Source organism: Crinia signifera, chromosome 1 (genome assembly GCF_055691185.1).
Source record: "Crinia signifera chromosome 1, ASM5569118v1, whole genome shotgun sequence".
In the NCBI taxonomy this organism is placed as follows: Eukaryota; Metazoa; Chordata; class Amphibia; order Anura; family Myobatrachidae; genus Crinia; species Crinia signifera.
This window is the reverse complement of record NC_139217.1, coordinates 381429115-381573293: the sequence shown is the minus strand read 5'-3', so window position 1 is coordinate 381573293 and position 144179 is coordinate 381429115. Positions and strand designations below refer to the sequence as shown.

Sequence of the window (144179 nt, the reverse complement as noted above, 5' to 3'; positions counted from 1 at the left end):
GCCCCTTTACACATGAGATGGAGGCTGGAACTTGTAGTCTGGATCAGACGGAACCAATAGACTGCATCATAATAAATATGTAATCCGGTAAAAAAAAAAATTGGCTCAGTTTACCATGTGTAAGCAACAAGTGAACCTTATGGGGGAAATGCAATTCTCAGCCATTTGCAGCCCTGAGAAGTTCGGGCGCTGATCTACGTGGTGCAAGGTGAGATATTTGGGTGGGAAAGTTTTCAGACATCATTGAAAACTAAATCTCCTACACCAAAAACTCGTAGTTGACTAAACTGATGGTGCACATGTCTGAGATGCAGAAGAAGAGTCAAAAAAATATTACATCAAATCTACATTTGCTTTTCTATTGTTATTCGCGAGCTTCCTGTTCACACAGCTATCACACAGTAGTAGATAAATGAACACAAATTAATATAAGAGCTCATTATAAATTCATAAACATCATGAGAGACGGACACTTCAAAAGCTAGATAATAGATCTACCAGTCCTGTAATACCCAATGTACAGAATAATGAAAATAAACAACTTTTTAATGAAAAAGACATGGCTGAAAAATACAGCACAACATAATCTAAACATGGAAAACCTGAACGCATTTTGGGGTATCCTAAGTAAATATAAAAATTATATTCTAATAAGGCTTTTTTAAATTTACTTTCACACCACTTCAAACTGAAGAGCAAATGAAAACACAGGGAAAGGGGTTTGTATTTTAATTTGGCGTCGGTAAGAAAATCTCCGAAGTGGCACAATAAAGAACTGTCAGCCAGTGAAGCAGAGCGTATGTGTGGGAAAGTTGCTGGTTAGCTCTAAATAGGCCAGTGATATTTGATGTTCTGTTCCACTGGTGTGCACATATAAAACCTTGTATTACCTAGCATCGCACTTTGAATGTTAATTGTGCTCTGCGGCAGCTGATGCTCAAAAAAAAAAAAAAAAACACATTACAGAACCTGTCAATGACATGTCATCACAACTTGCCTAGGGCAGTGGTTCCCAACCTGTGTGCATAGGGACCCTGGGGTGCCACCAGGCTCTTTTTTAAGGGGTGCCTCGGTTCGGTGGTCCAAGACCAATTAAAATTATTTAGGGTTAAAGTTAGAGGTAAAACAAGTGCTAGTGGCTGCCAATCACAAAAAATGTGGACAATGAGAAGCACAAAAGTACACCACCACATAACTAAACCTAAGTATGACAGTAAAAGGCACCATTTACATAATTTAATGTTGTATTCCAAGTTTATCGATTCATTCTTTTATCCTAGGGGCGTCGTGAAAAAATTCTGATACGCTAGGGTGCGATTCAAGAAAGTTTGGGAACCACTGGCCTAGGGGGATAATTTTAGGACTTCACCAATTCACTGCATCCACAGGGTCTCCGATAACAATATGTCAATGTTTTTCAACCACTGTGCCGTGGCACACTAGAGTGCCTTGAGCTGTTCTCAAGTGTGCCTCCAGATCTAGAGATGCCCAAACTAGTTTACAGCCACCACCAGTTCAAGTGTTATTTACTGGTCTCTTCTTTTCATTTAAAGGGCCAATGTATTTTATTTGTGTTACCTGTGGGGACCAGTGTGATTGTTTTTTATATGGGGGCAATAGGTTTGTTTTTTTCCTGTGGGGGCCAATGTGTTTTGCCCTGTGGGGATCTCATGGTGTGCCTTGGCAATTTTAAAATCTTATTTAGTGTGCCGCAAGGTAAAAAAGGTTGAAAATCACTGCAATATGTGAATGTAAAGGCCCATACACACTACACGATTTTCAGCTGAAAATTGCTAATTTTGGCTGTTTTGAGCGATTTTCATCTAAAAATGCCTAGTGTGTATGGCCCACTGATGGCACATTAGCGATGATACGCGCTCCCACATCATTGCTAACGAGGTCCCACATCAGCTGGTTTTACCAGCATGTCTACCTATGTTAGATGACACATATGCCTGTCCTGTCTGCAGCACTATTAATAAGGGTAGCCACTGCCACCAATGTGAGGCTGCCCACAGCATATGTATATATATATATATATATATATCTGTAGGACAATTGCACAAAAGCAGCCTACAGTAAGTACAATTTATATTGTTGGAAGGTTAGAACTAAAATGTTTCACCTTTTAACTCCGCAGACCCTGCACATTATTTTCCATAGAAAAAAAGTATATATATATATATATATTTATACATATATATATATTATATTTATATATATATATATATATATATATATATATATATAGGTGGGGGTAATGTCCGGCAACTCCTCCCGCTGACAGGTGCAGCACTGTAACTTGCCCGGGTGCCCGCGTTGAGGGTGACGAATCACCAACCAATACAGTCAAACAAAAAACACGTCACTCCGAGGCTGGTGAATGAACACAAAGTTTACTGCGTACTGTCTACGCCGTTTCGGGCTGGGCCCGTCTTCAGGACATTTGCAGTCATACATACATAAGTGAAATATATACCTTACCGGCTATACAGGTCCATTCCCGCCGCCCGACGCTCACCGTCCGTGTCCCGCTGCTGCTTCCGGTCAGATGGCCGGAAGTGACATGGTGCCGGCTCTGGGAGCCGTCAGGAGTAGGGGCAGCTCTGTGGGCATAATAATAACAAATCAAAATGTGCAAAAACGAGGACTCGCTGTTAAGCGAGTAACAGTGACAACAAAAGTGCATAAACCAGTGATAAGCGATGGCAAATTTGATTAAAATGCATACATAAACAAATAGTAATGCGGCATACTCGTAAGTACTGGGAATATGGGAGGCCAGATTTAGTGTGTACATACTTAGTGTGTAGTACTTACGAGTATGCCGCATCAATAATAACACACAGGTGCGGGACCAACAACTAAAGGAGATGACAGACAAATTCATACAGAGGGGTTACCCTCTTAGAGAGCTGTCTAAAGCCAGAGACAGGGCGTGCGCAAAAACACGAGAGGAATTGCTGAGTCCCAGCATAGAACCCAGTGATGACAAAGCCAATATGCTAACGTGGGTGACTCAATATTCCACACAAACAACTGACATAGTAGCCAATGTAAAGTCATTATGGCCCATGATCAGTACAGATCCAGATCTGAAAAGTTTGCACCAAACCAGGTTAATGCCCAGTTACAAGAGAGGCCCCAACATACGGGACCTGGTGGTCAAAACTGACTTAAGCAGGATTCCCAAACTTAGCACTCAGCACTTTCTAAGCAGAAGGGCTGGCTGCTATAAATGCACAGGATGTGCAACCTGTAATTACATGTTGACGGGCAACAACTTCAAACATCCCTTCACAGGGAAGGAGTACAAAATAAAACATGCCCTCACATGTAGTTCCAAATATGTGGTCTATTTGCTGTCTTGTCCATGTGGGTTAAACTACGTGGGCAAGACAGCAAGACAGTTCAAGGAACGCATGGCCCAACATAGAATGGCCATTAGGACTGCGTTGCTGGTGGGACATAGTGATCAGGCGGTGGCCAGACACTATGCACAGGCCCAACACAGCATGGCACAGTTGCGCTACCTCATCATTGACCATGTACCTATATGCCCACGGGGAGGAGACAGGGACAGACAGCTACTCCGATTGGAGAGCCGATGGATATACACCTTAAATACTGTCAACCCAGGGGGACTAAATGAGGCCATCAATTTTAATTGTTTCCTTTGAACAAAAATTAAACCATTGGGACAGGGGTAGAATGATACAGCGGGAAGTCCATTAGGAATATTGAGGAGAAATACCATTGAGCACCAATTACAGGAGGAATACACCACTAATAGTCACGGTTAAAAATAATAAAATAACTAAAACATCTTCGAAAGAAAAATTTCTTTTAAATTTTGACACTAGCACTAGCACTTTAATAAGATATCAGGAACACGGGATATGCCCCCCTTTGTTTTTATAACTGAGGGAAGGATACTACATTAGTGGTGCACACTGCCATCTAGTGGCTGTTGAATTGAGCATTTCAGCACTTTAGTAGTTACTAGCGTAACGATGTATTGGATGTCGATTACTATTTGTTTATGTATGCATTTTTATCAAATTTGCCATCGCTTATCACTGGTTTATGCACTTTTGTTGTCACTGTTACTCGCTTAACAGCGAGTCCTCGTTTTTGCACATTTTGATTTGTTATTATTATGCCCACAGAGCTGCCCCTACTCCTGACGGCTCCCAGAGCCAGCACCATGTCACTTCCGGCCATCTGACCGGAAGCAGCAGCGGGACACGGACGGTGAGCGTCGGGCATGGACCTGTATAGCCGGTAAGGTATATATTTCACTTATGTATGTATGACTGCAAATGTCCTGAAGACGAGCCCAGCCCGAAACGGCGTAGACAGTACGCAGTAAACTTTGTGTTCATTCACCAGCCCCGGAGTGACGTGTTTTTTGTTTGAATATATATATATATATATATATATATATATATATATTCCGAGGGTTTCTCCGGGGAGAAAATAGGCACTCTCCTAAGTAAAGTCATAAACTTGTTGTAATCCAAGTATTTTGATTTATTAGTCATCCAATAAGTTGGTACAATATATTGTGCTCAATGATACTCCGACGTTTCGGTCCAATATAGGCGGACCTTTATCAAGGAGCATGAGTCAGCAAAGTACACATAATCATCGATGGGGCAACATGAAGTATGTTGGAAACCTCCTACTGTCCTCCTGCAGTAGGAGGTTTTCCAACATACTTCATGTTGCCCCATCGATGATTATGTGTACTTTGCTGACTCATGCTCCTTGATAAAGGTCCGCCTATATTGGACCGAAACGTCGGAGTATCATTGAGCACAATATATTGTACCAACTTATTGGATGACTAATAAATCAAAATACTTGGATTACAACAAGTTTATGACTTTACTTAGGAGAGTGCCTATTTTCTCCCCGGAGAAACCCTCGGATTGTACTAAGGTGTTCATACTTGAAATGAACTCCCTTTAGGCACCCCGCCCGCTGCTACTATTACACACCCCGTGCGAGTGCGGTCTTCCACAGAATCTATATATATATATATATATATATAACCTCCAAAAACGCAGGCGTCACTCCGGGACTTGTAAATCAAATAGTTAAGTTTATTGTTCTTCTAAACGGTCTACGCCGTTTCGGGCATTCGCCCTTCGTCAGGACCAGAAGAATTAACAAGTGCAACATCAAAGTGAAAAGAGAAAATGGACTTACATATAGGGGACCCGCCGTGCAGCGTCCTCCTCCGTCTGGGACTCCTGATGACAACTTCCGGGATCTCCCGGAAGTGACCTGTCCGTCCTGGCAGCAGAGGAGGCCACACTAGGGAAAAGTGACAACATGCCAGTACTTTAGAAACAATTGTTAAAGTGCATAGTGCTTTTCAATAAGAATATACAGTAAAATACAGTACTGATATACATGTGAATGTGTAACAAGACAACACTTATTAAAATATTTTTTGTAAACGTCAGAGTGCACTTTCCCTGAGCTTATACTCGAGCAGCCACAAGATGGCAGTGTGGCGCAACATGATTCCCAATATGCTATTTAATATACCTTTTGCTGGTTAATAAAGCTCATTTAATGGGGTTTTCACAACAATGGACATGTGAAACAATCATTATATTATTATGAGGCATGAAATGACATCTACATAATCTTAAACATGCATATTATTGTGTCCCTCATCTATCCCTCATACATTCAATCCTTCAATTTGTGCTGGTTCTATCACAAGAAACTGCCCAAATTCATGGTCTCATTGAGACTTCCTGGTTTTAAGGTGCCCAGTGTATGGATCCACCTGCTTTCAATTTGCAAGAGGCTTTTGCCTCTATCACCCCCTCTTAGAGACTCAGGGGCCTGGTCTATTAGCTGAAAACGTAAATTGGCCACTCCATACCGGGCCTCCAAAAAATGTCTGGCCACGGTTTGCTCACTGTGGCCTTTATCTAGAGCTGCACGGATGGCCGTTCTGTGATTTGACATACGTTCTTTGATCGTGCATATGGTCTTTCCAACATAATTTAACCCACACGGGCATGTCAACAAATAGATGACGTATTTTGACATGCATGTTAAGACTGGTTTGATGTTATACACCTTGCCCATGTGGGGATGTCGGAAAGAGGTACCAGAGGTCATGTAGCTACAGGTTACACAGCCTGTGCACCTGTAGCAGCCCCCTTTGCGGGAAAGAAAATGTGTGGGTTTGTTCTGAAGTTTGGAAATGTCCGTCTTCACAATTCTGTCCCCTATGCTTCTACCTCTTACGAAGCCAGTCTGTAGCCGAGTGTTTTTAAGGCTAGGGATGTGGGGATCTGTGGAGACAATAGACCACATACTCTTTGCTTGTTTAACAATACCGGGGCTTTTATCGGAATAGTGCTTCACCCATGTAAATGTCCCTTTATTGGAACTGGCGTCCTGGTTTTTGCTTTTAAGTAATTCCTGCTGGGAGATGTTGATGGCTTTATCTTTTGCCTCCTTCAGGAGTTGGTAGGGATAACCCCTCTCAAGGAATCTATTTACCATGGTGTCTAGTTGGGTGTCTCTCACTGACATATCACTATTCACCCTACACACTCGTATGAACTGCGAGTATGGTAGACTGGCAGTTGTTGCCCGTGGATGGAAGCTCTTATATTGCAACATCATGTTGCGGTCAGTGGGTTTTGTATAAAGTTGGGTACTGATTTTATTACCACTTTTAATAATGCGGACATCCAGAAAGTCCAACTGATTAGGACTAATAGTATAGGTCAGCTTGACCGGGCTACTGGTACAATTATGTTGCTCTAGCAACTCTCCTGGGGCCCTGTCCACAGCAGAATCAGGTCATCTATGTACCTGTAATAAAATAATGCATGCTGTTTAAACATCTCATTGCACAGAAATATATCACTTTCGACCTGAAACATGTATGCGTTTGCATACACTGGAGCGGACGGAGAACCCATGGCACACCCTGACACCTGATTGTAATATTTTTTATCGTATATAAAGATGTTGTGTGTGAGGGTAAATTCCAAGAGTTGTAGCAGAAAATCTGGACTAGGACCATTGTAATGGGTACTGTGTGCCATGAGTTCTCCTACCGCTCGCAGCCCCTGCTGATGGGGGATGCAAGTGTATAAGCTGGTTACATCTATCCCCATCAGCAGCGTGTTGATGGGGATGTCTCCCAGCTCCTGCAATTTAATAAGCAATGAGGTGGTATCCTTAAGATACGTGCTCGTATTCTGCACACAACTTTGCAGAAACGCATCCACATATCTTGCCACTGGTTCACACAGAGAACCCCTGGCAGAGATGATGGGTCTGCCAGGGGGTCTCTGTGGATTCTTGTGAAGTTTTGGTATGATGTAGAATACCGGCGTGATCGGGTGTTGTCTCAGCAGGCTCTTTTTAACATCAGGTGAAGCGAGATGATTTAAGATGGCACTGTCCAATATGGATTCTAATTCCTGCCGATGTTGTTCCATCGGATCAGTGGTGAGTAATTCATAGGTCAGTCCATCAACAAGAAGGCGTTCACATTCCTCTTTATAAAAAGATAAATCCATAACCACCACCTTCCCTCCTTTGTCTGCTGATCGAACAATGATGTCAGTCCTTTCACTCAAACTCTTAAGTGCTTTGTGCTCTTCTTTGCTGAGATTTTGTGATTTAGCACCTGGGACATCCTTGCTGCTGTTTTCCAGTATCCTGGCAAAGGTTTTGAGGGAAGGGTTATTGGACAAAGGGTCGAAGGTGCTGGGTGGTTTTAATTGTTGCAACACCTTATCTTCTGGGGAGGGATTCAATTGGGGGGTTTTATTTTTGTCAAAGTGTTCACGAAGACGGAGTTTTCTTTGCAGGCGGTAGTTGTCAATCTTCCATTTAAAATCATTGTGTGCAACTGTTGGCACAAAATTAAGGCCTTTGTTCAGCACTGATGTTTCTGCTGTTGTCAGTACCGCACTGGATAAGTTAAACACCACGTCTAGCGACCCCTTCTTGGCTGCTGCCTTCCTCTCCCTTTCCCCCTGGCCACCTTGTCTCGATCGTTTCGAATAGTGTAGGAATCTCTGGCTCTGGTGCCCACGGCTAAAGGGATCTGTGTCCTTTGGCGCCCTTGTCTCTGCTGCTGGGGTTGCTCACCTTCGCTGGCAGAGGGGCTGGTATCCTGGGTACTGAGGGCCGGCTGGTTGCGCCAGTTTCTACGAGGGGCTCTGGTGTTACGCTGTGGAACTGCCCCACCTTGCAACCATCGATACACCCGATGGTGTGTGTAATCATCACGTACTTTTGCCAGCTTTTCTTTTTTGAATTTAATCAGCTCTTGCTGGTATGTATTCACCTGTTCTGCCAGTTTAGTCAGCAGCTCTTTAGCAGGGTCAGATTTTAAATATGCATCATGGCAGGGCCGTAACTAGGGGGGGGCTGGGGGGTCACGCGCACCGGGCGCTGGAGGTGAGGGGCGCTGTGAGGTCCGGTGTATGTGGACGCTGTAGTGTAGCGGCGGGCATGTTACTTTGACTCCGTCCATCCATCTCCTACTAGCGCGGCTGCAGGAAGCTCTGATGACTTTGAAAAGACTTGCCGGACGCTGATTGGCTGAATTCAGCCAATCAGCGTCCGGCAAGTCTTTTTGAAGTCATCAGCGCTTCCTGCAGCCGCGCTAGTAGGAGATGGACGGTGAGAGGACTGTGCGGGGAGGAGGGGGTCTCCGGCTGTGCGGGGAGGAGGGGGTCTCCGGTGGGATTGGAGTGCAATATGGTGCTCGCCTCGGTGTCTGAGTAGCTGTAGGTGTCCATATTGTCACATAAGAATAATTGAGTCATTTGTTCGACTGCTGCTGTATCCATGTTAACCCTTAGGTGATCGGGTCACAGCTGCTGATATTGCAGACAAAAGACTGCCGTTACCACACTCTTAAAGGTACTCTCAGTACTTGAGTGGAGGGAATGTTGAAATACAGTCACCTGCTTGCATGGAATGATGTTGCCACTGGGAACAAGCAGTGCAGCTTTACTAGCTGAGAAGTTGGAATCAGCTAGAGTTGCGAGTCCAAATCACTTATTTGTAATCCAGGTGCAGGTGCCTTGACCTCCCTTAGCCTGCTGCGGCAGAACACTGAGGGCAATATAGAACGTGTGGTGTGTCCGGCACTCCTCGCTAGCTGGTGATGATAGGGGCCCGGGTGCCTTCCCCTGTGGCTATGCAGCCACCAATACAACCTCCAAAAACGCAGGCGTCACTCTGGGACTTGTAAATCAAATAGTGAAGTTTATTGTTCTTCTAAACGGTCTACGCCGTTTCGGGCATTCGCCCTTCGTCAGGACCAGAAGAATTAACAAGTGCAACAACAAAGTGAAAAGAGAAAATGGACTTACATATATGGGACCCGCCGTGCAGCGTCCTCCTCCGTCTGGGACTCCTGATGACAACTTCCGGGATCTCCCGGAAGTGACCTGTCCGTCCTGGCAGCGGAGGAGGCCACACTAGGGAAAAGTGACAACATGCCAGTACTTTAGAAACAATTGTTAAAGTGCATAGTGCTTTTCAATAAGAATATACAGTAAAATACAGTACTGATATACATGTGAATGTGTAACAAGACAACACTTATTAAAATATTTTTTGTAAACGTCAGAGTGCACTTTCCCTGAGCTTATACTCGAGCAGCCACAAGATGGCAGTGTGGCACAACATGATTCCCAATATGCTATTTAATATACCTTTTGCTGGTTAATAAAGCTCATGTAATGGGGTTTCCGCAACAGGGTTTATAAATGGACATGTGAAACGGCCGCATCAGAGGTGGGGCGGAGCAGCAGCAGCCGGAAGCGGCTCCCACAGAAGCTGGGACGCCGATAGCATGAGACACTGACTGCACGCTACTTAAGGTAAGAAATCACCACGTACTTATTCTTCTGCACATCACACAGCACTTTATTCTCTTGATATTGCACGCCCTGACGAAAAGACTTCGGTCTTGAAACGTAGGCTACTACAGCAATGCAATAAAAAACGTATCTTTTTCACGTAAAGCCGTTGGAGTGCCTCCTGCCTTATTCAAACCGGGTCTCCGGGACATAGGGCGTACAGTGACTATTGTATCACCAGTGACGTTGTATCACCGCCTGGCTGTTGGCTCTATTCTTTCATAGCCATCGCCACATCAAGGTCCGAGAGTGCCGCCCGCACAGCCGCAAATATCCAAATTAACATTGGAGAAGGCACCCGGCAAATTACCTACCTACAACCCCAGTACCCCGAGTGCCGAGCATCAAAAAGCTACATATCGGACGCCCACCACAGGGCCTATCCTCCGTCTGAAAAAGCGTGAAGTGGATTACCTCTTGCACGGTATAACCCTCTCTGATTACCACAGGGAGAAGCATATACCTAGAGGTTTCAGAATCCGCAACGCCCCAACAATCGGCCGCTTCAACCCCGACTTCTGCCGCAGGTGGGTGGCTGTATTGAACAAGGCGTCCTTCGACCTCATGCTTCTAGTAGTTGAAGAAGCAGCGAGAGAACTGTCCCTGGTACGCAACAAGATCCAGAACTTAGAAGCCGCAAGTAACACACTGCTGAGCGCAGACCCCTCCAACGATTGGCTCAATAAGCTGGGCCAACAGGTCGACAAATATAGGTCAGACCTCATTCGTTTCAAAACCAACAAGCTAAACACTGTTAATCATGATTACGAGGAGAACAGAGTTTATCAGTGGACGCAGAGACAAAACACTAACAGAAGAGACTTTAAACCTAGACAACCATCCAGGAGACCGAGACGCTTCCCATTGGAGACCGAGTCCTCCAGTGCAGCATCCAACAGTGACACAGACGCCCCAACCTCTAACCGTAGGGGCAGAAAAACCACCCTCCCACTGGCAGTCAAAACCAGAGCCCAATTAGCGGTCCCTTTAGGGCTACCCGCCGAGGACACCAGAACGAAAGGGAGAGGAAAAAAGAACTCAAGAACGTAAATCAGGTCTACAATTTGTCTAACAGATCCTTCACCCCTGAAGAACTCAGTGTTTTGCACAAAGGACTTAACTTCATACCCACGAACATGCCCGACCATCTCAAATCCAAGATTGACATTTGCCGATTGAACAGACAACTCAGGCTTAAAGAATTCTTCAATGAACATGACAGCCCAACAGAGATCGTTGGAAAATGTCCAATCCGGGCCAAATCTACCTTTGACCCCTTCTCCGTCAATCTGGCAATTAAAGCCTTCACACAAACCCTCCATCAGCACATCGATACAGCTTCCAGCAACCACGTCCAGAGCCCACGTAACCTTTCTAAGCTACAGAATAAAGCTATCAAGGACCTAGCTGGCTACGATGATATCACCATCCGTCCGGCGGACAAGGGTGGTGATATTGTCATACAAAATACCGTGGATTACAAAAAAGAAGCCTACAGACAGCTCTCCGACACACAAGTCTACCAGAAACTTGCACGAGATCCCACACAAGACTTTGCCAGCCGCCTTTCCGAAATGCTCCAGCAAGGTATGTCCAACGGCTATATAGATGATAAGACTAGACAAGCACTCATGGAACCCAATCCCCGGGTCCCCCTTTTCAACCTGATCCCCAAGATCCATAAGGACAGGACCAAACCCCCGGGGCGCCCCATCATCGCCGCCAGGGATTCCCTCCTGTATAAGGTAGCCAAGTATATTGACTATTACCTCCAGCCTGTAGTACAGGGAGAACAAACCTACCTTAAAGATACCAGTACCTTGTTGGAAAAATTAAAACAGCTGGGACAACTACCGGATGACATCTGGCTTTGCACAGCAGATGTCGTCAGTTTATACACCAGCATCCCCCACATCAGAGGTGTACAGGCTGTCAAAGACTTGATTGAACACAGCAACTTGTACCATGGACCCAATGTTGACTTTCTTTTGAACCTCCTATCCATGACCTTACACTGTAATTATTTCATGTTTAATAATGAGTATTTCTTGCAGCAACAAGGGTGTGCAATGGGGTCTTGTGCAGCTCCAGTGTACGCTAACAGCTTTATGTTCCACATAGAGAAAAATTAATTTTTCTCAGACCCGACCCTCAGCCAAAGAATAATATTCTTTGTGCGCTTCATAGATGATGTATTACTGCTATGGAGGGGCCCCAAAGAAGACTTTATTCAGATGATGGACACAGCTAACACCAAAGACTCTGACATAAAATTCACTTATGACATACAAAAGGAAGACATACACTTCCTTGATGTCAAAATAACCAACAGATCTAACAGACTCACGACCACATTGTATAGCAAGCCGACTGATTGCAACAATCTGCTGCATGCATCAAGCCATCACCCCCAATCACTTATTCGGGGACTCCCGTATTCCCAATATCTCAGAGTCGTCAGAATCTGTAGCCGGCCTCAAGACAGGGCTCAGCAATTAGATCTCATGACCAAAAAATTCCTGCAAAAGGGTTATCAGAGCAAACTGCTCACAGAAGCCAGAGAGAAAGCACTCGCTACTTTAGCACCTGACTACGTTGATACCAGGGTTAATAAAGCAGCACAATCCCTCATCTGGGTCAATACCTACTCCACAGCCAGCAAACCCCTAGTCAAAACGGGGAAAAGAGCCTGGCCAGTAATACAATCAGATCGTAGCCTCAGTTCACTGGCAGATAAAGCCCTCCTACCCTGCTATAGACGCGGTAGGAATCTCAAAGACATTTTGGTACACACAGATGTCACCGACACGAGACCCGCTGAAACGCACTTTTTAAGTAAAAAAGCAGGCAACCATCGTTGCTTGGGATGCACTACCTGCTCTTACTTAGAAATAGGGGACACATTTGCGCACCCCCACACGGGAAAAATGTACAGGATCAGACACGTATTCAATTGCTCCAGCAAATACGTGGTATATCTTTTAAAATGTCCCTGCCGACTTTATTACGTGGGCAAAACCATATGTGAGTTTAAAGTTCGAATGGCCCAGCATCGCAGCGCCATCAAAAAAGCACTGGAGGGTAAAAAAACAGACCAACCAGTAGCTCAACACTTTGCGTCCCACAGACACACTCTGACCTCGTTAAAATACAAAATGTTCGACATGGCCACAGACGACAGAAGGGGAGGCAACAGAGCCAACAGACTACTCTGTCTGGAAGCCAAATGGATACATGACTTAGATACAGTAGCCCCAAGGGGACTGAACGAAAGTCTCTCTATCAACTGCTTTTTGTAGTTTGCTATACCATTTTGTCAATACCCCCGCTGTAGCTACCTTGTTGATATCTTGTTACAATTAACGATCTACTATGTTGCAAAGCTTTGTTTTGTTTTTTCGTTTTCTCATTAACCTATTCTCATTGAGCCTAAGTGATTGAACAGATTACATCCCATGTATATACCTGTATATATTCTTTTGTACATATTTTGCAAGTTCCTTTTGTTGTAATTGGTAACGGGCATTGTTTACACTATGACGCATCACCCGGCAGCGCAGTCTGCCATTGATGACGTCACCACTTTCCTTTTGTGAATGAGCACGAGGTGATTTCAGCACTCATAAATACAAGTGATGTTCAACTAGTCAGGCTGTACCTGAAGACGATAATAAATCGAAACGTTGTATCACCGCCTGGCTGTTGGCTCTATTCTTTCATAGCCATCGCCACATCAAGGACCGAGAGTGCCGCCCGCACAGCCGCAAATATCCAAATTAACATTGGAGAAGGCACCCGGCAAATTACCTACCTACAACCCCAGTACCCCGAGTGCCGAGCATCAAAAAGCTATATATATATATATATATATATATATATATATATATATATATATATATATATAATTTCTGTAGGGCCAGCACACGCAAATTTCAATTAGCAACTGCTGGGGTGCCAACTTAGGCTTGTGATCCCGGGGGTACAGCCAAATATAAAGTCCAATGTAAAGAGCACTCACCAGTCTTCCAATCTTACTGCCAATAAAAGTTTAATACATCACCAGAGTTTCACAGCAGAATGTCGACGTTTCGAGCCACTGCGGGCCCTTTGTCAAGACAGTGGTGGATGGGTCACAGCCCCAGAAGTACAAATCACCATAGGAATCTACACAGTATAAATACACACCAGAAGCAGGAAGTGCCTGCCCATCGCCAGTTAATCAATTATCTATCGCTTCTACACTTTAGGATAGTGTCCACCCCTCACTCAGTATCTACATCAGTGCCACGTTTGTTACAATACACACGTTTATAATTTTTACCTCATATTTGAATCTCCATAGCGCTTTACTATCAGCCTTCTCCGGCGTGCGTTCCACCGCTTTGGAACGCAAGAGCCGGAAAGAGAACACCGCGCGCGTCATCTTCAGACGACGTGCACCTGAAATTGGCATGTGCGCTATCAGTATAGGTCCCCGGCAAGCGGCAGCAGGGATATGAAGTTCCTACCCATCAGAAGTCCCGCACTGAGGTTATAGGGGGTATAGCGGCGTTACACGATCTGGCTGTGAAACGCACAGCCATTTTGGATCGTTTGGAACGCATACAGACAAACCTTATGTCATTCACTGGTTTACTCAATATACTGCTTCACATGTATAGCGCTTACTAGGAGGGGGGACAGTATCCCACAAACAGTAAAGAACTGTAATTAGAAAAAAACTATAATTAGAAAAAAACTATAATTAGAAAAAAACAATAATTAGAAAAAAACATATAAATGTCCCCAAGGACCTACTTGAAAAAAATATACTCTGCAAAAAAATATTTTGCTGGCGAGAGGGCATTCTCACTCACTGCCTCTGGTTTACAAAGTATCACAACTTAGGAATGTATCAAAACAGGACGAACAACATATACACACATATTAAAAATTACAGAGTGGAGTCAGGGTGCCACACATCTGGCTATGAAGCAGCCTGGATCGAGGCACACAGACTCCCACCCCCCATTTAAAAACAAATACCAATTAGGTCCCATTGATATTGCTTTTAGGTTCTGATTTCAGAACATATTTGCTATAGAACTTTTTTGCAAACAAGTCAATAGATGCCAGTTGTCCATAGGTGACTACTCTATTATGTACCATGTGCAGTCATAAGAAATCTTTCAGCTCTAATACCAATGACTACAACTATTGTGCTGTCATTGGAAATTATTGCCATCAGTTACATGTCTCATCACAAAAAGATATTCATATGGGTCTTCTCATTAAGTCCTCGAGGCCATACAGTGTCCAACCGATGGATCCACTGCGCCTCTTTTTTTAGAAGCATAAGCCCCCTATCACCTCCACGTGGTGGGGGAGGGATCCAGTCTATTGCCATATATCGCAGAGTGGACAGTTGGTGTTTTTCTTTCACAAAATGTGCTGCCACGGGCTTATCAGTGGCCCCGGTAGAGTAGGCCAATCGAATCGAGGATCTATGTTGATTAATTCTTTCGCGTAGGGTTCGAATTGTTTTTCCCACGTATACTAAGCCACAAGGGCAGATCAGATAGTAGACCACATGATCTAATTGGCAGTATAAACGATGTTTCAAGTATATTTTTGTGCCATTGTGTGGATGGCAAAAGAATGTGCCAGTAATTAGTGCCCGGCAGGTGGCACACCCGAGACACTTATAGCATCCATTCTTTTTAGTAAGCCATCGGTCTTGATCTGCTTTTACTGGTTTCATGTTTGGTCTCAAGAGGTGATCTTTAAGGTTGGGTCCCCTGTTCACACTAAGCAGTGGGGGGGCCTTGCCCATTTTCTTAAATGCTTGATCTGAAGTGATCATCGACCATTGTGATTTAATGACACGCTGTGTGTTCTTGAAATTGGTGTCACAGTGAGTATTGATGATCATTCTTGCATTCTGGGTTACACCTTTAGGGATCAAACTCTGTTCTTGAAACCTTCTTTTGGCTTTGGTGAGGCTCTTATCAATAGTTTTGAGACTGTACCCCCTATCCAGGAATCTCTGTTTACACTCAGACAGTTGTTTTGTTGTTGCAGACTCTTCAGAGTTGTTACGCATAACCCGAAGGAATTGCGAAATGGGTAAATTGGACTTGAGAGAGTCCGGATGATGACTGGTAGCCCAAAGGAGAGTGTTCCTGTCTGTTACTTTCTGGTAGAGGGTATATCCCAAAAATGCTCCGTTTCTCAGGACAGTTATGTCAAGAAAGTTCATAGAACTAGGATCACATGCATAAGTAAATCTCACAGGAGAGGATAGACAATTCAGCGTATTGACCATCTCAACAAAGGATGCTTCGTCACCTAACCATATGAGAAAGACATCATCGATGTATCTTTTTAAGTATTTGATCTGCCTAGAGTAATGCGGAAAAATAGATTTTTGTTCATATGCATGCATAAACAGGTTGGCGAAGGCCGGGGCCACATTGGACCCCATAGCGGTCCCCGCCAGCTGCATATAGTATTTCTCTTGGTATAAGAAATGATTATACTTTAATACTAAATCCAACGCATTTAGCACAAATTCAATGGGTGGACCCCCATAAGGCCCTTCCAAGAGTGCAGCTCTCACTGCCTCACTTCCCTCTTTGTGCGGAATAATTGTATACAATGAATTAACATCCATTGTACACAGTAGACATTCAGGTTCCAGAACACCTATCCCTCTAATATCCTCAAGGAACTGTGAGGTATCCCTGAGGTATGTGGGGGTGGCCTGAACAAGTGGTTGAAGATAGTGGTCCAACCATTTTGCAAGTGGCTGCAAAAGAGAACCCCTTGCTGAAATGATCGGACGGCCAGGTGGATTGACGAGGGACTTGTGGATCTTAGGCAACGTATATAGAATCGGGCACACCGGATGTTCCACTGTTAAGTAATCCCTTGTCTCCTCGTCAATCCACCCTTGCGTCAAACCCATCCTCAGCAGTTCATCAATTCTATATTTAATTGCACTCATTGGGTTAGCGGTTAATTCAAGGTAAGTTGTTTTGTCACCCAGTTGTCTCTTAATCTCGTGGTCATAGTCAGAAAAATCTTGTAGTACGATCGAGCCGCCTTTATCGGCGCTACGTATAACCACCGAGGTATCATCCTGTAACCCCTTTAGCGCTGTTCTCTCTGCTGCAGATAAGTTATCAAAAGCTCTGTTCTGTTTAGCTTGTTCTTTACAGTCTTTATCCACTACCCGTAAGAACGTTTTTAAACTCGCATTGGTACTGATGGGATCAAAGGTACTTGGTTTTTTAAAAATCTTTTTGGGAGCCATATTGGGGTTTGTCATTGAAGTTTGTATTGGTTTATTATCAAAATGCTCTCGAAGGCGGAGCTTCCTCCCCATTTTAAAGTGGTCAATTGACCACTGGAATGAATCAAATTTATATGTGGGTATGAAGTTCAAACCCTTCGAGAGTAAAGTATGCTCTGGCTGTGACAGGTTTTTGGATGAGAGGTTGAAAATCAATTCCTGTACCCCCTGTACCCTCCTGTTTGCCCTCTGTCTGGATTTCCCACCCCTCCGCGGGTGCGGTCTTTTGCACGTCGACTTAGGACGTCTCTGCGGGTGGGTCTGTTTCTTTGTTCTAAAAAAGATGAGGACGCTTGTTGATATGAGGAGCCCCGAGGGGGGGGGTAAACTGTCACCTGTATCTGTCTCAGATGAAGAGTTAGAGATCTGGGATTCTGGTTCTCTGAAGCGTGGTTGCCGTGAGCGATACCCTCCTCGGTGTCTGTACCCTGATGGCTGTGTGGAACCTTCTCCCATCAACCACCTGTACACACCGTGTCTCTGGTAGTCACCCTCAACGGTTTCCAATTTCTTTCTTTTGAAGGCTATTAAGTCTGCTTTATATTTATCAATTTGGGATTGTATTCGACCCAACCAATCCTCAGTCTTATCAGCCTTCAAAATACTCAGTGATTCTTTTTCATACTCAGAGATTTCAACCTTAATTTTCTTTAGTTCTACACCAACCTCCTCCACAACCAGAGCTATCAAATCAAGAGAACATTTATTAAGTACTCCACACCATCGGACGCAAAAGGCAGGATTGCGGCGACCGATGGTGGGAGTATTACTAATTCTAAATCCTCTCGGAATACGTTTTTTTCTATAGTACTCAGAGAGGAATTGACCATGTAGCATTAAATCAATTTCCCTCCGTTTTAATCTGTGCAATTTATGGAAATGATCAACAGATGTTGCAGAGGGCAATTGAGCAAAGTCCAACTCTGTGAACAAAATTTTATCAATTTCATCATCAGTTAAACTGATTTGGATATTTTCCGCATCACTCAAGGCAATTTCATCCAGTCCCAAAAGGCTTGTCGCCATTTAAGGAACACACTACACACTCTTAATTGGTACACAATATTTCTGGCAGAGCTAAACACTTAAGTAAGCACAAACAATATCACTTGCAATATATCTTTCCGAATACAGAACCAAAAGACAATCACAATCTATACCTATAGGTGATATTTAGCCACTTCAGGAGCATACCACATGCACGTGTCACAAATTTTTGTAAAGCAGGCGATAAAAAAGTAGTCTCCAATCTCCAGTAGTTCACAACTTTTTCACAGTTATATCCAATGGGTGCATAGTCCAGGAAATGTTACCTTAGCAGGTGAATCTCCATATATAAATTTCTGTAGGGCCAGCACACGCAAATTTCAATTAGCAACTGCTGGGGTGCCAACTTAGGCTTGTGATCCCGGGGGTACAGCCAAATATAAAGTCCAATGTAAAGAGCACTCACCAGTCTTCCAATCTTACTGCCAATAAAAGTTTAATACATCACCAGAGTTTCACAGCAGAATGTCGACGTTTCGAGCCACTGCGGGCCCTTTGTCAAGACAGTGGTGGATGGGTCACAGCCCCAGAAGTACAAATCACCATAGGAATCTACACAGTATAAATACACACCAGAAGCAGGAAGTGCCTGCCCATCGCCAGTTAATCAATTATCTATCGCTTCTACACTTTAGGATAGTGTCCACCCCTCACTCAGTATCTACATCAGTGCCACGTTTGTTACAATACACACGTTTATAATTTTTACCTCATATTTGAATCTCCATAGCGCTTTACTATCAGCCTTCTCCGGCGTGCGTTCCACCGCTTTGGAACGCAAGAGCCGGAAAGAGAACACCGCGCGCGTCATCTTCAGACGACGTGCACCTGAAATTGGCATGTGCGCTATCAGTATAGGTCCCCGGCAAGCGGCAGCAGGGATATGAAGTTCCTACCCATCAGAAGTCCCGCACTGAGGTTATAGGGGGTATAGCGGCGTTACACGATCTGGCTGTGAAACGCACAGCCATTTTGGATCGTTTGGAACGCATACAGACAAACCTTATGTCATTCACTGGTTTACTCAATATACTGCTTCACATGTATAGCGCTTACTAGGAGGGGGGACAGTATCCCACAAACAGTAAAGAACTGTAATTAGAAAAAAACTATAATTAGAAAAAAACTATAATTAGAAAAAAACTATAATTAGAAAAAAACAATAATTAGAAAAAAACATATAAATGTCCCCAAGGACCTACTTGAAAAAAATATACTCTGCAAAAAAATATTTTGCTGGCGAGAGGGCATTCTCACTCACTGCCTCTGGTTTACAAAGTATCACAACTTAGGAATGTATCAAAACAGGACGAACAACATATACACACATATTAAAAATTACAGAGTGGAGTCAGGGTGCCACACATCTGGCTATGAAGCAGCCTGGATCGAGGCACACAGACTCCCACCCCCCATTTAAAAACAAATACCAATTAGGTCCCATTGATATTGCTTTTAGGTTCTGATTTCAGAACATATTTGCTATAGAACTTTTTTGCAAACAAGTCAATAGATGCCAGTTGTCCATAGGTGACTACTCTATTATGTACCATGTGCAGTCATAAGAAATCTTTCAGCTCTAATACCAATGACTACAACTATTGTGCTGTCATTGGAAATTATTGCCATCAGTTACATGTCTCATCACAAAAAGATATTCATATGGGTCTTCTCATTAAGTCCTCGAGGCCATACAGTGTCCAACCGATGGATCCACTGCGCCTCTTTTTTTAGAAGCATAAGCCCCCTATCACCTCCACGTGGTGGGGGAGGGATCCAGTCTATTGCCATATATCGCAGAGTGGACAGTTGGTGTTTTTCTTTCACAAAATGTGCTGCCACGGGCTTATCAGTGGCCCCGGTAGAGTAGGCCAATCGAATCGAGGATCTATGTTGATTAATTCTTTCGCGTAGGGTTCGAATTGTTTTTCCCACGTATACTAAGCCACAAGGGCAGATCAGATAGTAGACCACATGATCTAATTGGCAGTATAAACGATGTTTCAAGTATATTTTTGTGCCATTGTGTGGATGGCAAAAGAATGTGCCAGTAATTAGTGCCCGGCAGGTGGCACACCCGAGACACTTATAGCATCCATTCTTTTTAGTAAGCCATCGGTCTTGATCTGCTTTTACTGGTTTCATGTTTGGTCTCAAGAGGTGATCTTTAAGGTTGGGTCCCCTGTTCACACTAAGCAGTGGGGGGGCCTTGCCCATTTTCTTAAATGCTTGATCTGAAGTGATCATCGACCATTGTGATTTAATGACACGCTGTGTGTTCTTGAAATTGGTGTCACAGTGAGTATTGATGATCATTCTTGCATTCTGGGTTACACCTTTAGGGATCAAACTCTGTTCTTGAAACCTTCTTTTGGCTTTGGTGAGGCTCTTATCAATAGTTTTGAGACTGTACCCCCTATCCAGGAATCTCTGTTTACACTCAGACAGTTGTTTTGTTGTTGCAGACTCTTCAGAGTTGTTACGCATAACCCGAAGGAATTGCGAAATGGGTAAATTGGACTTGAGAGAGTCCGGATGATGACTGGTAGCCCAAAGGAGAGTGTTCCTGTCTGTTACTTTCTGGTAGAGGGTATATCCCAAAAATGCTCCGTTTCTCAGGACAGTTATGTCAAGAAAGTTCATAGAACTAGGATCACATGCATAAGTAAATCTCACAGGAGAGGATAGACAATTCATAGAACTAGGATCACATGCATAAGTAAATAAGTAAATCTCACAGGAGAGGATAGACAATTCAGAGAGAACAGCGCTAAAGGGGTTACAGGATGATACCTCGGTGGTTATACGTAGCGCCGATAAAGGCGGCTCGATCGTACTACAAGATTTTTCTGACTATGACCACGAGATTAAGAGACAACTGGGTGACAAAACAACTTACCTTGAATTAACCGCTAACCCAATGAGTGCAATTAAATATAGAATTGATGAACTGCTGAGGATGGGTTTGACGCAAGGGTGGATTGACGAGGAGACAAGGGATTACTTAACAGTGGAACATCCGGTGTGCCCGATTCTATAAACGTTGCCTAAGATCCACAAGTCCCTCGTCAATCCACCTGGCCGTCCGATCATTTCAGCAAGGGGTTCTCTTTTGCAGCCACTTGCAAAATGGTTGGACCACTATCTTCAACCACTTGTTCAGGCCACCCCCACATACCTCAGGGATACCTCACAGTTCCTTGAGGATATTAGAGGGATAGGTGTTCTGGAACCTGAATGTCTACTGTGTACAATGGATGTTAATTCATTGTACACAATTATTCCGCACAAAGAGGGAAGTGAGGCAGTGAGAGCTGCACTCTTGGAAGGGCCTTATGGGGGTCCACCCATTGAATTTGTGCTAAATGCGTTGGATTTAGTATTAAAGTATAATCATTTCTTATACCAAGAGAAATACTATATGCAGCTGGCGGGGACCGCTATGGGGTCCAATGTGGCCCCGGCCTTCGCCAACCTGTTTATGCATGCATATGAACAAAAATCTATTTTTCCGCATTACTCTAGGCAGATCAAATACTTAAAAAGATACATCGATGATGTCTTTCTCATATGGTTAGGTGACGAAGCATCCTTTGTTGAGATGGTCAATACGCTGAATTGTCTATCCTCTCCTGTGAGATTTACTTATGCATGTGATCCTAGTTCTATGAACTTTCTTGACATAACTGTCCTGAGAAACGGAGCATTTTTGGGATATACCCTCTACCAGAAAGTAACAGACAGGAACACTCTCCTTTGGGCTACCAGTCATCATCCGGACTCTCTCAAGTCCAATTTACCCATTTCGCAATTCCTTCGGGTTATGCGTAACAACTCTGAAGAGTCTGCAACAACAAAACAACTGTCTGAGTGTAAACAGAGATTCCTGGATAGGGGGTACAGTCTCAAAACTATTGATAAGAGCCTCACCAAAGCCAAAAGAAGGTTTCAAGAACAGAGTTTGATCCCTAAAGGTGTAACCCAGAATGCAAGAATGATCATCAATACTCACTGTGACACCAATTTCAAGAACACACAGCGTGTCATTAAATCACAATGGTCGATGATCACTTCAGATCAAGCATTTAAGAAAATGGGCAAGGCCCCCCCACTGCTTAGTGTGAACAGGGGACCCAACCTTAAAGATCACCTCTTGAGACCAAACATGAAACCAGTAAAAGCAGATCAAGACCGATGGCTTACTAAAAAGAATGGATGCTATAAGTGTCTCGGGTGTGCCACCTGCCGGGCACTAATTACTGGCACATTCTTTTGCCATCCACACAATGGCACAAAAATATACTTGAAACATCGTTTATACTGCCAATTAGATCATGTGGTCTACTATCTGATCTGCCCTTGTGGCTTAGTATACGTGGGAAAAACAATTCGAACCCTACGCGAAAGAATTAATCAACATAGATCCTCGATTCGATTGGCCTACTCTACCGGGGCCACTGATAAGCCCGTGGCAGCACATTTTGTGAAAGAAAAACACCAACTGTCCACTCTGCGATATATGGCAATAGACTGGATCCCTCCCCCACCACGTGGAGGTGATAGGGGGCTTATGCTTCTAAAAAAAGAGGCGCAGTGGATCCATCGGTTGGACACTGTATGGCCTCGAGGACTTAATGAGAAGACCCATATGAATATCTTTTTGTGATGAGACATGTAACTGATGGCAATAATTTCCAATGACAGCACAATAGTTGTAGTCATTGGTATTAGAGCTGAAAGATTTCTTATGACTGCACATGGTACATAATAGAGTAGTCACCTATGGACAACTGGCATCTATTGACTTGTTTGCAAAAAAGTTCTATAGCAAATATGTTCTGAAATCAGAACCTAAAAGCAATATCAATGGGACCTAATTGGTATTTGTTTTTAAATGGGGGGTGGGAGTCTGTGTGCCTCGATCCAGGCTGCTTCATAGCCAGATGTGTGGCACCCTGACTCCACTCTGTAATTTTTAATATGTGTGTATATGTTGTTCGTCCTGTTTTGATACATTCCTAAGTTGTGATACTTTGTAAACCAGAGGCAGTGAGTGAGAATGCCCTCTCGCCAGCAAAATATTTTTTTGCAGAGTATATTTTTTTCAAGTAGGTCCTTGGGGACATTTATATGTTTTTTTCTAATTATTGTTTTTTTCTAATTATAGTTTTTTTCTAATTATAGTTTTTTTCTAATTACAGTTCTTTACTGTTTGTGGGATACTGTCCCCCCTCCTAGTAAGCGCTATACATGTGAAGCAGTATATTGAGTAAACCAGTGAATGACATAAGGTTTGTCTGTATGCGTTCCAAACAATCCAAAATGGCTGTGCGTTTCACAGCCAGATCGTGTAACGCCGCTATACCCCCTATAACCTCAGTGCGGGACTTCTGATGGGTAGGAACTTCATATCCCTGCTGCCGCTTGCCGGGGACCTATACTGATAGCGCACATGCCAATTTCAGGTGCACGTCGTCTGAAGATGACGCGCGCGGTGTTCTCTTTCCGGCTCTTGCGTTCCAAAGCGGTGGAACGCACGCCGGAGAAGGCTGATAGTAAAGCGCTATGGAGATTCAAATATGAGGTAAAAATTATAAACGTGTGTATTGTAACAAACGTGGCACTGATGTAGATACTGAGTGAGGGGTGGACACTATCCTAAAGTGTAGAAGCGATAGATAATTGATTAACTGGCGATGGGCAGGCACTTCCTGCTTCTGGTGTGTATTTATACTGTGTAGATTCCTATGGTGATTTGTACTTCTGGGGCTGTGACCCATCCACCACTGTCTTGACAAAGGGCCCGCAGTGGCTCGAAACGTCGACATTCTGCTGTGAAACTCTGGTGATGTATTAAACTTTTATTGGCAGTAAGATTGGAAGACTGGTGAGTGCTCTTTACATTGGACTTTATATATATATATATATATATATATATATATATATATCACTCCAAGAAATGATTGGCACTCGAGAGGCAAAGTCAGCAAGTAAAACGGATCTGTATTGCTAAGCTTTCGTGGTTTGACCCCCTTCTTCAGAGCACAATCCTACAGCAAACAAACAATAAACACTCACCACATAAATACCGTCTGTACCTCACGCCCCTCCATCATGCTGGTCACGTCATCACCAGGTGCACGTGCAGATGCCGGAACACAGACGGCAGCTACCTCACTTCCGGGTCCGGCATTCAGCAGGGTTGCGGCGCAACCTCAGGCTGTTTGCGTTCCACTGCGGCCATGACGGTGACACACACATCACCAGGATACTGCGCCGCTGCCGCTGGGGACGGAAAACAAGCAGAGAGGGACATGTTAGTGAACATTAATCATAACATAATAATATACAATACAACAAATACTGTAAGTATACATCAATAAGTGAAAGGAAACAAAAAGAAAAAAAGTGTGCAAGACCATACAGGAAAATAAAAAAATAAAAATAGAGAATTGCATGATAAAGTACCATCATTACATAAGGAAATGCTAAGTGGGATACCACGATTGCATAAACCACAACTGTGAGATTTAAGTCACAGAGTTCCAACTAATCTTGTCATTAAGACCACAGGGATGAATCGTGTTGAAACGAAAGATCCACCTGGATTCAGCGATGAGCAAACGTTTTGCCCTATCGCCTCCTCGCAGTGAATCTTTAACTGTATCGATCATAAAATATTTAAGGGATGATAAAGAGTGCCCTGCAGCCTTAAAATGTCTGGCGACCGGCTGGTCGATGACTCTCCCACCGAGCGCCAAATCAATGGCCGACCTGTGGAGAGCCATCCGCACCCAGAACGACTGAGTTGTCTGGCCGACATAAAAATGGCCACAAGGGCACACAATAATGTATACAACATATTCAGACCGGCAGGTCAACGCTGTACGGATTTCAAACATTTTGTCGGAATTGGGGTGTTTGAAGTTTTTACACACCACCATGTGTCTACAGGTTGTACAGTTATGGCAGCTATAACAGCCAGGGGGCTTAAAATATACATTAGGGGCTCGAGGTATATTCATCCCCGTGATGTCCGTCTTGACTAGACGGTCACGTAAATTACGACCCCATCAATCTCAAACTCACCCATACCATCAGTCAGGAGAGGACCACATTTTTGGACCTAGTAATTTATCCAGCACATAATGGATACCTTCACACAGAGCTGTTCAGAAAAGAGACCTCAACTAACAGCATCCTGCACAGTAGAAGCTCTCACTTTCCATCTACGGTAAAAAACTTACCAAAAGGAGAGTTTCTCAGACTGAGGAGAAACTGTACCTCGAGGGAAACCTTTGAAATGAAAAGCCAAGAACTTACACAAAGACTCCTGGATAGAGGATACAGTAAAAGGAACATCAAATCTGCCAAACACCATGCACTACAAATGGACAGAGACAAACTCATCTTTCCAGACAACAAAATCGAGATGGAACAACCAACTTTAAGATTTGTCACCGTCTTCTGTTTTGAATGGAGGGAACTACAACACATCATTAAGAAACATTGGCATGTACTGCACAATGATGCAGATTTACAACAATCCATTCCCAAAAACCCCAAAAATCTCAAAGATCAACTGGTACAAAGTCACTATGTAAGAAAGTCCAAACCCACTCCAAAACTCAGAGGTACCTTTCCTTGTCAAAAATGCAAAGCATGCAATCATATCCTCAAAAAAGATCAAATCGTGGATAGATATGGGAAGACATTCAAAATCCGACCGTTCATGAGCTGTAGCACAGTCGGTGTGGTATACTGTTTGGAATGTCCATGTGGCCTCAAGTACGTAGGCATGACTACAAGGGCATTGAAAACAAGAATCCTCGAACATACAGGAGACATCAGGAATGCCCAATCAGACATATCCAAGTTCAAAAAATTAACCTCAGTGGCCAGACATTTCCTAACACATCATCAAGGGACACCCACTGACCTTAAAGCCTATGGTTTGGAGCAAGTCAGATTGGGCATTAGAGGAGGAGACCTTACACGTGAATTACTCCAAAGAGAATGCCATTGGATCTTCCAGCTGAACTCCACCAATCCCAATGGATTGAATGAAAACATTAACTACAGCCCATTTTTGGCATGAACCAGAATTCATATATTCCATAATAGTCCACTTCAATAATAAGTACACCTCACCCATCTTTCCAAAACAATTTCTTGGACCCTCACACTTGCACTTTCCTACCTACCATTTGTTTGTCTTCCCCTCAAAACCTGTATAACCAGTTAAAATCCCCTTTAACACATACCACGATTAATACACTATCATCTATCAACACAAATAATCTAGTTATTACTTCTTCAATCACAATTTATACACCATTAACACTAAAAATTCTATTCAACCTAAAATAATAGATAAAATCTTTTCCCTTTCACCCCAATATTTTTATTCTGTATCACCAGTGGCTTTGCGCCATGAATTTAATACCGTACTTCACACCTAACACCAAGTATCGCTATTATAACTCAATATCCTGCAATTTCATTGAGAAATATATACTATTCATAGTATACATACTAACCATGGTTGCTTAACAATCTCCAATACAACCATGCAATATCTGTTACAATCTAGTTAATTCAAAACAAAAAACCTCCCCCTTTTTCCTGTCCAGCAAGCCAAAACTTAGAACGCATGATGGGCAATCATTAAAATCAGCAACCAACAAAAAGGTTGCCAAAATGTGTAATTATCACCCTTGCGATACTGAGATATTTAAATCCCAGTTTAGATCATCTTTTTACTTCCTCTCCTTTTTCTCTAAGCTTACACTTTACAGCAGTAATCTATATGGTAACTTAATGCTTGTAACTATACCTTTGCATATAGAGAAAGATCAAATATATATGCAGTTTGCTCAATTTAATACTATTGCTATGCAACATGTAGAAAAAGTTACTTTGGAATAATTGTACTATATCATTGATTTGTTCCAAATGTTCCTGTGATGATATCAATTAACAAGTCAAACTAATCTATCATTATGTATTAATGGTGAACATTATGAAGGTTCCTTTTCCTTTTGATCTTCCTAAATCTCATGCAACACTACGATATTGAAATCCCTATTTGTGATAATGAACATTATTAATCAAACTATTATTGTTGGAATATATACAACTATATGGTCCAAATCTGGCCAATCTAACAGCACAGCTGAAATTGATAATTAAAAGATAATCATTCAATTAGCTAGAAACGCCTCTATGTGGGAGTAAACCAACAGTGAATAGCATTTAACAGCCAGATGTCAGACCAGTCACCCACACTGACGAAGCAAGTCTTTGCGAAACGGTCCGTCTGAACTTTACAGCACCCCGTCAGCTGCAGCGTGCACTGACACGCTGAGCGCAGCATGATCTAAACCTGAACCGTCTGACCGCTGGTAACAGACACACGGAGACCCGGACCACGGAGCAATATCCATACAGCAGGCTCTCTCCCCGGGCTCCTGCAGAGACACGTCTCCGACCACAGAGGAATAAGGTATCACTCTGCGACTGTGCCTCTCTTTCTATAAACTTTGGGACTCTGCATTCGGGAACGCATTAAAGCAGAATCTAGTCCCCCCCATACTTTTTCTCTCTATATATACCAGCCCCCGCTATTATTTGGAGTACCGCTCACCCCCCACCAATACCCAAGGGCAAGTGGGGAGCAGCAGCATGCTCTAGAGAGACAAGAGGCTTGGCTATTTTCTCTATAATAATTCTATACACCTAATTATTTTTCTCACTAGTACGCACTCATCCCAAGTACTCAAGGTGAATACCCTGCACTGAACTTGTATCAACAGGGCATATTTCCTTTTTAGGAAAGGGACAGAAGTAATACCTTAATTTCTACACTTTTATTCAGGAGAAGGTACTCGCTCACTTGTAAATACCACGGTTATCCCAGACAAGAAGCAGCAGTCCCTAAAACCGGTGGGGGTTGTTTTCCCTCCATTTATCACTTTTCTGAGAGGCACCGCAGACATACCAGCGGCATTTTTCTTATACACTGGTATTAACCAGAAAGCAATTTGAATATATCATTATTCTTGTGTCGGTGTCAGGTTTTCAATATAATTAATCTATTACCCATATTGTTATCCAATTAACACTGCAATCAACCCATATTGTTATCCAATTAACACTGCAATCAAACAGTGTTTAGAAATATCTGTTATAGGGTGTCACTAAGCACAGGGGAAGATATTCCGCTATCTCCCACTGTGCTCTAATATAAAGTGCATGCACTAATATCTATTCATCCTTTGCATTTGCAAACCTGACTCTTTAATATACAGTATATGCAGTCAGAGACAAAAGTTTATAGAGAAGTGTCACTGAACACAGGGAGAGATATTCTGCTATCTCCCACTGTGCTCTAACTCACAAGGCATGCACCAATATTCTGTCTGTGACTAACCTGATTATTGATTTTACACACAGTCAAGGAAATTGAAAGTCACAAGAGGATATTTGCAATATTGGAGTAATACATTAACCAAAAAGTATATATTTTCGCAAAACTCAAAAAGTTAATTTATCTGTCAGTTGCTCCAAAACCGCCCAATATTTATAAAGAGTGGCGATTATAATTTTTGTTTCATGTATTTGTATGTCACTGTATATGTGCTGTAAGTTCATTTTATTCTTTATCTAAGATATAATTAAAAGTTAAATTTTAAAGAAATTCTGAATAAGTTGTGCCCCCAAAACCAGAGAGTACTGTTCTGTCTGTCCTTGTACCCTCTTAAAAGCTGCCAGAGGCCGTACATCCCTAAACACAGGTAGGTCAGGATCACTTTTGACGATTGGCCAAAGTGCTTTAGAAGCAAAATGAATAGATGGACTGGCCACTGTATACGTGCTGGTCCAAGGCAGTACCTTTCCAGACTGGCGTTTACTGGGCTGAAGTAGTGTCGAGCGGGACAAAGATAAAACTTGCAATTTTTGTTGCTGCAAGAGGTCACGATCATACCCTCTAACAGCAAATTTGGCTATCAATTGATCAAGACGCTCAGAGACAATCAGGGGGTCACTGATCTATACAAACAAACAAAAAGTAATCAGTCCCAAGGCGCAGTCACTCTTCTTCTGCCGGTCCGAAAGAAGGGGTCACCACTCAACCCCACGTGGATGCAATTCGTACAGAAAGGGACCAAGGGCGATGAAGAGGTGTTTACACATCCAATGAAAGGAATGGAAAGAAATAGTGATAAGGGTTAGAACCTTAATGATAGGGAAATGCTCTTTATAACAACACGGGAGAGGGTTCTTCAGTAGCTTACCCGTACTCACACTCAAGATTGAGATTATGTGCTCATAAAGGTATCTTTTGCAACACTAGGGGATTTCACCACAGGTGGATTTGGATAACCGGATGCGTACCGTACTCACAAGTCGGAATTGCTGGTACAGGCGCATAAAGGTTTCTTTACTTAGGGAAAGGGACCCAGGTCTCTCAGTTGCAATATGTATCCATAGTTTGCACCATATAAAAGACAGAAAGGCCTCTTTCAGGAAAGGGGTGTACACTTTATTGGTGTAAAAACAGAATAATGGGGGACACCAGATGTAAAAAGCACGGTACCTGGTGACTGGGGTATTGGCCTTATACCCCAATCATAACCGCATGCAAGTGGTAAATCTCCCCAAGGCAGTACAGCAAGGCTCCTCTCCTGCCAACGCGTTTCGACAGGACAACCTGTCTTTTTCAAGGCTTGGAGAGGAGTATACATTAAGCCGGTATTTATACCCCTGCACCCATTAGACCAACCCCGAAAGTAAGGGGAGGACTGGAAATGCGGAAACGCTATTTCTAACGCCGTTAGCCCAGTGTTAATAAGTTTGAAAAACACCTGGGGTTGAACAGAGAAGTCTCTCTATTCCCATATGGTGTTTACAGCTAAAAACGAAGCTTGTAACTATTAGAAATAAAGCCCTTAAGACGCGTGGAACGCACGCGCTTCGGGCTGTGGAACGCATGACGCCTTCCGGCGTCTGCGTCATATCCGGGTTCTCAGCTCGCCCAGCCGCATACTATACTCATATAGCGCGGGGAAACTGTGTGTGACCACAGATCCCTCCGCTGTAATGGCCGTGGAACGCACGGCCATTTTGGGGGAATATAGGCTGTATGATTAACAAGGCTTGGAACGCACGGCCATATTGGAAAGTCTGCGGACTTGTTAAAGTGCAGAAAAATGGTGCAGGGTAATAAAAACGGCTTTTACAATAAAAATCAGCAAGATAAAAAGTACATAATACATGATAGAGGGATTAAATTGTATGTGGGTAATTAAAAAGATTATCTAATTTTGTTTTTTAAAAGTTCATAAAAAACGCTAAAAACATTAAAACCATGGAAATTAGAGGAACCACTTGAGCTCGAAATCCGAGTTCAAGCCATATGGAGAGAGTGACTTTAGGTCAAAGATCCATTTCATCTCCTTCCTGGCTAGATTAGTATCTTTGTTTTTGTGTCGCCAGTTGTCTTTAATAAGTTCCAACCCCCAAAAACCTTTAATTTGATTTGGGGAACAATGGTGGGCCTCTTTAAAATGTAATGAAAAGGGATGATCCACATTGCCCTTTTTTATATTTCTAATATGTTCAGACCACCGGACCTTCAATGTCCTGGTGGTCTTACCCACGTACAATTTATTACAGGTGCACATAATGACATATATTGCATATCTAGAATTACATGTCATAAAATGATTAAGTTTAAAAACCTGTCCATTGAGAACTAATTCCACTGTTTTTTTATCAGTGGTAACACACGATTTACACATAGAGCAATCCCCGCATCTATGGAAACCCTTGTTTCTGATTAATCCTCCCAAAGGCTTCTCTATAAATGCGCTGGAGATTAATTTATCTTTTATATTGGGCGCTCTTTTGTAGATAAATCTCGGTTTGTTGGGTAGGATATTGGCAAGGATTGGATCTCGGAGTAGTAGATCCCAATTTTTTTGAAAGATGGATTCTACTTGACGGTGGTAACTATTGTAGTTTGAAATAAAGGCCACATTTGTTCCTGTTTCTACTGGCTCTTTACTTTTTACTTCCAATAATGATTCTCTAGGAATACCGTCAACTTCCTCTAGAGCTTTATCTAATTTATTGGATTTATAACCTTTTTGTAGAAATTTCAATTTCATTTCTTTGACACTTCGCTCATAGGTCTCAGGCTTCGAACAGTTCCGTTTCATTCTAATGAATTGTCCCTTAGGGACGTTAGAAAGCCATCTGTTAAGATGATTACTCTTATTATCTATGTAAGTATTTGAATCAGATGGCTTAGTGTATACTGCCGTTTGTAACGACACTCCATCCGCATAAATGTTCAAATCTAAAAAATTGACATTTGTTCGGCTAATATTGAAAGTTAATTTAATATTTAATAAATTAGTGTTTAAAAAGCAGCAAAAATCATTGAGTGTTGATTGATCTCCTCGCCAGATGAATAAAATGTCATCTATGTACCGCCACCATTGGACCAGGTTCGCACCCCAATCATGACCCGTCCAGACCATAGTGTCTTCCCAACGGGCCATGAAGATGTTGGCATAGCTGGGGGAGAACCTGGTCCCCATGGCGGTACCTACCTGTTGTAAAAAGAATGCACCATCAAAATTAAAATAATTGTTGGTTAAAATAAAATGGATCCCCTCTATGATAAAAGATTGTAGGTTTATATCCATTTCCGTACCTTCAAGTGTGGTTTTTATTGCACTTATCCCATCATCATGATTGATTATAGTGTACAGGGATGTTACATCCGCTGTTACTAAAAATAGAGAGTCATCCCATGTTATATTTTTAATTTTGTTTAAAACATCTTTCGTATCCTTCAAATGGGATCTGTTGTTATTAACTAGTGGTTGAAGGTAATGATCAATAAAGAATGAAAGATTTGAAGTGATAGAATTGGTGCCCGCTATAATTGGGCGACCAGGGGGCTGGGTTTGACTCTTGTGGATCTTTGGCAATACGTATATAACGGGCACAGAATAATCTTCAATAATTAAAAATTCCGTGGTCTCTTTATTAATGGTGTTAGATTCTACGTATTTTTCAATGAGAGATTTGTATTTTTTTAAAGTAGAAAGGGATGGATCTGACCTAAGTTTTTTGTAGGTGATCCCATCAAAAAGTTGCCTATTAACCTCATCAACATACATTTCTTTATTTAAAATAACCACCCCGCCGCCTTTATCGGCGGGCTTAATTATAATCCCATCATTTTGTTTAAGGGATTTCAGGGCATCTCTTTCTTTGAGTGTAAGGTTATTTTTGTATGCTGGAAGGTTATCTTTAAGAGCATTTAATTCCTCATTGATAACTTTATGGAAACTTTCCAAAAAACAACCCTTAATATGTTTAGGATAGAAATTTGATTTCTTTTTGAAAGGATTGACCGTGGTATTGGTGGGTGTGTCAGAATCATTCAAAGCAAAGAATTTCTTTAATGACAAACGTCTAATGAACTTTTGTACATCTATGTAAAGATCAAAGAAATTAATTTGATTACTCGGGCAGAATTTTAATCCTTTCTGTAACAATGAGAATTCATCAGGGCTTAATACGTGATCACTTAAATTGAAAATTTTCGTGGGATTTTCCTCCAGATTCCCTGGATCAGTGATCTCTATAGTCTAGATTTTTTGACGCGTTTATTAATCCCGCCTCTCTTGCCTCGTTTTGTTTTATGTGATTTGAGGCTTGTTTGTGGAGTTACGTGTTTCTCCACTGAGGCGGTCTCCTGGATAAAAAATCAGTACTGATGGTTTCAGGTGTGGAGTCCAACACTCTGAATCTATTCTGAGTGATTGGACCATCTTTATTATATTCATAATCATTGGCCCGTGGATATACTCTTTGATTTTTTCTAGTTTCCCAGTCATAATTAGGTCTTTCGTTACGGTTTTGATAACGTCTACGTGAGAAATCATTATAATTACTTTGGTTGTAATTTTCCCTTGTTCTATTGTAGTTGTTCTTTATATTCGTAGGTCTCTGGTTTGTTTTGAAATTAATATATCTGGAGGTGGGTTTGGGTTTTGTTAACGCTGTAGCATAGGTTTGTGGGACCTTTTTAGGGGCACCCTTCTCTACCTGAGGTGGAGGCTCTGGTGGCCCTGGACCGGGTCTCCCAGAACTATCCTCCCTCTCTGGTATATTGGCTTTAGTATCCCTATGAAATTTTTTCTGTTTTTTTATCATAATTTCAGATTCATTCTTTTTAATACGTGCTTTTGTTTTATCTTCTAGAATTTTGAACTCTGGTTGGTCTCTAAATGGATTTAATAGAGGTTCCAATGATTTAATTTCTTTATCCAGAATTTCTAATTCTTTCTTTCTTTCAGCAACTATGGTTTCCATTAAGGAAAATGAGCAAGTTTGTAATGCCTGTTCCCATCTTTGCTGAAAGATTTCTGAAGGATTTACGTAGGACATGGTTTTTTAAATCTGTAACCCTTTAGGTATTAATTTAGAGGCTATGTATTTCTCCAAAGTTACTACCTCCCACCACACTCGATTTTCTTTGAGGAGAATATCTTCTAATTTCCTCATGACATTCTCCAGGGTATCATCAAATATTTCTATCACATCAGATGATTCTGAAGAGAACAAATTCGATAGGAGATTAACCCTATTAGTACGATGGGTAAACATGATTGCTGCCTAGGATTGATGCAGGTGAGCAAGAAATATACAAACAAACAAAAAGTAATCAGTCCCAAGGCGCAGTCACTCTTCTTCTGCCGGTCCGAAAGAAGGGGTCACCACTCAACCCCACGTGGATGCAATTCGTACAGAAAGGGACCAAGGGCGATGAAGAGGTGTTTACACATCCAATGAAAGGAATGGAAAGAAATAGTGATAAGGGTTAGAACCTTAATGATAGGGAAATGCTCTTTATAACAACACGGGAGAGGGTTCTTCAGTAGCTTACCCGTACTCACACTCAAGATTGAGATTATGTGCTCATAAAGGTATCTTTTGCAACACTAGGGGATTTCACCACAGGTGGATTTGGATAACCGGATGCGTACCGTACTCACAAGTCGGAATTGCTGGTACAGGCGCATAAAGGTTTCTTTACTTAGGGAAAGGGACCCAGGTCTCTCAGTTGCAATATGTATCCATAGTTTGCACCATATAAAAGACAGAAAGGCCTCTTTCAGGAAAGGGGTGTACACTTTATTGGTGTAAAAACAGAATAATGGGGGACACCAGATGTAAAAAGCACGGTACCTGGTGACTGGGGTATTGGCCTTATACCCCAATCATAACCGCATGCAAGTGGTAAATCTCCCCAAGGCAGTACAGCAAGGCTCCTCTCCTGCCAACGCGTTTCGACAGGACAACCTGTCTTTTTCAAGGCTTGGAGAGGAGTATACATTAAGCCGGTATTTATACCCCTGCACCCATTAGACCAACCCCGGAAGTAAGGGGAGGACCGGAAATGCGGAAACGCTATTTCTAACGCCGTTAGCCCAGTGTTAATAAGTTTGAAAAACACCTGGGGGTGAACAGAGAAGTCCCTCTATTCCCATATGGTGTTTACAGCTAAAAACGAAGCTTGTAACTATTAGAAATAAAGCCCTTAAGACGCGTGGAACGCACGCGCTTCGGGCTGTGGAACGCATGACGCCTTCCGGCGTCTGCGTCATATCCGGGTTCTCAGCTCGCCCAGCCGCATACTATACTCATATAGCGCGGGGAAACTGTGTGTGACCACAGATCCCTCCGCTGTAATGGCCGTGGAACGCACGGCCATTTTGGGGGAATATAGGCTGTATGATTAACAAGGCTTGGAACGCACGGCCATATTGGAAAGTCTGCGGACTTGTTAAAGTGCAGAAAAATGGTGCAGGGTAATAAAAACGGCTTTTACAATAAAAATCAGCAAGATAAAAAGTACATAATACATGATAGAGGGATTAAATTGTATGTGGGTAATTAAAAAGATTATCTAATTTTGTTTTTTAAAAGTTCATAAAAAACGCTAAAAACATTAAAACCATGGAAATTAGAGGAACCACTTGAGCTCGAAATCCGAGTTCAAGCCATATGGAGAGAGTGACTTTAGGTCAAAGATCCATTTAATCTCCTTCCTGGCTAGATTAGTATCTTTGTTTTTGTGTCGCCAGTTGTCTTTAATAAGTTCCAACCCCCAAAAACCTTTAATTTGATTTGGGGAACAATGGTGGGCCTCTTTAAAATGTAATGAAAAGGGATGATCCACATTGCCCTTTTTTATATTTCTAATATGTTTATTTCTAATATGTTCAGACCACCGGACCTTTAATGTCCTGGTGGTCTTACCCACGTACAATTTATTACAGGTGCACATAATGACATATATTGCATGTCAATTAGACTCTCCGCTAGCCTCCAAACTTTCAAGCGTTCCCTGAAAACTCACCTCTTCAGGCAAGCCTATCATATTTAAGTTCTACACGCATAACCCTCTGAGGCACTTATGTATTATATAGCTTCCCTTCTGGACTTGTAACTTGTTGGGACTGCTATGCTATTACTGGTGCCTGTCCTTGTGTTTCCCTCCTATATCCCTATAGATTGTAAGCTTGCAGCAGGGCCCTCCTACCTCCATGTCTGTCTGTTGTTACCCAGTTTGTTTTATCACTGTTTACTATTGTAAAGCGCAACGGAATCTGCTGTGCTATATAAGAAACTGCAAATAAATAAATAAAATAAATAAATATCTAGAATTACATGTCATAAAATGATTAAGTTTAAAAACCTGTCCATTGAGAACTAATTCCACTGTTTTTTTATCAGTGGTAACACACGATTTACACATAGAGCAATCCCCGCATCTATGGAAACCCTTGTTTCTGATTAATCCTCCCAAAGGCTTCTCTATAAATGCGCTGGAGATTAATTTATCTTTTATATTGGGCGCTCTTTTGTAGATAAATCTCGGTTTGTTGGGTAGGATATTGGCAAGGATTGGATCTCGGAGTAGTAGATCCCAATTTTTTTGAAAGATGGATTCTACTTGACGGTGGTAACTATTGTAGTTTGAAATAAAGGCCACATTTGTTCCTGTTTCTACTGGCTCTTTACTTTTTACTTCCAATAATGATTCTCTAGGAATACCGTCAACTTCCTCTAGAGCTTTATCTAATTTATTGGATTTATAACCTTTTTGTAGAAATTTCAATTTCATTTCTTTGACACTTCGCTCATAGGTCTCAGGCTTCGAACAGTTCCGTTTCATTCTAATGAATTGTCCCTTAGGGACGTTAGAAAGCCATCTGTTAAGATGATTACTCTTATTATCGATGTAAGTATTTGAATCAGATGGCTTAGTGTATACTGCCGTTTGTAACGACCCTCCATCCGCATAAATGTTCAAATCTAAAAAATTGACATTTGTTCGGCTAATATTGAAAGTTAATTTAATATTTAATAAATTAGTGTTTAAAAAGCAGCAAAAATCATTGAGTGTTGATTGATCTCCTCGCCAGATGAATAAAATGTCATCTATGTACCGCCACCATTGGACCAGGTTCGCACCCCAATCATGACCCGTCCAGACCATAGTGTCTTCCCAACGGGCCATGAAGATGTTGGCATAGCTGGGGGCGAACCTAGTCCCCATGGCGGTACCTACCTGTTGTAAAAAGAATGCACCATCAAAATTAAAATAAATGTTGGTTAAAATAAAATGGATCCCCTCTATGATAAAAGATTGTAGGTTTATATCCATTTCCGTACCTTCAAGTGTGGTTTTTATTGCACTTATCCCATCATCATGATTGATTATAGTGTAAAGGGATGTTACATCCGCTGTTACTAAAAATAGAGAGTCATCCCATGTTATTTTTTTAATTTTGTTTAAAACATCTTTCGTATTCTTCAAACAAGCCTCAAATTACATAGAACAAAACGAGGCAAGAGAGGCGGGATTAATAAACGCGTCAAAAAATCTAGACGTATAGAGATCACTGATCCAGGGAATCTGGAGGAAAATCCCACGAAAATTTTCAATTTAAGTGATCACGTATTAAGCCCTGATGAATTCTCATTGTTACAGAAAGGATTAAAATTCTGCCCGAGTAATCAAATTAATTTCTTTGATCTTTACATAGATGTACAAAAGTTCATTAGACGTTTGTCATTAAAGAAATTCTTTGCTTTGAATGATTCTGACACACCCACCAATACCACGGTCAATCCTTTCAAAAAGAAATCAAATTTCTATCCTAAACATATTAAGGGTTGTTTTTTGGAAAGTTTCCATAAAGTTATCAATGAGGAATTAAATGCTCTTAAAGATAACCTTCCAGCATACAAAAATAACCTTACACTCAAAGAAAGAGATGCCCTGAAATCCCTTAAACAAAATGATGGGATTATAATTAAGCCCGCCGATAAAGGCGGCGGGGTGGTTATTTTAAATAAAGAAATGTATGTTGATGAGGTTAATAGGCAACTTTTTGATGGGATCACCTACAAAAAACTTAGGTCAGATCCATCCCTTTCTACTTTAAAAAAATACAAATCTCTCATTGAAAAATACGTAGAATCTAACACCATTAATAAAGAGACCACGGAATTTTTAATTATTGAAGATTATTCCGTGCCCGTTATATACTTATTGCCAAAGATCCACAAGAGTCAAACCCAGCCCCCTGGTCGCCCAATTATAGCGGGCACCAATTCTATCACTTCAAATCTTTCATTCTTTATTGATCATTACCTTCAACCACTAGTTAATAACAACAGATCCCATTTGAAGGATACGAAAGATGTTTTAAACAAAATTAAAAATATAACATGGGATGACTCTCTATTTTTAGTAACAGCGGATGTAACATCCCTGTACACTATAATCAATCATGATGATGGGATAAGTGCAATAAAAACCACACTTGAAGGTACGGAAATGGATATAAACCTACAATCTTTTATCATAGAGGGGATCCATTTTATTTTAACCAACAATTATTTTAATTTTGATGGTGCATTCTTTTTACAACAGGTAGGTACCGCCATGGGGACCAGGTTCGCCCCCAGCTATGCCAACATCTTCATGGCCCGTTGGGAAGACACTATGGTCTGGACGGGTCATGATTGGGGTGCGAACCTGGTCCAATGGTGGCGGTACATAGATGACATTTTATTCATCTGGCGAGGAGATCAATCAACACTCAATGATTTTTGCTGCTTTTTAAACACTAATTTATTAAATATTAAATTAACTTTCAATATTAGCCGAACAAATGTCAATTTTTTAGATTTGAACATTTATGCGGATGGAGGGTCGTTACAAACGGCAGTATACACTAAGCCATCTGATTCAAATACTTACATCGATAATAAGAGTAATCATCTTAACAGATGGCTTTCTAACGTCCCTAAGGGACAATTCATTAGAATGAAACGGAACTGTTCGAAGCCTGAGACCTATGAGCGAAGTGTCAAAGAAATGAAATTTAAATTTCTACAAAAAGGTTATAAATCCAATAAATTAGATAAAGCTCTAGAGGAAGTTGACGGTATTCCTAGAGAATCATTATTGGAAGTAAAAAGTAAAGAGCCAGTAGAAACAGGAACAAATGTGGCCTTTATTTCAAACTACAATAGTTACCACCGTCAAGTAGAATCCATCTTTCAAAAAAATTGGGATCTACTACTCCGAGATCCAATCCTTGCCAATATCCTACCCAACAAACCGAGATTTATCTACAAAAGAGCGCCCAATATAAAAGATAAATTAATCTCCAGCGCATTTATAGAGAAGCCTTTGGGAGGATTAATCAGAAACAAGGGTTTCCATAGATGTGGGGATTGCTCTATGTGTAAATCGTGTGTTACCACTGATAAAAAAACAGTGGAATTAGTTCTCAATGGACAGGTTTTTAAACTTAATCATTTTATGACATGTAATTCTAGATATGCAATAAATGTCATTATGTGCACCTGTAATAAATTGTACGTGGGTAAGACCACCAGGACATTGAAGGTCCGGTGGTCTGAACATACTGTATTAGAAATATAAAAAAGGGCAATGTGGATCATCCCTTTTCATTACATTTTAAAGAGGCCCACCATTGTTCCCCAAATCAAATTAAAGGTTTTTGGGGGTTGGAACTTATTAAAGACAACTGGCGACACAAAAACAAAGATACTAATCTAGCCAGGAAGGAGATGAAATGGATCTTTGACCTAAAGTCACTCTCTCCATATGGCTTGAACTCGGATTTCGAGCTCAAGTGGTTCCTCTAATTTCCATGGTTTTAATGTTTTTAGCGTTTTTATGAACTTTTAAAAAACAAAATTAGATAATCTTTTTAATTACCCACATACAATTTAATCCCTCTATCATGTATTATGTACTTTTTATCTTGCTGATTTTTATTGTAAAAGCCGTTTTTATTACCCTGCACCATTTTTCTGCACTTTAACAAGTCCGTAGACTTTCCAATATGGCCGTGCGTTCCAAGCCTTGTTAATCATACAGCCTATATTCCCCCAAAATGGCCGTGCGTTCCACGGCCATTACAGCGGAGGGATCTGTGGTCACACACAGTTTCCCCGCGCTATATGAGTATAGTATGCGGCTGGGCGAGCTGAGAACCCGGATATGACGCAGACGCCGGAAGGCGTCATGCGTTCCACAGCCCGAAGCGCGTGCGTTCCACGCGTCTTAAGGGCTTTATTTCTAATAGTTACAAGCTTTGTTTTTAGCTGTAAACACCATATGGGAATAGAGGGACTTCTCTGTTCAACCCCAGGTGTTTTTCAAACTTATTAACACTGGGCTAACGGCGTTAGAAATAGCGTTTCCGCATTTCCGGTCCTCCCCTTACTTCCGGGGTTGGTCTAATGGGTGCAGGGGTATAAATACCGGCTTAATGTATACTCCTCTCCAAGCCTTGAAAAAGACAGGTTGTCCTGTCGAAACGCGTTGGCAGGAGAGGAGCCTTGCTGTACTGCCTTGGGGAGATTTACCACTTGCATGCGGTTATGATTGGGGTATAAGGCCAATACCCCAGTCACCAGGTACCGTGCTTTTTACATCTGGTGTCCCCCATTATTCTGTTTTTACACCAATAAAGTGTACACCCCTTTCCTGAAAGAGGCCTTTCTGTCTTTTATATGGTGCAAACTATGGATACATATTGCAACTGAGAGACCTGGGTCCCTTTCCCTAAGTAAAGAAACCTTTATGCACCTGTACCAGCAATTCCGACTTGTGAGTACGGTACGCATCCGGTTATCCAAATCCACCTGTGGTGAAATCCCCTAGTGTTGCAAAAGATACCTTTATGAGCACATAATCTCAATCTTGAGTGTGAGTACGGGTACGCTACTGAAGAACCCTCTCCCGTGTTGTTATAAAGAGCATTTCCCTATCATTAAGGTTCTAACCCTTATCATTATTTCTTTCCATTCCTTTCATTGGATGTGTAAACACCTCTTCATCGCCCTTGGTCCCTTTCTGTACGAAGGGGGTCACTGATCACCCGAGCCACTCTCAGCATCTGTGAGCGAGGTAGCCCACGTTTGAGGGCTGGAGGATGATGGCGGAGGCCATCAAAAATGTGTTGCGATCCACATTTTTATAATAAACATCAGTGGATAACCGATTATCATTGATCGCAACTGCCACATCAAGAAACTGGGCCTCAGTCTCGCTACATGAATACGTAAATTTGATAGTAGAGTCCCTGCTGTTAACATCAGACATTCAAACCGCTCCTCTCCACCCGTCCACAAGATGAAGATGTCATCTATGTAGCGGGTGTACAGGAGCAGATAGATGTTGGTTAACCTCAGGCCGACCTAGGAACATTTCATCCTCTTGATCAAACATATATATATTAGCATACGAGGGTGCAACCGCAGACCCCATTGCACACCCTCGCAGCTGCAGGTAAAAATTACCATCAAAGAGGAAGTCAAGCCATTTTTGGCCTCCAGCCATCATCCTCCAGCCCTCAAACGTCGGCTACCTCGCTCACAGATGCTGAGAGTGGCTCGGGTGATCAGTGACCCCGATTGTCTCTGAGCGTCTTGATCAATTGATATCCAAATTTGTTGCTTGAGGGTATGATCGTGACCTCTTGTAGCAACAAAAATTGCAAGTTTTATCTTTGTCCCGCTCGACACTACTTCAGCCCAGTAAACGCCAGTCTGGAAAGGTACTGCCTTGGACCAGCACGTATACAGTGGCAAGTCCATCTATTCATTTTGCTTCTAAAGCACTTTGGCCAATCGTCAAAAGTGATCCTGACCTACCTGTGTTTAGGGATGTACGGCCTCTGGCAGCTTTTAAGAGGGGTCGTAATTTACATGACCGTCTAGTAAAGACGGACATCACGGGGATGAATATACCTCGAGCCCCTAATATATATTTAAAGCCCCCTGGCTGTTATAGCTGCCATAACTGTACAACCTGTAGACACATCGTGGTGTGTAAAAACTTCAAACACCCACATTCCGACAAAATGTTTGAAATCCGTACAGCGTTGACCTGCCGGTCTGAATATGTTGTATACATTATTGTGTGCCCTTGTGGCCATTATTATGTCGGCCAGACGACTCAGTCGTTCCGGGTGCGGATGGCTCTCCACAGGTCGGCCATTGATTTGCCGCTCGGTGGGAGGGTCATCGACCAGCCGGTCGCCAGACATTTTAAGGCTGCAGGGCACTCTTTATCATCCCTTAAATATTTTATGATCGATACAGTTAAAGATTATTGCGAGGAGGCGATAGGGCAAAACTATTGCTCATCGCTGAATCCAGGTGGATCTTTCATTTAAACACGATTCATCCCTGTGGTCTTAATGACAAGATTAGTTGGAACTTTGTGACTTAAATCTCACAGTTGTGGTTTATGCAATCGTGGTATTCCACTTAGCATTTCCTTATGTAATGATGGTACTTTATCATGCAATTCTCTATTTTTATTTTTTTATTTTCCTGTATGGTCTTGCACACTTTTTTTTTTCTTTATGTTTCCTTTCACTTATTGATGTATACTTATACAATACAACAAATACTGTATTATTATGTTATGATTATTGTTCACTAACATGACAGGATTGTGCTCTGAAGAAGGGGGTCAAACCGAAAGCTTAGCAATACAGATCCGTTTTACTTGCTGACTTTGCCTCTCGAGTGCCAAACATTCCTTGGAGTGATGAATGCTATGCCGTTGGGGCACCGGGGCCCGTTGTCCATTTAACCTTTTGAGTGCCGGCAGGTTTGGAACAATATATTATATATACACACACATATACATATTGCTTATATGGCCTGATTTCAGAGTTGATCAGCAAATTCACAAATCGAGTGACTATTATATGACTGTGCATGCATGAGCCCATGTAGCACTAGAAAATGTATGTATCATAAACACAGTGTGGTTGGAGGATAACTAACAGGAAACCAGCGTTTGGGAGTGGACACCTGCTATTTTTTGGGAGTGTGAAAACTACGCAGGCATGGCCAGACAAAGGTTTATGACACAAGCACCGGCCGCAATCAGCATGTCTCAGTCGCAGATTTGTTGAAGGGTCAGAGCTACTCACCTTTGCACAGACTAGAAAAAACATTTGATGGGTAAGGAATTGTTTATGTATTCTTTCTGCCTGGGCAGCGGCTATCCACTCAGTCATCTGCAACTTTGCACAGTGCCGATCAGGTCTGAATCAGACCCTTACATTGCACAACATTATGATCCTTGCCTCATCTCAGACCCACTTACACCAGGGGTGGCCAACCCGTGGCTCTTGAGGCGCATGCGGCTCTCCCCCTGATAATGTGCGGCTCCTGCTCCCACTGGAACAGAAGCCGCAGCGCTGCCCGGCAATGCGGCTATTTCTGGAAGGCAGCACCCTGAGAGCTGCGCTGCCGCTGACCTTAGCTTGAGGTGTAGCCAGGTAGCAAGGCAGCGCTACGCCTGCAGCTTCCGCTCCATTCTTCTCCCAGCTTCCACCTCTCCTGCAGGAGTAGCAGACCGCCCCCCCATTAACCATGTGATGCTGGCGTGCTCCCCCGACATCACTGACCATCATTCATGGTGCAACAACAGTGCGCACAATATTTGAAATGTCCTCTGGAAGGGACACCAGGAAGGGAGCAGGAGAGTGCTCTGCTCCTCTCCCCATAGAAGCAGCTGCACCGCTGTCCGTCTCTACCTGCAGCAGCGAAGGCTGGGCTGACCTCATATAAATATTTACAGTAAGTGGCACTTTTGGGGGCATTGATTAAGGGACACTACTAGTGGCAGTATGTGGGGTTATTACGTTTTGCATAATGTGTGGCATGTGTAAGGGGCATTACAGTGTGCAGCATCATGTGAAGGGGCATTACGGGGTGCAGCATCATGTGTAAGGGGCATTACAGTGTGCAGCATCATGCAGCATAAGTCTTACACCCTAAAATAGCCAGGTCAAAGGCATCAACAGGTCACAACAATAAACCAGTTAGCAAACTTTTTATGGGACTTCTATGAAGTTAGATTCCTTTACTATAAAGCCACTTAGTGAATTAGTATTGATCTGTTAAAAAAAAAATAATAATAATGCATAGACAGATACATTTAGATACGACAAAGAAAAGAGGGGTTTAGGGCACTTAGTGTCCTGAGAAGGCACCTATGGAGGAGTGGAGTTGCTTAGCTGCAGTTAGGGTGATTTGGCGTGTCAGACCAAAATATAACAACAAGTGGGAAAAGAAGGGTGTTTAACTGCGCTACATCTAAAAATATGTATGCGCTATATAAGAAACTGTTAATAAAACATAATAAAAACATGCGAAAGGTGTAATATACAAAAATGAGTATAGTTTATTTAAAACAAATAGAATATTTAAAATGCAATTATAAACGATTATGATATAGGACACAATTTATGACACAGATATGGTCACCCAGAGTTCCTGTAAAGTGTCCGTTCCTATAATGCTTTCCTTGTAGATCCCAAATTGCAGATGCCGGTTTTCTAACTGGAAGGATTGTTTGGGGAGAGACAGTGCTCTCCAGCCACGGGAACACCTGAGGTAGAGGGTCCAGTTTTGTAGAAGCTGGCTTGTTATAGTCCTGGTGTTAGATCAGCTGTAGGGATAAATGGAAGGCTGGTCCGGTCACAAAAACTGAGTGCAGGTGAATGATCCAAGCGGTGGGTGTCTGTGAAGGAAGTTACCGACTCGTTTCGCTTTACAGCTTTTTCAAAAAAAGCTTTCAAAAGCTGTAAAGCGAAACGCTGTTAGGACCTTCTCTGCTGTAAATGTACTTTCATTAATTACTTGCATAAGTGCATTCATTTTTTGGGAATTTCCCTGCAACTTAACTGTGGCCGCTTTCCATCTTTTTCAGTAGCGAATACTGAGCAAAAATAATTATTAAGATGATCTGCTAATACATTGCCTCCCTAAACAAGATCCCACTCTGGTGGAAATTTACTAAGCCAAATATTGCTAAAATAGGCGTATTCGTATAAGAAAATACGCCTATTTAATTCGTACTCGTATTTTCGGCATTTTCTATGCCGCAAATACTTGCATTCGTATTAATGGCACATTCGTATTTACGAATACGAATATATACGCCAATCGATAGAATACAATTAGGAGCCACCATTCAAAAGAATGCCACCCCCCCATGGGCATAACCAGCCCCCCAGTCTTACAGAGCCAGTCCTGCTTTTAAAAAAGCAGGGAACAAAACAAAGAGGGGCACTTCCAGTACAGGATTCACCACGTCATGCACATGTGCGCTCAGTTTAAAGGCAATCACTGGTTACTTACTTCTAGTATAAATACAGCAGCTCTTCTCTTTACCAATAGCACATGACTAAGGTACCTGACAGCACCGAAACAGCTGTGACCAAGTTGAAGAAGGACCTTACATATTTGCAATGACTACACTCTTTTGCCAAGTACCTCTTATGTCGTTGACTATACAGACTTTTTTTTTTAAATTGAATTATCTTTGTATTCAACTCTTATTAGTCACTATGCACTTTAAAATGCCATAAAAACTTTTTTCACAATGGATGTTGCAGGCTGTTGGTTTTGTATTTTACTTAACTTCAACATATCTGAATTTGTTAGTGTATACACCTTGTCCTCAATTTATATATATATATATATATATCTTATATATTTAGCCAGATCTGTCACTCAACCCCTGTGGAGAACGTTCCTGTGTAGAACAGTTTCACTTTCATGTGTCTGACGTTCCACCCCCTTGACATCACCTCCCGCGCCCAGCCAGGGCTACAGTACACGCCCACCATCCACCATTACTCCACAGCCACCATCCACCATTACTCCTGCACATCCCTACCCTCTGCCAGGACCCCCGCGACCCCCCTCCCGCGATTCGCGGGACCCCCCGCGACCCCCCCCTCCCGCGATTTGCGGGACCCCCCCGCGACCCCCCCTCCCGCGATTCGCGGGACCCCCCGCGACCCCCGCCCCCCCCCGCGAATTGCGGGACCCCCGCGACCCCCCCTCCTGCGATTTGCGGAACCCCCGTGACCCCCCCTCCCACCATTCACGGGACCCCGCACCCCCCCTCCCGCGATTCGCGGGACCCCCGCATTCCACCCTCCCGCGAGTCTCGGGACCCCCGCAACCCCCCTCCCGTGATTCGCGGGACCCCCGTGAACCCCCCCTCCCGCGATTCGCGGGACCCCCGCGACCCCCCTCCCGCGATTCGCGGGACCCCCGCGACCACCCCGGTATCCGGACTATTGTTAGACAGCACTTACATCGACAGCCATTACATCGACACCATTAGTTCGACAGGTCAATAGGTCGACATGTTTTTAGGTCGACACTGCCATTAGGTCGACAGTGTCTATGTCGACAGTCAAAAGGTCGACATGGGTTTTTTCACTGTTTATTGAGCCGACATGTGCCGACAGGCGGTATTTCATGCCCTACTATCCACTAGGGCGTGGTGGGAGAATAAAATAGTGTGCCGAGCGCAGCGAGGCACCGTGCCCGAAGCATAGCGAGCAGCTGCGGTACACTTCAAACTGTGTCCATGTCGACTGTGTCGACATTTCAGCCAAAAAACAGTGAAAAATCCCATGTCGACCTTTTGACTGTCGACATAGACTCTGTCGACCTAATGGCAGTGTCGACCTAAAAACATGTCGACCTAATGAGCTGTCGACCTAATGAGCTGTCGACCTAAAACCATGTCGACCTATTGAGCTGTCGAACTAATGGTGTCGATGTAATGGCTGTCGATGTAAGTGCTGTCTAATATCCGTCCCAGACCCGACCACCCCCTCCCGCGATTCGCTGGACCTCCGCGACCACCCCCTCCCGCGAAACGCGGGACCCCCACGACCCTCCCGAAAATCGCGAGCCCCCTCCCGCGATTCGCAGGACCCCTGCATCCTCCCCTCCCGCGATTCGCGGGACCCCTGCGACCCCCCCTCCCGGCATTAAAAGGGCCCCCCACGCCCCCCCCTCCCGCGATTCACGGCACCCCCCCCCCCTACTCTGATTTGCGACCCCCCTCCCACAATTCACGCCGCCCCCTCCCGCGATTCACGGAACCCCCCGTAGCGCCCCCCTCCCGCGATTTGCGGGCCCCCTCGGCACTTCTCGTGAACTTCTCCCGCGATTCATGCCCCCCTCACGCAATTCACGGCACCCCCCACACCCCCCTTCCTGCGATTCGCAACCCCCCACAACCCACCTCCCGCGATTCACGAAGCCCCCCTCCCGCGATTTGCGGGCCCCCTCGGCACCTCTCGCGATTTGCGACCGCCCCGTAATTCACACATTCGGGGACCCCCCCTCCCGCGATTCATGCCCCCCTCACGCAATTCACGGCACCCCCCATACCCCCCTTCCTGCGATTCGGAACCCCCCCACGACCCCCCCTCCCGCAATTCATGCCCCTCCCGCGATTCACGGACCCCCGCACCACCCCCCTGCGCCCACCCTCCCTTGATTCACGCCCCCCTCATGCAACTCACGGCAACCCCCCACACCCCCCCTCCTGCGATTCGCAGCCCCCCCACGACCCCCCCTCCTGCGATTCATTACCCCTCCCGTGATTCACGGACCCCCGCACCACCCCCCCTTGACTCACGGCACCCCACGCGCCCCTCCCGCAATTCACGGACCTCCGCAACCCCCCCTCCCGCAATTCACTAACCCCGACAACCCCCCTCCCGCAATTTGCGGACCACCCTTCCCACGATTCAAGCCCCCCCCCCCCCTCCCGCTAACCGCGGATCCCCACACACCACCCCCCCTCACGCAATTTGCAGACCCCCTTCCGGCAATTCCACCCCCCAGCGGACCACCGTGGCCCCCGCATTTCACGTACCCCCGTGACAATGGGGGATCCTGTACCACCACAAGCAGGTACCGCCCCTAGGTGGGAAATCCGGCCCTGGCTGCCGCACTGCAGGTTTCCCCACTGCCCTCTGCACCAGCGCCACAACTTTTATCAATGTCTTGCCCACATACCACTCTCATGTCTTGCCCACATACCTGCTCTCATGCACGCTCACTCCCTCCCAGTGGGAGGAGACGCTCACCCACTGCCGGGAGCTGCATACTGTCCCCCACCCTCCTCCAGTTCTAGGGATGCCCATCGACCATCAATGATTTTCAAATAATCGATGGTTTATGGCCGATGTTGAATACTTTTGCCATCAATGTGGGAGGACACTGCCCTGCCTCCTGTTCTCCTGCCCCGTAACTTCCGCCAGTGGAGACCCGCTCACCCTGTGTTGCCCACATTCCCCTATCATGCTTTACCGCCCAGCCTCCTGCTCTCATGCACCCTAACTCCCACCCAGTCGGAGGAGACACTGACTCCTGTATTTCTGTGCTGCCACGCTGGACCCTCACCCACTGGCAGAAGCTGCACAGTGTCCACCACCCTCTTTAGTCCCCCGTATGCCCACACACCCCTATCACTACCCAGCTTCCTGCTCTCCTGAACCGTAACTTCCACCACTGGGTAATCGCTGACGCTGTGTTGCCCACATACCCCTATCATGCCTCATATCCCAGCCTCCTGCTCTCATGCACCCTAACTCCCACCCAGTAGGAGGAGACACTGACTCAGGGCCACCGTCCGGTACTCCTGTGCTGCCACGCTGGACCCTCACCCACTGCCAGAAGCTGCAATACAGGGCATCTTTCATACAATTCTAACCATATTTCTCACAATACAAATGTTCACAAATTAAGGGGCGTAGCCCCTTACGCCGGTGTGAAGAGCGCCCGTAGGGCGCGATGAATCACCTAGTATATATATATATATTTTTTTTTTTAAGAAATATATGCAAGGCGCCACTTAGGTCTTAAAATAGATAATATGACCTTATTAGGACACTATGGATTATTAAAATGCAGTGCTGATGATGTGCAAGTATTCCCTTATTTATCTAGGGCGTCAGCTATCCCTTAAATATTTCAGCCGTGGTGAGTGGCGTTTTTAGAGAAATAGAAAACAAAGATAAGGGTTCAGCAAATAAAAAAAACTTGCACAGTGATAGTAAAAAATTCTATATTTATTAATAAAGATATGTGCACATTGCACAGCACGGGAAATAGATACTTTCGATACATGACATGTATTTTCAAATAGCCAATGCGTCAAAGGGACGCATTGGCTATGGAGCCCTTACAGTACAGTATACGGTTTTGCTGCCTGAGTGTGTGGACTTGAAAGTCCTTATAACTGCTTTTTGCCACTGTTATAATGAAGATATATAACTATATCTATATAAAGTGTCTCTTCCTTGTTTGGATTTACAAGATAGTCTAGTGCTGGTTCTTCCATGGTTGATGTTTTGAGTCTAGTTTGGATGTTGAGATATATATATATATATTTTTTTTTTAATACATATTTGCACCACTGCCACCAACTTGAGGATGTCCACAGATTATACTATAAATACGGCTATATACATATCAGCCACTGCATGTATGCATTGGGTAGTGGCGGCAGTAATGCATAAATTGCTGGTACAAGCCAGCAATGTATACATTAACGCTGAGACCAGCCACCAAAGTATATTATGGCGGTAACACCTACATTTCTGGCGCAGGCCCACTATGGTCCATGCGTGGACCGAGCCCTTTTTGTGATCACAGGCACAGAATGCCTGTGGTCGATCTCTGGCTGTTTGCTGGCTGATTGGCAGCGGGCAGCCTTTTTGGGGCATTCCACAGCCATATTCTGGGAGTTTACCAGAAAATGCGGGCGTTCCCCGACCATTGGGAGTCACCAGCAGCCTCCTTAGAGAGTTATGAACAGGGGGAAAATCATTCATTGGTGACTGGTTTCTCCCTACTTGCATATGATTTGGCCCCCGGCGGGGCGGCGTTACCTGATTGCTGGCCTCCGTATATACTGTACGCAAACCAGTGATCAGTTCCGAATCAGGCCCCAAGAACAGAAATGCACTGAATAAAAAGGCCCCTGCTCCCACCCTTAGAATTCAAACCTCGCCCATTATGCAAATATCCTTTTATAATGAAAGATTTTCATCAAAGTTTTTCGTCTCCTGAAAATCTCTTGCTCTATGGAAAAATAGCTGTGTGTATGCACTACTTTGGTGACAGATTTATCGATGAGAGATTTTGGGAAAGTCTTTTGAAATGAAAATCTCCGGGTGTGTATAGGCCTAAAACATTTCTAGGTGAATAGCATCTACAATAGTTTGTTTTTATACAAATAAGCCAAGCAGAAGGAGCTTAGAGCACAGTGTGGAACATATTACATGGCTTGTACAGGTCACGCTGTACATATTGCTAAACATGATCTATCAGTCTTTCGTACAGTCAGGTGTTCATATCCAGATTTTGGTTGCCCTGGATGTACCCATGAGGAACAAGAATATTCAAGTGTCCATTAATGGGTTACAATGCACAGGAAGAGTTCTGCATTTACAAATCATGGCAGGTGTACTGAGTCCAGATGTGGACAAGTTATGAATGTTAACAGTTATTATGCACACATGTAACATTACAACATTCAAAAATGTCCACATAAAACAGTAGACAGCACTTTTGTGTCTTGTTTAGGTAGCGTTAGTCTAGAAGACGCAAATAAAAAAAACATGTCAAAGTTCTAGTGTTGACCTGGTACAGGTCAACATTATGAACACACTTGAAATACTTCAGCCATTACAGGAGGGCATGTAGAAGCCAATAAATCAATGTACATGAGGGATAATCCCTTCTAAAGGTGAGCCGCCACTGCCCATCAAATGGTTATCAATAAAGGTCAGTGAACAGATTTCTCCCTACATGCACAACTGCAAATGAAATCACAGCCCTGTGCATGGCCGGGATTTCTGGGCGGGCATTTACCGGATCGCAGGACTCAGAATATAAGAAGCCCATTGATCAGTTCTGAATCAGGCCCCAAGAACAGAAATAAAATGGCGGTACTTGTGTAGTTTCACGGCGCCGGCATAGCGCCGTGCTACTTCCGGGTTCTACACTCGCCACAAACTATCTAAAATAAAGTAACTTAACTCCATGCCAACATGGATAGTTCATACCCCCACTCTCCATGTTGGCATGGAGTTGATTTTAGATAGCATGCCGAGCCTGCAGTGTGGGCAAGCGAAGCAAGCCCCGCAAGAGGACTCAGACGCACGCAGCTATGCTGGTCCATTATGTTAATAGCCTTTATAAAGAAAGATTTCCAGCAAAGACTCTCACCTACTCAAAAACTCTTGCTCTTTATGGAAAAAAGCTCAGTGTGTATGCAATACTTTGGTGAAAGATATAGATCTATATCTTTCACCAAAGTCTTTTGAAATGAAAATCTTCTAGTATGTATGGGCCTTGAAGTGCGTCACATATGTAGCAGTGTTTTAATATTATGGTTTTATCCCACTGGTAGACAAGTTTGGAGTAGTGGCACACAAACACTGTTCCAGCTTCAGAAGTTTTCATATTGATTGCCTCTTTTACACAGCCGCGGCCTAATAACCCGGCTTTTGAAGCACCAGGTTATTCGGCTGCTCACGGTCAGACAAAGCAAATGTCTGAAATTTAGACCTGGTTATTTGCTCTATTAAAAACACTGAATTTTCACCTGTGTGAAAGGATCAACCCGAATCCTAAACTCTGGGTCTCCGACCCTGGTCGTTTGCAGGGGCGGAGACCCAGAGTTTAAGATCCGGATTGATCATTTCGCACAGAAAAAGGACCTGTTTATTTCATGACATTCCCAGGTGAAGCTACTTTACCCGAGAATTTTAATTTCTGTGTGAAAGGGGTAGATGTTATATAATTTGTTTCAAGGTCTTCTCGAACATTATGTATGCCAAACCTAACACATTTTTTATCAAAAAGTTCTGAGTATTTTCCAAAAACATGCATGATCACTGAAAGAGCTCATGAGACATTACCCACATTCACCATGGATTTTAGTTCGTGCCAATGAGACACTTCTCTTTAAATCAAACAATGGTTTTAAATTGTCCATGCATTTGACTCCAGGCCTTATTCAGACTGGATTGCAAAGCACATTTTTTCTCTAATGGACAAAACCATGGTGCACTGCTGGTAGGGAAAATTTAACATGTGCAGAGAGGAGTTAGATGTGGGTGAGGTGTGTTCAATCGGACATCCAAATTGCAGTGCGAAAATAAAGCAGCCGATGTGGACCCTGCACAGAAACAATAATTTACCCAAATCTTACTCTGCACATTACAAAATGTGCTATCCAATCTAAAATAGGTCCTCGATTTGTATAGTCTCCAAATGGTTGTGCTTTTTTTTTTTTTTTTTTAGCACATACACGTCCGGTTAACGCACAGCAAATTAATGTTAAAAAATCAGGTTTTTTTTAAATGACTTGTTAATGACAGCACAACAATAAAAGTGAGAAACATAATTTATATTAAATACCTGAGATTGGTGTCTTGCACAAATTGTTGTGGGATGTAAAAACTTGTTTCAATGCTTTGTTTTTGTTTCCTTTTATATAAAAATGCCAGTTACAGAGCAGCAGAAAGCACTGGTGGTGATAACCTGTGTTATCTAGGATCATACAGTTTTATGATACATTAAAAAACAAAACATGTCATGTACAGCTTATAGGGAAAACTAAAAATATAAAAACACTGTCCTAAAAGTAACAGAATATTAGGTTAAGAGAAAAAGAAACCTCTGCTTAATGAAAACTGCAAGAATATTTTTTCATCTCTCACCGGTCCTCATCCATAACTGGGTAAAACAGGTGGAATATGTAACACAAAGAGCCACTTTCCCATACGCTCCTACTACAGATTAGGCAGCGAGAGACCTCGCCATATTGTACAGGCAAAAGGGAAGGGACACTGTAGGTTTTATTTTATACCTTTCAACTAATTCCCTATAATGTTACCGTAACCTATGCAGTGCGTTCAGTTAAACATAAAGACAACTTATGTAGCAGAACATTGTGTGAAATGATTCTTGTTTCTCATTTCCAATTTATGCAGATAAACACAGATATAGTGAATATTTGTTCTTCAATCTGCCCGACCTGGGAATTCTTCAGTCAGCTCATCGTAAAAAAAAAAAAAAAACCCATAAGTCTCGGGATCCATATTTGGAAAGAAGTTCGCAGAGGCTGAAAAGATTTGAAAATCTCTGTGTATAAATTAATGTCCAAAGATCATATTCTGAGTTTCTGTCCATGTTGGTCAGTGATGCCAGCCTTCATTCAGGTGGAGGGCATTTTACTTTTTATGAGCAATATCAGTTCAAAAGTCTGGCAAGTTTTAAGCAGCTGAACGTCTGCGGATAACAAACAAGCCCCTCTGTAGCTGGCCAAGGTAGATCCTCATCTTTGTACTGTCACTGCTCTTCCTCACCCAAATCTGTAAACAATTACATGAAGGAGGTGAAAAATATTTTCACATTTTAAACAGGATTAGAAGAAAAATCACCAATAACTTTGACCTCAAAGGGATTCATAAAATGAACAATACAAATACAGTTATACCTACACTTCATGTTACTTATGGAATGAGCCCATTTTACATCAGTTTGCCCAAACACTGTTGGGTGTGGATCATGGGATTAACAGTGTCAAGGTCCAAAGTCAGTAAGTCGACAAAAAAAAGAGGACATTGACAAAAGGTCAACACACGCAAAAGTTTGACGCCCTTTTTTGGGTGTCAGTGTCGACATCAGAGCACATCGACTCCCAATGTCGTTGGATAATAAAGTATGAAAACGCATGTTGACCTTTTAATGTTTTGACCATTGCCATATCGCCTGTGGACGTCAACCTATCACCCGAGTCCCCACTGTGTAATGAAGGAGTAGATTTGCCAGAGTACAGGTTTTCTTGTTGTATATAACTGAATATCATTTCTAAGTATAGTTAAATTTGGGGTAGTCAAAACAATTTCTGTAATGCGAGACATGCAGGTGTCCTAGTGATCAATAGGCCCATGCATTACACTAGAGCAGGGGTCCTCAAACTATTTTGCTCTGGAATCCCCTCATACAATATAAATAATGACAGGACCCCAGCAAGTGACTGCAGAAGGTCATCACGTCACATGTGTAGTCAGCAGACAGCCCATACATGGCAGCATTGTGGAGGCACAAAATGATGGGAGGAGTCTAACACAGCAGACAATTCAACAGATTGTGCAGACTCCTTGAATCACACCGAGATTAGAACAGTCATCAGCATGAAGTTGTGACCCTATATGGAGGTGGTCTGGACCACCAGTTTGAGAACAGCTGCATTAGACTGATCACAAAAGCAGTTTCTTAAATTTTACATTTACAAGTTACAATAAGCAAGAAATAAGAATGAAATGTACACATGCTTCTTTTCATTAAATCTTGTTATAGCACATTTACTGATTCTAGAATTGGTATTACTACTGACTTACCGCTGACGAATACCGCTTTCAGACCGCACTCTAGACCCGGGTTATTGCCATGTTCTTTTGGCCCCAACACGGGTCAAGGTGCGGTCTGAAAAGGCCACCACGGGTCGAGCAACACGGGTGTTCAACCCTGGTAATGACCAGAGTTGAACACGGCTATGACCCGTGTCAAGTGCAGTGTGAATGGGTGCCTGGGTCGAGCAACCCGTGTCCCGTTCACAGTATGGAGGAGGCAGCACTGTCAGCTCCAAGTACTGCCTCCTCCCGAGCCCCCGATGACGCGCCGCCGCCCAGCTCCGCCCCATGTGACGTCACCGACTCGGCAATATGCCGTGTCGGAACTTTCAGACCGCATTGCAGTGTTGCTCTGGGGATGGGACCCGTGTCCTTATCCCATGTGCGACACGGCATTTGCGGTCTGAAAGTAGTATTAGAGTTGTTATATTTCTATTATTTTAGCACATACTGAAAGAAATTCTTGTTGGATACAATTGATGATCAATGACTCCAGTGTTGTTGAATGATTGACTATATCACGCTAGTTATTCTCACTACTATTACCAAGCATTACCAATATTTATATGAAAGGATAGTATCTGGATCCCGGCACTTGAGATGCTGGTGGTCCGTAAACAAACAGGGGCATTTTGATGGTGAAGATCCAAAAACCTTTTAGTGAGACATGCAACGTTTCCCCTTAATCTGCACTCCCCACAGCCTAACCATCCCTGGATACTACCATTCTGGATGCCTACAATTAGAATTCAGTGGCCGGTCTTGTGACTAGCGTCTTGATCCCAGTGTCTGTACCTCTCTAATTACCTTATTGAAGAACACACATATTTGATAAGCTAGTTATGGCTGTGGGAACATTGGACATGGTCAATGTGACATTCCATCTCAGAGAAGGTGCATCAGCAATATGTGATGTACTATTTTAGTTGTAAGCTCTTTAGTACAGAGGATGATTTATCAACAATAAATCTCTACAGCAACAGCAGACACAGTTTGTATACGGCATAAGAGGGAAGGTGCTTCTGTCTTACATTAAACTGGAACAGGGATGACAAAGACAAATGCAGAGAGAAAGAAATTCAGAGTAAAGCCAAGAGCATCCAGTAATTCACTAGAAATACTCTGATAGGCAATATATCTACCAAACTAAACATGCTAAATGACAATTTAATGGTTCATGGAGTCTCAAAAATTGGTATAACCAATGTCCACAACAGTTGCAGCTTTGTTAACATTAAAGATAACCTCTTCACTCACATTTGTATCTGGTGCTTGTGTATGAGGAAACAAATACCTCATTCAATGAAAGGGGAAACCAAGTGTCAGATGTACCAAGCCTTGCAAAGTGATAAAGTAGAGAGTGATAAACTACCAATCAGCTCCCAAATGACATATACGCAGTGTTTAAAGAGAATCACTGAAAAATCTTAAACATTAAAATAGGTATAGGGGTCTAGCTGAAAAAAACTGGACTACTGGTTGCTCATCATTTTAAAATGGTGGTTAGAAGGTAGTGTAGTTTAGATGCTAAAACAGCATCGCAATTGAAATGGGACTCAGACTTAAACCTTTCGCTTACTCAGAAACAATGGGAATCGATTTACATGACGTCTCATTCTTTGTCTAAATGCAGCAACCACCTAGAGATGCACTTTAAGTTGATACATGGGCTTTACTTCACACCGGCCAAACTTCATAAGATATGGCCGACGATCTCCAAATACTGCTGGCGAGACTGTGCGGAGATAGGAGATGTCTTCCACATATTTTGGGCGTGTCCCAAGATTCTCCAGCTATGGAGAGAAGTATTTGCTCTGGCCTCCAAAATCCTGAAAATATCTATCCCGTTATCACCCACACTCGCCCTTCTCCACATTTATACAGACGAGACCCCCGTCACAGCAAGATATGTCCTTGGACATATATTAATCGCTACTAGAGCAGCGATAGCACAAAACTGGAAAAACCCAAACCCCCCATCGATTGCGAAGATTATCCGCAAAATACATCATGCATACCAAATGGAAACCTTTGGTTTATCACACTCTGCCCAGACCAACTCACCAGTGGCTAAATGGCTCGACTGGCAGGTATACTCGATGTCTAGAGACTGTCTCGAAGCTATACTAGGCCCAGACTAACACAGTTAAGGGGAAAGGAAGGCCAGACTCACCCCATGTACATTAAAGCCAGTGCAGATGGTAAAATAAAGCCTATATCTGTTATGTGTATAGACAGTTACATGTATAATGTGAATTGGATGTATTGTATTGTATTCGGACTTTACCCCCCCCCCCCCCTCCTATTTTATTTTCTGTATCCCTTCCCCTTCCGTGGCTAACGGAACAAAATTTTCTCAATAAAAATTTATTGATGTAAAAAAAAAAAAAAAAAAAAGAAGGTAGTGTAGTTTCTTATAATGGTAGGAAATGGTAAAGCTCTGTGCTGGCAACTTACACGTCACATCTGTTTTGTCGGAAACTGCAGCGGATTGTCAAATTCGCAACAGTTTTTCAACACGCCCACTTTCAACACACGACAAACAGAATATTGAATTCCGGCTGTCGAATTACAGTCGAGCCCGGTATTCTGACTGTGAGGACGCGCAGACAGTCAGAATCATGGATTCCCTCTGTCTGGTCCATTTGGCCACCCATGCCTCAGCGTGTTGCAAAACCTTGAGTGTCAGCCAAGGCTTATGGAGAAACCCTCAATTACAAGACTGCATAGAACAGCCAGTCTTTCGTGGAGGAACCAGAGATATTTATTTTCTGCCAACTCACAAATTCTGTACATTTTTACCCTTTGAGTGCCAAATTTGCCAAAATAGGTGTGAAAATTTCCAAACATTTTTATTCATCATGACTTGTAAGGTTTGCCTTATATCAGATATAGGCTTTTTTTTTTTTTTACACAAATCTTTTATTTGAATGTATATAACAAATGTGAGAGACGCTGGTATTTTAGCGGAGATGTTGGCACTCAAAGGGTTAAAGGACTTGTTCACACCTATGCACTTAGAACTATTCATAATATAAATGCCTGATGAGGTTATTTCAAGGAGTCAATTTAGGCAATGCTCTAATTTTTAGTTCATGGGAGGTTTGGTTTAAATGTGCATTTTATTCATTCTCACAGCATGTGTGACTGAGCCCTCAAGGGATAATAACTGTATAAAAAAAAATAGAATTATGTATAAATATAATGTAAGCTATATAGAAAGGGTACTATTTATGGATTTTAAGTGTTACACTAAAGTCTCACAGACATCACTTTAGCGGTTCTTTCCTAGCCTCAATATTACCACTTAGAGGACTGTGTGATCGATAGCCTATGTAACAGCCTACAGCACAATCTTTTGTACAGTACAAGTGCCAGCTGATCTTCAGCCAATTTAAATGAAATGCGTGGAATGGCTACAATAAGTGCTCATTTTACAAATTCATATCATTTGTCCAATTCTGTACTTTTTGTTTTAAAAAAACGGCAGTGTGGCTAGAGAACCAACCCAGGTGGCCACAGCATCCTCTCCATATGAGCCTGCAGTAGTTAGGCACCAAGGGGGTGATTCTATTTGGTTTGCAATAGCAAACTCCTTCCATAATGGACAAAACCATGTGCACTGCAGGTGAGGCAGATGTAACATGTGCAGAGTGTGTTACATTTGGGTAAGGTGTGTTCTAACTAAAATGTAAGAATAAAGTAGCCAGTATCTACCCTGCACAGAAACCATATAACTCACCCAAATGTAACTCTCTCTGCACGTTACATCAGCCCCACAAGGAACAAGGGTTTTTGTCTATTAACCCCTTCAGTGGTGGGTTTTTTTTTTGGGGGGGGGGGGGGGGGGACACTCCCCACTTGGCGAGTTTTTAATGGGGATCGCTCCCTTAAAAAAAAAACACCACTGCCTCCCCAGGTCCGGGCAGTGCTGCTGAATTGTTAATCAGCCGCTGCCCAGCCCTGCGCTCCGGCAGTCAGCTTGTCATAAACCGGTGCCCGAGACTTGTAAAGAAAACCCAGAGGGGAAGGGAGAGGTGTGGTAGAGGGGAGGGAGCCGGGCTCTAAACAGTGGCAATCCCGAGAATTTTCCGAGCTTGCCAGACTGGGCACTGAGGTACAGCCCGGAACATTCTCAGGATTGCCACTGAAAGGGTTAAAGAAGGGGTTTGCTTTTGCAAACCAACCAGAAAGCCTTAAATTTAAAGGATTTTTTTTTTTTTTTTTTTTAAATGTGCACTAAAAAGGTGTCTCTTGTGTGTGTCTATAACATGTACAACAGTTATTTGGTGGGAAGCAAGTTGAAATTTTAAAAAATGTCTAGTCTATTTAAGAAGTCATATGCTAATATTACTGTTTAAATTACAGCTACATTGATTCTATGTGGCAGAGATAAAAAAGGGAGGAAGGCAAATGACAAGTTCTACTGAAATAGAAGTTCAATTTTTTTGTGAAACGATATCTGAATTTATGGTACTAGTCTTACAGAACTTAAAAAAATGGATCCTATTCCTGAAGAATATCTGTATGTTGCGATCGTCCTAAGCACATTTGGCAAGGTACTTGTCTTTTTCAAGACATTTCAGCAACAAGCATCTTGCCGTAAGATGCCTGCACCAGGAGAGGTGAGGACTCTTTGGCCCACCACATCGCTTTTCCAAGCCTGGCCAAGACATGCCCCCCCACATCACCTAGGTGAGCAATGGCCTGGTGGCCCAAAAGACATGCTCCGAGAGGAAATAGAACAGGGAACGCACCCCCTAAAAAAGTGCCCAGCAGCGGTAACCAGGTTGAGCCCTCCAGGAGTGACAGACGGAAAAACGCCCCCCAAAACTATGCTGATACAGCAGCCAGGGAGTCTGACAATGCTCCACTCTGTCCAACAGGAAAGACTGGCAACGCCAAGAGACGCGGGATGCGTATGAGGGGCTGTCATGCTTGGGCCCTTGTAAAATAGAGATGAAGAGACCACAGATCTGCACTCCCAGCAATCCTACTCTCGAACACCAGATCGTTTGTAATCAAGATGAAGGAGCGGTCTAATAAATCGAAGCAAAGTTGTCTAATGCAGGGTCCTCCATTCATATGCTTCACCAAAACGTGGCTAGAAGACCTTATTACCAATTCCTCTGTGACTACCAGGCAACGAGCAAGGAGCTCTACGGCAAAGGCGGAGGTATCTGCTTCTTCATAAATGAAAGGTGGTGCACTGACGTAACGACCAGGAACTCCCTGACAGGAGAAATCAGTCTTGAAAAAAAGCTATACGCCAACAAGCTGATGAACAACCTCTCAGGCAGTTTGGAAAGGCATGCAAGCCATTACCAGCTATAAGAAAGCCCATAGCCCGGCTGCAATGCACCAGGAATTGGCAGAGTAGCTGAAAAAGTTCTACTGTAAATTCAAGAAGGGTGCCCCGAGCATCAGCCCTTTCCCTGTTCATGTTAAAGCTGCTCCACCTCCACCCCACCCTGGCCATCACTCCCAGGTCCTTCAGGTGGACATTGGTGAGGTAGAAGGATTCTTCAAAAGGTTCAAACCAAGGAAAGCTGCGGGCCCAGACTGTTTGTCATCATCTACCCTAAAGACCTGCGCAGCGCAGATTGCCCCCATCTTTACTGTGATCTTCTACATTTCATTGGAAACATGCAGGGACCGCATGCTTCAAACGCTCAATCATTGTCCTGGTCCCCAAAAAGTAATCTGTGAAGGATCTAAATTACTACAGATCAATTGCACTAACATCAGTGGCCATGAAAGCACTCGAAAGACTGGTACTGTACCATCTGAGAGAAGCGACCAACTCCCATCTCAACCCCCTGCAGTTCACCTACCAAGTGAATAGAAGTGTTGAGGATGCAGGCAACCTAGGGCTGCACCATATCCTGCAACACCAGGATCACCCAGGCACCTATGCAAGAGTCCTATTCATTGACTTCAGCTCAGCACTTAACACAATGACCCCCTGTATCCTGAAGCCCAAACTTCTCTCCCTAGGAGTCCCAGAACCAATTTGCTCCGATTGTGGACTTTAACAGCTATGGAACAGGTGGTGAAAGGTGATGCCTTCACATCCACCACACGCACGACACCGGAGCCCCCGAGGGTTGTGTCCTCTCCCCTCTGCTCTTCTCCTTTAACACCAACGACTGCTCCTCGACTGAGCAGTCAGTAAAAATAATAAAAAGTTGCAGATGACAACACGGTCATCGGCCTAATCAAGGAGGGGGATGAGTCTGCATACAGACAGGTGGTGGTCAGGCTGGAACAACCTAGACCATTTAAAAATAATTTTTTATATATATAGATATATATATATCTATATATATATATAGATATATAGATATATATATATATCTATATATAGAGATATATAGATATCTATATATATATATCTATATATCTATATATCTATCTATCTATCTATCTATATATATATCTATATATATTCTGGTAGACTTTAGAAGAAAACCAAATGCCTTGGTCCCACTAGTTATTTCCAACAGTGTGGCGTCGTGTGTCAAGTCCTTCAAATTCCTTTGGATAAAAACTTCCCATGACCTCAAATTGGGGCCCAACATAACCACAACAGTCAAAAAGACCCAGCAGCGGCTGTTCTTCCTGAGGCAACTCAAAAAATGTGACATCCCACAGGAGCGGCTGCAATTCTTTTACACAGCGATTGTGGAGTCCGTCCTATGCTCCTCGATCACAACCTGCTACGGAGGTGCAAATGACCTGTATATAACTTCACTAAAAGTGCACAGAAAAATAGGCAGATTAAGAACCCAAGATCAGAACATAGGGCCTAATTCAGACATAATGGCAGGGCAAATTTGTTCTCAAAATGGGCAAAACCATGTGCACTGCAGGTGCAGACATGTGTGATACAGATTCTGGTTATGTTAACCAGATACCAAGACATGTTATCCATGCCATGATAAATGTATGTTGTTCTGAGGCCAATGGAACCATGTACCCAAGCTCCAGAGAGTGGTGAAAGGTTTATCACTAAAGAATAGTGAATGAAGTATCATAAATACAAATGTGTTTCAAATACATCTAGCCTTAATACACTGTACCACACACGCGAGAGAGGCCTGGCGTGAGCGAGCAGTGAGTGATTACGCCTTCATTACACAACACAATGAGAATAGGAGATGCACAAGGGGACTATGCAGTTTAATTTGATAAATGACATGTGTATATTGTGTGCGGCTGAGTCTGCATATGGAGCAGACCACAACTTGTATTGGAAAACAAGCTGCGGCTACTACATTGTAGTAATGGTTAGCATTACTGCCTCACAGCACTCAGGTCATGGGGTCTATTCCCACCATGGCCCTAACTGTGTGGAGTTTATATATTCTCCCCGTACTTGTGTGGGTTTCCTCCGGGTACTCTGGTTTCTTCCCACAATCCAAAAATGTACTGGTAGGCTAATTGGCTGCCAACAAAATTAACCCTACAATGTCTGTGTGCATGTAAATGTGGTAGGGAATATAGATTGTAAGATCCACTGGGGCAGGGACTGATGTAAATGTTCAACTATACTCTGTAAAGCGCTGCGGAATATGTGTGCGCTATAACTGTTAATTAAGCAGATTCAGCGGGGTAAGCTGGGAAGTTCTATTGAAGATGGGCAGTTGCTATGGGCAACCAGATTTTATTATCTTCTAGAAGTAGATTCTGATTGGTTGCTATGAGAAAACATCCCATCTTAGTATTTAAACCCCAAAGACTTCATCACACACGAAGAACAGAAGTGTAATTTTGAATGAATCAGGGCAGTCACCTATTGGTGTTTATCTGCAACTAAGGTGTATTTTCCGCAAAAATATGACACACCCGGCATTACCAGAGTAGCATGAGACCTGGTGCCTTACTCATGCCAGTCATCTCATGCTGCAAGATGTATATGAGGCTAGATGTATCCAGACGCTCAGAAGTCTCCTTTTGCCTGCTAGGTGCTTTTAGTGATTAAAACACATTTTTTGTAAAAAAAAACGTATCCAGGCGCTTGAAGACTCACACAACATGGTGTGCCAAGCGGGGCTGTTTGGCTTAACTGCAAACTCATGTAATACATCAAAATAACAAATTTATGATCTAATATACAGACACAATGTATAGTAATAAAATATGCATTAATAAAAACAGTTTATCGCATTTACAGTTTATATTTACCTCATTAGTTCCCACAGAACTGATCACACAACTGATTTTTGTGTTGTCCTTGGACTCTAGGTAAATCGCTTGACTCTTGTGGTACCTACAGAAAAACCAGAGACATTGCCCATCAAATAAATGACTCAGTAACAGCTGTCCATGAAAGTCTCATACTTTGAAATGAAAGAGTGCCTAGTTTATGTTTGTATACAATGCCAATGTTTTTGTGCTAAAGAGATTTTTCAGCAGACCGCGCATGTGCCCCAATTGCAGGGTGCATGCATCATAATATCTTTACAGTGGTACTTCGTGACATCTTATGGACTAAGTGACAGACAGAAAGGGACCATTTGGAGGAATTTGCGTGGGAGTGATGGCAAAAACGCAGGCGTGTCATGGCCATTTTTGAGTATCTGCCTTCAGCTATGATCAAGTATGTAGAAAAACATGGCGCCAGCATCGCTACTGCCACATCCAGTCTGCATAACAATAGGTGAACCCTAGGAAACGATTGTGCATTGCTGCGTACGCACTTTGTTATGGCTCCGGTGGCTACCTAGACCCTTATCTGTGTGGCAGCTTCACCCACGATGTTTAGCAGTTCCATAGCCCAAAAGTTCACAGTGGTGTAGGCATTAGTATACAAACATGGATTAGGCCAAGTGTTTCAACATTTTGATAACTGAATCCGCTATTCAATAAACCAATACAATTTGTGCACAAAAATACATCCCAGCTAATCTAAGCAGAAAAATATGGACACTGGATCTGAAACAGAGCAACGAAGCTGCATTTAATCAAATGGACTAAGAAGTTAGTTAATAACCATTTTTGCAGAGCCTTACAAAGGATGAAGAGCAGCCAATTCGCACACATGGTGCAGCAGTACACAATGATAACAGAACACCACAATAGTAATGTCAGTGTAGTCGACTGTGCATGGCCGAACAGAGGTGAGGAGCAGCATTAAGGTGCCCATGCACAGTGTGATGATCGCAGCCGTTATGGGATGGATCGCAACGCATGTGTTTTGCATGCGATTTGTGTTTGATGCGATCAGAAGGCAGTACAAAAAGTATGTGCAGCACATTATTTTTGTACTGTGCGCTGAGATGCCCGCGGGAGTCTTTTTATATATGATAAATAAGAGTATTAACCAAATGGATGACATGACACAGTTGTAAAGATGGTAATACTTAAACAAATATTTAACAGTAAATAGGTTAATTTTGTGGTGCCCTAAATGACACTCAAGATAATTACTGTGACATTTCCAGACTGCTGTTCACCAGCAGAGAAAAAGGGACAGCATAATATCATTACATCCTTGGAACGACTTGCAAACAAAAGAGAACATTTTAGAAAAATGAGCGTTCATAAGACATCAAGCCTTTGAGGAAACAGACATCCATTGGCAGAAAGCTCAAGCTACTGTCATTTTATTCACAAACATATCAAACATTACTTAATATGGATAGAATATAATGAAGATGTGCAAACCAATGTCAATTGGCAAGCGATTTAGAGAGCAGCGAGAGTCTTCACAACATTTAGTTATACAACACAATAATTATAGTTTCCCATTTATTTATACTAAAGATAAACATAGCTTTGAATATTTTATTGGCATTGTTCCTTTGAATATATGAAGTCTGCATAAGACGGATTGTGTGCAGGGGTGAGACAATAATTGTATAATAGTTCAGAAGCTTTCCAACCTCAAACGCTTTTCTATTTGTGTTACGTATATAGCAAAGTGTTCAAATATTCATTTTGGCTTAAAGATATATCTATGGGATGAGTGAACCAATTGTGCCCTCCACCCCTCATAGGCAATTACTTCTATGAGCACTGCACGCAGAGATGGGTGGAGGTACCCTACAAGAGGAGGTGGTTTGATCTGAAAACCCAAGAAAAACAAACAATGGTCGGCACATGAGAAGATTTATAGGAGTTTTGGGGGATTTTTTTGCACTTTCATACTTTTACCATCCCCGTGGACTCAGATTGTAAATAGTAAAGCATGGCGAGCCATGCAAGGGGATGTGGTACATTAATTAGGGGTCCACATGCTCAGGTGTTGACACATGAAAATGAAAAAAAATAAAGAACTCATTTAAAACCTTTTCATGTGTTGACATTTTGTGCATGTCGACCGGTCTGTGAGCTATAACACATACAAGTAGTATGCATTTTATTGGACTAAACAGAAAGAAAAAAACAACACACAGACAGTCAGGGTAGAACAAGTCATTTAAATGAGCCACGGTCAGAAACCGCAAAATAGACCTGCATTTTGCAGTCAGCTCTGCATGGCCCTTCACAGAAACCACACAAAAAGCAGTTGTTTCATTCTACTTGGTCAGGGCAGCTAAACTGCAAAAATGTATGAAATCATATCGTAGCCATTGAGTCAGTAGCTGTACATAAACCTCTTTTCTTCATGCAAAAATCGATGTATTTTCTCTATTTTATTTTACCAAGCACAAGGCAAACACACATTTATCCCTGAATGAACAGTGGCACCTAGTGACTCAATGCTGGAACAGATGATTCTTTCCAAAGACTGATAGTTCTGTTCAAATAAAATGCTGTATTCAGAGTCCAATCCTCAGTTATTTTCATTACGCAGTGTCTACAATTGACCAGATTCCACATTTGAAAAGGTGAGATATGTATTAAAAAAAATAAGTTATTTATCATCCTCTCTACAACTAGTCCCCAGGTCAGTAACACATCATAATGCTCCAGCAGCTAGGAACATGGCGTATATTAAAATGTTATCCCATAAAGAAAATAAAAAACACATTTAAGTGTATGCAAATGATCTTACACATGAAACAAAATACTAAGCCTTTAAATATAATTATGCAAATCTCTAGCTACTTATCCACTTTAAATATCAAGATCTTTGTCTGCTTCAATATTTACGTAAACATTTCAGGGCTTTTCATAAATGAGTCCACAATATTTTCTTCTCTATAAAAAGGCATATTAATCCTATTCTATTACTTTCTACCAGTATTTACTTATGTTATTAGGACAGGAATTATTTATTAACATTCATGTTTAAGGTATTACCATAATTTCTATAATTATGGCCCTATGCCTGCTTGCAGAGTTAAACTTGCCTACAAAACAATGGTTTTACCCTTTTATCCACTCAGGTCGTAAACTTAATGGTATAGGGATAGCAGCGGTTGTAGGCAGATGGCAGTTATGTAAATTTGTTCAGTATTTGAACAATGTACCCTCCCCCCCCCCTCCCCCAATCAGCGACTGGCCAGCCTTTCCAAAGTGTTTTTTTTTGGTACTCTTTACCTAGAAGGGCGCCGACGATTTTGATCTTGGGCATCGCAAGGAAAAAAAATCGCGTCGGTCGCATCGCATGCGACCAAAAAAAATTCCCAAAGCGTGGCGAGCGCAGCGAGGGGCCGTGGACACCTGTGAAGCCCGCGAGGGGACGCGGATACCTGTGAAGGTATCCGCGTCCCCTCGCCTCGCTGCGCTCGGCACACTTTCTATTCTAACTCCACGCCGACGTGGATAGTGGGGGCATGAAAAGGTCGGAGGATGCGTACCGCCGCCGCTCGCCACGCTTCGGGTTGACGTTAACAATTGGGGGGGCCATTTCACACTTCAGGGTGCCACACTTCTGTGGGCCATTTAACATTGTTCCCTATGGGAAATCGCGGTAATCGCGTCGGTCGCATGCGATGCGACCAACGGAATTTACATTTTAACATGTATTTCTATGTAAAATCGCGGGCATCGCACCGGTCGCATCACATGCCATTATAATGGCATGCGATGTACATGCGATGCCCGCCCTTCTAGGTAAAGAGTACCATTTTTTTTCTTAATTCTGCTATCCGCCCGGCACCTGTGAGCGCCCACCCACCTGCTGCATGCCCCATTTCCCGGACCTGCATATAGGTTGTGTCAGCGGTGCTTCACTGCTGGCACACACCTACGGAATCGGACCCAATACACCGTGGATTCTAAAAAGCACCCGCGATGTCCTGTTTAGTCAGATCCGATAGATTTTATGTGTAGGTGGTTCAATCTCCAGCATCCGATCCAATATGCATGGACCACGCTTTGGGTGGATAGGATCCATCGGGATCGGGTGAAAATCGGGCCAAACCGTATGGGCACCTTTACTCTCTCACGAAAATGGGATTTTGGTACCTACCGGTAAATCCTTTTCTCTGATTCCAGAGGGGACACTGGCGTTCACTGTGGGGTTTAGAGGGAGGTATGCTGGGAGCTGGCACACTAAAATTTGAAAAGCTGGCTCCTCCCCTCTAATACCCAGACTTCCCCAGTTAGGAAAATTGGTAACAAGAGGAGATGGAACCAGACAAAGACAACAACCAAAAGTAATAACAAAGTACATCAACCATGACAGACAGGCAACCCGAGCAGGGAGGGTGGCCAGTGTCCGCTGCGGAATCAGAGAAAAGGATTTATCGGTAGGTACCAAAATCCCATTTTCTCTTTCATCCGGCAGGGTAAACTGGCGTTCACTGTGGGGAGGTTCCAAAGATGGCACCCTGGGAGGGAGAGCTCGAGGTGTCCTGCAGAACAAGTCTACCAAAATCGGCGGTAGAAGAAGCAAAAGAGTCGAACTTGTAAAACCTAACAAAGGTACTAGCCATCGACCAAGTCGCGGCTCTGCACAGCTGGGAGGTGGAGGCACCTCTACCCGCTGCCCAAGAAGTGCTCACTGAGCGGGTGGATTGAGCAGTAAGGGAGAAAGGAGGAGGCCTACCAGCCTGACTGTAAGCCTGAGAAATCGTGGATTTAATCCAGCGGGCCAAAGTCTGCTTTACAGGCAGGCCATCCCCTACGTGAAGTGTCGTAAAAGCACAAAAAGGCTGTCTGACTTTCGAACAGAAGCCGTCCTGTCAATATAGATACGTAGAGCATGCACCACATCCAATGAAGGGGAGTGAGTTGTCCCAGAGAAACCGTAACAATGATAGGATGATTAATATGGAAATTGGAGACCACCTTAGGTAAAAAGGATGGCCTGGTCCTCAATTCCGCCCTATCGGAATGAAAGATAATGAAGGGGGGCTTACACGATAAGGCCCCTAATTCTGAAACCCACCTGGCCGATGCCAGGGCCATCAACATAACCGTCTTCCAGGACAGGAACTTGATGTCAACGGATTCCAACGGTTCAAACGTAGAGGACTGAAGGAAACGGAGGACCAAATTGAGGTCCCAATGTGGAGTAGGCGGATGAATCCGCAGGGCTCCCTGAAAAAACGTCTGGACCTCAGGAATGATAGCGAGTTTCCTTTGGAAAAGGACAGACAATGCTGAGACCTGAACCTTAAGAGAACTTAGGCGCAGACCTGAATCCAATCCGGCCTGTAAGAATGACAACAGGCGAGAAAGACGAAAAGTGCGAAAAGGAACATTCCTTTCTGCACACTATCTGCTGTAAGACCGTCATATACGATGGTAATGTGCTGCTGAAGATGGCCTCCGAGCCCTAAGCATAGTAGGGATAACTGCAGATAACTCAGTCTCAGGACCTCGGTTTCAACAGCCATGCCAACAAACGGAGCGCTCTCAGGCTGGGATGTCTGAACGGTCCCTGAAGGAGAAGGTCTGGATGAAGGGGAAGAGTCCAAGGGTCCACCAATATGCCCTGCAGATCTGCGAACCAGGCTCTTCTGGGCCAGAACGGGGCTATGAGAATAGCACGAACCCCTTCCCGTTTTAGGCGCTTTAACACCCTTCCCAAGATTGGAAATGGAGGGAACAGGTACACAAAGTGGAAGCTCCACGGAACCTCCAGAGCATCCACCGCAAACGCCCCCGGTTCCCTTGACCTGGACACGTAAACCGGCAACTGATGGTTGTTCCGAAACGCCATGAGGTCCACCTCTGGCGTCCCCCAGCGTGTCACGATCTGTGTGAAAACCTCTGGATGAAGGGCCCACTCTCCCGGATGAGTGTCTTGACGGCTGAGAAAATCGGCCTCCCAGTTCTCGACTCCTGGGAGATACATGGCCTGGATGATGACACTCTGGCTTCTGACCATTGAAGAATTTTGAAAGCCTCCTTCATGGCGCCTCGACTTTTTGTGCCGCCCTGCTGATTGACTTAAGCGACAGCTGTGACATTGTCCGTCTGGACCTTGACTGGGTGACCCTGAAGGGTCTCCTGGGCTGCTGTGAGAGCATTGTAGATCGCCCTGAGCTCTAGAATGTTTATTGGGAGAAGAGACTCCTGTGGTGACCACCTGCCTTGAAGAAGAAGCTCCCCTGCCACGGCCCCTTAGCCCGAGGCTGGCGTCCGTCGTCACTGTGAGCCAATTAGCGACTGCAAATCGGCAGCCCTGTCTGAGGTTTTGTTTTTGCAACCACCACGCGTGAGGACCTCGTCAGATGAGAGAGACGCACAAACCGATGGATGTACAGATGTGAGTCCGACCACTGGCTCAATAGATCCAGCTGCAATCTTCTGGATGTAGCCTGCCGAACTGCAGGGCTGGGAAGGCTGCCACCATTTTCCCTAAGAGGCGGATGCACAGATGTATCTGCACCGTCCTTGACCTGAGAGCCTGAGCCACCAAAAGACAGATGGCTGCTATCTTTTCCTCCGGAAGGAAGACACGCTGGGCCCGGGTGTCCATCAAAAGGCCCAAGAACTGAAGCCTCTGAGTCGGGTGGAGGGCAGATTTCTTGTAATTTATGATCCAACCGTGGTGAGTCAGAACCCGAAGAACGGTCTGTGCGTGGTCCTGGAGAAGGGCAGCTGAAGGGGCTTTGATCAAGAGATCGTCCAGGTAAGGCACCACATTGATTCCCTGAAGCCTGAGGTGGGCCATCAAAACTGACAGAAGTTTGGTGAATATCCTTGGAACTGAGGATAAGCCAAAGGGAAGAGCCCTGAATTGAAAATGTTCCTCCTGTATGGCAAACCGGAGAAATGCCTGGTGAGGGAACCAAAATCGGTACATGCAAATAGGCGTCCTTGATGTCTATCGAGATCAAGAATTCCTGAGGCTCCAGGAAGGCAATAACTGAATGAACGGACTCCATCTTGAAGGGATGATAGGTCACGAACAGATTGAGGGATTTGAGATGGAGTATGGGCCTGAGAGACCCATCCGATTTGGGGATTACAAAAAGATTTGAGTAATACCCCCGCCCGATCTCCCCGGCCGGTACAGGGATGATCACATGGGCTCCAAGGAGACGCTGACTGGAGCTTTGACTGGAGAAGATGGGAGTCTTACCGCAAAGAATCTCGAGGGAGGTAGGGATGTAAAGTGTATTCTGCAGCCCTCTGAGACGACCCGCCTGGTCCAGCTGTCCGTGGAGGTGAGGAACCACTGATGCTGGAAATCCAATAGTCGTGCCCCTACCTCTGGACGACCTATGGACGCAGGAGGATAGTCATGCCGCTGGTTTATCAGCGGGCTTGGGCTGTTGTGCCCGGACTGCTGTCTGTGAACGTTGTCGGCCTCTACCGCCACGAAAAGCAGAGGAGGAGGAAGAACCGGCTCTTCCGCGCCCTCGAAAGAACTGCTGGGGTCGAAAGGATTGGAAAGATGGGGTCGTGTACTGGCACCTGGGCGGTGGAGGCGCTGAAGGAAGAAAAGCGGACTTACCACCCGTTGCCTGGGAAATCCACCTGTCCAGTTCCGGACCGAACAACATGTCCCCTGTGAACGACAGGGCCTCTACCGCCTTCTTGGACTCCGTATCGGCCTGCCACGTCCTGAGCCAAAGGACCCTGCGAGAGGCAACCCCATCAGCAGAAATGCACGTAACGATGTGGGTGATTTCCTTAGTGGCTTCGATAAGGAAAGTGGCACATTCCTGAATATGCTTCCGCCACGCGCGCCAAACCCCGCTGCACACTACAGTGATGCCGCCCCGCCTGGAGCGAGGCTCACCTCGCACACCGGCGGTAACGGCGTTAGCGCCCGCCTGAAGGGGGGGGTGCTGCGCGCGCGGCCTGACCGCTGCGCCAGACGGGGAAAGGAACTCACCAGACGCTGAGTCGTGGGTCCCGCTTCCAGGAGTGTGTGGACGGTCCCTTTTGCTGAGGGGCCGCAGGAACACAGCGTCAGAGCAGGTGCCTTCTGCGGAGGCCTTGTCTGACGAGCTGGCTGTATGCCAGAAGTGCCGGAGTCCTCAGGCTTGCTTGTAAGCAAGAAGCCGGGACGCAGTGACCGCTGTGAGCAGGATTGAGAAAAAAAAAAATCAAGTGCCCAAGAGAAAAAAGCACGGAGCAGAGCTCCTGTGTACCAGCTCCTCGGCACAATTTTTCTAACTGGGGAAGTCTGGGTATTAGAGGGGAGGAGCCAGCATTTCAAATTTTAGTGTGCCAGCTCCCAGCATACCTCCCTCCAAACCCCACAGTGAACACCAGTGTCCCCTGCCGGATGAAAGAGAAAATAAAATAGTTGATATTGAAGCAGAACTCCCAGGTTCATATTCACCCAACCAAGGGCACCATTGAATGAAGCCATGGTACTGCACCATGCAGCTGATTTTCCAGAGGCACACAAACATTTTACAGTCGTTCTGGGAAACCTATATGGGCCATACTTAAAGTCACAGACTATGGGCGGACTATGTGAAGGAGGACAAAAAACAAAAAGGTAATTCATCCCACTGGGCAACCAGTTCATATATAGTGTACTGGGTATTTAGAATGCTTTTTGGTTGCAAAAAAAATAAATTATGTCACACAAAGCATAATGGTGCATATTGCTTATAGGCACTTAGGATTAGTACTTTTATAGCAAAGTAATTGGCATAAAGTTGCAAGTAAAGCAAAACTACACATGGTACAGGTCATTGGTATCGTACCAGTGTAATAAAATCTAGGCCAGGGATTCCCAAATTTTCTCTCTCCCGTAGCCCCTGATTAGGCTTTTCATTTATGAATAACCCTCTCCTTTCAATTTGAAAAATACACAGTACGAGTGGAAGTGCGATGTATGCGTGTCCTTGTATTAGGGAGTAGCGGAGGTGTAGTATGCGGACAAGAATCGGGTCCCTCTGTGTCTGGTCCTGTACTCTTGCTGTGGCCCCCTCCAACGCCTGTGGGATTAATGCCGCTGCTTCCTCCACCCCTATCAGTGTTGGTCAGATAATACCTGATGTCTGGGTGGCTCCCAGTGGATTGCTGGTCGGGCAAAAGTACATGGAGACTCTGATTATGCTGCAGTCAGAACTGGAATTTACACAATGTGGTCCTTCCTCAAGAGACCTCTTCTTTCACCTTCACCAATATTATTTTCATGTACCCCTTAACAGTCTGTAGCATTGTCCCCCAGGGATATGAGTAACCCAGGTTGGGGACTGCTGGTCTAGGCTGTAAATGTTAATAATATTTGCACCCTTGTTTGCTTAGAGCAGTGGTGTGAAACCCACAGGCCAACAGCTGTTGTGCAACTACACATCCCAGGATTCCCTGCAACAGATTTTATATAATGGATTGCTAAAACTGTGGCAGGCCATGCTGGGATGTGTAGTTCCATAACAGCTGAAGAGACATGAGTTTGACACCACTGGCTTGAGTGTATATACATTGGATTAGAATTTGGTCACGGCTTTGTCACGAAGTCTACTAAAGCTATTTGCCGTGTTTTCAGAATAGTTGTATGGGGACACATCCCTATGGCCCTTATTCTGGTTGGTGCGGATATGCGAAAGGGACATACGTCCAAATTCCGCATGAATTGTTTACACTAAGAACAGGGGGAGGAGAGGGGCGTGAAGGGCTGTTTGGCCTCATTAACATATGCATACGCCCCGCGTTTCATGGGCGTTCCCATGAAAACGCTGGGCGTACGTATGGTAATGCGGCCGTGCCGCACGTGTAGGGGGCGGACATATGACATTGCCGGATGTCAGCTGCCCGCCCAGATCCCTGCTTTTGCACGGAGAAATGCCCGAGTGGTCTGAGCTCACGGGAGCTGCCTGACCACTCGGTCCTGCATTCGATGGTATGCGACCATCGAATGATGGGGGAGGTTCCCAGAGATGGAGGAGGTGTATACATGAGAAATCCACTCGTGCTCCGTGCAGTCAGCGGCTTACAGCATTTGGACGGAGTGAGCGATCCGTACGGAAGGCGGGGTTTAGGACGCACGGTCCTAGCCGCATATTCGGCTCCGGCCGCACAGACCAGAATATGGCCCTATGTTTGGAATACAGGATACATTTAAATGAAGTAACCCCTTTAAAGCAAATCTTTGCTTACAGCTTCAAAGCCAGTGATAAAAAGAAAACTTGACTTCATAGGAAAATGGTAAACATTGTTAATCACGTTTTGCTGTAACCGTAAAGAGAAAAAAATAAAGCCTTTACCATCTTTTATCGTAATAGAGCTTTCCATCCTCTATTCGAGCTTCAAAACGCTGGGCGGGAGACTCTGCTTGTGCTGTTGGAAGATGCTCTGGAGTGGATGGCGATACTGAAAAGGAACAGCATAGCCCATCAAGCTACACAACTTCAGAGAAAGATCAATACTAGGGACTACATTCACAGCTGTATCTATCAAGCCACCTCCCACTTGCTTGCATCGCATGCAATCTGTCTGTCTCCCCTTCCTACTAGACTGTAAACTCCTAAGAGCAGGGCCCTCTTCTCTTTGCATTTTACTCACAGCTCTCCCATACTAAAACACTCAGCGACCATCTTTGTCCACCAGCCTCCACTTTTGGCGCCTTAAAAATAATAATATACTGAAAAAGGGTCTTCATTCTAAACTAAAAATCGGTCTATATTTAAAAAGGACACCGGCTGTCTATCTTATATCACAATGGAATTTCCATGAAAAATATGTTGAGGCAAGAGTCTAAGATGTACGTATTTTTCATGGATAACTTACAACTATAAAAATTAAAATATGCTGTATTGTTTTGTTTAATCTGAATATATAATATAATATGGTCAGCAAGTGGTCAGTGCACATTCAGCAGGAATGCTGTATGTAAAACCCAATAGAATTCAATTACTACTATTGCAGTAGAATGTTAAAGGTTTTAAAAACTGGGTAAAATGCAGAAATCCCCCACATTACACTAATATTTTGGGTGATTTCCATATACATCAATGTAATTATGCACAGAAAACATTTATTTATGCATTGATAACAGCACCAGGATTAGGACTGGGTCATGTTGGTATTCAGAGATGATACTTACCAGGTCTTTTGGGAGATTTTAACTGTTAAAAAGACAAAAAAAAAAAAAAAAAAAAAGGGAAACATATGCAGTTAGTAGACAATATATTTCTGTGACAATAAATCCAAAGGGAAATGGAAAACCCCAAAGTTGATCTAAAATCAATAATTTTTTTATTCTATTACATGGTTATATGCCATAACACAAAATTGGATGGAATGACATCAGCCACTAATGTAATTTATTTATTCTATAACTTGCCAACCCTAGACTGGATTGAACTGTATTTATAGTGCGTGTGTGTAATAAGGGTTTAACTAGCCAATGAGAAAAATGGACCATACCGGGCAGTTGAGGTCAGCAACTACTTAATAGTCTGGAGCAGATGTATCTCAACAGGCAGGAATAGCACAGAAAGACCTTTATGTGTGATAATAGCAGGTGCAATAACACAATCATGCATCTTTTATACCATTCATTTACCCATGTAAACTTAAAAGTTTTAGTCAGTCCTTCCATTTGTTGATTGATTATAATGTTACAATTTTCCTTGGCCGCGTGATGTGTAAGGGCCCAGAAAGATATTTTATTCCTGTGGGGGCCGGGGTCCTGGGACCAGGAAAGATTTAGTTTGGGCTTGAGCTGGGCCTTGAATGGTATTTATTTCATACCTGTAGTGTTGGGGTCCTGGCTGAGCCCTAACAATACAAATAAAACATTCATGGTGAAGCAGTACAAGCCCACAGTCAAATAAAAACACAAGTTATTTAGAAAACGTACAGAATAAATAATATTTGGACCAACGCGATCCCAGGTATCCTGGGAATCCATAGTGACTAATAGTGTGTACACACGGTGCGATATGGCTTCCGATGTTGCCGATATAGTGAACATCGGAAGCCATATCGCATACTGATTGTGTGCTTTTTGGGGGGGCTTTCGAGCCCGATGCGCGCTCCCGTGTGAGCGAAAATCGGCAGCCAAATAGAGAGGGCAGGAAAGACTATATAGTGCAAATGTCAAAATTGTGCCTCTGCAAGTTCCGATGCGATCAGATCGTATCTCACGGCATATCTACCGTGTGTACACACCATAAGACATACCGTGTGTACACACCATAAGACATGCTGGACCCCAAGCAAGCAGAATTCTCTAATGCAGTGTACCGAGTATTTGCAGTTTATAACATTTAAGAACTTAAGGCGATTCAACAAAAAAGGTCAAAACACAAATAACGTATTTGACATCATGTAAAATAACAGAACACTACCCCAATGCCTGTCTGCTTGCCTAGGGCTTGTGCTGCATCTGCACCTTACACTGAGGTGCAATTAGAACTATGAAACTTGTAGGCCATTCATCTTTATAGGAGAAAAGGAATCCGCAAATGATATGTAGTTAACATAACACTGCCCCCTGCGTTCAATTAATAGTTAATATTTTTATTGCTGAGGAGCATTCAGCTTTCAATATTTGTTGCAGACAACTCATTTGCATGAAGTTAAATTAGCGGTAATTTTTTAGTTGACACTGTAACCTGAAACCCTGCCCCAACAATGGCAATATGGAGCTAAATCTTTCTCACCTTGTTCAGTGTCCTTAAGTCTTCCATTATTTGCTCATCTGTTAATAGATAATTTAGCTGGGGTGCAAATGTTAAGGTAAATTAAAAAGAAGCACAGAATAAAATACTCAAGTACTAACATGTGGCAGTAACAGTTCCATGAAAGTTTACATACAGAAAAGGAGATTGTTGGCATGATATGACACAAGGGCCCAGGGCCACATGTACAGAACGTGGCGCATATCTTTACCCAAAAGGACATCATTATATACATTGTAAAGTCAATTCCTTTTAAGTAATCTACTATAGAAATAACATTGTGTCATTCTTGAACATCCCACAGGTGCACAACCCACCATACTAGATTGAGCGCAGCACTATCCCAATTATATGTCATTATTTAAATGTATGGGATTTTAGTCAGATCCCACAGTGTTTTGCAGCCAATCAAATTCATCACGAAAATTGAAAATAGTTCCATGAAAGTGTATACATATGAGTAAACTACACAAGCCATTGCAGTCTTAAAAATTTGTAGAACACTTTGGGGGGTATTAAATATGCCGCTATTTCCGATGCGGGAAATAGCAGCAGCTCCCTATTCAATGCTGTCTTTAGCGACAGCATTGGAGCAGGATTGCGGCAGAATGGGCCCGACTTTAGAAGTTGTCGGGCCCGTTCTGGCAATAACGGCCGTGGATTGTCGAGATCCCAGCTGCAGATCGACAATCCACGACCGTTTTCGTGGCCACGCCCCCTTTGCGCCGATCGGCAGACGGGACATTGAATCCTGTCTGTCGATCAAAACGCAAACGGGCCAGGATCACGGCTGTCGGGAAGGATCGACAGCCCTGATCCTGGATTGAAAACCCCCTTTGGCTTCTAAGGGGGGGGGGGGGGGTATTCAATCCAGAATCGAGACAATCCACGTGCGTTATCGACAGAACGGGCCGCTGCCATTTCCCCCATCGGGAATACACATTGAATACCCCCCTTAACCTCTTCAGTGGTATGTCCGGAAATTTACCATCCTACGTTTTGTGGTGGGTTGTGCTGGGGTAGGATAAACCCGCCCTTGTAGGTTTGTCCTGCCCCAGCAAAACCCACCATTTAGAGGGTTAATGTAAACTTGAATCAATAGTCAGGCGCATATTATCTGCATGTTAATATACACAGTTTGCATACATTACTTAAATGTAAAAGTGAACCACAAGAAAATGGAGCAACTAGATCAAATATTTAAATGCCCACTTTGACCAATATATACTGCACTGGGATAGACTGGATAATAAATCTAAATAAAAAGGTCGAATTGTAATGTATAAGAAAAAAAAAAAAGGCACAACTTCGCTTGTTATCCCTTTGCTTAATAAAATAACAACTAAAAAATGGCAGCAGCGCTCACATTTGTTATATAAATTTAAATAAAAAATGTGTAAAAATGTTTGCGTGGCAATTTTCACACCTATTTTGACAAATTCACTTGGCACTCAAAAGGTTAAATGAAAACAAACTGTGCTTATGTTTTACTTTATTAAATGTTCCACTGTTAAATGGCATACACATGTTGAGATGTGTGCTAAAATAATTTCTACTGAGCAATTTAGAGTGGGTGATTTACCAGTGTGTAAATCACCCATACACATGCAGCAATCTGTGCAAAGCAATTTTGCTGAGCAGTTTAGCGAACAACAGGGAGAGGTCGGAGAGCGGTTATAAAGCTCTAGCTCGCTCATTCTGCACACAAGGAGCAATGTGAAGTTACTTGCTAAACAATCTGACTAGATTTTGACTACATGTAGTGAGAGGAGGGTGACGTGCGGGACCGCAAAACGCCATCAGTTGAGGGTATACACATAAAGCAATCCATGCTTAATTTCTCAGCAAACTAGTTAGATTGCTTAGAAAAACAAACAAAAAAAAAAAATCACCCCATGTTTATGTCCCATTACTTTTGCTTCCTTACGCATAAGGGTTGAGTTGAGTTTTGTGCTGAGCGATACTGAATCGCTCAGAATGCTCCGCACAGATCGCTCAGCACATAGCACTGTGTGCTGAGTGATCTGTCACTGCCTGTGTTCCCAATAGAAAGAACCACATGCTTCCAAACTCCTCTCTTTAACCTCCACTCAACCTCTCCCAGTGGTCTGACTCCTCTACTCATGAGGAAGGCCATTTCCTTGACCTCGTTTTCACCAGGATGTGCTCAGTCGCTGATTTAACTAACACTGCCTTCCCTCTCCGATCACAATCTCATTACGCTCTCCTCCATTACCCCAAGCTCACTGACACTGAATTCATGCCAGCCTACTCTAACCTGAAGAAATAATAATGTTATTAATTTTCCAGAACTTTCCACCTCCCCGCAACAACAACTAATGTCTACATTTACCTCTCCTGGCTCTGCTGTTTCTCACCTGTACCAGACTCTTGAAAATGCCCTTGATGAAGTGGCTCCAGTTTCCCAATACACCCCATGCAGGCTTAGATGCCAGCCGTCGTACTCCAAAATAGCAAGACAACTATGAATTCAGTCACATAAAGTAGAACGCCAATGGTGTAAATCTGAGTGATTTCCGCACATATAAGAATATCTACCACTCCTACTGCAATGCTTTGGACACTGCCAAACAAACATACTTCCAATCTCTCCTCATGCCACCAAACCTAAGCAACTTTTTAAAATATTTAAGGCTCTTCTGTACCCTCCTGCTCCTCCCCCACCGGCTACCATCAGTAAACTTGCTTCCTACTGTACTTTAAAGGTTTTTCAGAGAAAAGACTCGCACAGACTATAGGTCATGGTACTTTTACATATGTAAAACCAACAAATAGACTGAATGGTAGACACAAATGTTCTTGATTGAATGTGTTGGTGGTGCTACCAAGAATTATAAAGAGCAGTAGGTCAGGAATATGGGAGAAAAATATAACTCTTTTCGTTGGGGTACTACTTTTATCAAAATGTATTATTTAAAATGTATATTTTTGATCATATATGTGAGGATAATACACACCTTCAAAATATATATATATATATATATATATATATATATATATATATATATATATATATATATATATATATATATATATATATATTTATTAGTACATTCCATGAAAACAAAAACTTGATTATTTACTGTGATCTTAAAATTGACAAGTGTATCAGCCTTCGTTATCAATGGACTCAATCTTGGATTTTATTAAATCCTGTGAGTCATTTCTTGACCCGTCTGAATTAATTGAGCGAGTGACACATAGATACACAACATATATAGAAAATGACATCTAAATAATGTACAAATAAAATCTATGGTGAAAATATTTGTATGCATAGACGTTTGTCACAGATGGGACACCACAATATTGAAATGTGGAATCCATATATGGGTAATTTATCATACATCCTTTTCACACAGAATTTGGCAGAATAATGGTAATATGAAGACAGATTACAAGCAAAAGTGCTCGCTCATACTCCAAACTGCGCCTACTGCCTATCTGTGTGCCTCTCGGGCAGTGAGCTGAATAGGTGCAGGATAGTGAGACTTGAGATCTGTGAGCAATGAAGGAAGAATATGGGTATCTGCTGTTGTGATCCAGCACCGGGTTTTACCTGTTAAGTCTCCCAGCTCAGGGGGTCACTCCCAGGATGGTCACAATGAGAGTACCCTAAACAGAGGCTGTACAGTGATATAAAGAGAAAGTTGCTGAAATATAGTAATAGGATATATCTTTCTATAGAGGGGGGGGGGGGGGGGGGGGAGGTACAATGCCCCACAATTTAATTACTGAAAATTAGCATTCGTCTCTTATATAATATCCATCATTATAATGCCCATTGTGTTTGTAAGGGTACATATACAGGGTTAAATATTTTCTGCAAAGTGTTCATAGCACTGCAGATGACTGGAGGCTAAGTTCTATGTATAAATTCCCTGCTGTGACAGTCATATCATCTGCAGGACGTGCGTTTCGCCGGTAAAAGGGCTTGTTCACCAGTAGTAGTATGGGGTGCTCCTTATCCCCTTTACATAGTGATACTAATGATTGCTATGGCCAGAGGTTCGACATGTTCTTTTGGGGGAGGAACTTCCTTTTGGATCACTAGCCCCCATTCACTATTACAGGACTTTCAGGCTGCTCCTACCCTACCCCTTCCACGCAACTTTATGGGACTGCTATGCTATTACTGGTGCCTGTCCCTATAGACTGTAAGCTTGCAGCAGGGCCCTCCTACCTCCATGTCTGTCTGTTGTTACCCAGTTTGTTTGATCACGGTTTACAATTGTAAAGTGCAACAGAATCTGCTGCGCTAAGTAAGGATCTGTAAACAAACAAATACTGTGTAACTAGATATTTTAAGCATGCTTGAAATCTCTAGCCACGCGATAGTGACGTGTGGGGCCACGCATTGCTCTCGCCATGGGGCATACACACAGCGATTTGTGCTTAATTTCTAAGCAATCTAGACAGACTTAAATCGCCCATATATATGCCCCATTGAGGAGTACAGTACTACTTAATTTCCCATGCCATAATGGATTTAAAATAGAATGAGGTTGTTGGCTGTCAATACACTCACACCAGGCATGAAATCTCTCGCTATACTCTGGAAAAAAGAAAAATCATGGAAAGGATATCAGGAGCTGGTTTCCTCCGTTTGTCAGGAATGGGCACTGGATCGTTGGGCCGGCGTCGCAATTTACGAGTCATGATCGGTTTCACTTCCATGGAATCTAATAAAAAGTTACATTTGATATAAGACGGATTAAAAAAAGGTTACTATTACAAAGGTCCACTATACCTGATCACATTGCCCTCTTACACAAGTTTGGAACAATTCCACATATATAGTAGAACTAAAGAAGTGCACTTTCATCTAGATAACTTTATACAATTACATATCACAAAAATTTGTCACACCCCAAAATCTCTTTAAAAAAGGGACAGTAATAAGGGTCTCTAAATGCTGTATGATGTTCCACCTGCAACCTTCAATTCTTTTTTAGATTTCACAGAAAAGCAAAGGAAAGGGTGCAATACATATATACGTATCAAACAAAATAAAGCAGCTGTAAAGCGCTGCAGTACACTAAATAAATGGTCATGCTCGTGATCCAAAATGAGATGATGGGTAAGCATTAGAAGATGTTTAGACTGTAGTCACAGAGGCAAATATCATAAAGTGCAAGACAACTCATTTAAATTTGCGTTTGAGTTATAGTTTTATCCAGTCTATAGGTCGACATGCACAATGTCGACACACACAAAAGGTGTAAGTATCATTCAACCAATACCACTACTACCATTCTGTACCACTGACATAAGGCAAGATGAATCCATGTGGATTACATCAAATGCCTACACTACCATCTGCATGTTGCAGCAGAAAGTGATATTCATCAGACCAGGCAATGTTTTATCTATTAGTCCTGTGTGGTTGAGCCTGTGCCCAGTGCACTATAGTTCCCTGACCTTAGCTGATAGCAGTGGAAGCTAGTGTAGTCTCCTGCTGCTGCAGCCCAACCGCTTCATGTCTTGATATAATGCATTCTACATGCTCCTGCTTACAACTGACACAGCGACATTTTTTTATTGACTGTCCTCTTCCTGTTAGCTTGAACTAATGAAGCCAATGTCTTCTGGCTTTTCATTAAAAAGGTATTTCCGAGATCTGTCAATACTTTTTCATTTTGCACTCTTCTCTGCAAATTGTAGAAAATTGTGCATGAAAATCTTGAGCTACAGCAGCTAATGAGATACTCATACTACCACACCTTGCAACAATCATCTCACTGTGAAAGTTATTTAAGATGTGTACATGTGTATATGCCGTTTGATTCCATCCAGCGTTCCTTCGATTTCTACTATCTAGTCTTGCCTGGCAAGACTATTCTTTCCAATTTCCACTAAACCGGGATTGAATCTGCATTGAACGTTGCAAAAAACATTCAATGTCGAATTATTTGAACTATATAGTCAAAAATCAAAGGAAAGGTCTCACCATGTGTACCCATTATGGACCTTATTCTGGTCCACACGCAATGCTGCAAAATTCGCAGTGTTTGAGGATAAAACCCTGCCCGCATAGTACCATAGAAAATCATTAAATAAACAAAGTAGATGTGAAACCAAAGTGTCACATGGCAAATGACACAGAATCCTGTATGCAGTAAAAGAACTTGCCTTGGTACTTGTGGAGTATCACGGCTCCCACCATGGGCATTGTATTCCAAAAAATCTCATTGCATGCGATCGCATACGATTTTGCACTGAAAAGCATCCAAATGCATTGGAATTAGTATTAAACATGTTCAATGGCCCCCAACTGGCATTTTTGAGGCTGTACCACCCCCCCTATCAACGCGAACCCGAAGCGTGGCGAGCGCAGCGAGCCCGCGTGGGGCAGCGGTAAGCGTCCTACGACCTTTTCATACCCCCACTATCCACGTCGGCGTGGAGTTGAGAATAGAAAGTGTGGCGAGCGCAGCGAGCCCGAAGCGTGGGAAGTGCAGCGAGCCCCGCGGATACCTTCACAGGTATCCGCGTCCCCTCACAGGCTTCACAGGTGTCCGCGTGCCACACTTTCTATTCTCAACTCCACGCCGACGTGGATAGTGGGGGTATGAAAAGGTCGTAGGACGCGTACCGCTGCGCTCGCCACGCTTCGGGTTCGCGTTGATAGTGGGGGTGGTACAGCCTCAAAAATGACATTTGGGCCATTAAACATGTTTAATACTAATTCCAATGCATTTGGATGCTTTTCAGTGCAAAATCGTATGCGATGCGATCGCATACGATTTTGTCAAAAAACGGCCAAAATCGGTAAATATCGCATCGCATGCCACTATATATGGCATGCGATGGCATGCGATGGGAGCCGTGATACTCCACAAGTACCCTTGCTTTCAACCTGTTTGAACAGTATTATAAAGTTTGTGAAAGAAGTCTCCTACAATCTGAAGGTAACGCAAGCCTGGACTGATCATACCTCCTGTCAGCTCCATTGTTAATTTCTCATTTTCGATCATTTTTTTCTTCTCCTCCAATTCTGCAATCAGATTTTCCTTCAGCTCAATCTTCTTATCTTCAAATTCTTTGACAGCCGCTTTCTTCTCCTTGATGTAGTTCCTTTCAACCTGCTCGGTCTGAAATGCAATGTGATAAAGTAGGATTTTGGCTGCACTTAAGTAATAACAATTAGGAATGATACTTCATTGTATACAAAGGCTGGGTACACACCTGGCCAACCTGTCTGCTGAAAGAGTGACCGATTAAGTAAGCTATATAGTCTCTCAATATGTTGGGCCAGACATCACACTGGGTGGTCATTTCAATTTGGCCACCCAGCTGTGATGTCAGTAGCAGTGGTCCCTATAGCCAGGTTCAGGCTATAGGGACCATTCACATAGTTACACTGGCAGTGCTGGTGGGCCAATGTGACATATGTAAACTACATTGGTGACACACAAAATCAGGTGTACACATTTATTCTGTAATTGTATTTGTTAATATAATGAGCTATGTATTGATCAGTGTGTACCCAGCATAAGAGACCAAAACGTCACTTACCTCCAGCTGTAAGAAGAGCTCTATAGAAGAAAAAAAAAAGGGGGGGGGAATACAATTAGCAAACATCAATATCATTGCATGCTCATGAACATATTATGTATGGAGTGGATAGATAGATATATCTATACACACATATACATACATACACACACACATAGATAAATACATCCATACACCTATGAAGTGTAAATCAGGACCCTGATAGTCCAGGTTTTTTGGTATGTACAGATGGGCCCTGAAAAAAAAAAAAAAATGGTATTCACTTCAGTGTGTTTTTTCACATTTCGTGGAGTCAAAGCATTGAACCGTAATAGAGTTAAATATTATTTAATCCTGCTAATTAACACAATGTTGTAAAAAAAAAAAAAAATTGTGAACAAAAATTTAAATCCATGTATTAAGAAAAATGTATTTAGATAAAACTGAAAAATAGGCGACTGCACTAGTATTTACTTAACTGTGCCTCTGGATATATTTTCAAAAATGTAAAATAAAAAAAAATAAAAAAAAAAATGCTTTGCTCATAGATGTTCGCTACCTCATTGAATCATAAAAAATATGACAATTACTGAGCCATTTTTGGAAACAATATTAGCCAGTTAAATGGTTAAAACTTGCCAATGGTTAGATTGCATGTTTCTAGTATTGTGCATTGATTAGTAGGAATACACTTCAATTAAATGGTTCCACGTCGTAAAACAGCAAAATGTTACAAAGCTAGAGGGGTAAATATATTTTATAGTGTTTTGGAGGAAAATGGACCAGGGGCAATGAAGAGTTAAATCCACATACATTTCTTTCACATCCGGTATATTAGCATGAAAGAGTAAAATGGAAAAAGCAATGTGTACAGTAGGTTGTACAAATATTAACAGGATTTTAAAACATATAGGGATGGGTACCCAGATGCGTACCCTCACTCATGCTGGTAGACAGAAATATGCGTGTATAAAGGTTTCTTTTACAGGCACACTTGCACACTAAAACATTTCCTCCTCTCTGGCCAGAGAGGAGAAATGGTTTTTGCCTGACTAGGAGTGTGGTCCTGACCAGTGACTTCTTTGGGGTATATGGCCATTGCCCCAACTACCAGGTTTCATGTCTTTCCATCTTCCACCCCAGTCTAATGCGTGTTCCTGTTTTTATCAAATACATTTTTTAAGAATAGCTCACTTAAAGAGAATCTTTGTTTTTCATGTGATCATACTGTTGATGAGAGGATAACAAAATAAAGGGTTCTCATCAAGCAAAAGATACCTTTACATATTTGCATCAGCCCTCTTTTACGGTACGCATATATAATTGACGTATCACGTGGTGACCCTTAGATGCTTGGGTAAAGAAACCGCTACACACCTGGTGTTATACTTTATCCTGTGAGTGCGGGTAATTCGACCAACACTGGGATTGAGTGGTGATCCCTTTTTTTTGGGTCTTGGCTGAAGAAGAGCGTTTGCGCCTTGGGACTGATATATTTGATTTTGTTTGCATAGCGTATTTACGTATACAGGTGTTTTTAAACCTAACAATCAAAGTACAGAACAATACAAAATCTGAGATTTAAACAAAACAAAAAAAAGCTAAACAAAAAAGCGTAACCATAATTGACATACTGATCGGCAAATTGTAGCAGGCAGGCAATGTCAATGCAATCATGACAACGTATGGACTGTTCTCTGATCGAAATTTATTTTAAGAGCATTTTTATATAAAGAGAGGGGAGTGTGGAGGTGGGAGGCAGAAAAAGGGCCCTAAAATGTAAAGTAAGGAATAATGGAAGGGGGTGAAACAACAGGCATGATAATAAATTAGTGGAGTGTAAGGGATAAGGTAAGCAGTAATAGTGGAAAGAGAAAACTGTAGTCATGGGTGGGGAACGGAGTGAGCCAACAGACACTGGCATAGCCAAGGTCCATCCAAGGGTTCTCAGACTACCCAGAAACTTGGGGGAGGGGTGGTAATGTTATACTCTGAATACTATGGTTTCCAGGTGCTGTCATATGTCCAGCATTTTCAAGACGACAATCGTTGAAGTGCACTAGTACTGAAAGGCAGTTTCACTGCCTACTTCTGATTGGACATTTGCATCTGGATTGCTAGAAAGAAGAGGCCTGCTTTCCCAGAAACTACATCCAAACCACCTATAGGCTTGTCACTCACTTATGGGGCGGTATTCAATGTGAATACCTGCGAGGTGCAGCGAATCCTTTTTCGGATTCGCTGCACATTCGCCACATTTCGGAGCCTCGCCGGCTCCGGTATTCAACGAGTCAGGGGCTCGCTGCCCCTGACCGGCAAATATGAGCTCCTGCGGCGAACGCCGCAGGGAGCCTGAGGACGGTGGCAGGCAGAGAGATGGAAGTCTCTCTGCCTGCCCCAGAACATTTGTGGGGGGGGGGTGGGCTCCCCGGGTGCCAGGCAGCCGACCGCATATATTCACTACACCTGATCGTAACGATCGGGTGCGTGAATATATGAATATCTAATGAGCGGCTCGGGCGCCCCCTGCTGGCTGTGTGTGTGTGTGTATATATATATATTTTTTTTTTTTTTTTTTTTTTTATTAAATATATATTCATGTGCTTATAGCACATGAATAAAAATAGCATGCCCCTCCTCAGAATAAAATTCCTGATTTTTTTACACCAAATGTAAAAAAACAAAAAATACTTTATTTTAAAAGTTCACATTCCACTTCACCATAAAAAGATAGCGATTTCTACTCGGTGAATCATGGCGAAAAAAACCTTCAAATGTATTCGCCATGTGGTCATTGAATAGGGTGATTCACCGTTTTTGTCAAAAATTCGCCAAACAGCACAAATTCGCCATAAAAACATGGCGAATCAGGCTCATTGAATACCGCCCATGGTCTATAATATATGTAGTATATGGTACAGAATAAAATAAATGCATAATATCAAGTGTATCTTTTATGAGAGAACTTCATTAAAATACAGAAGTACTGTAGATGCAGATATGACGGATTACAGACAGACCTTAGAAAATGCACCTTTGTTATGGTCTATAAAAGGTGGGTCCTTTTGTTTTAATACTTTTTTGCTAAAATTTCCCAACACTAGAAGATTCTTATGTGACCTGAGGTGCGATGAGGGGCCGTTTGGGGGGGGGACTGCAGTAGAGATGTGTGATGATGCATCAGTACATTGACAGAAAACAACAGTACACTTGTACAATATTAAGTATAATTATGACTGCTCTTTTTTATTTATTTTTATAAATACTGTAGATTTTAAAATCTCTAACATGCCGTTATACTGTGATTTTAACCCCTTGGGTGGTATTGCCTGCCCCGAAAAATTTCCAGGCATACCATTAATATGCAGTAGGTGCGCACCACCTCTAGAGTCCCCCCCTCCCTGCCGCTCCCCCTCCTGTCGATCACCTCCGATTCGGTGATCATACACCGGAGCTCCTCCCCTGCCAGTTTCCCAGCCGCCATTCACAGCAGTGACGAAGGCGACAGGCTCAGGGATTTTCGGGGTGGCTCGGGAGTTCAGGTGCCCGAGTCCTCCTGAGACACCGCGAACATCCCTGAGCCTGCCGCATGTGGTCTCTGCTGTGATTGACGTCTAGGGCAGCGGCAGGTGAGCTCCGGCGTACAAACACTGCAGCGGCGGTGAGAGGGGGGGCCCCTACAATCTGTGGTGGGTTTTGCTGGGACAGGACAAACCTGCCCTGGGAAATTTGTCCTGCCCCAGCAAAACCCACCACTCAAGGGGTTAATGCTTCCTTTATCTACAAGAACTGGTAAAAAAAATTGAATAATAAATATGAAAAACATTGCACTGCCACTTATAAGTTTGAAGTATAGTTGTACATAAAATGTTATATATACACATATATACATATTGAGTAACTAATTACAATTAGATTAATGGGATAAAATACAACATTTAACGTAAAACGAAACATTTAAGAGAAGAGGCAATTAATAAGCATTTATAGATAAGGGAGTGCTCGGTTTAGAGCACTCTACTACAATTTCCTGTTCACGTAAAGAAGAAATTCAAAAACATGTTTAACATGTAGTTGCATTGCATACACACACACACACACACACACACGGTGCTCATGTTTTCTTACCAGCATTTCTTAATCTCTCTTTGTATTGCTGGTCTAATTTTTTCATGCGTTTCTGATACTCCTGCAGGGTTCCTGTTATACATCAAAGCAAACATTAAAAGGCAAATAATATCAGTCAGAAAGTGTCCTGGGCTGAATATAAATTGAAGTCTTGGGCGATATCATCTGCAAGGGTGGCAATCTTAACTGCCACTGCCTAAGTTTCTACGCTGTTGCAAGGGCAACTCATCCCCTATCTCCTAACTGAACCAAGAATATGAGCTAATGTGCTTAACATCACATCAAGCCTACAGACAAATTCTGTATATTCCTTTGTTCATTACAGAATGGAGGTCATTCTGGTTGACTCACAAAGCTACGAATTTCCGGGTGAACGGGCTGGTGACTATATAAGTCGCTACATCCGTTCGCAAACTGAGCCTTCACATCCGCAAACATACTTATGCTCAGTAGCAAAACATCACTCCCCGTGCGGGGAAGTGTGAAGATTAGAATGACCCTCAATGTCTGATTCAGAACGGAGACGAGTGTGGAATATTAGGTCAATGTGTAAGTTGACCCCAAAAAGTCACCCAAATTAGTGTACAACATTCGCTCTCCATGTTTCGGAGGCTTTACCATTCACATGAACTCAGATTAATAACAGTAAAGTTCAAACAAAACTCCAATTGGTCAGGTTGACCTTTACATGAGTCATGTGCGATTGGCAATCTGATATACCGGTGGCCGTACCGAATGGGCCCCCTATCCTTCAAAAGGACCACACATTACTATTTATTTCAGGAGCAAGTTAAATGAATATATTTAATCAATGAAAGAGGAACCCTTCTGTAATAATGTAACAAACAGGCCTGTTGAACCAGTGCTACGATCTAGGAACAAACGATTACAAAGCAGTAAGCAACTGGGCATAGAAAGTGAAGGCTTCTGGGTCCCACCTGCTAGAAGTAACATTCTATAAAGTTATAGGTAGAAGTAAATCAGTAACTATGGGCAAATTGTGCACTCTTTGGAAGGCTTGACATCTTCCTCAATGGCCGTGTACCAAATACAAATAACACATTTCTGTTCCTGCTTTAGTCTTTCTAAAAAGCAATGTATGTACATACTACTAGATTTTAGATGCTTACCAATGTATTCTGACATTTTGAGGTTTACTAAAAAAAATACATTTTGGACACTAAATGCCCCCCATGCACTAGTCAGATTTGACCTGTTGTCTTCAGATTCAGATGGATCAGGCAGACCAATCTAAAGACAAAAGGCCAAATCTGCGCTCGCATCAGATCCCAAAAAAATCTTCAGGTGCCCATATACCGAGCCGATTTTGACTAATGGGGTCGTGAAATCAGCCCAACTTGGCTCGGTTTGCTGTCCCCTCAGGTCCAATTTGCGGTCCCGTGCACCTGTTGCCCCACATGCAGTACACATGGTTTTGTCCATTTGAGAAAAATTGCTTTTGCGATCAGCTATCAGGCCCACTATACGATGTGCAAATGAAACAGTCGTCAATGATTTCCCTTGAACTCCTGAACTATATAGTGCAAACAAATGGTGCAATCTTGTAAAATATATATGGACAGTGGCCACATCCAGTGGCCACCAAACATTAACATTTTGTTTAGAGCAGGCATGTCCAAACTATGGCCCTCCAGCTTTTGTTAAACTACAAGTCCCATCATGCCTTGCCACAGTTTTGCTATTAGGGAATGCTAAAACTATTTTCACAACAGGTGGAGGGCCACAGTTTGGACATGTCTGGTCTAGAGATTGCACTTACAATACTCATACTGGTACCAGTCTGTCCCTTAAGCAGTCATGCTGAACCTAGGGCAATAAAGATCTCTTACCTTCCTGGAGTTGCTGTAGCTGTCTCTTGAGAGATGCCAGTTTGTCTTGATACATCCTAACAAGTTAAAACAAATATATATTTAATTCAATATCATACAGTAACAATAACCTTGTATTTTCTTATTTACAATTTATGAGTAAAAGTATCTATAGTTTTTTTTTTTTTTTCAAACTTTGTCCTCAATTGTATAACCTTAATTAGGCTAATGGTGTGTACACATGGTGAGATGTGCCGTGCGATGCGATCACATCGCATGGCATGCATGCAATGGCCTACAATTTTGACTATATAGTCAAGGCTTTCTGCCGTGCGATACGGGAGCTTGCACCGGGATCGCAAGGGTTAAAACTCATGCGATCTGCGGGTGATGCCAATGCGATTCTGACTATATAGTCAGAATCGCAGGGTGATTGTACCCGTGTGTACGCACCATTACAGTTTTCTACACTGAAAATAAAACAAATTTTATGTAAGCACAAATATTATATATTATACATATATATTAGAGAAATTTGCAGTGTACTGATCTTAACTGCAACCTGCGGTGCAATGTGTAGTAGAAATAAAGATATGTGCATATATATTGGAGTCTGCCAAATAATTGAACCTAAAGCCCTGTAACAGGCCAATGTTTTTTTGTGTTGTGGGCGATAAAATCACTGAGCAATATGGTCTCTGAGCAATCAAATTGTACCGTGTGTACACACCTAAAGGTACAATTACTGGGTGCAATGAGATGCCCACTCCCACGTGCATCCCATCGCACAGCACAAAAAGTATGTGCTGCACAGACTTTGTGAACTGGATTGCATCTAGTTCAAAACGCACAGTACTTTAGCACATCGCATACGTTTTGATCTAGAAGCAATGCATCCTAGTTCTAGATGCACGGTGCCTATCGCACCATGTATACCTTTAAGGGCCGTACACACGGAACGATGTAGGAAGCGTTCTGACATCGTTCACTAGTGTAACAAATAGTTTGTCGATTTGATACACTTGACAAACGATTTGTCTATGATCTTCCTGCATGCAGGAAAGATCATAGATCAATTGTAATGATTCGCGGGTACGCGCATTGTTAACGATGCACGGAGCGATTTGATCGATTGGTCGTTCCAATCAATCAGGAACGTCCACATCGGGCTTCAAATCGTTCCATATGTACCCAGCTTTACACTTCTTTTATGTGTAATATTTATATCCTAGATTTAGTGTATTTTAATCTATAGTCCACACTGCCTTCTGTGTATTATCCATTTCCAATTATCCATTAGACATTTTTAAAATAGTGCACCCAATATGTTTATCTTCTTACAGTATATCACAACCAATGACAAGCTAGCTGTTGTGGAACTACACATCCCAGCATCCCTTGCCTGAATTGCAAAACTTGTTTAAGGTAAAATATATAATAGAGACAGCGGGTTATTTGCCTAGACCTTATTGTGCCTTTTATTTTTTTTTTTTACAAAACTACTTTTCAACCCATTCCTATGTGGATCTGTAGAGCAGTCACAACATTTCTGTATTAATGATGACACTAGCAGTTCCATCTCAATCATTATTGGTAGTTCACACTGCTCCAGAGTTCTCCTCAACCACAGATTATTCACCACCCAAAGCTGGCTCTACATGCCCGCACTGCCACAAGAGCACACGAATCACTGTAAAGGGCCTCACCGACACCTTTCTACCTTGGCCCTGCACTACTGATTTAGTACTACTGGATTTGGAGACACTTGCGTAGCTGCATTCTGGAATTCCACTGTCCGTTTTATTAGTGAATACAATCCACTGAATGTTTTCTCTGTTTGCTTTGTCTGCAGACCAATCTTTATTTTTTTTTCTTATACATTTTCCTTAATTACTTTTACTCCCATGAGCCAAATACTTCCATTTGCATTAATTTAATGTAATTCTGTTTTTTACTTAAACAATTGTATTCAAACCTAGCAAATGTATTTCCAGATTTTCTTTGAGTATTTACGCACAGCAGTGCCTACTTTTCTTTTTTAAATTTTATTTATTTTAATGCCTGAAAAATTCTACTTTGCTTTCATTTTCTCACAGAATATTCTTCCTTTAGACATCGAATAAACAAACCTTATCTATGAAAATAAAGAGCGTATTGCTACTTTATTGCAGACTGGTGCAGCCACTGTGCTACATGTTATTAGAAGGGATTAGCTTGCGGTTCTCACACAGAAAATTTCTCAAGCTCTGGGACAATGCAGACATTTATGGAATTAGATTGCAGACAACTGCTTTTTCTTTATTACCCCTCTTTTTAGGTACACAATTAAACATACAAGTATACGTATTCGGATACAGAAATCTATAACCACCTACCTGCATAATACCCTTCTGCTGGGTACAAAGACTACGTGCAAACCATGCAAATTTTGGCAATAATTTCCCTTTTTAATTCCCGCACAAATTATATAGTTCATAAACACTATGCAATCTTTCAAATTATTTCAAGATATATCGTGCATCATTAGATCATCTGGTCATTGATGATATCCAGTATAAATGCAGATAGCGCATGCACACTAGACAATGGGGGTTATTCTGGTTGACTCGTAAAGGCAAATTCCTTCTCAAATGGACAAAACCATGTGCACTGCAGGTAGGGCAGATGTAACGTGCAAAGAGAGTAAGATTTGGGTGGGGTTTTACTTCAAAGTGAGATCTATATTGCAGTGTAAAAATAAAGCAGTCAGTATTTACTCTGCACAGAAACAAAATAACTCACCCAAATCTAAATCTCTCTGCACGTTACATCTGCCCCACCTGCAGTGCATTTGAGAAGGAATTTGCCTTTTGCCTTTGCAACTCAATCAGAATAACCCCCAATGTGCTGAAGATCTTTGGCTATATCAGATTGACCAAGCTTAAGACACAATGAACAACTCATGGGAGCTTGCGATGAATGCTGAACACGCACACTATTTAAAGTCCCGATCAATCAGAATCCGCCACATCGTTGCAAAAATAAATAAAATAGATGTCGTCAGATTTTTAGGGGGTATTTGAGTACATTTTTTTTTTTTTGTGAAATACCTGAATAAAAAGAGAGGAGGGGGGAGGGGGGGGGCATTCCTATTCATTGGCGGACAGTTTTAAAACAGCTGCAGTTTCACTGTAAAAAACACTTGGATTGAGTAATTCGCCGGTCCATGTTTCACCCATGATGGATTTTGAGAGAGATAAATGTGATTTGTTCTTACAGATGTACCACTAATAGGTTAAGTGTGAGATGCCAGCTGTCAGTAGTCCAAGCTGATCCGGGGATTTGCCTTCCTTAGTGGCTGCACTTATTAAAGGGGGGGGGGGGGGACTTCAGAAACTGCTCTCTAATACCCCTTTCAGACAAACTCCAAAATCCTGGCTTTTTGCACATGAACGTGCATCAAACCGGGATTTTATGTCTGAAAGGCACCAACCCGGAAATGTTCCCGGGTCTCCGACCCTGCAATTGACCTGTGTTTTTCGCAGGTCTTTCATCCCAGGTTGGTGACCCTGGGAATGTGCTCTCTGGCTGCTTGAAAACCGATTTAATTGGTCAGGAAAGGCCACATGATGCCTGCTGATATCAGTGATAGCTGGAAAGGGACAGATGCCACACATGAGAGGAGCACAGAATACAGTGCAGGGAAATGTGCCAGTGCCAGAGGGTATATAGAGCAGGCATGGCCAAACTATGGCCCTCCAGGTGTTGTGAAACTACTAATTCCACCATGCCTTGCCACAGTTTTGCTATTATTGAGAGCTAAAAAACTTTGGCACTACTACTTTGTGTCGTTTCACAACAGCTGGTGGGCCAGTTTGGCCATGCCTGATATAGAGTGAAGAGCCTTGTTACATAATGACTTTCACAAAAAAAATGTTTTACTTAAAATATTATTCTGTGAATAAAAAGTGTTTGATTTTTTTTCCCTGTCTGAATGGGTCAACCTGGAATTTCCCAGGATTTTTCCCAAATCTTAATTCAAAAAACCCGGTTCACCAGCTGAAAGGGTGCAAACTGGGTTTTTGGGATGAATACACAGAGAAAGGCATTGATTGTATCTCCTAGCAGGGTGCTAGCTGATTAGCCTGCCACACCCTCACAGCCAGACAATGCTCATTGGGAAGACGCCCCTCTAATCCCAATCTGAATTTGAGGATTCTTAAAGGCCCCACAGACTAGAACGATTTTTTGGCCAATTGTCCGATTTCCGTCCAATCGTCGGATATATCGGCCGATTTTTACCGATAATCGGCAATAATCGGCAGGGGAAGTGAATTATTGCAGCCCTCTGCTTAAGTCAGTGTAAGTGTATGATTGTGTTATAGTGTGGTTTAGACTGTGATTTGCCACAGAGCATATTATACTGAAAAATGAATAATCTTCACAGCTCTCATGGAATGTAGTCTTCATATTAAAAATGCTGCCAAGACCACAAATTGCCCAGCACTGACAGGTCATTGTGGTACTTGTAGTTACACAGTGGACACCCCGCTACACCGCTAACGAACGGGGCATCTAAGTTAGACACCCCGGCACACCGCTATCAAAGGGGGTATCCCAAATGCAGACGCTAACATTTAGATGCTAAAGCGTCTGAATCTAGACTCCCTGCAAACAGCTAAGAAGGGGGCACCTAAATTTAAACGCTAAAGCGTCTAGATTTAGTAGGGGTACATAGGGGTGCACTGTGCAAAACACTCTTAAACCTGTTCACAATGACACTAGTCAACAACTGTCGACCTTGTTAATTCCACTATCCACGCCACCCCGAAGCGTGGCGAGCGGACGCGGTACGCATCCGTCCGACCGACCTTTTCACCCCCCCACTATCCACGTCGGCGTGGAGTTGATTTTACAAAGAGTGGCGAGCGCAGCGAGCCACCGAGCCCAAAGCGTGGCGAGCCCCGCGAGGGGACGCGCATAACTTCACAGGTATACGCGTGCGCTCGCCATGCTTCGGGCTCGGTGGCTCGCCACACTTTATAAAATGAACTCCACACCGACGTGGATAGTGGGGGTATGAAAACATCGGTCGGACGCGTACCGTGTCCGCTCGCCACGTTTCAGGGTGGCGTGGATAGTGGAATTAACAAGGTCGACAGCTGTTACGTCAACTAGTGTCATTGTGAACAGGCTTAAGAGTGTTTTGCACAGTGCACCCCTTTGTACCCCTAGACCCAACTAAATTCAGACGCTTTAGCGTCTAAATTTAGGTGCCCCCTTCTTAGCTGTTTGCAGGGAGTCAAGATTCAGAGGCTTTAGCGTCTACATTTTAGCATCTGCATTTGGGACACCCCCTTTGGTAGCGGTGTACCGGGGTGTCTAGTTTAGAAGCCCCATTCGTTAGCGGTGTGCCGGGGGTGTCCACTGTGGAACTACAAGTACCACAATGACCTGTCAGCGCTGGGCAGTGCGCGTTGCTGCTGCCAGCGCTATGCTGATAACGTACATTACATCTAGAGCGGCATGCGCTCAGTAAACACAGAGTCTGTCAAGCTGCCAAGTTTCATGAGAGACTGTGCGCGCGGTGGCGCCGTGAAACTACACAAGTACCGTTAAATGTGCTGTGGGAAAGGGGCTCATATCTTTCAGCCGAGTCCTACTCAGGTTTTGAGGATTTTTCAGTCTGAAAATGATTTTAGAAACACAAAACTATTTTACATAGTAAGGAAATTCTATTCACGTACTGTTCTTTCATTTCCACATAGTCCACATTGTCATGCTTCGCAAGGTCCGTTTCACTGGCATCTTCAGTGTCTTCAGAAAGAAAATAATGGTAATGATCATGCAACAGGTTATTAACAAGCACAGTGGTTACACAAATCTACCAAACAGAAATAAACTAATTAATGAAATCCAGAATTTTGGATTTAACAGGTTGAATGGAACTTCAAGAATCTGTATTCCCTTGAATCAACCGATTTACCAATATCACTTGACTACAAATTATAAATGAAACTTAAAACACACACACACACACACACACACATATATATATTCAGTGCTGGCCGATATTTCCAATACTCGTCAATATCGGCCAGGACTCTCTGCTGCAGATTTGGGTCTTAGAAAAGCATTCACAGACACTAAATTTGTGAATTAGCGCATGTTTCTGGGGGGGGGGGGGGGGGGGGGAGTGGATTCGCCAATCCACATTTTTTCCGACATTCAGAATGTTTCCAAAAGTCGGAAATAAAATTGAATAGATTGAATGTAAATTTGCTCTATTCTATGTGAAAACAGCAGATGTTTACTAGGATGGGAAATATTGTGCATGATTGAATACCACCCATATAAGGGAGAAGGGAATGGAGCACATATTGTTTTTTATTTACATGCTGAATTGAAAGGGCTACTCTAATAGTGACTAGGAATCCCACAAGCTGAATACTATTTTTAATGGTTTGTGCAATAGAACAGTTTAGCACATAGAGGTCGGTGTACCCACGACTGCTTTCATTAGCTGCATTTCAAGAACGCAAGGGGTGGGTGGGGCACAAAGTGTCCCTTGAGGGCGCCTGTAAATGGGTAGCTTTGCTAGAGCTGCGGTTTTGTGGGTAAGGGAGTCAAGCCCAAACAAAAATGTGGAAAGAAAGGGGTGTGAAACCGCGCTAATACCTACTATCATGCAACAGGTCAAGATAAAAAATACATTTATTAAAAATACACTTTAAAATGAGTCATGGAATGGCTGGTACTGACATTAATAAAGATAAAAAGTGTAGCCAAAATAGTCACCCAATTTTCCAAGGGTTTGAGTCTCAGTGTCCGTTCCTATAAAACGCTTCCTGGTAATAGTGCCATTAGATGTTTGCCGATATTGGTAGGACAATCGGGAGTGATGTTAATCTCCAACCTAGGGAGCACCAGATGGTGTAGGGCTCAACCTGGTTTGTTGGTGCAGTGTCCTGATTTTGTGCGGCTGCTGGGAATTGCTCTGGAAGCTGGTCTTGTCACAGTGGGGGACTGAGTCTGGGTTCCAATGGTGGGTGTCTAGGCTCCACCACACTGACGCGTTTCGCTCTTAGGGCTTTTTCAAGGTGGCTCCACTTTTTATCTTTATTAATGTCAGTACCAGCCATTCCGTGACTCATTTTAAAGTGTATTTTTAATAAATGTATTTTTTATCTTGACCTGTTGCATGATAGTAGGTATAAGCGCGGATTCACACTCCTTTCTTTCCACATTTCAAGAACGCAGACTGGAAAATAGCATGGCATAAAGAACAATGGTTTCAAAAACTCCATGAGGAATTGCTTGTGCAAATGAGCCCTAAAAGTGAGTTGAATAACTTAGCAGATAAGTATCCAACTAGGCTTCAGAGTCTGGAATACAGTTTAGTGTAGGTTATTTTCTTTTAGATCAGCTGCAGTGGACGCTGGCCACACTTTGGGCATGGTGGCTTGCTTCGCTCACCACACTTTAATATCCGTCCTCCAGGTACATGTGGACCATGGGAAAGTTAATCTCTGCAAAAGGGATATAGCTGCGTAACCTGTGGCACTCGCATTCCCTTTTCAGCTGGTTATCTGTGGTACCAAAATCCCGACGGTCAAAATCCCGAATGGGTCATAATCCCGACAGGGTCAAAATACTGACATATAGAATGTACAGGTGAAAAAGTCAACATGACTTTCCGTCAACAGGTCGCAAGGTCGACATTGGTTTTTTCGCTTTTTTGCCCCGACAGGCGGTATTTCATGCCCTACCATCCACTAGGGCGTGGTGGGAGAATAAAATAGTGAGGGGCTGCGGTTCACCTCCAACTGTGTCCATGTCGACTGTGTGGACATTTGGGTCAAAAAACTGTGAAAAAACCCATGTCGACCTCGTGACCTGTCAACGGAAAGTCATGTTGACTGTTTCACCTGTACATTTTATATGTCGGTATTTTGACCCTGTCGGGATTTTAAATGTCGGGATTTTGTCCTTGTCGGTATTATGACCCATTCGGGATTTTCGACCCTGTCGGGATTTTAACCGTCGGAATTTCATACCGAATCCTCCTACTAATGTTCTAACATATCTATCCTATGCTTTACTGAGACATGGCTAGATTAACTCATTGCCGACTCCTCGGTGATGCTGCCGGGCTACAGTCTCCTCAGAGCTGACCGCGACAAGGAGCTCACCGGAAAAACCAAGGGAGGAGGTATCTGCTTCTTCATAAATGAAGGGTGGTGCACCGACGTAAAAACTCTGAGTAAATCAAGCACGCCTCAACTGGAAACACTCATCATTAAATGCAACCCATTCTACTCCCCACGGGAATTTGCCTCAATAGTCCTGGTGGGGGTGTATATACCTCCCCAAGGAAATGCGAAAGAGGCCCAACTCCAACTGGCCACCAGGATAACAGACACAGAACTCAAATATCCGGAAGCACTGCTTATAGTGATGGGCGACTTCAACAGTGCCAACCTGTACCGAAGTACAGACAGCAAGTCAGATGCCACACCAGGGAAGGACGTACCTTAGACCACTGCTACACCACTATCAAGTGTACTTACCGGGCTATCCCCGGGCAGCTCTGGGCCTCTCTGACCATTGCATAGTACACCTTCTACCAACTTACACCCAGAAGCTAAGGTCAGCTCAGTTAAAAGCTGGACAAACTAGGCAAAAATGAAGCTTCAGGCCTGTCTCGAATGCACAGACTGGGGAGTCTTTGAATCCTCCGCTAAAAACCTAGATGATCTGACCGACACAGTGACAGCCTAAATCAGCTTCTGCGAGGACCTGTGCGTGCCAATCAAAACAGCACGCACCTTCAACAACAACAAGCCATGGTTCAGCGGTCAACTCAGAAAGCTCCGTCGGGCAAAGGAAGAAGCCTGTCGCAGTGGTGATATTGTCCTGTACAAACAGGCCAGGAACTCCCTAACACGGGAAATCAAGCTGGCAAAAAAAAGATTCTCAGACAAGCTGGCGAACAACATGTCAACCAACGACCCCGCGTCAGCTTGGAGAGGAATGCAAGCTATAACCAACTACAAGATCTCTCGAACCCCCTCCACCATGCACCAGAAACTAGTGAACGAGCTGAATGATTTATACTGCAGGTTCGAGAAGGAAGCTACCTGCATCAGTCCTACCCCTGACCGGGGCAAAATGGCTTGTCCACCCTCCTTCCAAAACTGCCACCCCCAGACTCTCTGGGTGGACCAAACAGAGGTAGAAGGAATGTTCAAGAGAGTCAACCCTAGGAAAGCTGGAGGCCCAGACGGAGTGTCTCCTTCTGCCCTCAAGACCTGTGCAACACAGCTCGCCCCTATCTTTACCAGGATTTTCAACACTTCACTAGAAATGTGCAAGGTCCCCAGATGCTTCAAAGGCAAAATTATCGTCCCGGTTCCCAAGAGCTCAACTGCGAAAGACCTCAATGACTACAGGCCGATTGCACCAACATCGGTGGTCATGAAAGTGCTTGAACGTATGGTGCTGAACCACCTGAGAGTTGTGACAAATGCTCACCTTGACCCCCTGCAGTTTGCCTACCGAGCAAACAGAAGTGTCGATGATGCAGTCAACCTAGGGCTGCACCACATTCTACAGCACCTGGACAGTCCAGGCACCTATGCAAGGATACTATTTGTTGATTTCAGCTCGGCATTCAACACTATCATCCCTCACATCCTGGAGCCAAAACTCCATTCACTAGGAGTCCCAGAACCTACATGCTCCTGGATCACTCACTTCCTGACTGAAAGGAAACAGGCGGTGAAAGCAGGCACATTCATGTCAAACACATGCACAATTAGCACCGGTGCCCCTCAAGGATGTGTCCTCTCCCCCCTGCTCTTCTCCCTCTACACAAACGACTGCACCTCAGCAGAACAGTCAGTAAAAATTATAAAGTTTGCAGACGACAACGGTTATCGGCCTAATCATGGATGGAAACGAGTCGGCATAAAGACGGGAGGTGGATCGGCTAACTAAATGGTGTAGCGGAAACAACCTTGACCTCAACCCCCTCATAATGGTGGAGATGGTGGTGGACTTCAGAAGGAAACCAAATGCCATGCACCCACTCATAATATCTGACAGAGAAGTGTCGAGGGTCGACTCCGTCAAATTCCTAAAAACAAAGATTTCCTGCGACCTCAAATGGGGTCCCAACATCATTACAACGGTCAAGTAGGCTCAGCAGCGGTTGTTCTTCCTGAGGCAACTCAAGAAATTCAACATCCCGCAGGAGCTGCTGCTCATCTTCTACACTGCCATAGTAGAATCTGTCCTTTGCTCCTCGATCACAATCTGGTTCGGAGGAGCAAATGAGAACGACAGACGAAGGTTGCAAAGAGTGGTGAAGATGGCAGAAAAGATTATTGGGGCGGAGCTCCCCACTGTCCAAGAACTATACCTAGCCAGGGTCAATAAGCGTGCAGGAAAGATCTTGGCGGACAAGCTACACTCTGGCCACAACCTGTTTGAACCCCTTCCGTCAGGCAGACGTTTTAGGTCCATCCCAGCAAAGACGACAAGAACTACAAAAGGCTTCTTCCCAATAGCTGTCCACCAACTAAACAGTATTGAACGTACCAAATACTAACTCGAACTGTTCTAGATATATGTGAAATGTATGTGATGTATGTTTATGCCTCTCTTCCAACCCCCCTTGTGTTCCCTAAGTATACCTGGCCAATAAAGATGATTCTGATATGCTGAGGCTTATCTCCATTCACAGCCACGATAGGTGCCATACCCAGAACGATATGCTCTGTACGTTTTGAACATTTAGTTTGAAAAGCATGCAATTGGCCTTATGCACTGTGAACTGCGATGCCATCTAGTTCAAAAAGTACGTGCAGCACATATTTTATGAGTCTGTCACTATGTGAATTTTGAGCTGTTCTTTGGATACTGTGTTGCAGAGTGGCAGAGCTCGTGAATTTAAACCCTGTAACCCAGGCATGGCCAAACTATACCCCTCCAGCTCCTTGCCACAGTTTTTCTGTTATGGTATGCTAAAACTGTGGCACAGCATGCTGGGATGTGTAGTTTCACAACAGCTGGAGGACCAGTTTGGCCATGCCTGCTGTAACCTCACTTTAGGCTCACTGTTCTGCCAATCCTTCCATACAGTTATAAAGACCAAACTTACAAGTCATAAATTAACGTATATTGAACAATTTTAGACAATGTGGCCCACCTAGCACAACAAGGAACACGCTGCCCACAACCCATCCCACACTGCTACACGACAGCGGTGCACAGCTCACAGCAGCGGATGGATGGAGGCGCTGCTGCAACCTGGTCCTATGGCACCACAGCGTGTAGCACTGCCCGCAGGGAAATGGGCTGCAGCACAAGGGGTACCCGGTGCCCACTCCCACGGGGGGCACTGTCACTCAAACACACTCCGGGAACCCCCCCTCCCCTCTCACCCTCATCGGACTCCCGGCCGCGAAAGCTGCGGTCATCTTCCTCGTCCACACTCTCTAGCTCTTCTTCCTCGTAGTAATCAGTAGCTGCAGCCGGCGACATGACACCGACGGAGGTCATGCTGCTCTGTGCACGGTATTCTGCCGCACACCCGGGTGCACTGGCAGCTTCGCCCGATGGGTGCGGCCACAGCCGCTCACCGTGCAGCAGCTCCGGCTCCCGCACTCTTTCACGAACTGGACCCGTCAGACTCGGCTACAGTCAACAACCGCCGCACGGCAACAGGGTCCTCCGCCAGCCCGCTGTCTTCCTGGGTCTTCGCTAAGACTGCCCAGCGCTCTGCCCGGAATCACACGTACAGTAGAATGCACTAAGGTCACGTCAGAGTACACGCTGGTGCACAGGCGCATATATACCCATATGTCTTCCAGCAGGCAGCAGCGTGTGTACTGTATAATAAAAAAAGCAATGTGTATAAAAAGGGTTGTACTGGCGCAATACAGGCAGTGGTGAGGGCAGCCTCTCGCCGAGTCGGAGTCGGCTCAGCGGACTCGAGATTTTTGGGGGGGGGGGGGGCACGTTCCTCCCCTTTATTTGCATCCGATCCTCCTGGCTGGTACCGCTAGGTGGCGCGGAGTATGGTTTGTTATATACTGCTACAGCTAGGGATGGCCATCGTTGCCATTGCCATCGATGTTGCCATCGATGGCAATTATGCAACTGGCCATCAATAGTGCTAACTATGCAATGGCTGACCATCGATATTTTTACAGATCAATGGTCATCCATTGTGTTTAATGGGCCTATGGGAGGCGGGGGCTTCGCGGGTGTCGGGGGCAGAGCTATGCTCCGTGTTCTGGCACTTTAAAAAAAAAAAAAACATTGTTTTGCTGTTCCATCGATAGAGGGAAACCATCTGGTTCTCCCCCATCAATGGCAAAAGTATTTGACATCGCCCATGATGGTCCATGGCCATCCCCAGGGCCGCCGACAGGGGGGTGCCCTGGGTACAGCTGTCCCGGGCCCCGGCCTCTGGAGGGGCCCGGGCAGCTGCCCACAACCCCCCTACCCACGCACCCAGCGTTCCTCACCCGGCAGCCAGCCCTACCTCCCCTCCGCACACCCGCGCCCAGCGTCCCTCACCCTTAGGCTAGGAATGCACAATACCTAGTGCAGCCTGCAGAGCTTTGCAGGCTGCACTGTGCAGTGTGCGCTCGGACTGCGGAGACTGAAGGAGCCAGAGGACGCGGCTGCAACATGATGGTAAGTAATGGGGACGGAGTAGGGGGAGGCAGGGTGCTGGCAGGCAGGGGTGGGCGGAGGGCAGGCGCGCCCGGGGGGTTCGATCATCCTCTAGATGTCCGCCCTCCCGCTCACCAGATACACCGTACAATACCTCCCACTGTGCATCATCCTCTAGATGTCCGCCCTCCCGCTACCCAGATACACCGTACAATACCTCCCACTGTGCATCATCCTCTAGATGTCCGCCCTCCCGCACACCAGATACACCGTACAATGGAAAAAAGGGGGGGGTTGAGACCGCGCTCGCTAAGAAGCATGCAACAGGTGTAGTTAAAACATTTATTATGAATAATACATATATTAAAAAAAAAAACGTATGATAAAATAAATCAATTAAAAAGATTGGGGGTACCACAAGTAAATGCAGAGAGCAGGGATATTCACCCACAGTCCAGCTGTAGTAGTGAAAAGAGGGGAAAAAAAAGGGGTAGAAGGAACTTAATCGCACAGGATAGAATTTTAATGTCAATGTAGATTTGAATGAGGCCCCCTATATAGGTGATCTACTTGGATGTATATATCATGGTAGGGGTGTGCTACCACTGGACACTGGTCAGAGACTAGAATATGTACTGGAAAAGGAGTGTCACTGTGTGGTGCACCAAGAGAATTTACAGTAAAATATAACCTTTATTGTTTAATTGGTAAAAAGCATTAGCGAGATAAAAGGACACAATACATACAAATACAAACATTGAACATGTGAAAATAAAAAGGATATTACTATCCTCACTACGTGGGACTCCACTATTCCACTTCAAAGGATTCTCAGTTATCACTGTAATAGTGTCAATTCAAATGTGTATAATTTGTTGCAGTTTATTAGTAAGTATGAGAGTGGTGGCACCTGATAAGGTTAATTGGTAACAGATCGTCTGTGCAATAGCTCAGACTGCTATATGTCAGCTAAGTCTGAAAAAGACCAACGGTCCTCTATTTTAACAGAAGAATGTTATATTGGAAAGTGATGTTACACACCAAGCAACCACTGCACCATGGCTAGTGGATTCTATTACTGCGTGGTGTGCTGCGTCTGATGTGGTCAGTACGCAATCACAGGCTGGGCTAACCGCCCAAGGCCAGCCGGTCTGTCAGCTTCGTGGCTGACCGAGATAGTCGTCAGTGAACGCCGCTCGGTCTGTCACCGTGTCTGTGCTGAGGATCGCGGTGCAGATGTCAGACACCGCGCACCCAGCACCCGCACGCGATGGTATGGCTGACCAAGTCCGGTCAGGTACCACTACGTATTACAGTCTTTCACAACAATTTTAAATACACATTAATAAATTAGGGGAAGGGAAAGTGGAGTCAAAACCACGAAGTGTGCGGTCGGCGCACGCTTCGCTATGGAGCTTCTTCAGGACCAACCTGAGTGGTACCTGAGAGCTCCTTAAATACCTGTAGATCATGAATATGCTAATTGCTTGGGGCGTCGCAGTTACAATTGGTAAATCACATAATCTGATGGTGTGGATGCACACTGAGTAATGGGCAAAGATATGTTACAGCAAAACTGTCACATACAGGGCTAAAAGGTGGAGCAAATGTTATTGGTATTGATATTAAGTTCAAAGTACATACAATGCGGTGGCAAAACTCATCATGATAGGAAAATGACACAAAAAGAAAAGAAGAGAAAAAAACACAATATTTAAATAATTGGGATAGCAGCCCCGGGTGTGTCCCAATCCCCCGTGCAACTCAGGGTTATATGTGATATATTTAGACACATATCCCCCAGGGAGATATGTGTCTAAATATATCACATATAACCCTGAGTTGCACGGGGGATTGGGACACACCCGGGGCTGCTATCCCAATTATTTAAATATTGTGTTTTTTTCTCTTCTTTTCTTTTTGTGTCATTTTCCTATCATGATGAGTTTTGCCACCGCATTGTATGTACTTTGAACTTAATATCAATACCAATAACATTTGCTCCACCTTTTAGCCCTGTATGTGACAGTTTTGCTGTAACATATCTTTGCCCATTACTCAGTGTGCATCCACACCATCAGATTATGTGATTTACCAATTGTAACTGCGATGCCCCAAGCAATTAGCATATTCATGATCTACAGGTATTTAAGGAGCTCTCAGGTACCACTCAGGTTGGTCCTGAAGAAGCTCCATAGCGAAGCGTGCGCCGACCGCACACTTCGTGGTTTTGACTCCACTTTCCCTTCCCCTAATTTATTAATGTGTATTTAAAATTGTTGTGAAAGACTGTAATACGTAGTGGTACCTGACCGGACTTGGTCAGCCATACCATCGCGTGCGGGTGCTGGGTGCGCGGTGTCTGACGTCTGCACCGCGATCCTCAGCACAGACACGGTGACAGACCGAGCGGCGTTCTCTGCCGACTATCTCGGTCAGCCACGAAGCTGACAGACCGGCTGGCCTTGGGCGGTTAGCCCAGCCTGTGATTGCGTACTGACCACATCAGACGCAGCACACCACGCAGTAATAGAATCCACTAGCCATGGTGCAGTGGTTGCTTGGTGTGTAACATCACTTTCCAATATAACATTCTTCTGTTGAAATAGAGGACCGTTGGTCTTTTTCAGACTTAGCTGACATATAGCAGTCTGAGCTATTGCACAGACGATCTGTTACCAATTAACCTTATCAGGTGCCACCACTCTCATACTTACTAATAAACTGCAACAAATTATACACATTTGAATTGACACTATTACAGTGATAACTGAGAATCCTTTGAAGTGGAATAGTGGAGTCCCACGTAGTGAGGATAGTAATATCCTTTTTATTTTCACATGTTCAATGTTTGTATTTGTATGTATTGTGTCCTTTTATCTCGCTAATGCTTTTTACCAATTAAACAATAAAGGTTATATTTTACTGTAAATTCTCTTGGTGCACCACACAGTGACACTCCTTTTCCTGTACATATTCCAGCTGTAGTAGTGTCCTTTATCCGTTCCTATAATGTCTCCAGATAATCGTCCTAAGTAGGGATGCCAAAGGTTTTTGTACTGGGAGAGATGTAGGTCTCCAAACCAGGGAGCTCCTGATGTTGCGGGGTGCTCTACCTGGTGGGCTTGATGTTATTGCCACTTGATTCCTTTGTGGGAGAGATGTAACTCTCCTGACCAGGGAGCTCCTGATATAGCGAGGTGCTCTACCTGGTGGGCTTGATGGTGGTGCCGCTTGGTTCCTGGGAGAGGATTGATTCTGGAGACTGGTCCGGTTTCAGGGTGATAAAAACGTGGGGCGTCTGTAAAGTAGGGGTGTCCCTGCTCCCCTTCACCAACGCGTTTCGCAATAAGCTTTGTCAAGGTGCCGGATCCTCGTGTCCTTCTCCTGCAGTTGGTTCTTCAAGGCCTGGATTTCAGGGGGGATATAATTCTGCTGTTTGGGGTCCAAGGTTTTAATAACCTGGGAGGACATGGCAGGATGGATGATACAACACAAAAGACATCATTAGCATGCCACGCAACAGCCAGCACTGCTCAATGTGCCCTCCATCTCCTCCAGATCTCTCACCTGCTTGGACCAGACAAGTCTGCTGGAGGTGGGAGCAACGCAGCTCGTCATTGGTCTCCCGCAGAGAGTCTCGCTCCGCCACCAGCCGCTGGGTCAAACAAACAAGACAACAGTGAAAAGATGCTGCACAGGTCCAGACAGACAGTCAATAGGTCGACTTCATATTGTTGACATGAATTTCGTCAACATGGTGAATAGGTGAAAAAAAAAAGGTAGACAGTGCTCAAAGGTGACCGGTACGAGACTTCCACATGACTGTGGTCGACAAGTGTTGGGGGTTTTTCACATATTGTTCAACTTTTGCGTGGTCCACGACTGGGAATAGTAACCTGTGGCATGCGCAGTGAACCCATGAGGACCACGACCGGGAATAGTATCCTGTGGCAGGTGCAGTGAACCCACATGGACCACGATCGGGAACAGTAACCTGTGGCAGGCTCAATGAACCCACATGACCACGACCAGGAATAGTAACCTGTTGCAAGGGGCAGTGAACCCACGAGGACAGACGTTTATACTGATTGAGGTCATAAAATTAAACTTGTGTCAACCTTTATGTGTCAACCACTTTCATTTTGACCTTTTATACAGTCAGCCTTTCCATGTTGCCCGTATGGGGATCAACCGAATGACATGTATGTAATTACTGTAGCTCTTCTTACTACACCCATATGACGCTGATCAAACCTGCTCCCACTTAAATCTTGTGTCCTAGCCTCTACGGTGGCCCCGGCAAATACAAACAACATGAAGTGCATGTATAACTGCTTGCCGACGGCCTGCAGACTAGTATAGCGGAGAGCTGTCCTCTAAACCTCTGCAGAGTTGAAATGGACAACTTCAAAGACGAGGAAGCCAGAAAGGACACCAAGAACCCTGTTAAAGTCGAGTTGCATACACGCCATTTTAGGATAGTATGGCCGCCATTTTGGTTCGCAGAGTTGCGCAAATAAAGTTTCCATACCCGAGTCTGTGTGACAAAGTGGACCAGAAGCGTAGCCATACTATTACACATAAATTCATAAGAACATACTGACACTAAATAAAATATAGTTAAAGGTTTAGAACGCCACACATAGCTTAGTTAGCATTGCATACATCCGTCTGTATCATGTTTAGTACCGTTACGTTCCGTTTCTTATGCGCAGTATTCCGGTCATTGCGAATATTTCGCAATACATACGGTCCGATAGTTATGGACAAAATCCATAACTCTAAGACAGTTTCTGTTTAAAAGTGTACAACAAAGGAATCTAGTTGTAACCGGTTTCTACTGCTATTTACAACCCCTGACGACGATACCAACAAACAAAGGACTCCAAAGTTCACTCCCCCGTACCTATTCAAACCAGGTGCATCATTTTACCCCCAATCACAGAGGACCTGACATACGACCTCCGACCAATAGGAATGGCCTTTGACCTCCCCCTTCTGACCCTATAAGATAGGTGACCCAGGGCGGCCGTGGGCACTTCGGCACATCTTCCTTTCCCTGACCTTCGACCGGGCTATAGTTCAACCCTGAACGATAGCGAGCTCTGACCGGACTGCGCTGCGCATATTTGATGAGACAGTAAACGGTTGCATTCACTGTACTTTCTTTTATTATATTGTGGGCTGATTGTATCCAGTATCTGTATTTTCTTCCCCTAGTAGAGCCTGTTTATTATACTCATTGTTAGACTTTTGTATCACTTGTTATACCTGTATTTTCTATTCCTGTAACCCCCTGTTGTCCGTTAGGGACTTAAATACATCTTTTTACAGAGTTCCTATCTCCTTACTTCTATACTGTGGTTGTGTCTGTTTATTCGCATAGCGATAAGGTATATTACGGACACTGTCCTTAAAGGTATATTCGCAGATTAGAGTCAGAGTACTGCGAGAGGATCTCTTAATAAAGTACTGGTTCTTTGGTGTACAATACACAATAAAGGTACGCTACGCTGCGCTACGTTTTGTACGCACGTAGCTAGGTATAAAGGGTACGCTGGTTACGGACATAATACGTGACCTACGCTTTTCACTTATTGTTTCTTTGGTCATATTTAATCGCCATTAACAACCCTCTGGTCGGTTCTTGGCACCATGAGGAGTCAATACTATATGCGGAAGAGGGAATCCGGTGACTTCACTGCAGTGACATCACAGGGGCTTCCCCAGCAGAGGCAGATCCTGGGACTCTATTCTGCTGGCCAGCAGGATGGCAGCTGTGTAACGTGGATCTGGGGTCAGTCGGTGGGAAGCACATCCCCCAATCTATTAGTCGGACAAGCCATGCCAGAGGTCAGAGCAGACTTACTGTTGGTGCCACCCAAGCCATTACCACCGGCACCCTGTGGAATCAGCCTCTCACCTCTTTCTCCTTCTGCAAAGCCTCAAACTTCTCCTTCAACGTCTGGAACTCGAACTGCCATTTCTCCGCCCGCAGAGATTCTGCCAAGTGCTTCTTATGCAATTCCTGGATCTGCCATGTGCACAACAAAGTAAAGAGGTCTCCTGTTAGTCCCGGACATTACTTCCAGCAGTCGGTCCTGTAGCTTTGGGCCTAGCTGATCGTTCATCTGTACCTTGCTTTCATGCAAAACTATCTGCCCCCTGCAGGAGATGCTGGGTGTAGCAGGAATGTATTCATTCACCTGTCGGCTGAGGCTGTCCACCTGTCCGTGTGACACGTGAGCTTTGTGCAGCTCATCTTCCAGGTGACAGGTGCGCTGCATGTAGACCGTGTTCCTCTCCTCCAGGAGCTTGACCTGGCGCCGTAGGTCTCCCAAGTCTTCCAGCTTCTTCTTATAGGACTCTACCAGGGACTCCAACTTCCCCACACGGTCTGAAGAGTGCCTGAGGGTGATGGATGGAAAGAGAGAGAGAGAGATAGGCAGAGAGAACGTTTACCAAAAGCCAGCCAGAGACACGGTCGATATGCTCCTACATGTCTGGAGCATGGTGTGTTATAGGCATGCAATGGCCAGAAGCCAGACATGGAACAGCTGTGGCCAATGCTGAACAAATACCAAAAGGAACACAGGCAGCAACTGCTTGGGAGGCAATAAATAGATACTGAAATTCCAAATATATCCTGCAGGACCCCGCTGCTACATGTTCATGCACGAAGGTGCTTATGCTCTATCCTATTACCGTAGCATGTAGGAACCTTACATTCGTTCACATTCCACAACTGAAGAGTTTCTTTTCCCTGCAGTTTTGGCAGTGTTCATTCTAGCAACCTGCACTTTTCAAAACATGTGCAGTTCCTATTTCCTGACTGTAGTGGCGTCTTCTGCTGTGGGTTTTCTTCATAAAGACCAGACTGTACTAGAAGCACCACAGCAGACAGCACCACCACAGGCAAGAAAGCGGAAATGCACACATTTCAAAAAGGTGCTAAAATGAACACTATTTTGGGATAGCAGCTGTTTATTAATTGTATGTACACAGTGTCATGAGACATGTGCACCACAATAACAAGCAATGTAAGGATGTGGCTTATACTCTCACTAGGCACTACATCCCTGGGACTGATCCAGCCATGTAAAGTGTCAATAGCTGCATACAGAGGAGTCCAGCATAATCTAGGCCATGCGCATTGAAGCATGTAACTGTTGGAGGCCGCATGGGTCTTTGATGCCATGCATAAGCAACCATTCTTTCCCTTTGGGACGTGGGTACGAGTGCAACACATAAACCCGTTCATGGGAACTACTATCGCGGGTATATTGAATAGTCGCAGCTGGGGAAAAGATGAAGCAGGGCATATCTGTACATTTATCCCATTCTCCCAGAACAAACTTCATCATCATCAACCAATAAGAGCATTTTATACCTACTCTGCCAGTTGGGAAGCTTCTTTCTTCTACTATAGAACTCTCAGTCTGTGGTTTCCTGATGTCTCTATTTCCCTCCTCATATCACCAGGGGCGAATTTAGGCATAATGGGGCAGACTGATTCAGCCTGAAGAAGAGAATCTGGAGATACAGTGAAAGGAGATAACACACAGCCAATGATTTGTGTTTGAAAATGACAGTTGGGATTTGATTGGCTGGTCCTTTATCTCCTTTTGCCTGATCTCCACTTTATCTCTTGTCCAGGCTTAATACATCTGCCCCATTATCGGTTGTCCCCATTAAGCCAAGTTAGGGCTTCCGGATTACTGAAGCAGCACTAAGCACTAGATAGATATAAGCTACATTGAGCAAATAACTCCTTGTAGGACTGGTGGAAAACATTGGCAATATTAAAGAACACATTTAGGTTTTCTAATAGTTAATATCATAACTGGTGAAAATAAGTTTTAGAATTTGTAAAGAAAACAAACAAACAACAAAAAAACCACCTCATATCAGCTGTCATAATGTAGGTGACCTTTAGAACTATGCTCCATTGTGACAAAAAAGAGGGATGGGGAAATGGAATGTCAGTCGCACTGGTCTGATCTAAGTGTGGGGAAAAAACGTTCTCCCATTTTAAACATAAAACCTCATTGTCATCATAGGGAATTCACAATTTTAGACTGAGGCGTGCTACCACTGGACAGGAAAAAACATACAGAATTGGGTTTACAGAGAAAGCAAGTCTCTATGTGATGCACTTTCAAGAAGCTAATATTTGAAGAATAAAAATTAACCTTTAATTAGTTATTTATGATGCGAAGTATTTAAAAACATACATACAACATATAACAATTGGAGACAATCTAAAAAGGATATAATTATCCTAACGTGGCAGAGGAAAGAATGTCTTTACTGTGTTTCAATTACTGGGTATAGTAGCAGAGATAAGGACCGTGCCACTCAGCTTTATTTAATATAGAAGTTCAGGTATTTAAATTTTTAATAATTGTTTGACAGCTGGAGTGTTAATGAGCAGACACGGTCGGCGTCCCAGCCGTTCTGGTCCTGCACTGATTGTTGTTAGTACAGATAAAGGTAAGTATGATCTTCCTTTATATAGTGGAAGTGTGCGGATAATTCCGCCTCAGATGTGATCCCACTATTGTGGATCACAGTGGCAGCGCCGGCCGTAGCTTGTATAAGCGCTTCCCACTAGAAGGTGCACACACTATTTAGCAGCGCTGTATACAAGGACGGAGATCAATGATTCTCCTCCGTGCAGTCAGCGCCCGGTCTGGCAGAGATCTGCCCTATCGTGCAGATTCGTTGTCACGCACTCTGTGTGAACTCACTAACGTGAGTCACAGGCAGCGTCGGCTCTAAGCCAGTAGACGCGCCTAAGACCGGAGGATGCGGCACCTAATTTTTCCTTATCTAAGCAATCAACATAAATACATTTAAGTAACACAGTATTACATTCGCCTCTGCTCACGTGGAACGCCGACGCACGTTTCGCACAGAGCTTTTTCAAGGCCAACCGGATGATCGTCAGGGGATCATTAATATACTACGTTTCTCATGAATATTCATGGGATGCGGGGGTGCGTGTCTCAGGCCGCTTTTTCATTGGTGAATCATATGTCGCTGCCGCTTGATTATTATTTTATGGTGTGCTGTATTTAAACGATTCAATCTTCCTAATGCCTCTTTCTAAGGGATCAATGTGACAATTTCACCGGGTATTTAGTATATATTATTCTTATAAATGCGTAACTCAGGTATTATTGAGTTTAAGGTGAGGGGATATAATGTGTGATTAAAGTGCATGCTTAAACTGCAAATAAAAGGTGACAGACAAACTGTGATAAACAAAAGTGCCATGCCTCATCCCTGAGGCTCAGTATATATATTCCAATGGGACTAATGTTGGTCACTGTTGTGATAAGAAGAATAAAAGTGCTTGGATATGGTGTCAAGTAAGCAGTGGCTATTCTAGTGTTTGAGATGACACCCTTAAGTAGGGTGCCAATAACATCAAGTGACATGAGGTTACAAGGTATCCTCACACATTAATCAGTGATTGGTGTGGTGAACATATTTTATTAGAAATATGAAAGAAGTGACTGAGTGTGCTTTCATGTGTGGGGCCAGTGTTTCAATTTTAATCCGAGTTTGTTAATAATTAAGCCATCTTAAGTTCAAGTGGGGTATTTTGTAGATATATATTCTTCACCCTCCTTTGATTTTATATTTCTTTGAGGGGGGGCAGTGGCATAGCTACGTTTTGGGCGCCCCCCCCCTGCCGTTAGGGGGGGGCGCCCCCCCTCTGTCGCCGCCCCGCCGAGCACCCCTACCCCGCCGCCCCGCCGCCCATGCAAACCCTCCCTCAATCCCCCACAGCCTTACCTATCGCGCTGGTCCCGGCGGCTCCGTTCTTCTGCTGAGGACCACCAGAAAATGGCCGCCCCCATACAGCAGACAGTTTCAGAGAACTGTGTGCTATATGGGGGCGGCCATTTTGTGGTGGTCCTCAGCAGAAGAACGGAGCCGCCGGGACCAGCGCGATAGGTAAGTGACAGTCTGCGGGGGATTGGGGGGGGTTAATTATAGCACCGCAGCCCCCGGCGCCCCCACATGCACAGCGCCCCCCCGCGGTGGCGGGGGCTGCGGTGCTATAGTTACGCCCCTGAGGGGGGGTGTATTTATACAAGATTCCACCTGTTTAAGGTGACAGTAAACTATCCTTTATGAAAGAAGGAATATGGCATTGGGATCTGATGTATGTCTGATCAATGGGCTATTATGTCTTAAGGCTCAAACATAATGATTTTTGGGAAGATCTATCGGTATTTATTGATATCCTTATCTTTTTACAACACTTCTGTGTTTTATTTAGATAACGATCAGTTCCAGTTGCAGGACAATGCTTTTCAGTTTCATTTTATAAGAACAAGTGATAAGAAAAAAAAATGAACATTTGTATATCCATTTATTTCCAGAATGGGCTCTAAAGCCTGAGAAAGTAATATATTTGGCGATTTCATACCCTTGTGGGAATATCTCTATCATGTGGTGATTTCTTTCAGAAATATAGAAGGAGAAAAAGGAGGAGAACAGACAAGAGGAGAAAGGAAAAGTAATTTTAGCTGGTACTGTCAATAGCTGGATCTAGAGGAAGACTGTATAATTGTTCTCCTCATTCAGGCCATAGGGTGCCATGGTTCCCATGAGGAAGATCAGTCGAGTCTCTTGTTTAAATAACTCTCTGTCCCAGTCACCTCTCCTTATGCCCATCTCAACCTTGAGCATACCATATGCTTTTATGCCCACTGCATTCCCTTGGTGAAATTTTAGGAAGTGTCTAGCCACTGGGGTGAGAGTTTTCATGTTCTCCCGGTCTCTCTGGGCATTTTTGATACTTGTGAGATGTTCTGACAGTCTCTTCTTATAAGGCCTCCGTGTCTTACCTATATAATGCTTGCCACATGGACATTCCAAGTTATAGATGATTCCTGCCGTGTCGCAAGAAATGTAGTGGCCAATTTTCCAGGTTTTGTTAAACCTGTCAACGTATGAGTCTTTCTGTACTGTCAAAGAACAAAATTTGCAAGTACCACATTTGTAAAAGCCCTTTTTGGCTATAGTGGGTCTTGTGCTCCTTTCGAGGTGGCTGTGGACCAGTGTGTCCCTCAGATTTTGACTCCGCCTCCAGCTAATGTCCACCTTGGTACCCAAGATCTTATCAAGATCTATATCAGTCTTCAGGATATCCAAGTGTTTTTTAAGAGTGTACTGTATTTCCTTCCACTCTTGGCAAAATGTTCCTATAAATCTCACTTTTTCTTGTCCTGTATCATTCTTGGGTTTAGGGATCAGGAGTGTCTCTCTGTCAATTTTCTTGACTGCTTTTCTGGCCTTGCGTATGGACCGGTTGCTATAGCCTCTGTTCTTCAGTCTCATACTCAACTCGTCTGCCCTTTGTTCATATGTCCCTTCTTCAGAGCAATTCCTTTTAATGCAAAGGAACTCTCCTTTAGGGAGCCCTTTCTTTACAGGTGGGAAATGAGAGCTATTCCTGTGTAATAGAGAGTTTGTTGCCGTGTCCTTCCGAAACAAATCTGTTGTTATAACTCCATTTTCCTCAATGTTAATCCGCAGGTCAAGGTATTCCACCTCAGTTTGACTCATATTGAAGGTAAGTCGAAGGTTAAGATTGTTTTTATTAAGGATATTGATGAATTGAATATATAGATCTTTTTCACCTTCCCATATTAGGAGTAGGTCATCTATATAGCGGAGCCAAAGGAGAATGTGACTGGTATAGATCTCATTAGCCTCAGTAAAAACGTGCTCACGTTCCCACCACCCCAGGTACAGGTTTGCATACGTGGGGGCACAAGTGCTCCCCATCGCAGTCCCCCGTACCTGGAGGTGGAACTTATCCTCACAAACGAAATAATTCTGAGTTAGCACAAAGCGTAGGAGTTGAATGATGAAAGCGTGTATGGGAGTCTCACGGTCCATACTGAGAAAGTATCTAGTGGCTTCAATGCCATGTTCATGTATGATACTCGTGTAGAGACTCTCCACGTCGCAGGTGATGAGCCAGGTCTCTTTGTTCAGAATGATGTCTTGAATTTTATTGAGAACGTCCATCGTATCACGTACGTACGATGGCAAGGCTGTTACATATTTTCTCAGATGTACGTCAATAAATTGACTGGCTTTCTCGCTCAAACTCCCTATTCCCGAGACAATAGGTCTGCCTGGTGATATAGAAGAAAAGGTATAGAGAGGATGGCGGCGCCAAGAGTTGCAGCCGTATGTATATTTGTGGGGCACTAGCTCCCCTAGGGTACACGTTCAAAAGACAAAAATAAATATACACTTCGGCGCCACTCAACAGGGTTTTAAACGGTATGTCTTGTTTCGCTGAACAACAATTCTTCCTGGTTCTCCTAGTGTCTATGCAACATCTTAGGGGCACCTACTGACCTTAAAGAAGGTCCCTATGTGCCCGTAGAGGTTTCTTTTGTCCTCGCCAGGAACACACTGGTACTCTCAGCAAATAGTAGAAAATAAATGGATTACTGACCTTATGCCAAGGCCCTATATTCACATAAAGGTATCTTTGTCCTATTGTTCTCACAACAATTTTTTATCAGCTTCACTCCACATGTACTCATCAGGAAACACACTCACCTCAAAATGAGGCCCTATGTTCATGGAAAGGTATCTTTAATATGTCCACGTCCACCAGTCCCCTTGTAATGAGGCTCAGATATCGCCGTAGCAGAAAAATAGTTTTATTCCAGGACGTATACAATAAAAACATACAGAAAGATCCAATTAAAAATACACACAGTCACAGGTGAGCCCAAAAACAACTCACTCCCTGTATCCGGATACTAGGAGGAGTTCAACCAGATGAAAAAATGGTAAAGGGTCTCACCTATGCTGTGGGTCCAGTCCTCTCACCAACGCGTTTCGGGCTCTGGGGTTAGCCCTTTTTCAAGGACTGGTTGAACTCCTCCTAGTATCCGGATACAGGGAGTGAGTTGTTTTTGGGCTCACCTGAGACTGTGTGTATTTTTAATTGGATCTTTCTGTATGTTTTTATTGTATACGTCCTGGAATAAAACTATTTTTCTGCTACGGCGATATCTGAGCCTCATTACAAGGGGACTGGTGGACGTGGACATATTAAAGATACCTTTCCATGAACATAGGGCCTCATTTTGAGGTGAGTGTGTTTCCTGATGAGTACATGTGGAGTGAAGCTGATAAAAATTTGTTGTGAGAACAATAGGACAAAGATACCTTTATGTGAATATAGGGCCTTGGCATAAGGTCAGTAATCCATTTATTTTCTACTATTTGCTGAGAGTACCAGTGTGTTCCTGGCGAGGACAAAAGAAACCTCTACGGGCACATAGGGACCTTCTTTAAGGTCAGTAGGTGCCCCTAAGATGTTGCATAGACACTAGAAAAACCAGGAAGAATTGTTGTTCAGCGAAACAAGACATACTGTTTAAAACCCTGTTGAGTGGCGCCGAAGTGTATATTTATTTTTGTCTTTTGAAGGTCTGCCTGGTGGGTTCTCCTCTTTTTGTGAATCTTGGGAAGCAAGTATAGAGTCGGAATCTTCACGTGTTTTACCTCGAGAAATTCAAATTGTGATTTTGTAATAACACCATTTTTAAATGCTTCGTTCAACATTTGTTGGTATATGTTGAGGTAATCATCTGTGGGGTTAAAGTACAAGGTTTTGTAGCACGATTTATCTCCCAATTGTAGTCTGAGTTCTTTGATGTATTTTTCTCGAGACCATAAGACTATGTTGCCCCCCTTATCCGAGGGCTTGATTATGGTATCCTCCCATTTTCGGATTTCATTCAGGGCATAACGTTCTTGTGGATTTAGGTTGTCATTTGAAGCTCTCAAAGGTTTGTTAGTTTGAATTTCATTCAAATCCCTACTGACCATTTCCAGGTAAGTTTTTACCTGAGGACAAATGGACATATCTGGTAAGAAGGTCGATTTCTTTTTTAGGGCTTGCAGTTTAGGATCTGTGGCCTCACTATCATCTGATAGTTCTTCAAGGATGCACAGTATTTCTGTATCCTGTTCATCTACAGACATTGTTTGTCCTAACAGTGGAGAAGTCTCACTCTGTTTGGCATAGAATTTTTTCAGTAACAGTTTCCGAATGAAAAGGTTTAGGTCCTTCTCATACTCAAATCTGTCAAACGATTTTACTGGGGAGAAAGAGAGGCCTTTATTGAGGACGGAGATTTGAAATTCAGTGAGGATGTGGTCTGTCAAATTTATTATTCTTAAGTTATCAAGGGGAATTATCTCTTGTACCTCCTTGTATCTTTCCGGTCCTCTCTCCAGTCCCTCGGACCTCTTTTTCCTCTTCTTTCCCCTCCTTGTCCTAGATCTTTTCCCAGGGTTTCTCTTGTATCCCTGGGACTGATCCCTAAAAAGTCGCGCCTTGTTCTACTGGTGTGGGGATTGTCCTGTAGGGATTCACTTTCAGAAGAATCTATTTCAGAGGTAGTATAGCCAGTGGCCTTGTTGGGTATTCTTTTTCTATTGCCCAGGTTCCATCTGTATATTTTCTTTAATTGAAAAACATTTTGGTCTCTGGCGAGTTTATTCTTCTTCCGGCTTATAACCTCTTTTTCTATCTCGTCTAGGTCTAGTTTGATTTTACTGTAGGTTCTCTGGAATTTATCTAAACCTTCAAAGTTTTTTAATTTTTCACCAAGGACTGAGATCTCATGTGCTAAATTGTTGAGAGTGATCTCATCATGTTTGAAGAGGATGTTAATGAGGTTTAAAGAGCAGGTGGTTAGTGTCTTCTCCCATTCATTTCGGAGTAATTCAGTGGCCAGTTCAAAAGATGGAAACACCCGGGGTCTTAGACCTCTTGGGGTGATTTGTTGCTTGGCATATGTTTCAAATGTCTCCTTGTTCCAAAATGTTCTAGTTTGTTTCACTAGTACAGATTTGAGCATATATAAATCGTTCATCCAATCTTCTTGGGTGGTATTTATTTGTGTGATATCCCGTTCCAGGATGTTCTCCAGATTTCGTTGTAAATTTGTTTGTCTATTATGTAATTCCTGACTCAGGCTAAAGCAAGGGGGTGGGCCCGCACCTGAATTAACACTTGACATTTCAGATGATCACCCGTAGGATCACCCGGATTAGTCAGAAAAGATGGAAATATTGTGAATTAATGGAATTAAACTTCACTAATGTGCCGTGCTCACTGGCTGAATGTGAACTAAATCACTTTTTGTAACATTTAAACAAAAAAGAGGGATGGGGAAATGGAATGTCAGTCGCACTGGTCTGATCTAAGTGTGGGGAAAAACCGTTCTCCCATTTTAAACATAAAACCTCATTGTCATCATAGGGAATTCACAATTTTAGACTGAATTCTTCTTATCACAACAGTGACCAACATTAATCCCATTGGAATATATATACTGAGCCTCAGGGATGAGGCATGGCACTTTTGTTTATCACAGTTTGTCTGTCACCTTTTATTTGCAGTTTAAGCACGCACTTTAATCACACATTATATCCCCTCACCTTAAACTCAATAATACCTGAGTTACGCATTTATAAGAATAATATATACTAAATACCCGGTGAAATTGTCACATTGATCCCTTAGAAAGAGGCATTAGGAAGATTGAATCGTTTAAATACAGCACACCATAAAATAATGATCCAGTGGCAGCGACATATGATTCACCAATGAAAAAGTGGCCTGAGACACGCACCCCCGCATCCCATGAATATTCATGAGAAACGTAGTATATTAATGATCCCCTGACGATCATCCGGTTGGCCTTGAAAAAGCTCTGTGCGAAACGCGCGTCGGCGTTCCACGTGAGCAGAGGCGAATGTAATACTGTGTTACTTAAATGTATTTATGTTGATTGCTTAGATAAGGAAAAATTAGGTGCCGCATCCTTCGGTCTTAGGCGCGTCTACTGGCTTAGAGCCGGCGCTGCCTGTGACTCACGTTAGTGAGTTCACACAGAGTGCGTGACAACGAATCCGCACGATAGGGCAGATCTCTGCCAGACCGGGCGCTGACTGCACAGAGGAGAATCATTGATCTCCGTCCGTGTATACAGCGCTGCTAAATTGTGTGTGCACCTTCTAGTGGGAAGCGCTTATACAGGCTACGGCCGGCACTGCCACTGTGATCCACAATAGTGGGATCACATCTGAGGCGGAATTATCCGCACACTTCCACTATATAAAGGAAGATCATACTTACCTTTATCTGTACTAACAACAATCAGTGCAGGACCAGAACGGCCGGGACGCCGACCGTGTCTGCTCCGTAACACTCCAGCTGTCAAACAATTATTAAAAATTTGGTACTCTTTACCTAGCACGGCGCCCATCGCGGGCATCGCGGCCATCTCATGCACTAAAAAATGGGTGCGATGCGATGCCCGCGATGCCCGCGATTTCCCATAGGGAACAATGTTAAAAGTGTGATTGGACGCGATTTTACTGTTCAATGCCTCAATGCCCGCGATTTTTCCATAGGAAACAATGTTAAATGGGCCACAGAGCCCAAATAGTCCCCCTGAAGTCTGAAATGGCCCCCACAATTGTTAACGCCACCCCACAATCAACGTGAACCCGAAGCGTGGCGAGCGCAGCGAGCCCGCGAGGGGCGGCGGTACGCGTCCTCCGACCTTTTCATACCCCCACTATCCACGTCGGCGTGGAGTTGAGAATAGAATAGTGTGGCGAGCGCAGCGAGCCACCGAGCCCGAAGCGTGGCGAGTGCAGCGAGCCCCGCGAGGGGACGCGGATACCTTCACAGGTAAACGCGTCCCTTCGCGGGCTTCAAAGGTATCCGCGTCCCCTCGCGGGGCTCGCTGCGCTCGCCACGCTTCGGGCTCGGTGGCTCGTTGCACTCGCCACACTATTCTATTCTCAACTCCACACCGACGTGGATAGTGGGGGTATGAAAAGGTCGGAGGACGCTTACCGCCGCCCCTCGCGGGCTCGCTGCGCTCGCCACGCTTCGGGTTCACGTTGATTGTGGGGTGGCGTTAACAATTGTGGGGCCATTTCAGACTTCAGGGGGACTATTTGGGCTCTGTGGCCCATTTAACATTGTTTCCTATGGAAAAATCGCAGGCATTGAGGCATTGAACAGTAAAATCGCGTCCAATCACACTTTTAACATTGTTCCCTATGGGAAATCGCGGGCATAGCGTCGCACCCGTTTTTTAGTGCATGCGATGCCCGCGATGGGCGCCGTGCTAGGTAAAGAGTACCGTTTTTTTTCTCTAAAAGCCCTAATCTTGTCTTTGGACATAACATGGGTCCTATCAAGAGAAAGAAAGCATGGATAAAGAAAGGAAAGAAAATGCAGAGGAGAAGGAAAGTGAGCAGGAAAATAAAGCAGCCAGCGAGACACATGAGAAGAAATGCATCATTGGTAGCAGGTGTACAGAGAGGCTGGAAGACATTGGTAGCCTTTATGACAAAGAAAAGAGATCAGTTCCTTAAATCATGTCGCAGATGTCCCAGATTTTGGCAAGTGAGAAAAAGGAGAAACATGGCCATTTCTGAAGATCCAGGGGAAGGATGCAGCCATTGGGCAGGCCAGACAAACTTACCAGAGGAAAAGAGGTGCGATAAGAAGTTAAGCAATGTAGCTTTGCAAAGAAACTGGAATAGATTTGCTGGTTTTATTAAAGAGAAAAAGAGTCAATTTATAACAGCAATTGGCAGAGGACAACCAGACACCCTACCAGGTCAGCAAACTGCAGAAGGTCAGCAAACTGCAGAAGGTCAGAAAACTGCAGAAGGTCAGAAAACTGCAGAAGAGAGCATTACTGTCCCCTTAACAGTGGGAACATTTATTTTCCACTCGCTTCTTGGTTACGGAAAAGTGATGCTCGCCACAGACTCTGTTCATAAGAAAAGAGTAGCAGTTAAGATCCTAAAGAAAAGAGCACTCATTCAAAGTGCAAAGAGGAGAGCATCACTGGAACGGGAGTACATTATGACCGAGTGTCGGGTACTTCAGGTGGCAAATGAGTGTCCTTTCCTTACCCATGGATACGCAGCCTTCTAAACAAACAGCTATCTTTATTATGTAATGGAACTGGTTGGTGGAGGGGACCTCTTCGATTTTGAGGTCATGAACATGCTGAACCCATTGGCAATAAAATTTATTGCCACAGAACTGGTCTGTGGATTGCAGTTCCTGCACTCCAGGGGAATAATCCACAGAGACCTAAAAGCTGAGAACATTTTGCTGACAAAGTGTGGACATGTAAAGATCACAGACTTTGGTCTGGCCACGTTGAATGTATATGGAGAAACCAAGGACAGTATGATTGTTGGGACACGTGGCTATAAGGCTCCAGAAGTTTTATTAGGTGCATCATTTAGTGCAGGAGTGGACTGGTTTGCATTCGGTGTGATATTATATATGCTCACCCTAGGAACGCACCCTTTTCCTGGAAAGGATAAGCAAGAGATCATGAGAAATACCCTTAAGAAAGAACCATCATACGCAGGTATTACTGATCCCGCATCAAAGGACATTATATCCCAACTCCTGCGCAAGGACCAGACCCTCCGGCTCGGGGTAAACGGCAACGTGGGAGAACACCCCTACTTCTCTTCAGTTGCATGGCAAAACATAGAGACTGGAAAAACAGCGTCTCCACTCAAACGGCACATGTGCAAGGCACATGTGCATGGTACAGATCAACAATGTCCCGTGTCTTACAGCGAAGCCTACAAAGAGCCGATTCCTGCCATGGACCAAAGCCTCTTTGATGACATTCAATTTGTGTGCCCTAAATGGGGTAAAAGCTATCATAACGTGCCAATGGAGCTAGATACCATATCATCAGTTAATGGCGAACTGCACGACAAAGAATAGACACCTGTTGCACCTGCTGCCTGCTCCGTCCTCGGCTACTTCTCCGGAGATGTACCGTGTTCCACCTGTCCGGTACAGTTCTGCTAACCGACTCTAAGCAGTCACGACTTTCCTTGTCTGTAGTTTGGTCTGAACTACAATGTCATCTGGGGATTAGGGCTACTGGCGACACCCCACAAAAAAAACGACACTGGGCAGCCACCTCATGGGTGTGTTGGAAGAGCTGTTAATTATTTTTGAAAGGTTTATAGTTATAGTTACACCCATCTGAAAAAATCCCCCACATTCCCCATGCAGGCCATTATATTCAATCTTCTAAACATACCAGATAAGGAATATATGGCTGCCATAATACATACTTTCAAAACATTTAACAAGATCTGGTCTCCATGCTGACTTCTCAAAACACCCCCCCCCCCCTCCCACACACTTGTTTTCTCTTTCTTTCCTTATGTCTCCTTCTCAAACTACTCTTGGTTCTATTGCCTTTGATGGTTCGCCGCATGGTCATTGTGAGATTTTTTCCCCTTATCTTTAAGTCTAATAAAACTGGATCTGGGCTTCCGGTTCCGGTGTCATGCAAGCAGCAGCGTGATCGCACAGCTCCGCTTACTGACCCGCTCACCGTCAACATTCCGGGCAACCCCCCGCTTCACTACCGACACCGGAGGCTTCCTAACACTCCCCTGTCCCCGATGGAGAAACTTCTAGCCGGCGGCAGCCTCCCCCAGGCGCACACGCAGCGACAGGAGAAACGCCGCGCCGAATCCAAGATGGCGCCGGCTCCGGACTCAGCACCGCAGCCCCCAGCATCTAAGAAAACTGCTGGCACCCTTGATGCTCCAGGCAACACACAGGTACCCCGCGACCCTGAGGCTCTAGTCACATATAGAGACATAGTGGATGTCATATCTGCAGCCATGACACCGCTTCTCAATAAGGCGGTTACAGAGATAACCCAACAGTTACAACACCTGACGGGGAGGGTAACAGATAATGAACGAAACATAGGAGCAATCTCCCATGATTTACACATCGCCCAGAAAGACATTCTGAGGCTCCAAAACGAGAACTACAGTATCAGCTCTGGAACAGAATAGACGACGCTGAAAACAGATCCAGGCGCAATAACATTAGAGTAGTGCAGGGGTCTTCAACCTTTAAGACAGTGTGGGCCACATTAAAAAATTAAACAAAGCCCGAGGGCCACTAAGCTCTACTGTGGTATTTAGCACAGCTCTTAATAGATAGACAGCACAGCCCCCGCATAGATAGTTGGCACAGCTGCCCATACACATAAACCCTGCCCCCAATATATAGTCTGCACCAGGGCTATTTCTAAACAATTAGGGTCCCAGTACGAACAGAAAAATGCAGCCCCCCCATACATAATTTGGTATTTAAGAAATTGCACGCGCCTATGGCGCGCACTCCCAAAATGGGGTGTGGTCTAATTATAAGATTGTGAACTAGCAGGAAAAAAAATTACCTGACATCTCACTTTTGCAACCTGCATGACCAGACATTGGTTACCGCAGGAATGGTTGTTGTCCTTCCACGCTTAAGTTGGCTGTCCAAAGGCCGCACAGTGACATATAAACATGAAGGCCCATTACACATTATGCCACTCACCATGATGCCCATTACATAATATGCCACACACTGTAATGCCCATTGCACATTATGCCACACACCGGGATGCCCATTGCACATTATGCCACACACCGTGACACCCATTGCACATTATGCCTCACATCATGATGCCCATTGCACCTTGCACTATAAGGCCCCCAATACTCCTGCTTATGCATATGATGCCCCCAGCAGTGCTTCTCACAAAATGCCACCAGTAGTGTCCCTCATAAAATGCCACCAGTAGTGTCCCTCATAAAATGCCACCAGTAGTGTCCCTCACAAAATGCCCTAGTATTGCCCTCCATAGTCAGCACTGCATTGCACAGCATGCCAGCCCTCCCTTAGTCAGCACCACATTGCACTGCCAGCCCCCCTCCCCTATAGTCAGCACCCTCCCCATACACAGGGCCACATTGCACTGCCAGCCCCCCTCCCCCCTAGTCAGCACCGCAGTAGCTAACCAGCATCACCCTCTCATGAGACACTTGCCTTAGAGTCCCTTGCAGAGGTCTCCTTCAGAGGGCTGCTGCTGCTGCTGGCGGTGTCGGCTGTCTTAACAGCCAACGAGCAGGCAGGGACAGGTGCGCGGCTGCCGGCGGTTGTCACACTCAGTCAGCTGTCTGAAAGGGCACGGGCGGGACGGGTGCGCGGCGTCAGGAAGTACACAATGCGCATGTTCGCGCACAGTCCCGCCCGCCCCAGCCAGCACATCCACCTTCGCCGCATCCCACTGCTAAAGGGACAGCTCGCGGAAGGATTTTAAGGGGACAGCGCGTGGAAGGATTTTTTTTTTTAATCAGCACGGCATTTAATTAAAAAAAACGCAATTCTTACAGGAGGTTCACATCAAGCTGATACATAGAGCATACATCTCTCAACACCGCAGATCGTTCTTCGTCCCCGAAGAAAATGGTTCCTGCCCAAAATGTAAATTTCACACAGCGACATTCTTCCACAATTTCTGGTCCTGTAGATGCATAAAAAGATACTGGAATAAAATAGTCTATTTCATTAAGCGAACTTTTCAAGTACAAGCAACTCTAGACCCAATTCCCCTATTATTTGCAAACTTCGAAACATGGAATATACCTCCCTCCCAATCCCACCTAACTAGAATTCTCACAATAGTAGTAACGGTGGCCAAAAAGGCTATCCTTAACCTATGGATTAAGCCCAATATCCCTTCAGTTATGGATGCAGAAGCCCTCCTGATGAAATACATGTACTACGATAGATACAACACCATTAAGAATAATCAGATCCCCGTAGCTAAATTTTATAGAACTTGGGCCCCATATATTGATAGCAGGCCAGTCACGCTCAAAGAAGCCATATACAAAGCCTTTGAAAAAGCAAGAGACCCAGAAGAACCCACTATGCAAGATACGACGAAAAACTGAACAGCGTGAAATAGCGAAATAATCAAATACAGATTGATTATGAATGAATGACTTGCTGCTCCCCCCCCCCCCAACCCCCACCCCCCCATCACCCTATTCTTACCTCCCCCCCACCCTAACTTACAGTTGATGTTTAAGTTTCTCTGTTATTAATATATATTTGAAATAATTAGAAAAGCTGAAAAAATAAGGTTCTAGTCTCGATAAGAGATACACAAAGTAGACAAAGAGGTATAATCTATGATGACCTCACCACGCACCTAAAACCGCTATATGCTTAAAGAGAAGCATCAAATTATCAATAACACGGACATGCCGGTTTCAACAACACCTGTAAGGAATGAAACTATCGAAATGTATGTAAAACCAGTTGTGCCTAATCACATCAATGTAAATGCTATTTACTATTGACCAATGTTGGTCACCCAGCTGAAAAATACTTGTCTACTTGCGATGTCTATGATGATTTAATGTATGTATTAATGTATGAACCTTAATAAATATAATTTAAAAAAAAAAAAACGCAATTCACTGGCGGGCCACCTAAAACAACTCGGCGGGCCACTCGTGGCCCGCGGGCCATGGGTTGAAGACCCCTGGAGTAGTGGGATTGCCTGAGACTGTTAAAGGCCCTGAATTAGAATCATTTGTCACCACTACCCTGCCTCAACTACTGGGCATTCAGGAAGAATGTAAAAGCCTCGTAGTAGAACGGGTGCACAGGGTGGGCCCTCCACCAAAGCCACACGACAAACGAGCGCGTGCAGTCCTGTTTAAATGTCTCAGCTATGTACATAAGCTCTCTTTCTGGAAAGCATCCCGCAAAGTACAAACCCTGAAATGGGAGGGTAATGTCCTGAGACTATTCCAAGACTTTTCAGTTGAACTGTCGAAAGCGCGCTGAGCTTTCTCCCCCATCTGCTCGGCGCTAGTTGCAGAAAAGCACAGATTCGCACTAATGTACCCAGCGAGATTGAGGATTTTCCTGAACGACACCCACTACGATTTCTCAACGCCCGACGACGCACGTGAATTCCTCAAAGAACACTTCCACCCAGATGCCTCAGACATCACGGACCGCCCTGAATAACCCTCTGATTGCTGATCCTTCCTCATGCCCCAACGCTGATCCCCCCATGGACGTATTACTAGTACAGTAATGTACAACCCTTCTAACTCCCCAACTAATCCTGTATGCCCTTAATGACTTGTATACCCTTAATGAGTAAATCAGTACTCTTGATATGCATATAACCTCTAGTGGTCAAACCTCTAATTAGACATTTCTAGTTAAATTCCAAGATGAGTACCCAGGAGTAATTAAACGCATAGTTGCCAAGCTATATTTACCTCTCTCTCCTCCCCCCCCCTCCCCCCCCCACTCCCTTCACCCTCCCCCCCCCTCCCCCCCCCCCCCCCTATCCCTTGCATTACCCTGTTAGGAAGCCTTTCCTCGGTTCCTCAGTTTTTATATCTTTAGAAAGCCCATCTCAGGGAAATACCCAGTACACAAAGGGGTCACAAGCTTGCAGTGTACCGTTGGCTATTACCCCACCGAATTCTATAAGAATTCTGACCCTATTTCTAAAAGGATCATATTGAAATGTTTCACTATCACTGCTCCCGGAATGCCCACTTTGGTTCGAAGGAGTGTAGTATGTTGATCGTACTAACTTACCTATGTTCCACAGGTGCTATGTCTTGTGTTGTTTTGTCTCCCCCTCCCCCTCTTTCCTCTCATCCTCCTTTTCCCAGCCCAGACCACACAGTATATCCCGCGAACCGACCGAAGAAAACCAGATGGATCTTTCTCCCATTCCTATATGACTGACCTCAAGCTGGGCTCTTTCAACGTCGGAGGCTTCCATTCTCCAGTAAAACGCAGGAAAGTACTCTTATATTTACGCAAACAAGCTCTTGATATTGTCTGTCTTCAAGAGACTCACCTCCTCCCCTCAGAAATCACCAAACTGCAGATGTTCCAGTGGTCAGTAATTGCCTCGGCACCATACAATAGCAAAGCAAGGGGTATTGTCATTTTGGCATCAAAATCACTCCAAATATCAGTCAACTCGATTACCCTAGACCCAGAGGGCAGATATCTAGTAGTACAATGCTCGATTCAGGGCACAGATTATACCCTATGTTCGATATACGCCCTGAACAACTATTCCAAACCCTTTTACAAGAAAATCATAAGCCTCCTCATGCCACATGCATCGTCCTCACTAATTCTATGTGGAGACTTTAATCTAGCTTTCCATCCTATCCTAGATAGATCTAATACATCCAGTCATAATTGAAAATTACCTAATCTGGGTATCCCATTCATACTTAACTCCCTACAACTTGTCGACTCATGGGCCCTTATTCTGATCTAAGCGGTAACGGCCGCTTGCGGCCGTTCCGCCGATGTTTTCGCTCTGCGCATGTGCAGAGGGCACTCTGCGCATGTGCAGGCGAAATCGCCGCACATTTTTTTTTACCGCCGCAAAGGGGGTGGATAGGGGCGTGAGGGGCTACTTAGCCTCATTTCCCTATGCATACGCCCCGCATTTCATGGGCGTTCCCATGCAAACGCGGGGCGTACGCATGGTAATGAGGCTGTGACGCATGTGTTGGGGGCGGGCATCTGACATCGCCGGATGTCAGCTGCCCGCCCCCATACATGCTTTCACACGGACAAGTGTCCGTGAGGTCTATGGGTGCGGGAGCTGGTGGAGCGTGCGGCCCTGCCTTCGATGGTCGGCGACCATCGAATGCAGGGGGCTGCTCCAAGATGGTGGAGGCGTATCCCCCGCCATTTTCATGCGGACCGCCACATGTCCGCGTACGGACGGCCGTGGCGATCCGTATGGAAGGCGGGGATTCGCCTGCACGGTCGGAGCCGCATATGCGGCTCCGGCCGCACCAACCAGAATAAGGGCCATGGAGAGCACTCCATCCGACTCTCAAAGAATATACATGTATTTCTGCAGCCCACAAGACCTTTTCACATATAGACTTCATTTGCATATCTATCTCCCTATTCCCCCAGCTTAGTGACTCCCAAATACACCCTATCATACTATCAGACCATGCTCTTATCTCCATTTCGCTGAAAATATCCAAAGAATCCTCTACTTACAAATCCTGGCGCTTCCCAACACACCTCATACACTCCCCCAAATTCCAAGCCTTTCTCTTAAAAACCTGGCAGGATTTTGACACGCATAACCTACATACACTGTCCGAAAACCCAGCCATCTACTGGATGTCGGCTAAGGCAGTTCTCCGAGGAGCTATCATTACATTTGAAACCTCCCTAAAAAAACAGTACACTAAGTCCTACCTCTCCCAACAGGAAGCTCTCACCAACTCCTACTCAGCATACACGGCTCACCCATCACCAGCTCTTAAAACCAAATATCTGCATGATAAAGCACTGGTAGATGAAACCTTGCAAAACATGGTGGACAAAATCCAATTCTCAGCTAACTATAAATACCATAAGTTTGGCAACAAAACCAGCAAGCTTCTAACCAACATCCTTAACTCCTCCAGAGCCCCCATGATAGTTCACCCCCTAATGCTTCCAGATGGTACGCTGACTACTTCAAATACCCAGATCTCCCACATTATGGCTCAATTTTACTCTTCCATCTACAACGAATCACTCCCCCAAACCACCCCCACTATGGCTGACCCTCCTATCTCAACCGATCCAGACCCATGGTCCTCTCTGAACTACCCTCAACCCCCACAACAGCTTCTAGGAAACTTAGTGACTCCCATTACCTTAGAGGAAGTAACGAAGGCGATTAAACACCTAAAACCAGCAAAAGCCCCAGGCCCTGATGGATACACTGGAGATTTCTATCATACTCATATAGACAAAATGGCCCCAATACTAGTCTCAGTGTTCAACTACATATTGCAAAACAATGAAACTCCGTTTCACTTTAACTCAGCCATAATAAAGGTATTACCCAAGGCAGGCAGGGATTTATCGCACCCGGGTTCTTACCGTCCGATATCCCTACTCAACTGTGACTACAAACTCCTGACTAAAATCCTAGCAGATAGATTAGCTCTCATTCTCCCCCATATCATACACCCAGACCAAGCAGGCTTCATATCAGGTAGATACCCCGTTAAAAACATACGAAAAATCCTAGCTGCTATCCAGACCCAAAACCAAACCTCTACTTCCTCTTCCCCAGATTTAATTTTATCCCTTGATGCAGAAAAGGCTTTTGACCTTGTTTTATGGCCACATCTTTTTAACACCATGTCGAAATTCGGTCTCCCCCCCCAATTCATATCATTCCTCCGGACACTATACAACTCATCATCATCCCAAATAGCCTGTAACGGATTCTTATCGCCCCCTTTCCCGATAACTAGAGGAACTAGGCAGGGCTGCCCTCTATCCCCCCTCCTCTTTGCAATTGCCCTGGAACCCTTAGCTATGGCACTTAGAGCATCTACAAAATACACAGGAGTCATGGTCAGTGCAACAGAACTAAAACTCGCACTCTTCGCGGACGACATGATCCTGCTAGTCTCTAACTCTCTCACCTCTATCCCAGCGATCATGGATATCATCTCCTCATATAGCCCTATATCAGGATACAAAATTAACATCACTAAATCTGAGATCCTCCCGCTCTCTCCCATCACCCCTGACTTCATTTCTCACCCAACACTATCCCAATTCAAATTACAACATACCAGCCTAAAGTATCTTGGAATTCTTATCCCCCAAAAACTCCACTCCCTATATAAAATAAACTTCACACCCTTGCTATCCTCCATTAAAACGCAATTAGAAGGATGGAACAAATTACCCATATCTCTTCTAGGTAGAGCTACAGTCCTAAAATCTGTCATTTTCCCGAAGATATTGTACCTCTTACAACTCCTTCCGTGTACTGTCCCCAAAACCGATATTCTAACAATAAATAGACTCATGTCCAAATTTCTGTGGAACGGTAAGAGAGCTCGTATGGCTATACACAAACTTATGTTAAACAAATCAGATGGAGGACTCCGCATACCAAATATACAGCTATATTCATGGTCAGCCCATTTTCGTATAATCTCAGATTGGTTGACATCCGCCTCTATGTTCACCAATATTGAACTAGAAACAAAGTTATTTGCTCCCTACTCACCCTCTGCACTACTCCATACCGCTGGAAAACTTATCCCCCCCCCCACATTAGAGAACATGTACTATTTAGTAGCAGTTATGAAGCCTGGATTAAAATTAACAACTCCCTCCACAGAGACCACTCAATTACACCCTTCGTTCCATTATGGGGCAACCCCTCATTTCGACCCTCCCTACAAAATGCCCAGTACCTCTCCTGGAAGCGCAAAGGACTAGACCTGGCCACTAAAATGTTTGATCCAGGAGGAATTACACTGTCCTTTGCTACTCTAAAAGCTACTTATGATCTCCCCAATAACCAGTTCTTCATGTATTTGCAAGCGAGACACTTCCTAGACACAATCAAAACTAAAATGATAGCTACACAGGATATGGATCCCCTTCTACCCATATTTATGCTCTCCCACAACCACATTGTCAAGATGAAGCACCTTTATGACATCCTCTTATCCCACACAACCCCCACAAAACTGTCCCCTTCTACACTTGCCTGGTCAGTTGATATCCCAGACCTCACAGACCCACGCCTACTACTCTCAGCGATCCCCTCCATGATGAAACATCTACAGTCTTCATATTTGCAAGAAGTACACTTTAAAACCATTCATAGATTATACATCGCCCCCGCCCAATCCAAACACATGTCCCCAGATGCTAATGGTCGATGTCCAAAATGTGGCATGACGGACGCAAAACTTTATCCCTGCTTATGGAGCTGCTCTAAGATATTGAAATTTTGGAGGAAAGTAATGAATTTTATCAACTCCATGTATGACACCCACCTCCCCCTTGACCCCCAAGTATGCCTATGCCTGCGCTTTGACCAATGGACGTCTGCATTTAACTGCTCACAATACATCCCTCTTCTCACGATAATTTTCACTTTAGCGAAAAAGATCATCCTGACACACTGGATAGTCCCGGCCTCTCCGACGTTGACTGAGCTACACTCCAGACTCTACCAAATTCTCTTATTCGACAAACGCTCAATTCTGTTATCAAGCTCGACCTCCCCTATGCTCTTTCTCAAAAAATGGTCCCCTTATTTGAAGATGATCTCGGAACCTCAGAAGAAGACGGCATTGAATTTAATATCAACAGATGAAGATCCACTTGCCCACCACTCACCCTAGAATCACGTCACAAACCACCAACCCTGCTCCCTCTAGCGACAAATGTATTCACGAATACTATGACGACACGCTACAAGAGACCAAACGCACACATCTGTAATTCCCTCCGACAATAATTTATACTGTGACGGCTGACCCCCCCCTTCCCCCCCCCCTTCCTTTATCCTTCCACTATTACCCTTCTGTCTCAAATTGTCTCCCCCCTTCTCTTACAATAGAAATTGGTTATAGATACTAATTATATACAGTTTTTGTTTCAACTCTAAAGGAGTTATTATTACTTGTTAATAAAGTGCACTTGCTGCTCAATGCAACACGCGCAACCTTGAACGTAGGGATGAGCACGCCTTTTAAATATTTACATGCTCCGCTGATTTCCATTCTATGTATATGTGTTTCAGCCTATGACCCAGACATAGTTCACTGTTATGTTATAACCATGCCTCACTGCGTTGAGGTCTCGTTGTTAATTTCTGCAAGATTAATCTTTTGAAAGTACCCTCTGTAACTCATATCTTGAAAAATAAAAAAAATTTAAACTCAAAACTGGATCTGACTTATTGTGATATTACTGCTACTGTATTTTGTTGTGTTGTGTCGAATTTTATGGCGATTAATTTAATAAATTGTATTAAAGAAAAAAAAACACACCTAAATACCTATAAATGTAACCGACATGGAAGGTGGCCCCTCTTAGCTTTGGGTCCCATATCAGCTGCACCCCCTGCCCCTATAGTAGCTACGCCCTTGTATAGAACACATGGAATTGACAGGGAAGGTGGCCCCTCTTAGCTTTGGGCCCCATAGCAGCTGCATCCCCTGCCCCTATAGTAGCTACGCCCTTGTATAGAACACATGGAACTGACAGTGAAGGTGGCCTGTTTCAGTTCTGTGACCCTTCTACTACATACAGTGCCTGTTTGGCTCTTAGTCTACCTGCTACCACTATTCCCCACTCATATCACTACTATGTGCTGCTGGGTACCCTGCTCCTTCTGATGTAACTCTGCTCACCGGATCCGAGTCGGGCCGGCTGCACATAACACTTTCTAAAACTTATGTGCAGCCTCTGCGCGGGGGACACTGCAAGGGCAGTGACAAGCAGGCGGCGAACACAGCGGTAGCGGGCAGGGGACGCCTGTGAACGGAGAGCTGGGCAGGATGATCAGGGAGCTGCAAGGAAAGAAAAAAAAAACAATACAAATGAATGGGCAGCCAGTGATTGGCTGATTGCTCTCTCAACCAATTGCAGATTCATTTGATTCCGTCCATTAATTTGTATTCGGGCGTTTTTTCCCCTTGCAGTTTCCTGATCCTCCTGACCAGCTCACAGTTATCCCTCCCCCCCCCCCCCCCCCACCTGCTCACCGTTCTCTCCCCCTTCCTGCTCACCGGCATCCCCCGCCCGCTGCATCTGTGTCCGCTGCCCCGCCTCTGCACCTGCCTGGCTCACCAGTGTCCCCTGTCCGCTGCCTCTTTGTCCATCTCTCCCCCTGCAGCTCCCCGGGAGTTGCATATGATAAATCCAGTGGCGTAACTATAGCTCCGCAGCCCCCGCGGTGGCGGGGAGGCGCAGAGAAAGTTTGGGCGCCGGGGGTCTGCAAGGCTATAGTTACCCGCTGCTGTCTGCGGTACCTGCCTGCCGTGCCGTGACTGCCGTCACAGTCCCGTTTCTGTTAGCGCTGGCTCATGCTTCTATAATGAAAACGGACACATAGAAAATGGCTGCCCCCATACTGCAGACAGTTTTCTGTCTGCAGTATGGGGGCAGCCATTTTCTAAGAGTCACTTTTCATTATTAGCAGCAGGAGCCAGAGCTACGGGACCGTGACGGCACGGCAGGCAGGTACCTACCGCAGACAGCAGCGGGTGGGCAGGTATGGGCCGAGGGGGGGTGCAGAGGGGAGGGGGAGTGGGGGGTGATTTTTTTTTTGGGGGGGGGGGGGCGCATAATAAGTAGTTACGCCACTGGATAAATGGCATTCAAAACATGGCACATCAAGTGCCAAATCGTGTGTGACCCCTCAAGGGGGGAGCGGCAGGGGAAATCAGGTCCGACTTGGACAAGTTGGGCTAATGTATGGGGGCCTTTAGCCTGTGGCTTCCTGCTGCCTCCTCATATCACTACTCAGTTGGGGACTCTGCTCCTTCTACCATACAACTTTTAACCTCTGGATTCTTGATGCATCCATTCCACTCCGGCTGTTTTACTTTACAAATACAAGACTTCAACAAGTACAGCTGGCTCAACTCCTGAAATACTCTGTGTTGCTGTGCATAGTCTGATAATCCAACTGGCCTAGAGTCAATCTGGTCTCACTAAATTACAAGTTGTGGCCACACATCAGGCAAGGGATAAATAAGTCATAAAGCAGGTGATCTCTCTGCAATTCCAGGCCTGAGAGCCCCATTCCCTAGACCACTGCTCACCTGAGTACGTCCATCTCATCCCTGAGGGACTGCGTCTCATGAGCCAGCCCGGTTAGATCTTGGTTACGCATGTGCAGATCCTGAACCTCCCGATCCAGTTCCTGACATCGCTGTCTGTAGTCATCTCTCACGCTCTCCAGCCTGAAGTAAGCCCAGAAACATCACAAGTTACCTTCTACGCGGCCTCTCACATAGATCATCCAAAGCCACTGGGGGCACATGGACAGCCATTCATTCTGGACATTTAACCACATAGTCATTGTTTGTTTTTGTTTAGGGAGCGCTCCCCACAGGGCAGGATTTTTGGAGGGGGCTCCCTAAAAAAAAACAAAAAAAAAACAAAAACACAGATGAGTGTCCTGAGGCCGGGCAGCGCTTTCCGGAACTTACCCCAGCGACCTGGCTGTGTATGGCGTGACGTTAGCAAGGTCAAGCCGCAAACAGCCAGGAAGGAAGGAGCTGGGGCCGGGCAGCCTCAGCCAGGCAGCGGCTGAAGCGGAGCTCATTGCTCAGCTCAGCGGTGCTGCCCAGAGCCAAGGAGGGGGGAAAGACAGTGGCAATCCTGGAAGTGTTAGCACTGAAGCATAGCCTGGAAAGCTGCCTGGATTACCACGGAAGGGGTTAATAAAAATATGTTGCAACTGCTATAATCCCTATAATTTACATGTTCCCATATAGGCAGCAAAAACCGCCATCAAGCAAGCCCCACATGTACCGGATCGCAAAGCTCCTACAGCCATGCCTAAAGCAAGCGCTGGTCCTCTTGACTGTTAGGCCCCACCCTTCTCCCATTACCGATAGTTTTCCTCCTGCAGTTGCTCGATCTGACTCTGTAGCAGAAGCTGCTTCTTGCCAAACACTGGTGTCCCCATGCCCTCTTCCGACTGTTCCTGCTGCTACTTCAGGTTTCTGTTCATTAGACTCCTCTTCTCTTCCATGAGCACCGACACCTGATGAAGCGAATGAGGGGGGGGGGGGGGATCGGGCAACACAGGAGGGAGAGGAGCAAGGCCCACAGAGTAAGAAGGGTTAATAAAGAGCACATAAATAAGGGGTTAAGAGGAAAGTGGTAGTAACAAATATGGGGTTCCCTACAAAGACTATGAACATAGTAACCGTGATCTCTGCGGGACATTGTGGCAAGATACAACTCTCAGTGCTGACTGGCCATGTGATAGGATGAAGGTTCCAAGATGCAGCGGGGGAGGGGGGGTAGAACAGGGAACATACATGCAGCAATCTGCAGACTCTCCACCCCCATCCCCCCATGTTTTCCACAGGTTTAGATCCCTACCATACTTAAAGATTATAAAAAAAAGTTCTCAAACTCGGTCCTCAGGACCCCACACAGTGCATGTTTTGCAGGTCTCCTCACAGAATCACAAGTGAAATTATTTGCTTCACCTGTGGATCTCTTAAAACGTGTCAATAAGTAATGATTGCACCTATCGGGTGACCTGTAAAATGTGAACCATGTGGGGTCCCGAGGACAGAGTTTGAGAACCCCTAGCTTATAGGTTCGGACTATGTATATGGCTTTTGTGTAAACTGGTTTGAACAGTCTGGAATGAATGATGAATGAATCTTTCCTGAGCTCTCTTGACTGGATCATTTAGTAAATTGCAGAACGAAACAGGCTGGTTACGCAGATAAGAACACACAGGCTAGGCACGTTTCAGCATCACGTTCCCCCCAACACAGCGCTGCAGGGGGTGATGCTCAGGGTTAGGTGGCGGCTGGCAGCTGTGGCAGACATGCAGGAGGTTATTGTTAGGAGGTTGCAGGAACAAGACAGGGATTAAACTCACCCACATCTCCGGAGAGGCCAAACCAACCTCAGCTTAAAACTTTTTTAGAGGGTGAAATCACTCAATGAAGTGGGAGATTTAGAAGCCCGATCACCACAGGACAGACACCACACTGGGCGATTTCTGTACAATATACGGGTATTTACACTACCAATACTCGCCATTACTGGCAAGACTGGACCTTATTATAATAGAAATCTAAGTATGAGTGCAACAGAAAATCACACCCGTAACAATTAAAATTGCGAGTATTCATATGTTACTGATGATGGCAGATATCGGACTGCGAGCTGGATATATATACTGGGCAACATTTATACACAGCGGTAAAGAGGGCGAACCAACCAGATTTGTATTTCCTTCATGGGGGACCCGGTCTGCCTTCCTAAGACTTATACATGGATTCTTCACATTTGCACTGTTTCTATCTAAAGCAGGCATGTCCAAACTATGGCCCTCCAGTTGTTGTGAAACTACAAGTCCCATCATGCCTTGCCACAGATTTTCTATTAGGGAATGCTAAAACCATGGCAAGGCATGCTGGGATGTGTAGTTTCACAACAGCTGGAGGACCATAGTATGGCCATGCCTGATCTAAAGTGACTATGGGGCCGATTCAGGCTTCCGCCTGAATATAGTGAGCGAAGATTAGTCGCTCGCACCATGGGGGTGTTTTCTGGGGATCCCCCGGGTGTTGGGATAATCGTTTCCTGTGCTCAGACCCTAAAAATACAGGCTGGATTCACCGTCCTCTTTTTTTTGCCATTTGTGGATACTTGAGGGCAGATTTATTAAGCTCGGTGAAGTGATAAAGTGTCTAGTACTTTATCACCGGCCAAGCCGCTCCTGTCAAGTTACAGACTAGGGTAGATGTATGAAGCAGTGATAAGGGAGGAGAAGTGATAAAATGCCTGGTCCTTTATCACTGGCCAATCAGCTCCTGGTTGTCCCTTTTTAAACCCAGCCTGTACCTTAACAGTCAGGAGCTGATTGTTCAGTGATCAAGTACCAGAATCTTTATCACTTCACCAAGCTTAATAAATCTCGCCCTCGGTAACCCATCTACATTTTAAGAAAATATTTTTATAACGTGTGTGGTCTGTAAAAACACTGTTCTTATACTAATTTGCCCTAATGTGTTGGGTGAATTTCTGGTGAGAGGGTAGGATCCTCCTTGTACTCTATTGTGGATAGCAAAGGAAGGCCTCCAGGGAAAGCAGGAGACTTGCCCACCTTGCCGGGGGGCTGGGAGCTCCACCTGATTTTTGGGAGCCTCCCTGCCATTGTTGAAATGTTAGGAAAGTATGCCTTAAGGGGTTGGAAAGTGAGTATTGGTGGCCACAGGGGGAGGAAGTGGGGGGTTGGGGGCGCAGTAGGTTGAAGTTTTGCCTAGGATGCTGAGAAGCCTTACACCGGCCCTGACCACACCATATACCCCTTATACAAGTCAGTAGAGATGAGCGGGTCCGGATCCCTGGGATCCGGCAGATCCGAATATGGGGATCCGAGTCAGGACCTGAGACGGCTCGGGAGTTCCCACCTGAATTCCGGACCGAAAACGAGGCAAAACCGTCATCATCGCGCTGTCGGATTCTCGCGGGATCTGGATTCTATATAAGACGCACGCGCGCCCCGCCATCTTCACTCCATTATAGGAGAGGGTGGTTGGGATCTGTGCTCCATGCTCTGTGCCCCGTGCCCTGTGCTGTGATTTATTATTTAGTGACTGATTTTGTATTTTGTTGTAAATTAGGTGCTGCAGTGCTCACACGCAGGGGCTGCAGTGCTGCTGACTGTACACTCAGTGTACAGGGGCCGCAGTGTCCATAATACAAGGGGCTGTGTCCACTGTCCAGGGGCTGTGTCCATTGTCTAAGGGCTGTGTCCATTGTCCAGGGACTGTCTCCAGGGTGACGGGCTGTATCCAGTGTCCAGTGTAACGGGCTGTGTCCAGTGTGATGGCATATATCTAGTGTCCAGTGTGACGGACTATATCCAGTGTCCAGTGTGACGGACTATATCCAGTGTCCAGTGTGACGGACTATATGAAGTGATCAAAATTGACTAGAAATAAGGGGAAATTAATGTTGTTGAGCTCAATAATACTTTAGGGGCAAAAACAGGCCCAAAATCTGTTATTTTAGCAATGTTTAGCATTTCTTTAAAAAAAATCCAGATCCAAAACCAAAACCCGCAAGGGTGGTTTTGCCAAAACCAATCCAGATCCATAACACGAAGGGAGATCCAGATCCAAAACCAAAACTCGAAAAAGTGCCCGCCTCTCATCTCTACAAATCAGGCAACAATAGTAACCTCCTAATACTGTATTGCCTCTTACACATAATGCCACATGGATTGAGCCAAAATGCACACTATATCAAACGGATTGAGACAAAATTCACAATATGCTTCTCAAACAGGGGCATTGCACGCCAAAGGCATGCATCAAAAATTTACACCATAATGCCCATTACATGTTAAGCCACACACAATAATTTCCATTATGTATTATGCCAAACACCATAATGCCAATTAAACATTATGCTACATAAGTGCTGCTTACCTAAGTGCTCATTGCCAGAGGTTCCATGCTCATTGCCAGGGGTTCCATGCTCGTTGCCATATGGGATTACATCCTCATTGCCAAGGGGGAATACATGCTCATGGTAACTGGGGGACAGCCGCCACCAGGCAGAAATGACAGCCATTGACAGCTGGACAAAGAGCGCGGGGGCTGCCCTGCTGTATTCGGAGCACTGCAGGTCCCAGCTATTTGAAATAATACCCCTTTCACACCAGAAAATACAGGGACTTACCCAGGAATATGGTCTCAGGATCATGCAGGGACATTCCCGGGCTGGCCCCTTTTACACCAGCCTAGTCCCTGCATTTTCTAGTATGAAGGGGAGAGAAACCTCCCCCCCCCCCCCCCCCCCCCTTTAACCAGCTAAGTCATTTACCCAGCTTTATCTTTGGAACCAACTGCCCCATTTATATGAGAGATATCAGATTGAAGGACCAGCGATTTGGGTTCGAATGAGATCAACTTTGAGCTTCTGTGATGCCAGGGGGGGAACTGGCAGCCTTCAGAACTGGATGGGGGTGGCTGAATTAGCAGGTACCAAGTTATCCTATGGGGAAAACGTTCCAGGTTTGCCTGGCGGTATCTCTGGTTTCCAGAGGGCTAGCAACGCGAGGCTGGGCTCATTGGAAAGCCCCAGTCCTCCTCTACAAATTGGTGTGGGGAGTGGGCCTGGAGCTGTAGCTCCATCAGGCCCATTGATAATCCAGCCCTGCGGCTTAGTTCAGGAGCAGTCTCTGCACCCCGTCTTTGTTGAGCCGTTGCGCAGAATGTTCTGGGAACAGCCAAGGTTCTGGTCAGAGAGCCACAACAATCTGTAAGAATAATACAGAGAAATAAATGAGATTTGATTGTCCACCAACGTTTGGGAGGGAGATTAAATCCTAGGAAGGGGGGTGGGAGATTTATTTTGCTGTAAGATGCACGCACATGCACAGCTTAGAACCGGTATTTACACAACGAGCCAAGAAGACGTTAACTGAAATTATTGACGGCGGGTTCCAGCTATCATATTTCTGCAGTACAGACAGGATCATTTTTCTCTGACCTTTGCCTGATTTGTTTGTGCTGCAGGGTGGCGCGCGCCGCTCAGCGGCTCTGCAGACCTGTCATCTTGGAGACAGGTCAGGGTGGCGTTTTTAACAAGAAACCAATGGGAATGCAGCCTTCGCACTCCGAGAAGTGACAGCAAAGGTTTGGGGAATGCATTGGGTGAGAGTAATGCTGCGCCAATAACGGGTGCCAAAAGCCATCAGCACCGGTCATGGCACTTACACCTTGCCCGTGTGTAGGAGATGCCGATGAAAATGGTGGACACTGTGCATGTGCAGGACAATAGGTCACAATGCTGGGTACATGCCCATGGAGCGTCCTGGGGAGGTCTCTCTTGTTGACACCCATTAATGCCCATTCAACCCCAGAAGAGGATGTGCATGAGAAGAATCTCTCGAAAGCAGTGGCATTGCAATAGCCCCCGCAGCATACTTGCCTACTTTTGAAAAACAGTTTCAGGGAGACTCCTATAGCATATCTCCCAACTTTCCGTGGGAATGTCCCGGTTTTCGGGGACATTCCCGCATCTCTCCTGTGGCCGGCAGTGTCCCGCGGCGAGGGGGGGGGCTGTGGGGAGTTGCCCTGTCGGCTGGTGAGCAGCTGTGAATAAACGCTGTGCACATGAGCACAGCGTCTATTCCCGCAGCCAGGGGGTTGGGGGCATGGCTAGAGGATCACAGAGCCCCTGGGTCATGCCCCCATAGCGTCAAAATGGGGGCGTGACCTTGCGGGTGAGCCGCACGTAAAAGCCACGCCCACGAAATTAGGCCACACCCCCAAAGTTTTCCGGCGCGCAGTCCCCTGTCCCTCCTCCGGCTTCCAAGAAGTTGGGATGTATGTTATACACAGCCCCCCATATTACATTATAAACAGCAAGCCCACACACACATTGCACAATTTACACAGCCCCCCATATTACATTATACACAGCAACCCCACACACACATTGCACAATTTGCACAGTTACTCCCCCATATGACATTATATCATTATATACAACTCCTTGATACTATAGTACATTATATACATTCACCCCATAATACATTATAAACAGCCTCCCCCTATATTTCATTATAAACCCCCCCCCCACACACACACACAGGGGGTTATTCAGGTTGATTCGCAAGGCTGCGAAGTCCACCAAACCCAGCCCGGCGAACGCACGCCCCCCCCCCCCCCCCCCCGCCGCCCCAGCAAAGTGCGGCTTCGCCCGCATAGCAGCGAATGGATGTTTTGCATAAACATCCATTCGCTTTGCTGGGGTGTCCGCCCACATCATTCGATGGTCACCGACCATCGAATGATGTTTAGCGTGCACGCATATATAAGTGACTTTTCATATATATTTCGTATATATGCGTGCACGCTGGCGTGATATGGGCGGGCAGCTGACATCCGGTGATGTCAGCTACCCGGCCCACACACCCGCCCAGCGTTCTCATGGAAACGCCCATGGAACGCTGGGCGTTCCCATATGGTAATGGGGCAGCCCGGCGCTCCCCGCCCATCTCCGCCCCCCCCTTGCTGCTATGGGTGCGTGCACCCGGGGACCCGAAAGGTCGCCGTGGGTGCACGCACCATGCGCCTGCACATGCGCAGACGCACAACTTCGGTACTGCGTGCGAATGTGCGCAGTACCGATGCAATCTGAATAAGGCCCACAGTGCACAATGTGCACACAGTTTCTCTCCCATATAAAACAGCCGACACTCCCCAGTACACACAGCACTCACCTGGCTCTGTTGATCCGTCTAGGGGAGTGCAGGGACCGTGTGTGTGATGGGAGCAGGCAGTGTGGTGAGGGGGCAGCCGATGACAGGAGCAGGCAGACCCGCAGGAGTAGGGCTGAGGCACGGAGTGTGGTGGGCGGAGCCAACTCCGGAAGCTCTGGCTGCAGCTTATGCTTACTCTCCTGAAGTGCTCCGCCCGACTTCCTGACAGCAGCAGCTTGGCCACTCATATCACGACGGTGGCCAGCAGTGATGTTGCCGCGCAAACCCCGCCCCCTACATTTCCGGGCGCGCGCATGTGCAGTCCTGATTTTATGGATGGACCCCAAAAAACGGGAGGTGCCGGTATGTTTCCAGGGCAGCGGGAGGCTAATGCAAATAGCGGGAGCCTCCCGCTGAATGCGGGAGGGTAGGCATGTATGGGTACAGTACTATTGAAATGTACAGAAAACACTGCGCTGATAAAGCTGTAAGCACCATGGACTGAACACACACGATAAAACACAGATGTAATATATTTTTTATAAACTTATTAAACAATAAAAACAATTGTTTAGGTGGCCACCTGTAAATTAATTACTTAATAAAATATTCACCTATAAAAAGACGGTACTTATGTAATATCTGGGCTCCCGGTTTTTTTATGAGACCGTTTCCCCTCGCGGGACTCGCTGCGCTCGCCACGCTTCGGGCGCGGTAGCTCGCTGCGCTCGCCACACTATATAAAATCAACTCCATGCGTAGTTGGATAGTAGGGGTATGAAAAAATGGGGTGCATTTAACATGGGAGCCCAGATAATACATAAGTACCAGAAAGACATACATTCAATAAATCTCTGTTTACTGTGAGCCTCTACTAATCAATTTTAAGCACTATAGCATTAATTTCAGTCTCTCATTTTATGGTATACGGTCATTAGGTTGACACTATTAAAGTCGACCACTGAAGGTCAACAGGGCTTAGGTCGACACATTAAAAGGGTTGACATGGCTAAGGTCGACAGGGCCAACAGTCAAAATGTCAACGTGGTTTTTTTGGGGGGGGGGTTTGAGGTGACACGTGCCAATAGGCGGTATTTCATGCCCCACACATCCCAGCAGTGGCGTAGATAGTGTAAGGCAGCCCCCACTGCTGCTTGGGGGAGCGGGGGCTGCGTGGGTGCCGGCACAGTGGTGTAACAGGAGGAGTGGAGGAGCCAGCGCCGGTAGAGTCTACGGGGAGCGCTGGACCCAGGATGCTTGCTGCACCAACAAGCAGGAGCAGCAGAAACCCAGCCGTGCACCTCTTTCCCTCCCGAGTGCAGCATGTCCCTTCTCCCTCCCGAGTGCAGCGTGTGAGACCGGATTCTGGAGAGGAGTGCTGATGTGCTTCTCCCCTGCGGCTGCCCTGCTCAGACACATAGCAGGCAAATTTTCTCCGTACACCCGCGTCTGCCCTACAGACACCCGGACCTGGCAGCTGTATTAGTCCTCCCCTTCCACACTGAGGCACCCGGTCGCTGTGCCCTGCAGTCAGGCACCGGCCGGGTAGAAGCAGGTAGTTCACACCATCAGGCACCCAGAACATTATGGGAACTAGCCCCCTGCTTAGGCACCCAGCAGCAGGCCTCCTCCTCCCCAGCTCTCCTACCTTCGTGGCAGGATCCCCCTCGCCCCGCTCAGACACCCGGCGTCTGCTATGCTCAGGCACACAAAAGGCAAGTTACCTGCGCTTCGCTCCGCACCTCCCCTCCTCCCTTCTGGCACCCTGACCCAGCAACTGTGTCCCCCCCCCCCTTCCTATACCAGCTCAGGTACCCTTGCCATACCCACTTAGGCACCCAGACGCAGTATTAATCTCTCCACCCCAACTAGTCAGGCAGGGGCTGTGCCCCCCCCCTCATCAAGCATCCAGCAGCTGATGCATCCCCCCCCCCCTTCCTTCAGACATCCAAACCCTGCAGCTGTCCTAATCACCCCTCCCCCACCAATCAGTCTGGCACCCTGCTGCTTTTACATTATGCAATTGTTTAAATGTCCATAATCACAACCATACTTCTTTAATTGTGAAGATTAAATAACAATAAGTGCTTGAAGTGGGAGTAACCACGCAGCAGCTCCTGAGTGGCTGCCGGTTCGCGGGCAGATTTGAAATGACGGCGGCCATAGGTGGACTGTACACAGAGGGCCTCCTTGCCGCCGTACAGAGCCACCGCTGCTGCCGCTGACCAGAGCCACCTCCTCCTTAGGTAATCGTATTTCTCTCCCTGCTGTTACACTCTCTATCCCTGCTGTCCCTATTTTCACTCTCTTTGTCCCCGTTATCACTCTCTTTGTCCCTATGTCCTTGCCATTCCTCTCTGTCTCATACTGTGGCATAATGTGATTTTTGGCCCATTAAGTGTGAATTTTGTCTCATTCCGTGTGGCATTATGTGAATTTTGGCTCATGTCATGTGGTATATAGGGCCTTATTCTGGGTCGTGCGGCTGGGCCGTACGCGTACGTTCCGGGCTTTTTATTGATCTGCGCATGCGTACCATCTCCATTGCGCAGGCGCGACCACTCCACAACGCTTACGGACGGGTCTCTCCGTGCGAAAAAACCTGTACGCGAGAGTACGGTCATTGGGGGCGGCATAGGGGCGTGTTGAGGGGAGCGGCCGAAATAATGAGGGAAAAATGGGCGTAAACATGGGCGTACACGGGGGTGTGCACCAAAAATGAACGGTGCTACTACCGCTCGATCGGCTAAAGCACCGTTCATTTCGGATACAAAACAGGCGGCCACCAACCGCCACCTCAGACCACCCCTACAGATACCGCATGACAGCGGACGCCTGGGTTTGCTAATTTACGCTGATTACTACTCAAACACATACACCTGAATGCAATAAGCAATGCTGCAGTCTATTAAGTCCAAACCATTATTTCACTACCTGCAAGCCACACACAGCACTGAAACACCTTGGAAGCTTATCTTTCTATACTTCTCGACATTTAAAGGTCTGTTTAATTTAAGGTCAGAATCTTTTTAAGACCTGCTTATATATGCTAAGGTAGGTATTTGTAAAACATTTATACACATTCACTACGTGCTTTCATAGACTTTACACAGTAGCACACTCAATCTACACAAGTCGACATGTGTCAACGTGTTCACTCTAATACAAACATAGGTTTTGTATTTATGATACAATAACATAAACCACATCTAACACCTACAAAGGATGTTTCAGCAATGTTTTAAGCCCATGCCCACTATTTTGCGCACAATCTTTGTATAGTACCCAAAATACAGAACTGTACCACTTTCTGATCTGCTATGAATTGGATTTTACTACACTCTGGATGTAAGATGCCACCAATCACATTATTGCACTCACATCTCTCTAACAAAGGATTCCTACATCTGCTTATGACACTGTAAACTCATATATATTTAAATAGTTAAACATGTTTGTTCACAAGCAATTTTATCATGTTTGGCCGATTCACACATCTTTAACATCCCTGTACCAAGACATGACTGTTTTTTTAGGGAGGACACATATGCATTCCTACACAAATGTCCCTTTTGACCCTTGTTTGTCTACCTCACCCACTCCATGAGGAAATCATTGTTCTGGACCTGCTTTTACCTACTAATGTAGGAGCTACCTCACCTGCACACAAACTGCTTTCTCACCTATTAAGTTGCTCTGCACATTTGCTGACACAAACTAATTAGCTGGGAAAAGTTGGATATGAACATGTGAATGGCCATGGAGAGGGTTACACATGGGAAACTTCTACCACACTTCAAGAAATGCTCAAAAATACCCTGGTCAGTAAGTACACATAAATGTATTATTTGTTTCACACAAGAAATTACACATACAACAATTGTGTTGTAATTGGGAAAATAAATTTATTTGCTGTTCAGCATCACAGCTTATTTGCCACTTTAATATCATAAATAAAAATAAAATATAAAATATACACAAAAATAAAAATCAGCCAGAACAAGAGGTTGCATATCTCCAAACATGTGTTACCCTGCAAATGCAATGGTGAAAGAAATGTGGACCCCAGAATACGAACTGCAACAACCAGGGTGAATACTAAGCATGATACACACCACCAAAAATTTATCCTGCATTTCTAGAGGTCAAAATAAGAACTTTAATGCCCATGGCACGAAAATGGATCGATGGCCAACTCAGGAAGTGGATGTCCAGTGCAATTTAAACATTTGGGGTCCAACCACAGAGGAAGTGAACCAGGTGTCATTAATTTGGCCCTTTTTTCCCCTTTTTAGATGGGGCCGTGGGGACAGGGGCCTTTGGCTCTGATGGCTTGCGCCGTCTTCCCCTACTGGACACAGAAGGGTCAGCAGAGGTGGAAGGTTGGGGAGCAGCTTGGGGTGGGCCAGCAGATGGGGCATTGTCCCTTAGGGACCTGGCGGTGGTGAGCAGCTCCACCAGAATGTCATTCTGGCGGCTGAATTGCTGGACAATGCTTTGCATGCCAGCCGCCAGAGTGTCATTCATGCGGTTTAAGGCCTCACACTGCTGCCTCTTTGTGGCCTTCCAATCTGCCAGAAATTCCATAACCTGCTGCTGACAGACCGCAGACTCCTCCCCTTGCTGCTCAATCCTCTCCAGCATCACCATCCACCTGGCATCCCATGTGTCCTGTGGCTGGGGGTGTCGTGTTGGTGGAGGCTGGACCACTTGCTCCACCTGTGGCTCTGCAGAGGAAGATGCTGCCGGTTCATCCTGTGTTTCTGCTTCTTCTAGGATAATAATTGAAAACAATGTCACCATCACATACACACAAAAAACTATCTTTCCAAATACAATGCATTACTGTGACTTACCATCAAAAGCAGCAGCAAAGACCTCCACCGGGAGCTCACTATCCATATTGGATATCCCCCTGACCTCGGCCACATCAATAACATCCAAGGCGTCCTGCTCCAGGGGGGTATATTCCAAATTATCTGGCATAGGCCCCCTCCTGGTGGACATGCTGTGGTTGTACCGGTCAGTCATCTTCCTCTTCAGTGTAGTTTTGAAGTCTGACCACCTACAAGTTCAAAAATACAAATATCACCATGAGATATGTGC

At 44.4% G+C, this 144179-nt stretch overlaps 3 protein-coding genes across 3 annotated transcripts in view; all 3 read right to left on the bottom strand.

Annotated features, from left to right (window-relative positions):
* Nucleotides 1–52200: 52200 nt before the first annotated feature.
* On the bottom strand, nt 52201–100618 carry SUDS3 (SIN3A corepressor complex component SDS3). Its single transcript, XM_083151481.1, has 13 exons — nt 100074–100618; nt 94374–94443; nt 88669–88724; nt 86819–86890; nt 82712–82731; nt 82131–82287; nt 79780–79875; nt 75155–75216; nt 74241–74267; nt 73591–73612; nt 72752–72857; nt 62418–62502; nt 52201–53186 (listed from the first exon to the last, which is right to left on the bottom strand). Exons 1-13 carry the CDS (start codon nt 100189–100191, stop codon nt 53088–53090), a joined length of 990 nt encoding a protein of 329 aa, XP_083007607.1. The 5' UTR covers nt 100192–100618; the 3' UTR covers nt 52201–53087.
* A 3729-nt stretch (nt 100619–104347) lies between these two features.
* LOC146012947 (protein Hook homolog 2-like) overlaps nt 104348–144179 on the bottom strand; it is a 52724-nt gene continuing 12892 nt past the window's right edge. The window contains exons 2-5 of the mRNA XM_083151480.1: nt 107523–107724; nt 107240–107350; nt 104884–104971; nt 104348–104775 (exon numbers count right to left, since the gene is read on the bottom strand). Coding sequence (XP_083007606.1) covers nt 104768–104775; nt 104884–104971; nt 107240–107350; nt 107523–107603 — 288 coding nt within the window. The 5' untranslated portion in view covers nt 107604–107724 and the 3' untranslated portion in view covers nt 104348–104767. The remainder of the gene's footprint in view (nt 104776–104883; nt 104972–107239; nt 107351–107522; nt 107725–144179) is intronic.
* Nucleotides 122612–132798, bottom strand: LOC146030964 (protein Hook homolog 2-like). Its single transcript, XM_083158425.1, has 3 exons — nt 132715–132798; nt 131920–132060; nt 122612–122768 (listed from the first exon to the last, which is right to left on the bottom strand). The coding sequence occupies exons 1-3, from the start codon at nt 132789–132791 to the stop codon at nt 122648–122650; spliced, it is 339 nt and encodes a 112-aa protein (XP_083014551.1). The 5' UTR covers nt 132792–132798; the 3' UTR covers nt 122612–122647.

Coding starts and splice junctions, on each gene's coding strand:
- SUDS3 (XM_083151481.1), bottom strand. CDS start 100,191: ATGACCTCCGTCGGTGTCATGTCGCCGGCTGCAGCTACTGATTACTAC. Junction 75,217..79,779: donor ACGGAGGAAACCAGCTCCTG/ATATCCTTTCCA, acceptor TAACATTTGCAC/CCCAGCTAAATTATCTATTA. Junction 72,858..73,590: donor AAAATCTCCCAAAAGACCTG/GTAAGTATCATC, acceptor GTTCCTTTTCAG/TATCGCCATCCACTCCAGAG.
- LOC146030964 (XM_083158425.1), bottom strand. CDS start 132,791: ATGGGGACACCAGTGTTTGGCAAGAAGCAGCTTCTGCTACAGAGTCAG. Junction 132,061..132,714: donor CTGCAGGAGGAAAACTATCG/GTAATGGGAGAA, acceptor GGCTTACTTCAG/GCTGGAGAGCGTGAGAGATG. Junction 122,769..131,919: donor GATGAGATGGACGTACTCAG/GTGAGCAGTGGT, acceptor ATGCATCTACAG/GACCAGAAATTGTGGAAGAA.